Source organism: Lutjanus erythropterus, chromosome 6 (assembly GCF_056507025.1).
Source record: "Lutjanus erythropterus isolate fLutEry1 chromosome 6, fLutEry1.hap2, whole genome shotgun sequence".
In the NCBI taxonomy this organism is placed as follows: Eukaryota; Metazoa; Chordata; class Actinopteri; order Lutjaniformes; family Lutjanidae; genus Lutjanus; species Lutjanus erythropterus.
This window is the reverse complement of record NC_139322.1, coordinates 31,975,500-32,082,532: the sequence shown is the minus strand read 5'-3', so window position 1 is coordinate 32,082,532 and position 107,033 is coordinate 31,975,500. Positions and strand designations below refer to the sequence as shown.

At 39.2% G+C, this 107,033-nt stretch overlaps 4 protein-coding genes across 5 annotated transcripts; 2 read left to right on the top strand and 2 right to left on the bottom strand.

The window, feature by feature from the left end:
• Positions 1 to 22,117: 22,117 nt before the first annotated feature.
• Positions 22,118 to 36,292, top strand: ttll10 (tubulin tyrosine ligase-like family, member 10). Its single transcript, XM_084720053.1, is given in 13 exon segments — positions 22,118 to 22,718; positions 24,638 to 25,024; positions 25,278 to 25,434; positions 26,104 to 26,216; positions 26,423 to 26,540; positions 28,529 to 28,614; positions 30,353 to 30,536; positions 31,040 to 31,211; positions 32,429 to 32,569; positions 34,482 to 34,598; positions 34,693 to 34,786; positions 34,939 to 35,518; positions 35,520 to 36,292. Coding segments are annotated over 12 exon segments (2,166 nt in total). The 5' UTR covers positions 22,118 to 22,718; positions 24,638 to 24,654; the 3' UTR covers positions 35,554 to 36,292.
• An 83-nt stretch (positions 36,293 to 36,375) lies between these two features.
• Positions 36,376 to 52,657, top strand: LOC146325576 (putative pleckstrin homology domain-containing family N member 1). The gene is made up of 11 exons (XM_084721658.1): positions 36,376 to 37,478; positions 42,148 to 42,265; positions 43,413 to 43,559; positions 43,883 to 43,969; positions 45,354 to 45,441; positions 45,527 to 45,663; positions 45,755 to 45,901; positions 47,958 to 48,044; positions 48,335 to 48,410; positions 48,502 to 48,578; positions 50,652 to 52,657. Exons 1-11 carry the CDS (start codon positions 37,384 to 37,386, stop codon positions 50,781 to 50,783), a joined length of 1,191 nt encoding a protein of 396 aa, XP_084577784.1. The 5' UTR covers positions 36,376 to 37,383; the 3' UTR covers positions 50,784 to 52,657.
• A 933-nt stretch (positions 52,658 to 53,590) lies between these two features.
• Positions 53,591 to 79,457, bottom strand: arhgef19 (Rho guanine nucleotide exchange factor (GEF) 19). The gene is made up of 16 exons (XM_084721657.1): positions 78,972 to 79,457; positions 62,270 to 62,966; positions 60,686 to 61,168; positions 59,526 to 59,658; positions 59,355 to 59,440; positions 59,014 to 59,270; positions 58,769 to 58,929; positions 58,499 to 58,651; positions 58,037 to 58,166; positions 57,778 to 57,852; positions 57,586 to 57,675; positions 57,295 to 57,458; positions 55,631 to 55,789; positions 55,461 to 55,540; positions 55,274 to 55,378; positions 53,591 to 54,174 (listed from the first exon to the last, which is right to left on the bottom strand). The coding sequence occupies exons 2-16, from the start codon at positions 62,943 to 62,945 to the stop codon at positions 54,020 to 54,022; spliced, it is 2,907 nt and encodes a 968-aa protein (XP_084577783.1). The 5' UTR covers positions 62,946 to 62,966; positions 78,972 to 79,457; the 3' UTR covers positions 53,591 to 54,019.
• Positions 79,458 to 84,466: 5,009 nt separating this feature from the next.
• Positions 84,467 to 106,653, bottom strand: ano11 (anoctamin 11). 2 transcript variants are annotated; one of them, XM_084720051.1, is made up of 24 exons: positions 106,490 to 106,653; positions 106,192 to 106,348; positions 104,721 to 104,847; positions 104,431 to 104,618; positions 104,210 to 104,317; positions 102,259 to 102,395; positions 102,123 to 102,180; positions 101,927 to 102,037; positions 101,666 to 101,831; positions 100,567 to 100,657; positions 98,554 to 98,650; positions 98,293 to 98,436; positions 97,535 to 97,672; positions 96,507 to 96,605; positions 95,585 to 95,687; positions 93,150 to 93,261; positions 93,015 to 93,069; positions 92,793 to 92,890; positions 90,970 to 91,106; positions 90,635 to 90,840; positions 90,404 to 90,540; positions 90,053 to 90,143; positions 88,643 to 88,826; positions 84,467 to 85,231 (listed from the first exon to the last, which is right to left on the bottom strand). In XM_084720051.1, the coding sequence occupies exons 2-24, from the start codon at positions 106,321 to 106,323 to the stop codon at positions 85,200 to 85,202; spliced, it is 2,751 nt and encodes a 916-aa protein (XP_084576177.1). In that variant the 5' UTR covers positions 106,324 to 106,348; positions 106,490 to 106,653; the 3' UTR covers positions 84,467 to 85,199. The 2 variants fall into 2 exon arrangements, with proteins under 2 accessions (XP_084576177.1, XP_084576178.1); XM_084720052.1 differs by having other exon boundaries at positions 88,695 to 88,826.
• Positions 106,654 to 107,033: the final 380 nt, after the last annotated feature.

Genomic DNA, 107,033 nt, shown 5'->3' with positions numbered 1-107,033 from the left:
ATTATAAGAATTAAAGAGACAGTCAGAGTTGGAGTTTTGGAGGGAACAGCCTTAGAGATGTCTGTTTTCTCTCCATAACACCTCTCTGCTCCGTCATTTTAAGGAGTTGATTTTTTTTTTTTTCTTCATGTGCCTTGGAACAGCCCTCGTGTCAGCAGCTGGGAGTTTGAGCATGTGTATGCAAGCAGATGTATTTGCGTCCGTGTGTTTGTAGTCGGAGGCTGTTGGGTCAGTGCCTCTGATGGATGTCCTCACATCCTGCCTTGCGTGACCGGCCAGCCAGATAACCATCAGTACCCAAATAAGTTCAGGTCAGGCCCCTGCGCTTCACTCCAATCCTCATTTGGTATTCAAATGAAAAGCCCAGACAAAGCAAACCTTTCAGAGCAGAGCAATTCACTAACTGCTCCCTTTGAAGAGCACAAGCTTCACTCAGGGTTAAAAAGCTGACTGACAAAAAGAGCTAATAGGTTACATTTAATGCTTAAACACAGACTTTTGTCACAAGCAGCAGGTATCAGTCTGGTGGTCTGGTAAAGTGCTAATGACAGAAAACTGTGTTTACTACACTGTTAAAATTCATTATTTTAAGACTTTCTTTGCTTAATTTTTTAGTTTTGATTCAAACTCAATAATTTTGTTGCAATAATTAGATTTTATTCTCAGAACTTAAATATTTGAATTTTAAAAACAAAAAATTTATTAAAATATGGTTGAAAAAAAAATCATTAAAGGCATTTTTCTCTTAAAGAAAAAAAAGACACATAAACATAATCTCTTTGAAGACCCTGCCCTCTGCCTGTATTTTCTTGTTTTCTCATTATTTTGCTATGTTCTGGATATTTTGCTAACCCAAAACATTTATTTTATACTTTTTACTCTATGTTTATTTTAAAACTATTTGATATCCTGGGAATGAGACTCAACAGTCATCTATCTTTCTGGTGCATTTATTTATAGCTCAGACAAATCCCACGGACCTTTGTATGTTTCATATGTTATGTAATTCTACAAGAGCATATACAATATGTTGCTGAGGAAATAAAGCTTGGATTTAGAGGGGAAAACAAACTTGGTGTTGTTTGGTATAAGCAAAATGTTTCTGTTTTTTTATTACAACCAGTCGATCAGTTGATTGTTACTGTTACCAATGCTTGATCGTGGAAAATGCTAATCGAAACAAAAGATTATATGTCAGCAAAACTTTTTTCAGTTTTACTTCAAACCTTTTAAAAACCTTTAGTGAAGACAGCTGCATTGAAATTATGAATTTTCTCAGCTCAGTTAACTTTAAGTAGTATAATTGTTTTACAATAAGCATTTTGACTCTGAAGGCTTACATATAACTTAAAGGCAGAATCAGTAGAATTGAGCTGTTGGTAAACACACCAGAAAGATAAGTTATTGTTGAGTCTCATATCCAGGATGTTAAATACTATCATTTTGGGTTGATAAAGCATCCCGACCACAACACACACTTCTAGTGGGACATAAGTGATGATTGAAAGGGATACGTTTATATGAATCCATAGTGTTGATAGGAAAATGTTGCATATCAGGCCTTTAAAAATAGAAATAATGATTTTCTGATTGTCTTGGGCCATGATGCTGGAGTCTGGATAACCACACAGCCTGAATTAGCTCATTACACACAGTAGAGTTTGACCTGAGGCCTTACATAGACCCTTATTGTAATGACTATCTCTGAACTGACTGGTTAAACTGTTTGATTGGATGATAATGAGTGATTTTATTGCAGTTTGGGTCAGTATTTCACAGGCCACTGTTTGTTTTACAGCTTATGGCCTCAAACAATCGCCTTCTTCCATCTTCACCAGCGCAGTTCTTCAGCAAACCTGTGCCACGCCCCTGCTGAAACAGGATACGGCTCTGGCATTGTGCTCATTGTTGAGAGACTAATCCCGACAATTACACCTCGAGACCGAAAGTGGCTGCCTTACCCAGCATCCAGCCAAGCCCTCTGTCCAGGCTCTGGATTAGGCCCCTGTTTGCCCCTGGGGGCCAAGAGCCCCCTTGTCAAACTGCCCCCCCCCCCCCTCATCTTCCACTATACTCACACTGACCTCAAAGTGCTGGTGTGTCTTTCTCAAGTTTTACTCAGCTGCACTTTGTTCACCTGCCTCGCCGCTGTCGCTGTAACCCAGCCGGGTTATTGTTAGGACAAAAAAGGTGTGTGAACACAAAGAGAGGCATGAGAGCAAAGGGCAGGTATTTCAGGTTATGGCGGGCTTATACAGCACAGAAGTAGGGGAAGGTTTATGCAGGTGGTCATACCTCACAGATATGTGTTTTTGAATGCTTGTGTCGGCCTCATGATGAATTTTCCCTGCTCGGACAGGATGGCCGTGTTTGTCAGTTGAGGATGATGATGGTGGTTTAGCTGTTGTGTGTGTTGTAATAGGAACAGAGGAGGTTGTTCCCACAGAAGCCTGAGCTGACATCATAAAAAACACACAACAAGGTACCTGGGGGCTGATGGGTGGGTGGGTTGGAGGGGGGGAGGCAAAGGTGAGCAAACCGGTGAGGTGGGAGTCGGAGGGGTTAGAGGGGGGAGGTTTCGTCTGAACCACCATTGGCTGAAGACAGCGCGGGGGACACACCTGTGAGCGCCAGAGGCTAAGGAGATTGGCTGCGACCTGAAAATTACACCTGTGGGGGAATAGGGGAGGAGGGTGGGTCAGGCTACATGTAAACCAAGCCCTTTACAAATTCAGCCTCTGTCTTCTCGAGGAGCTTAACCGCCTAACACCGCTGACGAGAGCTCCTGGAAAAAAACAAGTTCTGCCCGGGCGGCAGGAAGAGAGCTGACGCGTTTCAAACTGGTTGGTTTTGTTCCGGGGGTTTGGCTCTTACGGCTGCATCTACCTGAAAGGGACGGCGTTTTTTTTTTTTTCTCTCTTCCTAACCGCCACTCCAGAGGTCGACTGTCCTTCAGCGGGAGCAGGAAAAGAGGAAGACTAGCCAACGGGGCGTCAAGAGCCCTCATACAATGATGCCTCTTGTCTTGGGTTTCTGGCTCGGCGACCACACCTGGGAAGAGACTGGGTAAATTCACAAACGTGATCCCTTCTTTGTCTTCATTCTCCATCTTTAAGACCTGAGCTGTCGTCATAACCTGTTGCTCAGCGACGGTAGAGTTAAAACTTTTAAGGACGTTTGTTCGTCGGCTAGGATCAGGAAATGTACGGCAAGCAAATTAGGTCATCGCACGAAGCCCTCCGCGATTGTGTGGTTGTATAGGAGGGTCTGGGTAGTTTCGATGGGAAGCGAAAATAACGTGTATCGAGTTCCAGCTCCTTTTAAGCAGAGAGAAAGAAGAGGAAACAATAGAAGCCAACGCTCATTCCTAAACTGGATAGACCAGTTGGGGCAGGTAAAGGCAAACTGCCAGACTTGTCAAAGGATATGAAGACGGAGGCTGACTCTTTCTTTTAGAGCGTTAAACAAGGAGACATCCACGGTATGAAACAGCTTTACAAACTAATAATATTCTTAATTATACCTTTATTAGTTTAATACTGTTAAACCATTAATTCTTGTGAGTTCAGAACTCATTTGACAACTTTTCTCTACAACCTGTTGAACTGTAAAGCCTTGGTTGTCTTTTAAGATATTCTCTTATCTCTTATTCACACGGTTAACCTTTTACTGCTTGTCTTTTTTGGCTTTTTGAGGTAGGGCTAATGTCTTGCATGCACTTTTGAAATGAAAAAAGGGGAAGTCTGTCATGAAGTGGATGTGTGTCGGACGTAAAATGTCTGCTCATCCGTCTCTCTTGCCTGCTGCAAGTTCGGACACACAGCAGGGTTGGACTTATCACAACAGAGAGCTTCCACAGGACAGACAGAGTACTTTATAAAGGTTTCCAGGCTGATTTTAGGATATTTTTAAGCAGATTAGGGAAGCTGCAGTCTGGCAAGGAGAAGTTAAAATGGAGGGAAAATGTCTACCGTACAGCGGCGACTGCAGAGCGAGGTGGAAGGTTGTGATTGGTGGAAAGAGCAACATTTGTTCATTTCTTTCATACACCTGAATAGCTGCGAGTCACATGAGGGCGAGTGTACGGCAACAGGGCGGGAAGTGCCGAGGAGGACTTCAACAGAAAGAAAGATTTAATGACTGGGAGGCAAAATGGTGGACTCATTTTATGTTGTTTGCTCGTGTTTGAGTCACAGGCGTGAAATGAAAGGACACTGTTGGTGTTATCATCTCACAGGGGTGAGAGGTTAAATTAAAGCTGCGATTTGATTCAGCTGATAGGGTGAATGACGCTGCATAATGAGCAAGGGCCATTTTAACTTCATGCTCTGCTAACATTTTAAGAATGTTGTTTAGCCTTTTCATTTAGAAACCATGGTGATTAAGTGATGGGATTCAAGATGAGGAAGAGGAATTTTCTTTTTCTTGGAATTAATCAACATTTAATCAACTTTAACAGACATAATCCAACATTTTGTGCCTCCAGGGAAATGACACCATGACTATAAAACCATACAAAGCAGTATGAATAATTTTATTTTTGTTTCTTATAGATTTTACTTTTTAAAAAGTTTTTGAATAGTCAGAACCTGAATGCAAAGGGAGCCTGCCAGTAAAGGGGAGGGGTGAATAGTTCACTTTAATTTAAGTATGGAAAAAGCATAAAGAAAAAAGGAAAATTCCAAACCCTTTTGATAATCAAATGTGGTGAATATTTTAGTCCTTCATTTGAAATATTCAAAACAGAAAGGCACTGAGCCAGGGGAGGAGCTAATAGATCTAAAATGACAAATGCAAAACTACTTCATCCTCTACATTTAGAGAGTAGCTGCAGCGACACGCGGATGATAAGAAGTCTTATGGCCTAAATATCATGCTCACCAGGCTGCTCCTCAGTAGTCTGAAGGCCCAATTAGGTGGCCCTGAGATAAGGTGCGGAGTTAAATAAGGTTTTGGGTTTCCCTGCCATTGTTTTCTCACAAAGACAGCAACTATTGATTAAGGGCCAGGCCAGTTTACCTATCGGGTTGTGTTGACTTCACGGTGGAGTCACATTCCAGCACAGAGGGCAGAGTTACCTGATCACGCCTCACTTCCAACAGGCAAAAAGCGTGGGCAGCCGTAAGCGGCAAAGACTCCCACTGCACATAGAGCAGCATGTGCAACAATGGGACACTTTCTGCGGTGTATTACCATAAGAGGACCAGAAGAGGAAGTATCTGGGACGAACTTTGTTGGACGTATGGCTTGGTTAGATATTTCGAAAGGTAACAGAAGACATGCTCTACTTTTCTCTGTTTTTTTTTTTCACAGCTTTATCTCTACCAGCTTGATTTTTCTGGGCTAATCTTTTTTCACTCTTTCTTTCTCTCTCTCCCGCTTTTCTTCCTCAGAGGGCCTGCAGCACTGGTTTATAATGCTGATGATTAACTAAATAAGAGTCTGGGAGAGCAGGTCTGCTTGGCTTTCTCATTTCATGGGGCCTGACTGACCGGGAGGAAGACGGAGCGTTCTCAGGCAGCGGGCTGGAAATTCAAGATCTTTTTTTTTTTTTTTCTCTCTCTCTCTCTTTCTTTTTCAGCCCCCCATCCACTCCCCTCCCTCCAAAACGTACTCACTTTACTTTGGTTTTGTTACATTCTTTCCTTGGGGTACCTTTCATGACGGTAAGGTTACAGGTGCATTCTCCATTTTCCTTCTCCACCTTCTTTCCCTGAACTTTTCCCTCCCTCAGACTCTCTTTTCTTTCTCTCTCCTTCTCCCTCCCCCTCTGTCTGTCTCACTTGTGCTCTACTTTTGCATTGCTTGCAGGATGACTAGAAACCTGTTCTTTCTTAAAGAACACAACATTGTCTCTTCTTTTTACTTGGATTCCTTTTCTAAGAGAAAATTTGTCACTTTGTTAAACACTTTAGTAAGAGACGGCTTAATGTAGGGGAACTCTCCTTTATTAACACTATCTAACAAAGTAATTGTATATTTAACATTTCACGCGGTGTACCTGTGAATGATCCACGTTATTCAGTAAACAAGGGCTGATTCAGTGACCTTCTGCATACACAGCGTCGGCTCAGGTCGGGCCAAGCAGCATTCCATCAGCCTTTCATCACTCAGCAAACACAAAGACAACGGACTGAGAGGTCCACCAATGGAAAACAGGAAAAAAAAATTGGCTTTTCCTTTCTTCCATTTCATAAAACATCTGTTGACTTGACAACGCTACTTGTTGCAACATTAAAAAGAATTACCTCGGGATATGATGTGAAACAGGAACCGCTCCCCTAGGTGGATGTGCTTTTGACGTTATTTTAAGTGGATGTACGTAACTTGCCGTGTTTGAAATTAATAACTGCCATGTCTTGTGTGGAAAAGCAGGCCTCTCAACCTCGCCGTGCCATAGATTTAGACTAGTCGGAACAGGTCTGGGCAATCATTAACAACTACTGTAGCCCAGTCTTCTGTGACAGCGAGTTTAAGCTGAAAACCCCAACCACAACAAGGGCTCAGCGATTATACTATGGAGTGGTAGTCTCCAAATATGGACTTCCCCACTTCTATTTACAAAGCTATTTTTGGGCGTAACATGGCTCAGTTTTACTCAAATTTTTTCCCACCATAAAACTACAAAACTTATTAATAACTAGAAAGAAAAAGCTGCATATTTTAGGTCAAACTTTGTGTCAAATACTCAGTTATTTTCATGCTTACATTGTAAAAATAGACATGAGTTGATGTAATTTTTATAGTGATTCAAAACTAATAAGATGAAGAAATTTGGCATTAATTCAGTTGCATTTCAGAAAACATGTTAAATAAGCTTAAGACATTAAGTTGAGCCAGTGACTCAACAATTTTTATTTCCTTTTACATTTTCTCAGTTTGAACATTAATTTACTCCTATTTACTAAATTTGAAGTGTAGTGGGGCAGGGACTGAATTTAAAACTAACCTTTTTTAACTCTCAAACAATGCATGCTAGGAAGTCTGCTAATATGCTGATGATGTTCAATGATCAATTTAACGAGTTGATCATCTCAAGTTTGAATAACTCATATTTATAAGTTCTATCTAGATTAAGTTGATGAGGAAAGATCAGTTGATTTCACTAAATTCCTGCATAACTTTTTACAGTGTACACACACATTTACTCTAATCATTTAAGGTTGAGTTCCCCGTACACAGGTATTTAAGGTGAGGTTTACTGTTCACACCCATATCTCCTTTACTAGCGTATCACTATCATTCATTCATTGACTTTTAATATCTGGCCCTGATATCACATTGTGTTCCACAATCAAAGATATTCCAACCTTTGTATTAGTGAGTGCTGTTGCAATGAGACTTTGCATATTTGGGTGACTGTCTCCATCTTACGAGGCAGCATTGGATATCATCACTTTCTCTAATACTGCCTGGTAATGATGATGATAGTCATCTGTGGACTGCAACCAGACAAACGGCTTTAGCAGCGTTAGCAGTAACGTGCTCCTGGATCGGCTCGCATACTTGAAGCAGCAACAGAAATGGCTCTCAGGATCCATCTTACCTGACAGTGCTGGATTGTACAACTGTTGTTCTAACACTGTCTGGTAACGATGTTTCCTGGGTGACTCTCTGGTCTCCGGTGTAACTGTGGGATAGTTTAAATCCAAAAAAATGTTAATGACTCCCTTAATGCTGTCATTATAGCAGGGTTGGCACTGTATTCTGTGGTAGTACAACTGGAAAAAATGTGTCTAATTTTTTACTCAGAAGTTTACACTTGCCTTTATAGATGCCCCAGGCTGCACGTCAATCAGTCAGAAATAAAAAGGAAGAGCAGCACAGGTGATGTACAGTGTTGACAGACAGGGCTTTAGTTTGTGTAAAAATACGTGAACATTTATGTCTGGGCCTTTTATTTTGAAGGATTCCTGTGGGGGGTGAGAAAGAGTAGATCTTTTACACTGTAATGGCCCTAAAGGTCAGCGTTTTTTACTCACTTTTTTTTTTTTTAGTTTTATGTCAACCCCACCCCACCCAGGTTAAAGAATAGCAGTCGGTTGATGGTTCCACCGGTCCTGCAGGGCCTCATTTCCTTGTTCCCTCCCCTGAACAGCGTTGGTCTTTGTGTTGTGTGGCAGTGATTGGTCCAACTAGCCTTACCTGCGTGGCACATCCTGAAACTGACACATGAGCTCACCAGAGAGTGCTTTACTGGTAAAAAACTGAGCTACAGACGCTCTGGCCTCCTCCCAACTTTCTAAGCTTTGAGCCACAAAATGACAATCAGACTTTACCTTGAGTAGACATAAAACTGAGTCTCTACAACAAAAAATTGCCTCTAAGGCTGGGTTGCACCAACAAGGATTCATTTTAAAACTTGATTAAATCATGGTTTAACTTTAAATTATGTTGCACCAAACTTTTAAACTAACTTATAATTAAGAAAGATCAAATTTAAAACTGTTTAGTTTACTCTAAACCAAGATTACATTTTATTCTTACACTGAAACTTTTAACTCCAATTTCAACTTTGATCCAGTATTAGTTTTGAAGTTACACTTAAGGAAGTTTAACTTTTAAAATGGCTGCTTTTTTGAGATGGACTGAGCAAAATAATCAAGTTCCTCAAAGAAAGTTAAGGGACAGACTTACCCAGTTGAATTTTATGATGCGTCTCTTCTTTATTTCACTCCAGTTGATCATAAACCAATTTCTCTGCTGAACCATCATGAGTGAGATAACTAGACTAAGTAACTTTTTAGCTAGCTAGCAAACAATGCAATGTTTTTTAAAAAAATATTTTAGCTAGTTAGCAAACAAAATTATGTTGTTTGTTTATAGTTTTTAGTTCTTTTACTTTTTTTTTTTTAACTTGCTAGCAAACAATGCAATGTTTTGTTAAGGAATACAGAGCAGCTGAAACTTAACTGTTTCCCTCCCTATTTTATACTAACTAGGTCCCTACAGCACTCAGTTTTTTTCTGAATTTTAATTTGTGTAAGCAAACATTTTCATATTTAACTTTCATTTACATCACTAAACTTTTACGTACCAAAATTAGATTAATTTTTAATTGTATAACAGAACTCTGCTTAATTCTGCTCAGTTTAAACCCAGTTCTGCTCTGACTAGAACTAGATTAAATCAGTCTTTCCTGCTGGAACCCTGTCTAAGTGTTTTAGATTTGTTAGAATGTAAAACACAGATTTCTGGAACTTCTGATTTAAATCTATGAAGATTCAATATGATTGAACTGAACACAGGAGATTTTTCATCAATGTCTGGGCTAAAATTTGAATTTAATGGGTAAAGCCTTCAAACAGATACGAGAAACAAAGGCAAATAATAGACATGGAGCAAGCAGAAAGCTAGTGTTTGTTTAAGGAGGGAGAATTACCCCGCAAATATTGAGCCGCGCCTTTATTTGCCCACCCAGCTCCATTATCCGAGCCACAAAATCATGAAATTGCTTTTTTTCCCTCCCTCCAGTTGTCCCTTTTCTTTGTGTTGGCGTCACATATCTGTGTATTAATGCAATAATGGAACAGAAATAGTTCACCAAGCTTACATTGCTTCTTTCTCTGGACTGTTTACTCATGGCTTTCTCTGCATGCTTGGCCCATTTAAATGTTCAAACGAATCAAAGTGCAGCGTACAGAATCTGTGCGACAAAAGAGGAACTGCTCGTTTTCAGCCTGTTTCTGCTCCACTGTTCTGTTCTCCTCCGGCTCTCTTCTTCCTCTTTGCACAGGTGAAAGCTCAGACGTCATCCTTCCAGCCTGTTGATAGGCGTCTTACCAGACATGGTTAGATGTAATTATTGGTGTCTAATACTGTCTGGTAATGCCGTCCATTAAATGGCATTACCTTCTGCTCTCTTACTTCCCCCTGTCTTGCTCTCGTGCATCTGACTGACACGCAGTGTATTGACAAAGGGCAGCCCAGGGAAGCACATCAACATATTTACAATAGTGGCAGATGGGGCTGAATGGTAATGACTATGGAACTATGATCCTCGCACTGGAAGATTGATTGATTTCTTGGCGTGTCTTCCACGTGACTTGAGTCAGAGTTTCTCTCTTTGAGCAGCAATCCAGGAGGAGACCAAACAATAGGGTTTCTGCACTGTAAATTTGTTTCTGGCAGGAATGTTAATGTGAATACCATGTTAAAAAAAAAAGTATTATAGAAAATTTGGTGACTTTCATCTGTTGAAAGATCTGCTTTCTTTCTCTTACCGCAATAGCCGAATTCCTTGTGGGGACTTGGCTTTTCTCCAGGTACAGTAGAACAATGCAGTTTTTGAGCCGTCATTATCTATGACACACTCTGTACATAATGTTAACTGTATTACTTGTGATACGATGTTATGTAAGGTACAAGAAAAGATTAAATAAAGTGGGATCAATTTTGACATGTCTCTCTTTGTTCATTTTCATCTTTCAAAACACATTTTAAGAGTCTTTTTTTTTTGAAGAATGATTTATTCTGCTCTCCTGTGCGCTGTGGCTCTTTGTAGCAGTTTCTCTGGTCATTGTGAACTCTTCCCTCAGCCAGACCGGAATGCCGAGCCCCAGTCAGGTGTGGATCAGGTTACCGCTGAACAGAGCTTCTTTTTAAATGCCTCAATTTACCCATGAGGTCCCCCCCATCAGCTAAGCCCTCATTGTGTCCCAGTGTATGGCAGCAAACAGTGGGCCGGCTTGATAAACTGAGAAGCACAAGGCGTGTTTTCACTGCCAGGTCCTGGGTGATTTACAGTATGCTGAAATCCATACACTCACTCTATATGGTCACCGGTTACATTTGCAGACTTTTTATTTAAACACTGTTCTTTCACTATCTCTGCCTCTCACAGCTGCACACAGAGAGCCAATAGCATGGTTATGGTGTTTAATTAGGCCTTTCAGCTCAGAGGTTCAGTGGACTGGTTAAATGCAGCTCTGATTTTATCAGTTGGAACACAATCACAAAAACCATTTAGCAGTTTAATGTAACAGGCCCCAGGCCTCATTGATCTATCATACTGGGGAGGCTCACATTCATTAAATAGAGACAGAGTTTATCAGATCCCAGAAATATCACATCCTTTACAGCAATGTCCCAGACATTTGTATTTTCTTGTGTGTTCTTTTTATTTTAAGGGAAATATGTTCAGAAAAATCAAATCCAGCAATCTGTTCTTTAGCTTAGCTATTAAGGTTAGCTTATTAGCACTGTTAGCCTGCTATCTGGCCATTCATCAATTAACAAAATGGGCAATATAAATGTTAAAACATATTAAAACTTGCATATTGTAAGCTATGTGGAGAAAAGTGGTGAAGAAGAGCTGAAAAAAGTCAAGTATCTTTGGTTAAATATCTTCACCTGTTTCCTCCTTCATTGTACACTTTGTTTAAAAATCATCACAAACCCTGTGATTCATGGGTAATTAAACATGGTTTCCTGTAACAGCTCACACAAATAAAAAACAGCCAATTTAATCATTAATCTCTGACCAGCATTCACAGTGGAGTCACATTTCACAGACTGTGATCAAAAGACACAAACGGGCTTCTAATTACTGTGAGAGACAATTCACAAAAACATCATTTCGCCAATCATCTGTGTGTAGGCCTCTATATTGTGCCTCCAGCTACGTTTGTAGTTTGTTTTTTGTGTTTCTCCACACATATACTGTATATTAGAATTATATTTTCCCACTATGACAGGTTAACATGGCTGCTGTGAGAAGGCCTCTTACTGTAATATGGATGCTGGCTCAGACATGCTTAGATAAAAGCAATTTGGACAACACATTGTTTTTTGGTCGTGTATAAGTTTACAGTTCAATATTTGCTCAGTGTCAGTGAAATATATGTGTTACTGGACCACAAACCACAGCTGGGCAGCCATCTTAAATATATGTAATATCACCATGTGGAAAATTCAGACTATAAGAATTTATTGGGGGAAAATGTTATGTAATATATTTCTGAATTGTAGGCCTTCATAAAATCTGTAATAAAAATGTATGTATGCATGTCAATGTTATAATAAATAAATATTATCAGGAAAATGTACTTAAAGTATCAAAAGTAAAAGTACTCAATGCAGAAAAAAACTCCCCTGTGATTGTACATAGTATATCTAATAATATACTAAAAATATACACTATTTTATAGTATTAGGTTGAGGTAAAGTTAATTTTTTTAATTTAAACTATTTTATATTGAGCTGCAAATAATTATCATGGATTCCTCTGCTTTAAATGTCTTGTTTTGTCCAACTTGCCCAGACCTCAACATTTAAGGCAAGGAAAAGCAGAAAATGGTCACAAATCAATTAACAGACTGATGGACTAATTGTTTTTATATATATATATATATATATATATATATATATATACATATATATATATAGTGAGTAGTTCTTGTTCTTCATATGTTTTGTGTCCCAAAATAATGGCGTATTTCTAAAGTAACTAGCAACTATAGCTGTCAAATAATTTCCAGCTCAATTGTAATTGAGTAAAAGTAGTAAAAGTATTAGGAAAAGGAACTATTCAAGTTGATTACAGATACTTTGTACTTAATTAGTAGTGTAATTAGTAGTAGTAGAGTAAATATCCTTCATTAAACAGCTTTTGTAAATGATCTTGTATACCCCCAAAAAAGTAATTGATCACCCCCCTGTGGGCCTCGGTTGATCCTCAGGTGATTGCTTACTTTGTGATGCACATGACTTCACATTTCAGACACTTAAGTTAAAACATATAGCAATAAAATTCAAAGTCACCACTTTTAAAACTGTACTGTACAGTAACAGGAGGTAACTGTAATGAGTTACTTACCCCGTGGTGACGTCACAGCACTGAATCACATTCCTGACTGGCAGAGAGCCTGTCGAGGATTCCTGCGCTGGTCTGTGCATGCTTGGTGCAGTCAGACCAGATTCCTGCACTGCTGCCGGTTGTGGATGAGGAGGCCACATTCAATTATCTGGGTTTGCCACCGGGCTGGAACAGGAGCACAACAGAGGCTAAACGGCTGTGACATACCTACGAGTGTGCTGACGTACAATAAAGGTGCGGAGCTGTCTCACACTCCTGCATGCAGGAAACTCCTTTAACAGTCAGTCACAGAGGAGTGGAACTGATTATAGGTTAGGACAGAAGCATTGCCAGATTTAGAGTTAGATTTTATTCATCCTTGTGGGAAAAAGACATTTATCCACTGCATTTTCTCCATCTTGACTATTCATGACCGGCCACAATTCTGAGGGCAATGCCTTGGTCAAGGGCAAAAGTAGGAGTATCTTCAAGCACCACTGCATTATATTTGTTGTATAATACTTACAGTACATGTTGTGCTTCCAGCACCTCAATCACACAGTTGTATGTGTTGCACATGAACAACAAACACAAGCGCTGCCAAAATGCTAAATCACTCTACTGCCTGGAGAAAGGTTTTAAAATAAAGCCTTGATGTCAATACACAGTACACATATTACTGTAGAACTCAATCTACAAATATTCAGTCCTGAAGAATAGAATCTATTAGCTATCATCAGATATATTCACACAGATTATTATTAAGATTGATGTTAATGAAGGCGTACTCTCAAATCTATACTCCACCCACATACTCCTAGAAAAAGTGGTTTGATTGTGTTATTATGTGAGTGGCATATTTCAATCAAAAATGTAAATTAATATAAATTAAGTAATAATAATACAATAATAGTATCATGCAGTCCATCAAGTCTTCCATGCAGAATCGTCTTTCTTATTAAATTCTATGATATCATTTATATGGTATGTTCAGCTCTATTCTGATATTTCTGACATGCATTAAATGCAGCATAATGGTAACAGTTATAATGACTCAGTCAAAATTGTGTTGCAACATAATCCCTCAGTTGTTGCCAGTTCAGTGTTTGAACTGAAGAATGAAACAAAAGCTGGCAGATAAAGAAAGTGACATGAGGTGAACTTATCACATCTCCATACATACCTGTGTGGAGATGGCAAACCAGTCTGTGGCAGATAAGCAAATTAGACAGGACAGTTTTTACGTTTTTACTCACCCAGAAGATGTCTGGTACTCCAGGTGTCAATCCGCCTGTGCTGCTAGACTTGACAGACCAGTGCGTCTCTTCCTCTTGTTTTTTCTATCCATGAGCAAAAAGAGTTTACCATTATTGCAGACATTATATCAAGGTTGAATTGAATGTTGCCAATACTATACCTACTTTCCAATTTTTTTTTGAAATATTTAGCACACATTGTAAATGATGTGTGAAAATATGACCACCCATGATGCGCTCTTATCAAAAGCTGCTCCATAAACACTGAAACTTAGTGTGTTTACCTGTTTGTCAAAAGTGAAAAACAAGGCTATTCCTGCCTTCGCATGGACTTTCGTGTGCAAGATATGATGGTGTTCAAGTGCCACCTAGGCTAACAACACTTTAGCAAGCTAGGGAGCGCAACAATTTAATTCAGAAGATGCAAAGGCAGTTAGGAATATCAACATTTTCCACAAACATATTATAAAATTCAGGAGAAAACTCTACAACTTAAATAACAATATATTAACCCTTCCACCCACCATAACGCTAAGCTTTCAGAAATTTTGCACATTTGCACTGCTAGCAAATGTGCAAAACCAACAACCATTTACATTTTCTCTTTTAGTAAGGTGAAAGAGGAAATTAGTGTTCACTTTAAACCCAATTTGGGTACAGGTGCAGAAAAAACTTACATTACGGTATAATTCAAACCAATTAAAATTCAGTCTGCTATCTAGCAACTGTTGCATCCACGGTAGCTTATTGTACCAACCATGACCACTGCAAACACTGCAGTAGCAAGCCGTATACGAACATAGCATAATAGTATCAAATAACTTTGCCCAGTATTTACCAGCTTGGTTGAAGAAAACACCCACACTCCCTCCATCAGACCAAAATCATAAAATAGATTTTCCGAGCTGAAGCCTCCTGCACTACCTATCAACAAGAAAAGCAAATGCAGCCGCGGTTAAAAGAGGAAAGTAATATTTTTGCCACCTGCAGACAATGACATTAACAGGTGAGTTTGTGAGTACATTATTTAGTAGCTCTATGACGTGTAGCATTTAGACAACATACTTTTTAATAGTAAGTGTCAGGCTAGATGCTAGCTCAGTCTCAGCAGCCTTAGCCAGCTCGTTGTATTTCCTCTGTGTCAGACTGTGACTTTTGTGTGGTTTAACTCTGGCAAAATGTCCTAAAAATATACATTTTTTCACTATCAACACAGCGTTTTTTGTTTTTTTTTTTGCTTTTTACTGTTGCTAACATTAGTTTGTTTAGTTGTAGCTAGTTAGCTAGCAAGGCTAACACATGGATGTTTGTTGTTTCAACTGACCTTTCCAAACCACAGACAGAAACATGACTGTTGGCTGTTGGTGAGTTTTATGTCAGATTTTCCACATGCACTCCTTCCAACAAAGAGACAGAATTTGGACTTAAATTCACCAAAATGACCTTGTAACACGTAGCTACTTAAGCTAATAGCTTCTTTACTTTAGCTTTAAGTGATAGCAATTGGATAAATGCAACTGGAAAACCACTTGATTAGACATGTTCCATTTAACGGAGGCCTGATTTTGACTAAAGCCTTGTGCCAGACTTCTGTGTTAGTTTTGTGTTTGTATTAGACAGAAAGACTGACAGGCTGAGACACTGAAGCTTAGCTAATGTACACAAACAAACCCAGGGACATCTGAGGCATTAGCATGCCTGCCAGTAAATTTCTAATATGCTCCTGATCTTATTTTGAACAGGTCTCGTTGCACAGTTCCTCATAACTGCTGGTAAATTTCCACAGTAGGAGAAAGGACTCACCTCATGTACTCAGGTATACTCAGAAACTAAAACACACAACTGTGGTGGAAGGTAACTGTACTCAAGTACTGTACTTAGGTACAATTTTAGGTACTTGTATTTTACTTGAGTGTTTTCACATTTTGTTACTTTCCACTTGTATTTCACTTCATTTCAGAGGAAAGTATTGTACTTTTTACCCCACTACATTTATTTGATAACTTTAGTTACTAGTTACTCTGCATATGAATATTGATAGCATAAAAGCTAATGAGCAAATTAATTATGATGTAATAGATTAAGATGAACCTTTACTGAAACTCATAAGCTTCTCAGCAGGATATATAAAGTACATAAAATTAGCTCCACATTTATCAGCTGCAACATTATATACATGATCACTCACTCTGTAAATATTATTTTTTTATTTACTAATGTCAAATTAAATTTGACAAATTACTACTCATGAAATATGTGTTCACAAAGCAATTCAAGGATTTGAAACTTTGTATATTTACATTAAAAGAACAACACAGCAGGTCACAAAATTAAAAATGAAGTAACTGAAAAGAGGGAGAGAAAGATCCTGTAATAATTCCCACCATCTGTGAACTGCACAAATGACAACAACTGGGGTATGCATTAATGCATCAGCAGCCTAATTATAATCTAATAATTTAATAAATATCTGTGGGTCCCAAAATTTTTCTGGCACGACCCCTTCAGAAACCGAATAAAGTTGAAGTCCCACCACCCCACAATTAGTATGAATCATTAACAATATCTGGGGAAGCAACTGATAAAAAAGGATTCAAAAGTTGAATTTTAGTTAAATAAAGATCATAATATTAGCATTAGTGAACTCTTATTTGTTTATTTCTCCTACATAAATCATATTAATTCAACTTTGTTTCACTTATTATTTCTCCCCTTGTCATCTGAGCCCTCTGTGCAGTGGCTCTGCGTCCCCCTAGGGGGACCCGCCCCTTAGTTTGGGAACCAGTGATATATATTATTATGAAATGGGCCACCACTGCCCATTACTGAGACCAAAATAGTCTGCTAGAGCACTGGCCCAGGACAGCTCCAGACTTGACTGATTTTTGTGACACTGGCCGGTGAAGAGGCCCCAGCATGTTTTGAATCAAGCACTTCCTGTTTAGCTGGCATATTTTAATTCTTTTCCTTTTTTAATTCTTAAACCTGGCGCAGTCTCTTCCTCCACCAGCTCTCCCCATTTCATGATAATCTGGCCAAAGTCTGTTATCGGTTACTCATTTCCCACTTCAAATAAAAGTAGTATTCCAGCTTTATTTATTCATAGCTCTAGAGGGTGTAACCAACAGACTGGATGGTGTTAATCCATCGGTACATATCACATCCAGAAAAGAAGCCATGCATCCTTCTCTGAACTTACACTGACCACAGAGGATCAGCCAGCTGGGATTGAGGCAGCTTTTTAATTTTTTTTTTACCACCCATCACTCTATGATAACAGTGTGAGATACCAAAGCTGCATGGTGTACATGAGTTTTTATTTAATCAGTGATGATTGAATCAGATTTGGCTGTCTATTTGTTCCCATATACAGTCAACCAACACTTTATTGAATTCACAGATGCTTGAACAGGTTTTGGTTGGACATTCACGTAATATTGCCAAGTTGAAGGTGCTCCCATAGCTCAGTTGGAAGAGCATTTGTCCCATGTACTGAGGCTGTTAGTCCTCTGCATCGGTCGCTGATTCGATCAGCCCGTCTGTAAGTGTTTTATCACATAAACCACACCCTTTCCTAATGTTAAGCAATTTTGTGATGACTAATTACTATACTGAGTTAAAACTGATCTTAAAATGTCACTGCCATAAACCAAATTCAAACTCTTACGAACACTAAGATTTGCTACATTTGTGTAGTTAATCAGCAAAAACGTATTTTTTACATATCTGGCCCAACTTCAACAGGGGATGTACATTTTCCTCTGTTAAAAAATCACTGCTGGTGAAATTCGATGTCTCCATCTTGCCCTTGTCACCAGTGGGAAAGAATATAGACCCTGGGAACAAAATGAAGCCCCCACTACAGCAGCCCCCTTTGCTTTACCGGTGTAATTCTGTAAGGAAATCATGAATAGTGGGCGAGAGAGGGACCCTATTGAGACAAGCCTTTCTTTACATCGTAACTTAACTCCATTCCTTCCACTATAACACCTTGACAAGGAGAATCCCTCCAAATAATGGGTTGTGGAGGGACACCATTGCTGCAGGCTGCATCCCTGTAATTGCTGAGCACTTCCTGGTGCAGGAGGCAGTTGGGATGACATGGGAATGGGCGAGTCTCCAAGACACACACGCTTTATGGTGTCACCGCCCCGAGACAGACAGGCACACACGAACACACACACACACACACACACGTTCTCATCTAATGATATATATATGCTTTACATGCTTATAATTGTCATATAAGTGAATATAAGTTTTGTTTCTCTGATAGAACACCATGTTTGTGAAAACTTTAAGACATTTTTCTCAGGACATGATGTAATGATGCAGTCTGTTTTATGTGTATGGTTTTTTAGTTGCCAAGGATGAACAATGAGAAGAGAACCACTTGCAGAACCTCAAACATGATTTACGTGAAGGAAAGCAAAGTTTAAGAAAGGTAAAAAGTGTCACACTTTAGCCTGCACTGTTCCATTGACAGATGGAGACCAAATCTAAACAGGAAAGTTATTAATTAACATTTTAATTATGAAATATGTTATACAAAAAAGGGAACAGACAGATAGACACACAAAATACACAACACGTATTCTCATATATAAACACACACTCACACACACACAGCCTCTTGGCAGATGGTGTACCATGAGGTCGACAGGGCTGTAAAACAAGCCTGTTCTCTTTGTCCACCTACGCAGCACTTTGCACAGTGTGTCTATCAGATGGCAGCTCTTTATCAAGGTGTGGCTGACACTGGCTCCACACAAAGCTCTGTTAAACAGGAATATAGCAGGCCTCTAATAACTGGGGTGCTGTGGCTGGACGCGCATCACTGCCAAGCAGATCTGTCTTATCGCTGCCAGTTTGCACTCAGACACCTAAATGGGACATTTACAGCCACGTGTGTGTGCAAATGACTGAACTGACAGGACTGTCGGGTGACTAGCTTCCTTCTTGAAAAATGAGTGAGGCGTGAAAAGTGTAACAACACATATTACAGGGTATGATGACACCTACAGTTTGTATTTCTTTTATATGAAACACAAAGTTTTTTGGGTTTGTTAAAGTACATATCACTCAGTCACATGGGCTCACAATCAGCTTCTGTATTGGACATATTTCAGTAACCTGACATCTTAGATATATTATTATTGTTGTTAATAATAATAATAATGATAATAATTATTATTATTATAATAATGATAATAATAATAATAATAATAATAACAATTTATTCTGCTCAGTCATGAAACTTGTTCAGCTGTCAGTCTCTTCTTGTACCTATAACACCCTGGATTTTTGGGCTCTGGGGCTTTATTACCTGTAGAAACTTCCTAATTTGCAGATCCTAGATAGGTTAGTTAGGTAAGGTTACCTGATTTTAGAAAAAAAAAAGCCATTTCAGATTAACAGTGTTGAAGTAAATACTGTTCCTATTGCATCTTTAAACCTTTCACAAATTTCCCCAAATGTAGGGTGACCATTTAGATGTCCTAACTTTCACTTGTCCACCTGGTGTTGTAGCTAACTTACTAAATAGCTAACCATAGCTGAGGGTGGTCTAAGCTAACAGAAGCTAATGGTAGTGTTAGTTAACAATAGCTAACTACAGAGTTCTCTAACAGTAATGTTTGATAAGTTGCTAGGGGTAGTTGTAGCTAACTTGTTAAATCTGTCTGAGAGTCTTTTAATTGTTTCTACACAGTGGATGCCGTATACGGTGGAGAGAAATTTCCCACAAAGAACGTTTTTGATGCATCTGTCTTTTTTTTTTTTTTTAAGATCTTTTTGGGGCTTTTTGTCTTTATTGTGATAGGACAGCTGAAGATATGACAGGAAAAGGGGTAGAGAGAGAGGGAATGACATGCAGCAAATGGGCCGCAGGCGGGAATCGAACCAGCAGCCGCTGCAGAGGACTAGGGGCGTCCACCTCATCTGTCTTAAAGTTAAGTGCCCATAATTGTTTTTCTTCATCTTTTGTGTGTTTCAGTGTATGTTCCAGTATGTTTCAATGATACAAAAAAATTTACAAAGTTGTTTAGGTCTGTAAGATGGGAAAAGTAGTATCAGTTGCTAGGTAACAGACATAAAAGTTGATAAGTGTTGTTGAAAGTATTGGGAAAAATTCTATTCCTATCTTAATTTAAGACTGTAATACAGTCCTACTCCTGTTTAGTGACTGACTTCAGTTCTTGTCTCTGACATAACAGAGTTTGACTAACCTGCTCTACATTTGTGCTAAATTCTCTGTACATTCTGCTGCTGTAGGTGTGAATACTTCAACTCCATTTGTGTTGGGTGTATGTGTCACACCTGCTTACCCTACTGTATGTGTAATTATATGGTTGCATGGACGCTGGGTCTAAGAGGCACCCACCCCTGTCAATTATCAGACTGTTGGGAGGAAGAGAGGAGATTATGCATAATTGCCAACTGGGGCTGTGCCTGGGTGTTTCCTCCTGAGTCAAATCACTGAGACAGAAATGTGATAAGTGGATTTGCCATGCGAGCAGACAAATGCTATGTTGCTCAACTGCTACTGGATTTAGCAGTAGACAAAATGATTAATGAAAATGGCTGCCATAAAAAAATCCAGTCCAGGAATCCAGCTGGTTGAGTTAATGTTGAAATGAACTGATGTTCACAGTCAAGTAAAATCTGGAGGCTTTAGGTTTGTCTTACAGCTCAAGTTATTTTGTATATCAACTTTTTGAGGGTGTAATTCATTTTTAATAATTATTTTATCTCCTGTTTCACTTCTCTCAAGGAATCTAAAACAGTCCCTGGGAAGATTTTTCACTTTTTTTTATGATACTGTGCCAAACATATGTGGGCTACAGAAACTCTGAGAGGCAAATGAGAAAAAATAACTCCCATGATTCATTTTCAAAATTGGATCTAAATGATTTTCTCAAGATTTTGTCAAGATAATCTTTCTGTGGTTGTGGTAATACTCATTTCAGCCACAAGAGGCTGAAGGGCACCACGGTCCCATGATCTATATAAGACAAAACACTGTTTTCTTCTTGCTGTGTTTTAATTTCTTCAAAAATTCACAGACTCTAAACACAAAGTAAATACATTGTATTTTAGCAAGTTATGTAACATTACTTTCATGCTTTTGTTCTGGTTGCCAATTTATGGCAGATTGAAATGAGGACAGTGGTGGCCAGAAGGTTAGAGGAGTGATCCTCAAGGTCTTTGGTCCAATTCCCCTGACCAGCAGGGCAAATTTGGATGGGGACAGTGAAAGTCAGTGCTTGCCCTTACCCCAGTGGAGCTTCTAGGTGTGAATGAGGGCATGCACAGCTTCACACCAGTTTTGTTTAGTCAGGTTGAACCGAGCCCTGGAGCTGCTCTCTGGTTTGCCTCCAAGGGGTGGTCTCCGACCGCTATCAAATGAATTTTGGAGCGCTTCATTTTTGGTGTGAACACTATTTGAACCAACTACAGAACAACATTGTATGTGTCATTTCATTGGTTAAAAAAAGCAATTCCTGTTTTGGTGACTGGTGAACTAGAAGCATGTTTGCTGCCAGCGAGGTAGATACTGGACCGTTTGTTGTCTTTTTTTTTTTTTTTTTTAAAGGTTATTTTTTTGGCATTTTTGCCTTTATTGACAGTGACAGCTGAAGGTATGACAGGAAAGGGGGGTGAAGAGACAGGGGATGACATGCAGCAAATGAGCCGCAGGCGGGATTCAAACCAGCGGCCGCTGCAGAGGACTAACAGCCTCAATACATGGTGCGTACGCCCTACCGACTGAGCTATAGGGGCGCCCCGTTTGTTGTCTTTTTACCCAGCAACTGCATGACCAATAATGGAACGGTATTTCCATGACATAACTTGTGTTCACAACCTCTGGGCGGTTTAAATTTTGCCTCTGTGAATGCAAACCAGACAGGTTGGAAAACTGAAACAATACATTATCATGTGAATGTGATCAGGACTTTCCTAAGAAAGAGAGAATTGCACTAAATGAAACTCCCCTGAATAACTTAGAAAAATGATCCTGGCAAAACCTTTTTCCCACCTGTTTTATAGATGGAAAAAAGTTCTTAAGTCATAAACACAGGAGAGAAAACAATTCAGATCAGAGTTAGAAAATGGATCACAAAATTGTTTTTCTCACTTGTCTCTCAGGGCATCTGTATGAAAGTCACTGAGCCTGTAAAATATTATTTTACCTTTTGTGTCAGGACATAATACCCTGGAAAACTGGCAAATCCATTTTGATTGACACTCTGCTCTTATGTTACCATAGGGTTCACACAACAGAGGCTTACAGGCAATTAATATTGAATGAGGCTAAACGTAGCGGTGGGGTGGGTGTGGGATACATAATCTTGAGTAGGTAGTTTGTCTTGAGCTGCTGTTGTCGTAAGATTCTATCTACAAGAGGCAACTGTTGCTAAGGGTCCCATTACCCAGGCAACCGGTGATTGTTTACGTTAGTCTAGAGGGTTTCCTTGCAGCATGACAACATATAGCTGAATTCATGTGATTTCACCTCTGTCGTGTCTGTCCCTCAGTTTGTGGGTGTGCTGTTTATCTGGCCCTGCAGTTGGACTACAAGGTTGAGCGCACATGGTAGAAGAAGAATAGGCTGAGTAGGTTTCCATGGTGTCTGGCTGTCCATGTGTGTGATGCTGGAATTGCAGGTAAAACTCTTTGTTTTTAAATGTAGCTACATAAGGTCATAGCTCAGCTCCTGTCTTCTCATACCAAACACCGCATTTATTTGGAGATGGCACATTTTCTTCACATCTTTTTGTGTTATACAGCCAGACTAAAAGTTTAAAGCAGCTAATATAGCAGGTGCTAGCAAACCCTGTTGGCTGAAATGTTCATTCAAGGAGCTATATGTAAGAACTGACCATTTGTTGAATTTGTACTAACTGGGGACAGCAGCTAGAAACAAGGAAATTCAAAGTCCCTCTCATAGTTGTTTCTTTCTTTCAACAAGCAGCTAACTTTGCAAACATATTAATACTTTGAATAATGTTATACAATAAGCTACCTTTATAAGCTATCGCTAAATAGCAAATGTTAGCATTAGCAGCTTACCGGTCTAGAGAAAATATTGTGAGTTTAGCACCAAAGTTCATCCCTTTACTTGGCAAGAGTTGTCTCCAGTGGTTAAAAGTAAGTGTAAACTTGTGTTTTATTCTTCCTATCGTTTCTTTCTTTGCTGCTGAGCATGGTTTCTTACCCTCGAGGCAGTGCTACTTCCCTTGTTGGACTGAGGACAAACTGGACACTATAGTGACTCACTATCACCTCTTGAGGTTCAAAGTGACAAGACAGTGACAGGACAGGCTGTGGCTAGCTGGTTAGCTTACTAGCTTCAGTAGCTATATCTGCAATACAATACATGGATGTCAAAACTTACATTCTGTTGGTAATTTTAGTCATTTTTTTTAATAACTAAAATTTAAATTTAAATTAAATTCTTCTTACATGTAGCTTCTTTAAACCAAACCAAAATATGTTATTTTTAGAAGAGAACCTGGTCTCATTCAGTCACAATGGGACCACGATTGTGCAAATTTCACAGCAATCTGCCTGTTAGATTGTGTGATTTTGACATTTCAATTTGATGGTGTTGCTCAAGGAAAGGAACCACCACTCTTTGAACTATAAAAACCAATTAGCAATGATGTGATGGTTAAGTGCAGAGTTTGAACTGGTGATGTATGGAAAAAAGGCTGATAGGTAGCCAAAATTGATTTAGGAATCATCCTCTAAATACCATGCACATCAATATCCCTGCAAATTTACACAGCAGTCTGGCCAGGAGTCAAGACATGTTTCCTGTGTGAACGATCTGACAGCTGGACTGATGGTGTGCTATACTGTCATTACAAGAGCAGAGATCATGTGTGACCAGCTGCTTTGAATATCTAATAATCAACAAGCCTAATGTTATACAGTCACGCTAGTAGCTCAGTGGTGCTTCGGGCTACAGTGAATACATACATTAGCGTGTTAACGTGTTCACAGTGACAATATTAACATGCTGATGTTGAGCAGGTGTATTTAGCATGTTAGCATGCTAGTATTTGATAAACACAAAGTATAGCTGAGGATGGTGGTAATGTCATAAGTTTTTCAGGTAGGCTATTGTTAAAAAACAACAGCAAAATATTGAAAAAAAATTGATGATTGATTGATGGTCTTAGTTGGAAAGGTAAAGAGGTTAGTAAAATAATTGCAGTTCAATGTGAAGGGGACATGAATTTCTGTACCAAAGCTTTTGAAATATTTTGTAAGAATTCACCTAGGTGAGAGATATTTAACTGGATAGGTGAAAATGGCACCAGAGGAAGGTCAGGAGATCACCAAAGGGATGCATCCTGCACAGACCTTGAATGTCTGTAAAAAAAAATGCATTATAACCTCTCTAATAGTTGTTGAGATATTTTGGTCTGAACAAAAGTGGTGGACCGACAGACCAACACACAGACATAGCTATCCCTAGTGAAAATCTCTTCTTTTCCTCTCATGCTTCACAAAAAGTCAAGTGTACTCTGATCCACAATAAAAAAAACATCTCATCTCTGATCCCGTCTGTCTGCAGGGTCCACCTGTCCTCCCATGTTGGAAACATTTCTAACCATCACATGTGATCTACAGCAGCAGCACGAGGTCATGTCATCTGACGGCTGGGTGGAGCCATGCAGTGAGGGCCGGGCAAAAGAGACCAAACTGGGGAAGCAACAAGAGGAAGAAGCAGTGAAGGAGGAAGCGGAGGTTCCCTGCGGGGAAAACCAGCCTGCAGGAAGCCTGAGGCAGGAGGAGGAGCCGGGAGGAGAACGGCCTTTGGCACCTGACCATAGTGGCATGCTGAAAGTGACATCAGCAGGTGGACTGGAGCAGGTCCAGAAGGAGGAGACGCAGACTCAGGGAAAGAGACAGAGGTTTTCCCACATGACTCTCAACCGCGAAAGCCAAGGTAGAGGGTCAGGTGTGTGGGTGTAATTTGTTGTTCTTTCCACATCATTTAACAACATACAATACAGCAAAAATCAATACTGTGAAACACAAAAGCTATTCCCAGTAAGAACCATTATTTTATTGTCTTTGAGGTTTGTCCCAGAGCTAATGTTTTAACTGGAAATCCATATAAATTCATTAACAATGTACATGCACAGAGATAATAGAGCTCATATGTTTGACTGTGCAGATGCATCATTTCTGTGTGTTTGTGTGTGTGAAAGTATCAGGTGCTCATCTGGTGGAGCGATACCTCTGGAGGTCCTTCCCCAGGGGCCTGTCCACCTGCGCCTACCCAGACAGGGACAGGGAACGGCAGACAGAAGAGCCCCGGGGACCTGGGCCTTTCTACTTCTTTGGAGGAACCAATGGGGCTGAAATGTAAGTAGAGAAATAAGAAATAAAGGCAATGAAGGGTACCAATAAGGTGCTGGATTTTAGGTCTTTTTAAGAAAATGTGACCGCATCTTAATTGATGCTGTCCACTTACAAAATAAAACACTTTGTTTTGTTTTCATGCTCTCAGAAAACATAATTCTCCTGCTATATATTTTTGTTTGAACCCTAGTTCTACATGTGACCCCTAACCTCTGCAGGGTTTCTGCACAGTGTTCTTGTAATAAAATCTAAAAAAAATAAAATAATAAAAGAATATAAACAAATTTATGCTCGCCCAAACATTTATACAATCATAGTTATCAGAAAAGTCTTTTTGTCTTTTCTGTCTAAGGAAGCCGTACCTTTATGGCTGTGTTCATGTTGTTGCTTCCATTGACACAGTGGATAAACATGGCTGCACAGATGCTGTGAATATTTAATAACATTTTTCAGCTTATTTTTGGTATCTTACACACACACACACACACACACACACACACACACACACACTAGATTGATATAAATTCTGGTTGGTGAAGGATAACAAATGGGAAGAGAAAGCAGAGTCGAATTAGTCGACTAGTCGAATAGTTAGAATTTGAAATTTCCTGCTTCTGAGTTGTATGATTAAAGCAGAAATGTGACTGATTTCCTGTGCGACTTTTCCTTTAGAGTGAGCACTTACTTTGAGAGCAGAGGATGGAAGAGGATTTACAACAAGAACAGAGCCGATTTCAGACTCAAGTGGTGTGGGACCAAATCATCAGCCAATAACTTCAGAGAAGGTTCAGTAATTATTATTTTATTCTTCATCATCAATTCCAAAGAAAATGAAAAAAAATGCACATCTGTATCTTAAAAATATAACTGATGTTTCATTTCCTTTTGCATTTCTGTTCTCATTTTGCTTTTGGTCGAAAATAGTTTTTTTTTTTTTTTTTGCCTTCCATTCATGGAAACTAAATTTAAAATCCTCATGTGTTTTTCGCAGGTGAACAACTGGTGTACCAGATTCCCAACAACCACCTCACCACTAAGATCGGCCTCCTCAGCAGCCTGCGGGAGTATGAGCGGGTCACCAGCAGAGTCAAACACGGTCGAGGACTGAGGTGAATTGGACAGCTGTATTCCTGCTGTCTTTGTCTGCTGTTCATTTCTTATCCAGACAGGTTGTGTGTGGATTAAACACATACAGATATAACAGCCGTTGCACAATTCATAGTTGTGTCACAAATCTCCTAGCAACCATCTGGTACCATCATGTAGGTTCAATAGAGGGCCGGCTCTGCAAATACTGATTGAAAGACGTATCAGCCTGTGATACTATTTAAAGAAAAAGGCCAAATTACATAATCAGAAATCAGGCCCCCATCTGAATCACATAAGCTCACTGCTAAACAATAAGTCTGTCAATTATATAAACTATTTCATCAATAGAAAATGAAAACGTTTTACAACCTGATTTTTTCAACTAACACATGAAATGAAAGTCTTAAATATCAAATGATTCCTTCTATAGAATAAGATGTTCAAAGTTCAGACTAACCATTTAACCATGCAGCATAGTCTAAAAGTAACCACCCATAAAAACCCAAAATACTGGCACAAAAATTTCAGTATATCTGAATTTTGACCTACATATGATTGCTTACAAATGAACCTGATGTTCCTTTGGTAATAAACATAAACAAAAGCTGAAAGTTAAATCAGATTGTAATATCCTTAATAATTAAGGATATGTGATACATGTAATAAACCATACTGGTAGTAGTAATGCCCATTCACAACAAATCCAACATACTATCAGGGACATGCCCAGAGATTTTAAGGAGCTTTTTCTGTAACCTGAAAAAGTAACCCTAACCCTAAATAATGCTACTGTGTCACATGATAGGGGGCACAGGGCAGAAACTCTAGGGTGCCCCGTCTCTGTGTCGTGCTGGGGCGTGTCTGTTTAAAAATAATAAAAGTTTGGATGATATGGTGATTTAATTTGGTCTAACCTTAGCAATAATGGGCTATGTGTATTTATGCAGCCACACCAGCAAAAATAAAACAATTATTATTGTTTTTTCCTTCAAAGGTGAAGTTAAACCAAAGAGGGCAACTTTAGCCTGGCCTTGTTTATGTCCTTGCATACTTCACGTCACAAAAATGAAATTTCAGTGATGTAAAACTTTCTTGTGTCAGTCAATCACATGAATCATCAGTCTTGACTGACACAACAAAGTACAAATGCATTAGCACTCAATGCTAACATAAGTGTTCAAACATTAAAAGCAAACATGATGTCATGTAATGGATTATCCAGAGGTGGCAAAAGTACACACAGTCTTAACTCAAGTAGAAGTGCAGATACTTGTGTAAAAAAATCAATTGATTCAATTCCTTTACTGAAGTGAAAGAAAAAAAAAGCCAGGCTCTGAAATGTACTCAAAGACATGTCACTGGCTGTTTCTATGAAATGCTAACTGAACATACATCTTTAACATCACTTTTGTCTAGTTACATCTGTCATGATGTGCACTGATAGATACATTAAGGAACTGTCTTTTCTATGTGTGATTTCCACATCCATTTAGGTTGAAATGGTGCTGATATTGAGAAGGCAGCATGCAATGATGCAAAATAAAAAAAATCAGTAATTAGCCTCAAATGTAGTACAACGAAAGTAGCAAGCCTGTTGTGAAAGTGTAAGGAGTAGAAACTATAGATATTTGTGTTAAAATGTAAAGAGTGACAGCAAAACATAAGGAAAATAAATACTCAAGTCAAGGACGGATGCACGAAAACTCTACTTAGTAGCAAAGTACAGTAGCAAAGTATTTGTAATTTGTGATTTCCCACTGCTGGGAAATACAGACTCAGTGACGTCCACATACAGTAGTTAAATACATTAAGAAGAATAGTGTCTGGTGCATGTACAACACTACAGCATGCTTTGAAAAGAGTTAAAGTTAAAAACAAACATGGTCCTTTAAGCACTTCATGAGTTTGTGGTTTAAACAAAAAGTGAAATTTTAATATATCAAAAATAATTTATAACCAGTTTATATTATTGATTTTATCTTCCACCTTGTTGTGTTTTTCTACACAGGAGGCTGAAAATGGAAGAGTTCATTCCCACTACTTTCCGCATGGATGTGAGGGAGGAGAGGGAGGCTTTCTTTACACAGCAGAACGGTAACACGCACTGGTCGTCTCACCTACATTAACCTCTCATACATTAGTATCCTGATGCAGCAACAGCACAACACTGGTTGAACTGGATCTGTGTTTGGTTAGTGGACTGCGGTTTAAAAAAACGATAAATCAAACTTGACCTGTCGTGCATCCAATAATGAAAGGAAACAGAATAGTTTGTGCTTGGCAGTGTTAAGACAACAGTTGCCGTGGTGATTGTTTAATCAAGAGGTTGAGGACGTTGGAAAATAATGCACTTCACCTCCCATAAGGCCCTGATAAAATCACCAAGGGAACATGCTGTTGCCATAGAGATGAGTCAGCAGAGGGCAGGGCTGAGGCACAAACACGAGGAGAGACGCTCGACAGGAGCTGCCGCAGCACTGAACAGGGCTGAATACAGTTAATATTAAATATGAAAAACATTTCTCCCTCATCTTTAATGACTGGAGATGAAACAATCCACTGGTTTCTGTATTGTTTGTAGTAATACAGACACACAGCGTTATGATAAATGGTGTACAGGTTATGACAAACATGGTTATCACTAAGTAAACAGCAGAGACACAGACAGCTGGTTTAGATCTCTGGGTGACGGATGAATCTGTGGAAAAGAAGATGAAAAATCTACAGAAAAGATCAGAACACTGTCATATGACAATTAAAAAAATCTGCTCTCCACATAGTAAACACTCACTATTACACTCTGAGTCGCACATTAAATTGAGATTTTGGGCCTCTATTACTCACTTTATTACATTATTATTGAGCATAAAAGACTTCATTAGCTACATTCTAGTGATTTTTTACGCACCGATTAGTGTCTTTTCTGCATTAATGCCTTTATGTATGTAAGAGAATACACAATTGTCCGGCATCGGGTGACGATTCAAAATATAATGGGACATCAAATATAATGAATATAAAAGCTCTCAAGCAAGCAGTTAGTCAGTAAGTCAAGTAAGTCTTTTGCTACGTTCATGTTTTTACTGGGGGAAACAAATGCATGTGTTCTTAATACTGAGGGGGACTTGTCCCTTCTGTCCCTCCCCAAACCTGCACCTATGATCATGGGGTTAATATTACTGATGTGTCAACATGTAAGGATCATTTTAATGTTTTAGCTGGTTGAGGTGGAGTTGATTTTAGTTAACTACTTTATATATTGTTAGGTGGTTTGACAACGCATCATATTATATAGGCTGATCATATGCTCTGAATGTTCATATTCAAAGTAAATACAGATATCGTGTAAATGGATTAAAAAGTATGTTTCTCAAAATGGAATATAAAGTAGTAGAAAATAGAAAAACTCAAGTAAAGTCCACGTTAAATATAACTGCACATAGGATTTGAGTCTACTACTGAATTAATGTTAATGCACATATCTAGCAAATAATTCCCTTGTGAAAATTTTGAGGACACAATTTATAGATTCAAACACTCAAAAAAAGTGTCAGAAAGCACATACAGTGTATTAAGGAGTAGATATAGATTGATTTCAGACAAAGAAAGTCTCATATGTAGAATGAAGAAGGTATTAAATCAGAAAATGTAGAACAGAAAGACAGACCTTAATCTATTTGTGGGACTAAACACAATTTAGAAACAACGCAGAACAGGACACAGCAGAAAAACATACAACAATATAGACCTGACAACTCTCATTCAACACACTTTTAAACAGTAGTAGTAGTATGTTCATATCATAAGTTTGTTGATTCACAAATATTGCCAGGTGTGAACAACAATGAGAGTCATATGTGGATCTGCAAACCTACGGGTCTGAACCAGGGAAGAGGAATCTTTCTGCTGAAGAGTCAGGAGGACGTAGCCGCCTTGAGACTGAAGCTGCACATGGAGGACAGACAGACCAGCAGGAAGACACACCGCTGCTGGCCTCAGGCTCACGTTGTCCAACAGTGGGTGAACATACATCACTATTTTTTTGTCTCCAAAAAGGAACATTTCATGAAAATAGCAAAATAACATATACGATAATAACATAATAAGTCTTTTTGGAGATGTTTTACAGACTGATAGACAGTCACTTAATCCCACAGCTGGTAGAAACATACAAAGCTGCAAAACTACAGTTATAAAGTTTTTACCTTAATGTAGAATAATAAAAGTAACATATGTGAGATAAGGCAGTAATAAGCTGCTATAAAAACAACATTGGCATATAAAAAGTCGGTAAACTCAAGCAAATGGCACTTTTTTGAACGGGTTTGACCATCTGAGATTACTCTCAAAAAGTCTGCGTATACAAAGGTTCACAGATGATTTAAAGCAGTTTTGTCTGAGCAACTGTCTGTCGTAATTGTCAACATCTTCTTCCTGACAAATTACAAATGACGCTCTATAGAAATGATGGTGTAGCTGTTTAAACTGACTTGAAGGCAAACTGACGTTTTGCCCTCAGTTACATCCAGAATCCACTGCTCCTGAAGGGGAAGAAGTTTGATGTTCGCTCGTACCTCCTGATCGCCTGCACTGCACCTTACATGGTCTTCTTTCGCCACGGATACGTGCGACTGACCTGTGACCTCTACGACCCCAGCTCCAACAACCTCTCTACCCACCTGACCAATCAGGTACAAGTTAATGCCACTCTACATATTCAGGGTTAACTGGCAGGTCAAAGTTTAATGGAAAGGTTCACAATTTTCAAACCAAAACTCCCACACAGGTTTTAGATGATCTGCGGCGATGTTAGACTGAGGCTCTACTTGGAAATCATGCAGTTATAGAAACATCTCCATGATACATGTTATGTAGATTAAGTGTTAAACAAGGTTTAATATGTAGCCTTGATTTCCTGTCACAATCACTCCATTGCCACATGCAGTAGCGCACTGGTTTTCAACCTGAGGGTCTTAATCCTCACCTGGGGTTGCCAAAGTTTCATTTGGGGTCACAAACAAGCCCTTCTTGATTTTAAGGGCTAAAAACAAAAATTGGGCTATAGGCTACAGTAGGCATGTATCTCAGCTCTTCATTCATCTCTGTGAAGAAAATTAAATCATATTACTATTTTAAAGTTTAGATTATTATTTGAATATATAAACTTAACACAGGCCACAGTGGAGACCTGAACACAAGATATATTCACAGAGCCTCATCCTGCATTAGAAAAATATGCAGTTAAACCAACCAAAGAAAGGTTCATAAGTTCATAAAAATATCAGCAAGACTTGTTTAATACTTATTTTCTGCAGTGATTGCATTTGGATTATCATTATTATTATTGTTATTATGATTGTTATTATGTGGGTTAATTGTACAGTATATCGGTTGTTCTATACTGTTATTGTTATGCATGCAATATAATATGGAATATCCATAAAATATGTAACTTAGTCAGTGGTCAACAGTTTACTCAATGATAGAAAAGGGGCCATTTAAAGAAAAAAGGTTGGGAAAAACTGCAGTAGAGAAGTGACAAACCACACTATGCCATGCAGTGTTGAATGTATGTTCTTTGTGTTACTGCCAGGCAAATATTCTGAACTTCTGTTGTTGTTTGTTAATAACAAGACCTAACTGCAACCACTGAGTACAATATTTCTGAGGGAGACATAAGAGTGCTGATGTTAGGTTCAGTGGCTGTTTAACCAGTTTGAGGCTTAATGTTAACCATTTAACTCCCATTTAGATCAAAAACGTTTGTGACAACACTGAAGGGATATTTGCATCCCACCCATCTTTACATTACCCCATTAGTACATTAGTTCCAGAGAGGCTGCACAGCTGTGGCACTGACTCTCTCTCTGCTTCATGTGTCTCTGGTCCCCCTGCTGTCCGTCTCCAGTACGTACAGAAGAAGAATCCTCTGTACAGCCAGCTGAAGGAGGACACTGTGTGGTCCATGGAGAGCTTCAACACCTACGTCAACGACAGGTTTCAGGTTGCCAAGGGTCTGCCCAGGGACTGGGTGCTGGGCACCTTTGCAGTAAGTGCTGCTGTGTGTTGTAGCACTCAGGGACCAATTAACCATTTTAATGATGGTTGTTGGTGCTCACAGCTAATTGAGATCATGGTTAGACTCAGATGATCTCACTCCTGTCTGAGATATATCTTGTTATTAGTGAAATGAAATATCATATGTGTGGTTTGCTGCTTGTTTTTATCCTCAGTGCCTTACAAAACAACATATAATAAATCAGCCTGTAACTAAGCTACTCTGTGGAAGCTGTGAGAAGCAAGTGAGAAAAAAAAAAATCTGGTGAACCATTTTCTAAGTCTGAACTGAACTGTTTTCTCTCCTGTGTTGGTGAAACAAAGGTTTTGCCAGAATTAGATAGCAAAGTTTCTTAAATTATTTTAATTATGTGAAATAGGTGGGAAAAATATTTTTTGAAAGGATCATTTTTCTAAGTGTTTTTTTTTTTTTTCATTTGTCAGAACAGATTAAAAAAGGTTTGGTTTTTGGTCAGGATAATTTTTCTAAATGTTTCATGTTGTAATACTCATTTTGGCCAGAAGAGGCTGAAGTGCACCACTGTGTGTGATTTTCTAGTCTGCATGCATATTTGATCTGAACATATTTAAATAGATTTTTTTATGCATCTAGTAACTACATCAGAAAAGGTTCTGAGTACTTCTGAGATGACAATTTGCTCTCAGAGATATTTTCTTTCTGGGCATTGTTAAATGAGAGGGCTTCCAGAACAAATCATGCAGAAATGGATAACTGTCTTTTTTTTCATGTCAAAGTCAATTTACTACACAGTCTGTTAGAACAGCTTAATAATGTCCGAGTAATTTTCTCAGACTTAGGAAAACATCGCTTGAGTATTTGGAGAGGACACATTTTCAACAGAAAACCTGCACTGTACACTGCTGTCAAGACACTATCAAAAACTGCATTATGGGAAGTGTAAGATTTACTTTGTTTGTGAAGCTTAAATCAGATTAGGTACTAAAAATCAAGACATCTGGGCCTCGACTGCATTTATTTTTTCCATCCTTTTTTTTTTATGTTTTTCCCAATTACCTCAACTTCATAGAAGTACAACACTACTAATGTACTGAAGTGTAATTACAGTTTATATCACTGCTCTAATGCTGCAAATTAAGTTGGTCTTGAAATAACTTCAAACTTACTTGTCTGTTTGTGTGTTAGCTGGTGAGATACTGCAGCTACTGAGATACAATAATAAGCTTTAAAACTAATCAGAACAGAATATAACTTTTTTTTTGGTTTTCTGGCCTAGAAGTTTGTCTCCCATCAGCCTTGTTTTCAGCAGCAGGAGACGGTTGTTTTCTATGTTTTCGATCAACCAATAGGTGAAAAGCTGACCATATGACACACTACTTCTTTAAGAATGAGCAGTGCAAATGGAAAATAAAGAATTAATAAATACACAAAATAAATCATCTAAACATGAATGCATTACAATAAACATGAATACATTACTAAATAAAATAGAAACCTAAATGGGAAAGTAAACAAACAGAGGCAAATCAAAACAGAAGTATCAATTTGTGTCACATTTTATAAATTAGTGAAAGCCTACCTCTATTTTAAATATTATTTTGATGTATTGAATTGCATATTTGTGTATTTTGGCAGTTTTTGTCCTTCATAATTTTCAGCTAAAATGGTTTGCTGTTGACCACCAATGATACCATTGTTCCAGGTCTGCTGGATGTGTAATTAGGCAGTTGTTTGCAAACAAATTTGCCATAAAAACTTAGTATGGTGATAATATCTCACTCTTGTACTCTAAGGCAGAGAAATAAATCACCTTTCTATCATGAAAAAGTCCAAACGTACATTCTCAAATATTGATTGTCACTCTGAAGCCTAATGAACGATGAATTGACTGACTGGTTGTTTTTTTTCCCTCTCTGTGTGTCAGAAACGCATGCAGCAGATCATGACCCAGTGTTTCTTAGCAGTCAAATCTAAGTTGGACTGTCGACTGGGCTTCTTCGACTTGATTGGCTGCGACTTCATGGTGGACGAGGACTTCAAGGTGGATAAGACATTGCAAAGTGGCGGTGGTGGTCAGCGTTCAATGTGTGGATTACAGCAATGTGAATGTTTTTGTCTTCATATGCTCCTGACAGGTGTGGCTGTTGGAGATGAACTGTAATCCAGCTCTGCATACAAACTGTGAAGTGCTGAAGAAGGTCATACCCAGCACTGTGGTGGAGACACTGGGTGAGCTCCCGGCATTATTATTTCAGTGTCTTTACAGTCATAGTTCCCTTTATTAGATATGATAATTTACTAATGTGTTTGCTCAGCAGGCTGATGTGTGATAACACCGAACATGTTTCTGTCTGCTGTCTCTGCTTCATGCTCTTCTCTAGATCTAACTCTGGAGATCTTCAACAAGTGTCGTCTGAGGCAGAGGATTCTTCCTTTGGTCAGTCAGAGGGATTTTGTGTTGCTGTACAGTGGAGTTTATCCTCCTGATTCAGCGCTGGCTTGCAGCAAGAGCAGCACGTGCTGGGATTTTAACCAGAAAAGCATGAAAAAGACCCAAAAGACTGAACCCAGAAGATGTAAGACAGGGATGGAGAGCAAAATTATACCCTCAGCATTGTCTGATCATTTTGTGAATGTCTCACCAAGTGGTGAAGTAGGCCACAGTCCCACCAACCCCACCATCGCCACGTCACGTCTCCTTCCAAACTTTCCACCAGTGCATACTGTCAGGAAGAAGAACCACAGGTCTTGGATCGAATTCAAGCTGAACCAGTGTATTTTGCATTATCGTATGAAGTCTCCAGACAACGTGCAGCGCTCTAGGACTCAGCAGAAGATGAGGATCATCATGTCGCTGTCACCTCCAGTGCTGAGTGAAGGGATTTTGCACACTGCGCCTCCACTTTGTGAGAGCGAACAAAGAGGAGAGGAACCTGTTGAAGAGGAGCTCAGAGAGGACACAGAGTTTATTTTATGAGACAAAAGAGGAACTGTGATGTATTATATGCAAACAGCTGGGATCTAGAGCTTTGTCTAAAAAAAGATCCACACCTTGGACATGTGGTGCTGTTTTAGTCACAGAGAGAGTTAAATATTTAACTATCCAGTGTCTAAGATTTATAGGGATTTATTGGTAGAATGTGGCAGAAATATTATATGATTTTAATAAATATGTTTACATGCATAATCACCTGAAAATCAGAATTGTATTTTAATTACTTTAGAATGAGATGTTTATATCTACAGAGGGTGCAGGTCCTCTTCCACAGATGCTGTCATGTTATAGCCCAGAATGGTCAAACCAAACACTGACTCTAGTTTCACAGCAGGTTCTCCTACACTGCAGTCTGTAGGACCTACACACTTGAAACGGTAGGGAGAAACAATGTGTTTGCGATCTGCAAACCACCACTAGATGCCACTAAATTCTGTACGCTGGTCCTTTAATGTGACACTAAAGAATTTTGTTATCACTTGAGTAAGCATCACTGGGTTCATTTTACTTCTAGTGGCGGACTCAGGCTGTCTGAGGGGCAAGAACGCAAAAAAATAAGCAAGGGCACCTGCGTGGGGACAGTTGTGACACATTTATGGTGAAAGAGTTCCAATTCTCAGTTCAGTTTGTAATGAAAACACACAGGAAACTATTTAACAGTTTTAAGGCATGTAGAGGCCAATTATTTTTCTAGCATGTAGGGTAGCCTATATAACACTGCATTGTGTTTTCTCCACTCAAAGGGCAGCCTAGAGGGCACTTTATCATATTTTATCTACCACAGGCGCATTTTGGCGTCATTTTCTTTCAAACATGTAAGCACCAGGGGAAATTGTCCCAGTCCACCATGTTTGTAAGGAATATGTTTTGCTATTACAATTGAAAAACTTTTTTTTTCCCCTGTAACGATAGATTAATTTACTGTAATCAAATCATAAATCAACAGCTGTTGCAAAATATCTCTATCAGTCATCTTACATTACTTCAGGGAAACATGAGAGCAGCTCCCGGCCTGTGGAGAGCCAGAAACACTTAGACATGATTGTGTACAAACCCTCCCACCATCTGACTGTAATTCTAACCAGGAAGATCAACACAGGGCTCCACTCTGCAGTTGTTGTGGCTTGTTGTTTTGACTGCAGCCCTTTACCTCTCCGTTTCCTAACTCATAATTATCTCACTTGCCCGTCCATATCCAGGCTGGGTGCGTGTAAACTCATTTTTCCCAACAAGGATGTTTGCTTCATCCACATGCTTCTCAACCAGGAGGCTCAGAGCATCAACATGAAGAGGTGTATAATCTGTAGGAGCTGCTTTTTTCTCGTCTTTTGAATGACAACAGAAGCAGTTTTTTTATTTGTCATGCTGCTGAGGCATCAGCAGGTTCCCAGTGTCAGTCAGTCAGAGGGTTAAAAAAAAAACAGAGTGAGGAAGCTGCTCAGTTCTCTGCAGACAGCCAACTGACAGGAAGGAAGGAGCAACTATACGCTGCTGCCACTTGACAAAACCTCGTCGTCACTTTTATCTTCAATTCCTCTTCAAACGCTTCAACACCTTTCGTTCTCTGGGTTCTATGGAAATTTACATGCTGGTAAAAAGGGGGAACTAGGGCTTAGCAGCAACCCCCTCCTCCCTCCAGCACACTATATCCTCTTTTGGACCCGACAAGCCCCCAGTTTTTTATGTTATCTCTTTGGTTTTAGTGTGCCGCACACACGCGCGCACGCACACACACACAAAGACACACACAGTGGGGATGATTGTCTGGGCAGATGGTGCTCAGTGTGTGGACTAGAAGCTGAGAGGGACAGACTCCTCATCCTCGTCCGTCATGGGATGCTGCAGTGTGACCCAGAGGCATACTGGGGTGGACGAGGTTGGCCCTGATGAGATCGAGCTGCTGGAACTCTCTGGAGACAATCTGGGGTAAGACATGAAACAAGTTCACAAGTTTAAAGCTAAGACCTGAAATAGAAATGATAGAAATGTCCCGGTGGGGAATTCACACAGTGATGACTGTACTTGGATCCTGGAACAAAGTATGACAAGAGTTAATAAGGGCTACAGGGATACCAGTGTTACCTCAGACTGTATGTGAATTTACTAACTTCTTTTGTGCTTATCTTCACACCTTTATAGAGAGAGTACTTGTTTGGTTTGTTTAAATGTGGTTCGTGTACGAACAAGTTCTACAGGAGGAAGCGGTGACATTCTGTGAAGTGAAAAGAGCACTTTTTTCAAACACTGTGGTTTTGTTTGGCATGTCATTGTCATATATCATGTTCTGGAGCTAAACATCTAAATCAAAAGAGGAGGCAGCCTCCTGTGTGACATTTTCAAGGCTGCTTTGTGTTTAATGATACTGAAAAAAATCATACCAGAATTAAGTAGAATCAACTGATCTTTTCTCATTAACTTAATGTAAATATACAAGTTTTATTCATACATGAATTCATACAAGAACTTCTAAACACGATTTCCTCCAATTTTAAGCCTTTTGACTTGAAGAGATGAGTTGAATGAATGTACTGTACAGAGTTCAGTTAACTAATAATAAATTAAGTTTCTAAAGAAACATGATCAGCATATTAGCAGACTTCCCAGCACACATTGTGTGAGTTAACACTGTCCTGAGACCTTTCTTTTTTATAATTTGAAGCAAACATATATGATGAAAACCTGCTGTGTATCAGGATTTTCAGACCACTTCAGAACTTATGAATATGAGTTGTTCTGACTTAAAATGTTTTCATTTGAAACAATGCACTTCTGTGAGTTCACTTAACTCATTAAAGGAGAAGTCTGTAATATATTTACTGTAATAAATCATAAAATGACCATGATACGTCGTTAGAGAATAAGGAAATACTCGTTTCTCTGACAACAGAGAGCCAGCACATGCTTTTTGAAATTCCTGGCCCGTAATTTGTGTTATTGCGCGCCCATTTTACATTACTTAGAGTTAAAATGAATGCAGAATGAGTTAGTGTCTGTTTATGAGGCGTAAGAAATCATTCATAAACTTTCAGAAGGAGTAGATGATTATGATGGTTGAATGCAGGCAGTAAAGCAGGAGGTCACTGAACTTCAACTCCTCCAGAGGGTCTATTTTCAGACATGTGTGGTTTAGTTTTCAGGACAATAGATTTAATTTTACACTGACAGAGAGATGACAGTTATGAACAGCTGATCAACCTACAGTATAGGACTCATCAATGTTTGTTATTGTCAGATTACAATGTTGTGCCCATTTTGCACTCCTGCAGCATTCTTGCAGCCTGCCTGAGCTTCCTCGAGTCTGAGGAGGAGGGGATGAGGGGAAACAACTCGCTTCAACAAAAGAAGGTATATTAAATAGGATTCCACCTATTTAATATACCGTCCTTTGACTAAACTCGCTATTTGAACTGCATTACTCATTTTTGAAAGTGCAGTTGTTACATTAGACTCCTTTAAGTTTCTAAAGATATTTGATCAACACATCAGCAGACTTCCCAGCATGCCCTGTTAAAACTCTCTCCAGACCCCTCTGTTTTGCAGTTTGAAGAAAACAGACATGATGGAAACTTGCTGTGTGTCTTAAGTACATGTCGAGATAAATAATGATTGTTTCTAATGATTAAGGTTAGTTAGTAGCCCCCATACACTTAGTTTATTCAACTTAATAGGTTATTGAACTCTAACATTTTCTCAAGTTCACTTAACTTGTTTAACATTTCAGAAACTCATAAGACAGCTTTGAACTAATGATTCAACCCATGTTCAGTTCTCTCTCATTTTCAAGGCAGTAAGGGAATTTACATTTTTATGTTGAACTCTTCCAGGATGTAGGTGTTTACTGTGACTAGCAGGATGTGCCTTTACACAGAAAACTTCCAGGTAGTGTAGTTGAAGTGAAGTTCAGTGATCAACCGTGATGAAAACACCTGCAGAACACCAGATCACATCTGTATGATTTCCAGCCATCAGCACCCAGCAGAACAACAAGGCAGGAGAACTAATTGGCTCCTATTTACTCAGCATGAACTTGGGAAGTTGGTGACGCTGCACTGATGTGATTAGCAGATTACTATAAGACAATGGCTGGAGCACAGAGGGGTTTAGGACAGAGTCAGGGCGGGACAAATCCCCGCTCATTCTGAAGCGGGGGGATTAGCAGAGGCTAATCACAACAGTCGCTACTACCAGTTCTTATGAGTGGCTGTTCGATAATTACTACTTATGGATGCAGGCCACTTATGTTTGACTGTTTTAAAGATGCACACTTGCATGTGGACACACACGCGATGCAGCAGATGTGTGTGGTATGTTCTGCTTGCTAATGCTCCGTCAGACACAGTGACACAAAATGGATGAAGAGGAAAGAAAATATACAGGAGCACAATGCAAATAGAGATTTAAAGTACCAGTAATGATGATGGTAATAATATTATCACCTGCCACATCACATTTTTTTCTCCATTCATATTTGGGAGGGTCGTCCTCAGAAAATTTTAATAATCATAAGAGGACCTTAAGTTACAAAGTGTTAAAAACTCCTGGTTTGAAGTATGATGCACTATTTACTAATGATCATAATGTGCTGATTTTGACTGTGTTGATATTAAAAAAAATGAATGCAATTCTAGGAAATGATGCAGTGTGTATGTTGATACATGTTCAAATTCAGAATGGGACTACTTGATTTAACTTTACAAAAAGAAAGAAAAATGTATTTCCACATATTTAATGCTTTTTGAATGTGTCTCACCACCACCGTCCACTCGTTTCAATGTTTATTTTGGAATTATTATTTTTTCTTTTTAAAGATCCCCTCTGACATGTATTAAGACAAATGGCAAATGAAAAGGCTTCAGGTTTCTACACCACATTTGTATAAGTGGCAAATTGGATCTGGATTGACTTCAAAATCATTGTGATATGAAAACATATATTTATGTTTATTTTATAGGGGGCAAGTATAGAGCAGAATTATAAATAATATTCAGAACTCAGCAAGAAAATACAAAACAGCACGAAATAACCACAATATTCAGTGACAGTTCACAACTACATGACTGGTACCTCTTTAGAAGATGTTTCAACATGAGTTTAAAATGGAAAAAAGGTATTGCCACATATTGACCTCGCAAACAGAGAGCGACATCTGTCCGAAGAAGGATTTACTAACAGTTCTCTACAAACACACCCAGAAACAACAAGAGGCTCCACCAACAGCCTGCTTATTTACATTATTTATGGATTGGCTTAATATTAGCAAATCTAATGAATTGATCAAAACACATATTGTTTTTTCAGAATATGGAAGTGATGGGAACTTATCAGCATCCCATTCAAAATTAAATGAAATGTAAGATTATACTTACAGGTTAAACATCTATCATCTGTTCAGAATTAGTTTGTGGTGCCAACTAATGTATGAAATTGGGACAGAGGTCATGTCTTTAATGGACAAAAGTTGCAAAATATGGAGGCAAAGGGTAAACAGGTGGGTCTGTCTCTGCTCTAATGTAATCTGATTATGTCTGGCTGCTGCTGGGCTGCAGGGGGGTCAAGACAACTCATTAACATAACATGATATACACATTTTATTCACACAAGTTATTTAAACTCAAAAAAATTAACACGAGTTCTTCTAACTTTGAATGTCCTGACTTAAAATAATGACTTTAATGAATAGATTGAGCAGAACTCAGTCAACTCATTAAATTAAGTTTCTAAAGAAACACTATCAGAATATTAACAGATTTCCCAGCATGCATTGTTTGAGAGTTAAAACTCTCTTGAGACACACCTTTATGTCTTTATCTGCAGAAGACATAAATGATGAAAACTTGCTGTGAGTCTCTAATAAGTTTTACATATTGTCCCTGTGCGAGTTGTGCAGCTGTAAGTTATTTGTGTGAAATGAAGAACTGACTCTTCAAACTGAGAAAATGTCAAAGGAAATCAAACGTGTTTGTGATGTTCATCAGTGTGACTGAAGAGTTGTTGGTTCAACTTAATATCTCAAGCTTGGTGAACATGTTTATTTGATAAGAAAAGTTTATTTATTTGAATCATTACAAAATTACCCCAAATTAAAAATGTTAGACAGTTGGGACACTTGCATTACAGTTTTTCCAGAAGACCAGAAGTATATATAAGCATATAGAAATGATATGGATAGAATAAATATAGTGAGTATGTACAAACATGTGAAACATATCTACATCATGCTACTATAGAGAACAATGTATAGAAAAACAGAAAATGAGAACAATAACAATAATAATGCAGTTGATGGGGGATAAGTGTGTTAGGATGTGTAAGAATATTATAAATAAGAGTGTAGACTGGCTGACAGGCACAGCGGAAATTAATAAATGCGTGAGTATTTCACCATTGAATTGTTATTGCATACAGTTGATTTATTGCACAGGTTACCGTATTGTTGATTTTATAAACAATATGAAACTGAACCAACACCCATACAACTATGAGGCCTCGGGGCTAACCACTGAGCCGCTGTGTCTCAACACTGACTGCTGCTACATGACAACCCTGTCTCATGAAGAGTGTGAACGTGTGTGTGTGTGTGTGTGTGTTCATTCAGGGTGTGGAGTCTGGGAGAGACCAAGCTTCAGCTGTCAGTGAGGACCAGCAGAGATGAGCTGCCACCACCACCTCCACCTCCACCGCGCCACCCTTCAGTACGGCATCTGGAACAAGAGGTCATTATATGTGTGTGACATGTGTTTGTCTGATGTGTGTGTGTGTTTGTATGTGATGTGTGTAGGGCGGTGACAAAACACAAGCAGCAACCTAATGTAGTGCAATTCTCACAGTGAGGAAACAGTGTGTGACTCACTTTGAGCGAACACTTCTAACACTTGTTAGTGCTCCAACAGATGGTGGTGTGAGATGCTTGTGGTGAGTGAGTTTCCACTCGGTGCTGTTATTTGTGTTGAGGCCAGACACGCTGTAAACACACTCTATGAATTTCCATGACAAAAGTGTGAGATTGTGCATTCCCTGTTTGGTATGATTCAAACTTTACAGGAAATTAAGGAGTGAGAAAACACTGTCTGCCACACAAACTGGAGTTTTTTTCCACTTGAAGAAGAAATAGTCTGGATATGAATATGGTTTTCAAAGTGGGGAAAACATATATTACATTAGTTATTACAATAATTATCAAAAGGAGATAACAAAAAATGGCCTAGATGTGTGTGATTTAGTTAAAGAGATAGTTCAGAGATACAGTATTGGGCAGTTTTGCTGTTTTTACTAAAGTCAGAAACTGATAAATATCTTTGGACAGATGTTTTTTTTATGTATTTGGTGAAGTCTGAAGTTATATATAACAGAAAACTGAGGTTATTAACTGTTCTCTGTGCTCAAATAGACATTCAAGGATTGAGTGAAGCTAAACAAGTGAATTATAGGGGATTTTTTTCCAAGATTTTTTTCAGACTTTGAAAAATCCCTGTGCTATTCCACAGGACAACACAACACAGTCCTCATGTGTTTGTTCTTAGAAGAACAGACATAGTTTCAATTTTAGATATAAAATTCCCCTGGATTGTGCAACATTTTGCTCAAACATCAATGACTACAGTCTTGCTGGAGGCCTCGAGAGAAATTTGCTGAGTTATTCATGACTCATCACTTTGTGAAACATGGTCACGTATAAATACGGATGGGGTGATGATATGAGAAGGCACACATGTAGAAAAAAACACATACTGAATACATACACCAACATACAAGGTTAAGTGCAACTTAGGGAAAGTGGCCAGCCACTTGAAAAGCTGCAGAATATTTAAATCTACAAGTGATTATCAGTAGATCTGGACTGATACAGTTTTGTGTCTGTAGGTGGTGCTGTGGGGCAGGAGCAGAGACGAGCTGCACCACAGGATTTACTCCCAGCAGCCAATCAGGGCCTGGGAGGGCCAACCTCCACACATGTATGGAGAGATCATCCACTCCTCCCTGGTGTCTCTCTACAACAGCTACACACAGGTAACATAACATGGCACCACACACACAAACACACACACAGGAGTCAGCTGGGAGTTAGTGAGGTGTGGCTCCATCGATGCTTCATCCTAAAGGGGATTACTCTGAGACTTACTGTACAAACTGCAGCTTTATTCCATACAGATTAATTAGAAGACAAATGTCTGTCTGGACAGCAATGTCTTTCGTTGAAAAATAGTAAAGCAAGTCTGTTTTATTGCCATAAACACAGAACTCACAGTTGATACAGCCTCCAGTCAAACTGTTTCAGATCTTTATGAATTCATTGCTTGTTTGGTGTTAATTATCTTAATCTGTCCACACAGGGAACCACTGAACACTTCCTGGTGTTGTTCTCTTTCCACCTGCTGATCCTCTCCCTGGACCATTCTCGACAAGACTTCATTTATGAGGTTTTCTTTGTGCATTTTACTTTACAATAGACTTGGCATCCATACTGATATGGAATAGGAGGGTTAACACAGGTGTTAATAGGTGGTGACGCTGATTGAGGTCCCGTTCTGTTTAGTGTTACAAAATCAAATTCAAGTTAAATACAGTTTTTTAATCTAACAGTAAAACCTAAGCTTCAACCACATATTAAAGCTGCATAATCAATATTTTTAGATTTACAACAGATCAAATGACTGTGTATAATTTGAAAGGTGTCACTGTGGTCATGAATCCACAGATAATTATCACTCAACTCTGCAGTTTCCCTCAGCTCTGAAGAGCTTCTTTAAGAGCTCTCATTGTTTTCATTTGCAGCAACAGACAACTTAATTAAGTTGGTGGATTTTTTTTCACAATATGTTCAAGTGCAGTATCCAAATTGCACAACCAGAATCAAATTGCAATTTTTTGAAAAAGGAAAAGTGTGTGAGAAAACAGCATTATACTGAAGTACTGTGGTGCTGCAGAGATCACCTGGCCTACAAACCTTGTTCTTCAGATGAGAGAAAACATGTTTGTTTGATACAGACCCCAACAACTGTCACTTCATCACAATTTTAATTTTTTTTTTCAGAAAAAATTAAAACGTAATCCAAAAATGATCATTCCCACCAATTGTATCACATATTGCAATCGCAATTCCAGTTAAAGTAATCGCAATATTATATTTTATACCATACTGTGCAGCCTTAATTTTTATTGTCTGTTTTAACAAAGCCAAAAAGAAATCTTATGTCACAGTATTATTTTTTATTAATAGCAATCTGTAACAAAAATATCTGCTTATTCTGCTATAAATTAACTATAACTATTAACTATAATTTCTCATTTTCTTTGGTGTTTTTGATATTGTCAAATGTCAAGTCTACATTGAATTTTTCAAAAAAAAAAAAAAAAACTTCAGTAAAGATACAACTGTCAGTATATAAATCCTGCCCAAAAATAAGTATTCCTGTGATTTAGTATTGTGCTTCCATCAAGTGACAAAAACAGGATGGTTAAATTATATTTAATTGATGTAGCACTTTCATTTAGATGCTCCCTGCCTGGCATATGCCCACACCTTTCAAAATCTGTATCTCATTTTGCAGTGCAGGCAACTTATGTCAGAGGCAGCAAAGGCTTCATAGACTGTTATGAATGATTATACCACCATCAAGCAGAAGTGATGACTTTAACAAGTCTAAGCAGTACGTGTAGGTTCAAGCGTTTAATGATGATGTTGATGTTGGTCTGTGTTGGTTTCGTTGGGGAATCCCTGCATAACAATAATCTCTTTTGAGGAAGCTGAAGTACACTGACCTGATTTTTTTTTCTGAAGCGTTGTCTTCTCTTACCTTGCAGGGCATCCTTCCACTCTCTGGACTTTCCTTGCAGACCGTCTCCCTGGACCCCGACGTGTCACATTCACCACACATGTTTGAGATCAGCAGTGAGTCAGTGGAAATTACCGAGTCCGGCTGAGACGTGGTAACACGGTGCAAAGCGTGACTGATGTTGTTCCTTCTTTCATCCAGGTCCAATGGTGGACTCTAAAGTGTTCATATGTTCCAGTGCTGCAGAGCGACAGAGATGGATGCAACACATAGAGGACAGGAGATACAAATCAATGGCACAACCCATGAGTCCCTCCCACTGCGCTCTCTCATATCTAGTAAAGCCTGAATAACTGCTGCACATCTGGCTACAACTACGTGAAAAATCAGTCTGATTTAGTTGTAATTAACAAATTGTTTCCTCCTCAGTTACCCTGTGATGAGCACTGGAAAAGAGAAGAGCTGAAGAAGTATTTACTACAGGCTCCCATATGGCAGTGGGAAGGGTCGCCCATACAGCACATGGGTCAGCCGGGGTGCATATCTATGGTCCATATCATCAACATGCAGAGACAGGTAATTAAAATACTCTCTCACACTGGATTAATCATCTACAAGTAGTCTGCACTATAGATTAAAATCAGTTCTTTAGTAGTTTGACATTTTTAATTTAAAACACGACAGTCTTTCTTAGTCAGGTCAAATTTTATATATATGGCCTCATATCACAAATCCCAATTTTTCTCAGGTGGCTTTAAAGTCTGTGCAGTGTGTGACACCCCTTGTCCTGTAGACCCTTGAAAGAGCAAATAAAAACAACTTCAAACAAATTTTCAACGGGGAAGAAAGCTGTGGTAGATCCACAGAAGAGGGATCCCCCTGCCAGGACGGACAGAAGTGTAATCGATGTGACATGTACAGAACGGAACTGCAAAATCACAAAAAATACAGTATTTGAAGACAGAGTTTGTAATACATAGACTTACAATATATAAGTGAAGAATGTGAGTCCAGGAAGATGTCAAAAAACAACCCAGGCGGTCAGCTAGAAGAACAGATATATTCTCATCATGATCACACAGTCTTGACATTAGAAACTTTGGTTTCCCGAAATCACAAATAAAATAATTGTGATCAAGAGAAAATATTTTTATGTTAAGTCCACAAAATAATTATTTGCTAAGACAGTATGGCAACTCATATATTAAGATCAAGCTTGTTTTCTTAAAATCACAAAATTAATTATCCATATGAGGTTTCTCCGTGTCACAGGGACAAAAAAATATTAACAAAGGAATCAGTAATTAGTGTGACTGTGAATGATGAATGTGAAACAACAATATTAATAGAAGAGATTGATACCACAACACTGCTGCTCTCCAGCTAAGACTAAAGCACAAATTAAATAATGTCAGAGTGAGAATTAAATGTGTCAGCATGGAAGGGAAGGAAAACCTCAGATATCTGTCAGGCTTCACAGAAAACAAAACAGAAGAGAGTTTGTTGTTTACTCTCGCCGTCTCTTGCTTCCCATATTTACCACAAGATACCAGATAAACCACTTACGAGAAAACTTCCTTTTATCAGAGAATCTGAAAATCACATTTCTCATGAGCCCAGTTCCCATCTGTTGCAAAGAGATTTTGTCTTAATAACTTTTTTCTGATGTGGACAAACACGGTGCATTGTTTGGACCAGTTTGCACGCTGTTTCTCTTTTGTGCCATAAAATGCTTTTAAGTGAGACTGGTCTCAGGTTAGATTTGACCTTCTGACACACAACGTGGCATGAACTGCAGAGGCTGATGTGGCTTTCAGGGATGCTGTCACTTATTTAACAGAAAGGATTTTTTAAAAGTATGTTAAAGGTACTACTTGAAGTAATTTACATGCATTAATCGCGCTCCATTGCTGATGTGTGAACAGATGGTCATTTAAAAAAATAAGATTTTTCCCAACTTTCTCAGCTCCTACTATGGACTGATTTTCATGTAAAGTACTCAGAACAGTCTTTCCAGAAGGATGTGACATTTATTTGGTTTTTGTTTGTTTGTTTGTTTGTAAAATATTGATATTGGACCTATATAGGATGCCTATGTTTCCTTGTCTCGATATAACTGATACTGCACAATGATATTAGTTTGCAGCACAGTGAACAAAGTGCGTGCATGGATGAAATATGTAACATTTTAAAACATTAAATCTCCAATTTAACAAAACTGTACTCAGCAGGTTTAGTGCTGATATCTGGAAACATGGTGATATCACAGTCTGATGAGGTGAGACACATGGACATTTAGACAATCAGACAGGTTGTAACCAAGCAGTTAACCAGATGATTAAATAACTTGAATATAACTCTGTGAAATAAATCTGTGAATAAGTCTATTGAATAAATTTGTATACAACCTGTAGGATTGTCTAACTTGTCCCTTTTTAGCCACATAAGCAAGTTGTAATAAACTGCAAGTGTCATTTAAAATGCATGTTGTTGCACATGTGAATCTGCTAAATCATAAGTGTCCATACAGTATAACAGGGAATATTATTTTGAGTGTCACAGTATCTTATCAGTGGTATGATCTGTCAGACAGCCAACGGTAACAGTGACACTGTCGTCTTTGTTCTTGCAGGGACTCCAAGAAAGACTGATGGTTCTGTTTCCACAAGACGTCCTGCTGCTGTCAGTGGACAACAAGCGTCTGAATATAGGATATGAGGTAGTGTAAAATGATTCTATGGGAAAAATCCATAATAATACCTCTTCAACCACTGTGGCACAACTACGTGTCCCGCTAATCTTTACACTGCGCTTGTTCTTCTGACACATGACATATAGCATGGGTGGAACATTTTGTAACTCACACCTGCTGCCTACAACATCACTCAATGCATTTCAGTCAGGAGCTAAAATGAGGTTCTTCTAGTACAATCATTGAATCCCTTTATGAAAGAGGAAAATTCCTGCCCACCTTACAGAATTTCTTTGTCTCCGTGTCATCTGTAACAGGGCAGGTTGCCCCGACACAGCATCAGAGCAGTGGAGAGGTCGGCTCTGCCTGGACGGCTGGAGTTTGAGCTGACAGGTACACTGCACAAACACTTTTTTTTTTTTTAGCTAAGTATGGCATTGGATTATAGTAAAACTAAGTTCAGTCATTTCATATGATGTTTCAGGTGACCTGATGGAGCCACTGCTGATCTCTTGTTCCTGTCAGGAGGATTATTGGAACTGGATCTTTCAATTACAGCAGGTTAGACTGTGAAGCTGTCTAACATCTTTACACGAAGATGGAATGGTTAAGAACAATTCATGGTGTAGAGCAGTGAACTAAAAGAGGCTAAAAAGCTAAGTGGTTCAAACAGGGCCTTTCTGTGTGGAGTGTGTATGTTCTCCCCATGCCTGCATGGGTTTCCTCCAGATGCTGTGGTCCCCTTCCACCATCAAAAACATGTATATTAGATCAGTACCCCTGGCCAAGGTGCCGGCTTAGAACTGGAGTTGGTCCCCCAGTGCTGCACATCAGCTGCCCACTGCTCCTCATACTAGGATGTGTTAAATGCAGAAAATGAATTTGACTGTATAATTGTACTCTGTATGATCACAATAAAGTTGGCCTTTACTAGTTAATTCACAGTGAGCCATAAAACCTACTTGAAGCTCAGCTTACAAATGTTAAAAATACTGTTAAAGGACCATACTAATGTTTTGCATGTTTCAGCTCAGTGGTTTGTACTATTTCGTTAGGTTCAATAAACCATCATGCTTTAGGTTAAAATAACTACTCCCTTAAGACAATTGACACTGAGTATCGGTCTTACATGGGAACTGATTTATACTATTTTTGTCGTCATTACTTTGAAATTTGTGCTGACTGTTACAAAAAGAACTGACAATTTGTGTCCATGTACACACATCTTAAAGCGATAGTTCACCCAAAAATGAACATTCACTCCAGATCTCCAGTTCACAGAACACTCCCAGAGTTTCAGCAGAAAACTGTGTTTTAAAATGTAAAAAAAAGAGCACAAAAAAACCTCACAAGAAGTAAATTGTGTCTTTTTGGGTGAACTTTTAATGTCACAGCTTATAGACACTTGGATTACACCCCAAGAGCAGTATGGAGACATTTTGTGAGTTTTTTTTGTGTTTTTTTACATTTTAAAACTGGTCACCATTCACTTCAATTGTACTGGAACTGGCTGCAACACTGTTTTCTGCTGAAGCTTCAGGAGTGTTTTGTGAACTGGAGATCTTCAGCAAACCTCACATCAGCACAGGGTTGAGTAGATATAGAGTGAAATTTCATTATCGCTTTAAGATTACATTTGGTGACATTACACAAACTGCTGTGATACTGAACTGTAAACACAGTACCACTGGTTTTAGGTCAAGGTTTGTGATTTTTGTGTCATCACAGGGTTAATTATCTTGCCTTTAACAGGAAAAAATAAAAGCTTTAAAGCGCATTGTTTAGGTTTTCTGGCCAACGACTAACTAATTGATTAAATCTAATCACTCTCATGAGTTTTGTTTCCAAACACAGCAGGCAGCCGTTTTCAGGAAATAAGTTCTAGAAACCTACTGTACATTATCGGCCCTGCACTCCACAGTGACGGACGAAATTAACAACTAGCTGAACATAGTGGAGCATGTAGCAGTTAAAGAATCAGATATTTCCTGTAGAAGTTGGTGAAAACCAAAAGAGCAGAGAGTTAAAGAAGAGTAGATACTGGACTAAATGCTGATGTTTCTCTGTATCAGGCAGGACGGGTCAATTAGCAACTGTTTACTTATAAGTGAAAATAAGCTAAGAGGTGATAGTATGCTGGTTTTTGTTTCTGCTGCCCTCAAATGGCCAAAAAACATAGGAGACGAAGAGAGAGACCCCCAGGCTAAAAACAATGTACCACTTGTTTTTCTCAGGCTTTACTTCATTTACTACATTCCATTGCTGCTGACCATTGTTTAACACATGCTGCAGAGTTTTACAGGTCTGCATGCAACTTTACTGTTTTAGTTTGGTATGAAAATCAACTTGCACAAACTTGTTTATGATCAAAAACACTTTCTTTTTTTTTTTTTGCCAATTTTGTTCTATGGTTACTGAATGGACAAATTATTATGGAATTTCCTGGGATTCTATAGCAATACAACATGTTATGATCATATAACTACTGTCATGGTTTTCATGATTCAGGAAAAAAATAATTTTGAAGTAATAAAGTTTGTGTTTGAGAGAAATATTAATGTGTGCCAAGATGGTGTCTGATATATTAAATGTGGAGCAACCTTGCATCAACAAGCTTTTCTGTTTGATCTGCAGCCAGACAGAAACAGCCACGTTACTGTGAGTCACACTGCACCTCCAATCATGCCAAAGCTGCAGAGGAGCAGGAAGGAGTCCCAGGAGCCGATGATAACAACTGACCAGCGTCACATCAACGGGCGCAGCTGACTCAACAGAGAAAGCTTGAGAAGTCACTGTAATTATAAATCTAAAATGACATGTAGATAGTTTGTACATATTACCTTTTATGTGTAATGGTGCCATGAAGAGGTTCTGAAGTGTTCTCACCCTGATTCTGGTACATTTGGGGGGTTTTTGTCACTCTGAGAGACTGAGACAACACGTGTAGTTCACTTTCATGTGGGGACAAACAGAAACAAGGTCACGACCCAGTTTGAATCCAGACCACAGCTGAAGACATGTTAGACGTAGACACTGTAGAGCTGCAAAGGTTACTGAAAGAAAACTGTACATATTTAGCTTTGATTTCTTTACCATAAAATATACCATGTTTGACACAATAAACTGTTTAAAAACTCCAAAGAGCCACTTATTCAACACAACATAAACTGGAAGTATCTGTATTTATTTCAATGGTTAAACATTTACAGTAGTGAGCACAGATCCAGTAAACATCCAGTGTATGACAATATTTGTATTTATTGTGGTATTAGAAATTAATCAGACTTTAAAGTTTATAGTTATGTATTAATATTTGTTGAATCTTTGTATAAATTACAGTCATAAAAGTTGCTGAACCATTTTCTATTCTTTATACATGAAGCCATCTACAGTAAAGTACATTTACATCACAATCTCCTTAGAGAACAACCAGCTAGAGGAGTATAAATACACATGCTGCAACAGCAACCACTTAAATTACAACTAACAACGCAGATATAGAAAAAAACAGGGATTATAAACATTTCATGTGCCACTGGAAGAGTTTACATTTGAATGTTGATTATAGTGGTTCATTAACAACAGGCCTCAGCTCAGTCACACTGTGCTTTTGGTCACATGGGGATTTTTACACACAATGAGGGGAACAGTGTGGATGATGTAGACCTAAATGTCATTCAGTGCTTAGTGTTTGACAGTGTTATTTGATCCTTTGTGATCAGAGTAAAACAACGACATCGAGCTTTGATTCAACTGGGGTTAGTCAAAGATTTAAAATGATTTAAACATATCAAGCTAATGTTGCACATTTACCACACAGATGGTCCATGTATATGTGTACCAAGGTCAGTTTGGCATGTCTCCTTTTCCCGTTCTTTTAAAAGACAAGGCCGTGTTATTTTATGTTTTTTTCAACAAATGCCATGAAAAGACAAAAACCAACAATGTCCAACTTACCAACCCTGTTTGTCCAAAGCCCAACTCGTTTATCAATTGGGTTTATTGAAATGTGAACATGCGAAATCTTGGATTCAGACCAGTTAATGGACCAGTCAGGAACCTTACCAAAGCTGTTGATCATGTTGTGGACTGGCGGGAGGGAGGTTGGTGGATTTGTTAGATAGCAATCAGATATAACAACATGTCATCAACATACAGACTTATTTTACGAACGTGTGTATTGGTCTTAATGCCTGAAATGCTGTCATTCTGTCTTATGGCTGAGACAAGTGTAAGCTGAATGATCTGGATATTTTCTAATCAGTATCAGTGTCTCTGGTTCTAGACAGGGCCTTTTGCCACTATAGTTTCTCATCCATGTCGAGAAGGTTAGGGTGATGTAAAGTGTTTGCAGTCTACAAGCTCACTGCTAGATGCCAATAAATCCTACACACTGGTCCTGTAACAGCCCATGCTATAATTTTAGCACTCCCTATGGGTTATGTATTAGAAACCACCCACAGCTGGCATATAATTCAGACTAATTGTGTTTTTTAGATCCTGATGAAGAGCTACTGTCGATCCACGTTGGTCTGCTTGAAGAATACCTTTATATTATTATTTCACCGGACCAAGTGCTTTGGCTTTTTCGATGGTTGTCTGCACAACTTAATAATAAGCAAGACTTCCTGGATTTTTTTTTTAAATAAATCTTATTAGTCACAAATATGTAATTTAATTGAAGTAAAAGAACTCCTAGCCATCATTACAGGCGTAAATAGTGCGTTTGTTGGGGATTATTTTCAACTGCGCATTAATACACATTTGAAACAGTGAGCTCTGCGACAGAAAAATAAGCTAAATTATATCAGGCTTTGGACACACAGACAAAACAGTTCCTTGTTGGTTTTGGTCTGTTCATAGGTATTATTGACTTAATAAAATTACAGAATATAGTCAGCCAAATCTTTGATGAGGGCACCAATAGAAAACAAATATTTGCAGTCTTGTAAAGAGGAGAGTTTGTCCTTCATTTATATAACAGTAGAATTGTGAAAATCATCTTTAAAAAAATAAAACCACCATTCTGCATTTGACTTGTCTGGCCAATCATCAGAGTTCAGGTGGTCCAAATCGTTACTATGATCTGTTTACAGGGAGGTTGTCCTGTTTAATACAGAGACAAGGACATTTCAACAATCCACGTCTTTTAACACATGGACAGAGACAAACCGTAGCACACTGATGGGTTGTAGTTTATCAGATACTGGATGGACTACAAGACAACAAACACATCAGGTTTTAACTTCCTCTCATAACTAGTGGATATTTTTCTTGAACATGTGGACAACACAGCAGAGCAACTTCTTATCTGCCTCATGAAATTAAAGCAGCACTCAGTCTAAACAAAGACAAAAGATAAAAGTCCTCTGATGTGTCATAATGCAGCTCAGCAGCAGGATTGCCTCCAGCCATTTTCTGATGTAGTGATATTGTATGAATGGATCATCCTGCAGCTCACAGAGCTCAGCTGACTGTATAAGACGGTGCAAAGAGGGATTCTGAACACATGACAGTAGAAAAATATAGTGACAGACTTTAGCCTGTTCCACTGTTGTCCTCTGACATAAATTTACCTTTGAATATGTTTACATTTGCCTTGTACATCACATTTACGGCAGAGATGCTTGAAAATGTTCTCAGACTTTACAATAATGATGAAATGCATTCACAGAAAGCATGAACAAAGTCAATTCTCCTACAAAGTTTAGAAACTTCACTGTGGCAAAATGTCCTAATGTGAACTTTTGACCTTTATTGCATAAAAGCCTTTTAAACTAAAAATGTAAAGGACCATTTAAAGCTTTGCACTCTCATAGCAAAACCGAACAAACAGCTAGCACACCATGGGAAAATGGTGATAAACAGTTTAGCATCCGTGCAAAGACCAGTCAAACACGTCGGCTTGTTTTAGCACCTGCATCCCACATTTAAAATTAAAACAATAATCCAGAAGCTTAAAAAAATAACCTCTGATGGACGACGAGTTGCAGTAAAAATGGTCAGTCTTCACCCTCCAGTTTCTGTGTGACACATTTGATGCGGATATTCTCTCTGAGGTTGCGGAGGCGCGCACTGCGACTTGTGATTTCCTCCACATAGGTTTTGGGGAACCAGCCCCGTTCCCCGTCAGACAGTCTGATGCCTTCCACCCAGCCTGGTGAAAGACAACAACCCTTAGACATCTAAGAAACCACTACATGTTCAAAGGCTAAAGGAGCAACATGCAAGATATGGCCACCTGTTCTCTAAATAAAACTGGACTAATCAGATGGCTGCCCATGGTAATTAAAAAAGAATCCAGATTTGCTTGAGGTTTCTACCTATTAAAGGGTTATTTTTCCTCTCCATTGCTGCCTTAGTGCTTGCTCTTCATGGGAACTATTGGTTCTCTGTAAATACTATTATAAAGAGTGCGACCTTGAGCTGCTGTATATGAAAAGTATTGCCAGAGTAACCACTCACTGCTGCTCATTATACTCTTTGCTGTAATTATCTTTAGCTGTATCTAGCCTACTAGCTGCCGTTGGTTGACTCGATTCTGTGTCTCGGAGCACTGGGAGAGTATTTTTAAACACTGCAGGCAATAGAACCAGGCTCAGCAGCCTTTCAGAGAACACGGCCCACCTTGACCACAGGGATACTGTACTGAGGTGGTTTATGGCGGATCCAACCAGGACTCTGACTTCGGACAAACCAAGATGTTCTTTGGTGATTTTTATTTCGTTTCTGTTGTTTTTTTTTTTTATGAAGAAGCTCCTCTTAGTTTGATAAACGAGTGAAATTCAGATGGTTTATTACAGACAAAAGGTGTAAGAATATTTATTTTCTCGACATTTTCGGAGTTTATTTTGTTTATTTATTAGACTAAAAAAGTTAGGAGAGCTTCTGAACATGTCAGATTCATCGGTCATATGTATCTCCCAGCTGAAACTACAGGTCGATTAGACTATTGCCTCTTGAGATACAAAGTGGTACTACTAGACGGGAGAGACAGGGACTAGCTGGTTAGCATGCTAACTTCTCTGCCACACAATCCATTGACATCTTTGACATAACGTCATAACTGTTACTGTTGACAATGTTGATGTTCATTTTATTCTGGACATATCTTACACATTGGACTTTCAAAGCTCAGACAGCCAGTGAGACACACAAACCAAACTTTTTATGGTCACAAGTTAAATTACTGTAGGAGCAAGTTGAAGTTGGTATGTAGTTTATTATATGAGAGATGACTTTATCCAGACTCTTACCATCACTTGTAATGGTCTTAGCATGAAGAATGTCGGCCTTCTCTAGCGTCAACTCATCGTGCTCCTGGGCCTGATAGCTTTTGATGCACTGCACCTGCGATATATCTGAGAAGAAAAGACATACAGATGAATGAGAAGATTAAAAGGTTTACGCTGATTCATGGTGCGGCTAAAGCTCTGTACTGACCAACGTTCTCGCTGGCTTGCTCGATGTCTTCACGTGGATCAGATGGAAACATCGCTGTGATCCATCTCTGCTTCCCACTCCTTGGTACACACAAAAAGGGCAGTTAGAGCATCATCTGCTAAAGCATCCATCTATTGTTGACACTGCACTGATAAAGCATTGTTACTCACTCAGTGTGTGATTTGAGCAGGATCTGGTGTTTGAGCTGCTGGCCTTCACACAACTGCAGGTGAAAGATGAAGCCTGTGATGCCCTGCAGCTTCTGACTGAGGTCCTTCACTTTCAGCTCTCCGATCTTGGCGTGTACAAACACCATGAACTTCCATGTACTGCAAAAGATGTCATTTAACGATCAAGATCACCAGCAGATAGTGCAAGACTAATTTATTTCACGTTAATAACCAGCTGGTGACTCTTTAAAGCCACTATGAGAAGTTTTTTATGTGGTTGTGGGATCATTCAAATTAGTCTCGGGATATGTATTTATTTTTGTAGAAAAATTCGATTATCCTGGTGAAACTGGGTACAGCAGTCCATGTGTTGTTTCCATGTCAGTGTCTCTAGATCAGATCTCAGTGGGCAGCAGATAAGACCTGTCCCTTCTGTAGATGTAAACGGCTCATTCTAAGGTATTGAAAACACAATGACTCTTATTTTCAGGTGATTATACACTAATGAAAACATACGTATGAATATTATATTCCATAAATCCCTGTAAATCTTACAGACTGGACCATTAAATCCCACACATTGTTGCTTTAAAGAATAGTTGCCATCTTCAGGGAACAGTTCAACATTTTGGGAAATATGCTTTCCCAAAATGCTAAACACAACACACTTGCTTAGTTGGAGTCTGTGCTAGTAGCCTGGCAGCCTTATAATACAACAACAAGACTCCAGACTCTACTTACTGTACATAGATATTTGCTGTTTCCCCTTTTCCAGTTTTTATGCTAAGCTAAGCAAACATCTCCTAACTTTAGCTTCATATTTTGCATACAGACATTAGCCTTATATTTAGGATACAGACAACAGAGCAAGCAGCACGGAGGTGCAGTAGTCCACACTGTTGCCCCACAGCAAGACAGTGACAGTGACAAGACAACATGCAAACATTGCATGTTCTCCCCGTGTCTGCGTGGTTTCTTTCCAGGTACTTCAGCTTCCTCACACGGTCAAAAGACATGCAGGTTAATCAGGCTAATTTGTGATTCTAAATCGCCCAGCCTCTTGCCCAGCTGGGACAGGCTCTAGCCTCCCTACGACGCTTCAAGGATAAGCGATTACGGATAAAGAATTACCAATAATGAAGACATTAGGACATTATCAATCTTCTCATCTAACTAAAGCATATTTCCCAAAATGACAGACAAAGAGATTTCTTCCTGATGTAAAAAAAAAAAAAAATCCTCATTCTGTGCAAAAACGCATTCTGACTTGCATCCAAAGCTAATATGAGGCTTCAGCAGTCTGTGTTAGCAAAATGAAGTGGGTATTTTCCAGAGTGCATTGTCTAGACGGTGTTTACTTGCTGTTGTGGTGAAAGGATACTGTGTCTCCTGGTTTCTCTATTTATACACCCAGACCCAGTATTTATTTACAAAAAATATTTTTTAAAAATCCACCTAAAATTCTGAAAGACCCTCTTTTTAGTGTCAGGTCCAAATTTAGTAAGGGTCCAGTATGGAGAGGAAGAAGGATTACAGTGACCCTTCACCCTTTAAATGTGCATATATGGCATATGAGCATAGTATTCAGATAGTACTGAAAAACCTCATCAGTCAGTGCAATATTTTAGCTCATGGCGTGTTTGTAATGAGTGCATATCACTCACTCCTTCCTCCTGGACAGCAGGAGACAGTCGTTGAACAGGTGGAGGTACACAGGCTTGGTGGGTAACTTTAGCTTCGATCCAGAAATGCTCATCATCTGAGTGTCCACCTCGAGGAGTTCACCATGTTTCACCAGCCAGCGGGACTGAGAGATCAGAGGAAAGATCTACACAGAAAGGAAACACGTTGTTGTATAAGAAACACTGTAGAAAATATTGATGAAGACATACAAATTAATACTGTATCAACAACTCCTAAAGAAAATATGAACAAGCCACAAAGACTTCAGTCACCTTTCCCTCAAAATGTATTTTCTTATTGAGGTGAATCAGCTCCTCCATCCTCTTCATGGACTGCACACTGGAGTTACATTCTTTGATGATCTAAGAAGACACATACCAACATGGTTATTACTGTTGTGCCTCACCAGTGATAATACTGCTACTCATCCAACTGGCTATTACTGCTGGGATGATAATCACCACCTTTTTTAGCTCATTGAAAGCTTTCGTGGCAGTGTCCTCATCTCGAGAGCCTGGAGTCGTCCTCTTTAAGATATTCTGAAAAGTAAAGACATTTTTGAAGACGTGCCAGAGAGTAAACAATACTCGTTATTCACTGCTGGGGGAAAAAACCTGCTGTGGCAAATTGCTCAGCCGGTCCAAATATTACCCCATTTACAGTTCAATGTAATTGGTTTTCAAGTGCGAACATGTATTCGGCAGTGAATGTTTAATTGTGTACCTCCACAAGCATTTTAAGCCGTGTGATCCTCTGAAACGGGAGGATTAGAAAAGAGGTCAGGGGAAGTCTTTGGCAGATGGGGTCCTCCTCCAAACGAGCCAAGATGCCGGGGAAACGAGGGTTCTCGTGCCTGAGAGGACAAGACGAGTGAATTTAGAGAAAGACTTTAATGACTTTCAGTGAACGCGGGTGTAAATTCCAGCACGCTTTTTACTCAGAGAAAAAAAATGTTCAGCTTTCTGTGGATGAACCATCTGCAAGTTAAGTCATGCAGGTGTAAAATAACACCTGAACACCCTTAGAGGAAATGATGGACATCCAGTGCGACATAATCGGACTTTATGCAATACAGCCATGACTGTGCACAGAGAGAGAGAGAGCACCTGCCTGCATACTGTACATGTACTTATATGTTCAGAGCTCAGGCAGATGATTTATTATACAGCAAAAGTCATTACTCACAGCAAACGCTGGTATGTCTGCTCCTGGTAAGCCTGGTTCGTTACATAAGGTAAATAAACCCTTCGCAGAGCAGGGCAATGATCCAGTACGATGTCACACACATCAAAACGCAGAATGTCTTCCTCCAGCCTGTGCTCCAGGTCCTGGAGAAACCTACGGTACAGGCAACCAGTGAGCAGAAAATACACCAAGAGAAGGAGACATCATTGATGTGATATTTAAACAAAGACTTGAGGGCAATAGAGGCAAATGAGCAGCATATTACTTCACCTCTCACTGACATCTTTGACTTCAGGCAGCTTCGAGAAGAGCCACTGCTTATCTTGAGCTCCAAGACACTCCGCAAGCTCCTGCGACAACATGAAGTGGTCCACCGCAATTGTCAAACTGCGGATATACGAGGCCTCAGACGTCACCAGCTCAAACTTTGCCTGAGTTGGGGAAGACGCAGTATGTCAGCCAGCCTTCTGTGAAGCAGAGAACAGCTGTGGCAAGAACTGTCACGTCTCACTCACCTCCTGTAGTTTTCTTTCCTCGTTGCTGAAGTTGTCGAGCTGGCCGCTGGTTCGAACGTCAGGGATGTCCTGCCACAGCGCAAAAGCAGAGCCTCGCGATGAGCGAAAGGAGCTGGATGGAGACAGATTGGAAGGAGACGGGGTCCCATCAGACCCCTCATCCCTGAGTCCTTCCTCCTCTGTGCCCGGCTCCTTCCCCTGCTGCCTCTGGATCTCTCTGTTGATGGCGACATCACTGTACTCCTGGTACAGAATCGCTGCAGGAAATATTGAAAGTGAAGGAGGATGTTAAAGGAAAATACAACCAAATATTATTTAAACAAGGAGATCAAGGAACTTACAGCTTGGTAAAAACCGTGATAAGCGATTTGAACTAGCAACAGTTGGAAGTGTGCCCAAGTCCTCCTCTATGGATTTCTTCCTCATTCTGTGAAGAAAATGTGAACTTGCGTCAATTTATGTCCTTCAATCTTTGCAGATTTTGTGTTAAAATATGATAAATCTGTATTTACCCGAGTTTTGTGCTCCACCGATGCAAAGGCATGCCATTGTCGCTGGGCGGCAGAGAAGGTGCTGGTCCTACAGGACTGTGGGGGGCGCTATCACTAGACCCTCCGGAGCTGCGGTGCTTGGAGTTGGACTTACCTGAAGGGGACAAAAAGCAGACAGTGCAGGTGTGACATGCAGAAAGAGACTTCATGTAAGATGTGGCTAACATTTTTTTGTATGCTTTCAGACATTTTAGCTTTTATTAGTTAGTACACAGATCAGGCATCAGGTCGCATTTTGCAGTAAGCAAGCATCCTTCTCTGGCTAGTCTGACCCACAATCTTCTGCATAGCAGATATACGTCACATCGACTGAGCCGCCGAGAGAACATGGACAGATAACACCTCACTGACAGATGACAGAAATTTTGCACTACAGACGCCAACGTTTATATTAGGAAGAGGGCAAAGGCTCAGTGTTATGGCTAAGTGGTATGACCCAATTGTAAGCATACTTCACACAACAGTATGTACTTTGTTGGGGCAACTGCAGTACATACCAAAAGTAAAAAGACTAAATATGTGATTTGGAACACAGGGCTGGGAACAATATTAATACATAGTCTGCTTTACTTTAGTGCTGAAGAAATTAGTCAATCGATTATTTGACCAACAGAAAATTGACCAACATTTTTCAAAATCATTAAAGTAGTTTGTCCAAAATCCCAAACATTTACTGGTTAAAAATGTGAGTATTTGTTGCTTTTCTCTATTTTCTATAATTGTAAACTAAATATGTTTGGGTTTTGAACTGCTGTCAAACAAAACAAGCAATTGCAAGACTCTGGAATTAGGGTGGGCATTTTTAACTCTACTTTCTGTCATTTTATGAGCATCTAATCTAATCTTTATTGTAAGAATTGAAACCATTGTCAACAGATTAATGAATTATGAACATAACTGATTGGATCCACTTGTTAGAAATGTTGACCTTTGCCCTCTGGAGTAGTTTTTTCTTTTAATTTGGTATCAGTCTGTATACTCATTTTGTCTTTGTGGTATCTCTCTTATTATGGTATGTGGTATTGTTTTGTAATGGACTTTTTACTGCTTTTCAATGTCTGTCGTTGGGTTTCTGGACTACCTTTCAATCAAATGTTAGGTTGGTTCTGTGGTCTACTCACTGTCGGGGTTGGGGCTGAGGCTGCTGGAGGTCTGTCTTTCCCGGGATGCTACCCGTGCAGACAGCGACTTCCCCAGCTTCAAGGTGAAGGAGTTCTTCCTTTGAGACAGCTGCAGTCTCGATATCAGCTCTGAAGCCGAGAACCGCCGCCGCTCTTGATCTCCTTGGCGGCTGCGTGGCAAAAAGCTCCCCCCTGTGGCACTTGAAGTCTCTACACTCCCGCCATCTTCCCCCAGCCCTGATACTGAGTCCTCTATTATCTGCAGTGGTTCTGCAGGGAGATTAAATATATCATCATGACTGAGGTTTGGGAGACCGTCTGAGGATGAAGGACTTGAAATGGCCTCCAGGGAAGATAATCCACTCAGGTCCTCCTCCAGGAAAGATGCAAAAGGGCCTGGGAAGATGTAGTCTGCATCCAGGATTGGGCTGCTGAGAGATTCATCACTCAGGCTCTCTGGGGAGTAAACCTGCATTTTTCGACCTGGAAACAAGAAAATAGAATATATTTAGATTTATTACATAAAAAAGGGGATAATTTGGATTATTTAAAGTGGGGTTTTATGAGGTACTTTTTCATAGTCAGTATATTACCTACAGTAGATGGCAGTCAGCATGCCCCATGTTTGCAAAAGCAGCAGGACTCCTGGTGTAAGAAGCTAAGCAATATACTGCTGTGGAAAGGGTCAGCAGCAAAATGTGTAAGTGTACACCATATTTAGAATATTTTCAAAGCTTTACCTTGCCTTAAGACAGCTTTTCCCAAGGAGAAACCATTGCTATAAAAGCCAAATATCACTCTCTCTTGCTCAACCAGACTCCACTGGCAAAATCAATAATTTTATCTTACAGAACACAGAAGTTGCTAGTTTACTGCTGCCTTGACCTGTTGGTTTATTTGTGTTATTGTGTGACTTCTGTGTTTTTTAAGGTTAGTTCAGATTCACAAACTAATTGAATGAGGCAGTGGTAGTTTTGTGATGCTGGACGATCTGAGATTTTGCTCCCTACTGATCGTCTGGGGATTTGTAAATGCAAAACATTGCTTGAATGGCAGCAAAAACAGCCCCTGACAAACATTACATTTTTACATTTATTCAACCAGACATGGCAATCTCTCCCCATTTTCCTCAGTGGTAGGCACATGACTTCTGCATGTCATCATCCCACTTTGAAGGGCTGCCCTAAAGACTTTGGATTGGTTATGCACTGCAGGTTTTTTTTTTTAACTCTCAAATAGTTTTCAAACAGTTTAGCAATGAAAGCTGGGAGACTGTCCAAAGCCTCTGTTGAGTGAAGTCTAGCAACTCTTGTGTTGCACGAGATAAAATTATAATTTCTGCAACAAGATTTGGCTCATATAGCAGCGATTTACAGTCAGAAAAGGCTGTCTGATGACAAGTTAAATCACCAAAAATATTTTAAATATAGTGGACACTTAAAATGATATAGATTTCTTTAGGTGGCTAAAATATGTACCTCATACAACCCCACTTCAAATATTCCAAACTATCCCTTTAAGAGTTTCTAAAATCTAATTTTACATGACAAAGCTCTGTCCATATTGATAAAGCTGCACACTCACGGATGGACTTCTCTTTCAGTGAACCCTGTGACGTCCTCCTCTGCGGCTGGCAGGAGTCTGGGCTCTGAAACCCAGGACCTTCAGGTGAGGATGGGGAGCAAGGTAACTGAGATTCCCAGGAGTCTCTGTTTGTATACAGCGAGGACAGAGGGAGCGACAGAGGGAGGCTAAGAGCTGCGTGGAGAGGACGACACACTGTCGTGACAGTACGAGGTTTTTCATTCTGCTCCTGCAAAGAAGTCCTGATACCATTATGGCATTCAAGCTCACCGTCACCCGCAGGTGCATGAGAGTTCAAATTTGTTTCATGCTCGTTGTCTGTCCTGTGGCAGCCGTTCTGCATGTCATTCAGTTCATTCAGTGTGTGTCTGAAACCGTTCAGGGTCAGGGAGTGTGCTGTGCATTGTGTGTCTGTTGGCCTTGGAGAACCAAGACCATTGAGTTTAGGAGTCACTGGTGGTTGTAGCTCAATAAAAGCCAATGTTTCCTGCTGGCATACAGCGATATGCTTGTGGTGGCACGGGTGGAGGAGAGGCCTGTCCTCCTGGGCCTCGCTCAGAGCCTGGGACTCTCCGGAGCCAGGGATCCACATGCTGGGACTGTCTCCTCGACAGCGAAAAGCGTGAAGGTGGGGTTGGAAATCAGGAAAAGGTGAGAATCCATACCCAGGGAGCATGGCTGAATGAACACATGGGAGCTGCAAAAAGAAGAGAGGGAAAAGAACGATTTAACTATGTTTCACTACAAAAACAGTATTTCTTTTGTAGTCTTATGTTAATTGCTTTATTAACTTTATGACTGCAGTACCTACCCACCCCCTAATAGGGTTACAACTATATAATAACTGTCTTTCACAGTATCATCATATATGGTATAACACAAATATTATTCCGTTACAATGACCCTCAAAGGACTAACAACAGCAGTTTTTGGTTGAACAAATGCTTAATTATAATTTCACAAAATATTATGTCCTGACAGACATGAAATTTGATATAAACTTGATTTTTTTTAAAAAAAATAACACTAATACAGTACAATTCATTACTGCAGAAGGACAAATGTCTACAGCATGATAATCATCAATTTACATACCGAGGTGTGAGCATAAACTGCTTCAACCATACCCCCTAATATCTGCAAATAATATGATTATATGATGTTTGCCCTTTTTACCTTCCACACACACAAGAAAACCTTTTACAAAAGACAAATAAATGTGCACAGTCCCTAATCAAACGCTGAAAAAGATTATAATTATTCCAGGCTTCACAGTGAAGCAGCTGTAGCAAAAATTGATCAAACCCAGGTAGGGATGTATTTAAGATCTGCTAACTTAAACCACCTGTGTAGCTGAGAAAAATGATCTCAAATTGACAATGCAACATTCATTTTGGACATGTATTTAAAATGAATCAAATAAACTTTTTTGACCCAACCAGAAAATCCATTAAACAGACAATAATCAAAATTGATGTATTGCAGGAAGTGTTAATTGTAATATCTTATATTAGGATGTAGATACAATTAACGCTTTGCAATATGATTATTTGCGAGTGATACGATATATGAAAATCATAAAAGATTACAATATAGTATTCTTCTCAGCTATGATCAGTTTTTTAAACTGTTCATGTGGACAAAATGAGTTTGGACAACTGTTTTGTGTGGATTTTTGCATGAATTTAAGAAGCAAACAGAGGAGCAAAGTGGAGAAAACTGGAACGCTTCTTAATAGAATACATTTGTTAGTCCACAAACTATTTATCCTGCAACTAAATATGGCTGACTGGACACAACTCACTGTTAGCAACTTGGCTTAGTGTCGCCAGAGGATTCCTCTGACTCGACCAAGGGTTACACTTTATATTCAGTTATAATGAACAGTAAGCAGTGCTGTGGAAGTTTTATAAACTATTCAAACACTGTGTGCATGTTCAGTAGATGGAGCTGGGAAAGAAATGACTTTTTAAAATGGCATCTGTGCAGTTTTGGGATTCATGCAGCCTCATTTAAAATGTTTGCCACACACACACACACACACACACACACACACACACACACACACACACACACACACTCAGCAGACACTCTAGGAATTAACATGATGGACCCTGAAACTACTGACACATGCAGGATGTTTCAAACTTAAAGTAACTCACAGACACACACTCGTACCTGCATGGATACACATGCACACACACACACTTAAGTCTGGTGTAGTGTGTCTCCTGAGCCGTGTCTTCCTGCTCTAATTAAAGACCTCTCCACACGCAGCATTCAGTCCCTGTACTTAACATCTCTAGACACACACACACACACACACACACACACACACACACACACACACACACACACACACACACACACACACACCAGCTCTAGACAGGATACCACAACAGACAGATGGACAGACAGCACATCCTCAGCACTCTCACCTTTCACCTTAGATCTATACTCATCTATCACTCTGATCATTCCTGTCAGCCCATGTTAGCTAGCAGGCACCTCTCCTGATTGAACATTTAAAGTGACTGTCTGTTTAGAGCCAGCAGCGGCTCATAAAGTCAAGACTCTCCTGACAGACTGTTAAAACACGCACTTGTGGAGCTCTGTCTCTCCTGAACCTGCTGCTTCCTGAACAGCTAATCCTCAACTTCTGACTTAAACACCAGGTAAAAGAAACTCTACAGATGCTAACGTATGACACACACGTATGCACAGAGGTATGCAGGGGTAAATCTGTATTATACTTTTTTATTTAGCCATACTTCTCTGCAGTTTCAGGCATAATCTATTTTATTCTCTTATAGTGACAGAGAAGTAAAAAGCAGCACCTCATAACCAAAGCAGTGAGCTATTCACTGTAGCATTTAGCATATCAACTAGCCTTGCTAGCGTGGCCTCAATAACTATTTTCAGAGCTGATTTACTGTGTCAATGTCAGTTGTTAACTGTACGTCTGTCTTTTTTCTATTTGTTCAAAAGGTGTGGACACAACACGCTGAAACACACAGAGACATACACTCACAAAGGTATGCAGTTATTTCACATTTAGCCATCACTCCACTATTTTAAAAGAAAAAGAATCTGATTAGTGACAAGACAAGTTGCTCTTCTGGACAGTTCTTAAGACTATAGTTATGGCTAAAGCTATAGATCTTTGCTCTTTAGAGTCATGTGTCTTCGTCCTGTGGCTTTACTGTGGCTTTTACCAAGCTGCCATAGAACTGTAAATGTTCACATTTGAGCATTTTAGACCCAGACCATGTTGTCTTAAGATGAAAATGGTTTTAATATTGTATTCTCATTGTCAACAGAATTGTACCTTGAAACTTGACAAATAAAAAATGAACATGTATTAATTTCTCTTTTTTTTCTGAGCTGTTGCCAAATTGGTCACACAACTTTTCTCTATGAGCAGCTTCCCCATTTTCTTTGTGTTGCATTGTGGGACAATAATATCCACACAGCCGCAGCCATTTTGGCATGAAATAGTAAACACAGGTGATACAATGATACTAATTAAGGTTCCTTTTCATTCGGGTCAAACAGAGCCAGGGTGCTGCTATTGTGCATGTTGTCTCACTGGCAAGGCTGCCATAATAAAGGTCTATTACATTTAAAAAAGACAGTGATTTTTGTCAGGACACTGTCAGGACACTTTTTAAGCACACTGCAGTTTGTCTTTTTTTTCTGCCTCAAAACAAATCAGAATTAGTGTACTGTACACGCTGTGTGCTTTGAGGCACAGAGAAGGTCACACTGTGTGAATGTTAACGGTTAACTTTTTTTTTTTATCTCTTTTATCTATTTGTTCACAACCACACACATATACACGCACCACAGCCTCTTCGCATATAGCAACGTAATAATGCATTTGTTATTTAGAGTTTAACTATCATACTGACACTAATTTTTGTATGAGATATGTGAATTATGCGTTTTATTACAAAGTAGTATCACATTCACACATCTGTAATTTAAATGAGCACAGGTGTCTCATAATGTCTCTTTAGAGGATAAAAGCATAAATTAGTGCTTTTCTTTAAAGTATAACTTTATTTATATGATGTTTGTTTGCCTGGAGAATCACAGACTGGAAATCATAGTTTACCGTCTCTTTTATTGAGCGCACATGTGCTGTATGCTGTGAATATGAGGCTGTTGAAAAGCCACACCTGTTCTTGAGGCAGCGGTAGGCAGCACAGTCAATCCTATCTCTCTTACACTCACACACACACACACACACACACACACACACACACACACAATCGGGTGCCTGCATGTATGCATGTCCACACACAAACACAAGAGCACACACAGTAGTGCAGGCACAAATGGTTACCTGTTCCCTGCTGCAGACAAAGGCAGCCTTTATCTGTGTGCCGGGGCCCGGCTGCCCTGAGCACAGGACACCTGAGAGGGTGTGGGAACTGCTTATACTGATCCACTCATATAGTGCAGCCACTGAGCCATATAAACACATCCAGACCACTGCTGCATAATGACACAAGCTTACTGGTGTCTGGATGTGATTACTGGCTGGTTACAGTGTAATCCTGCTATAGATGTACAGCATTAACTAAACTTTACATACCTCTATGTACTCTCTGTCATATACGATTAAATATGATTTACTTCCTCGTCTATATTATTGTCTAGAAAAACTATTTAAATTTCCACGATCATCTCATCTTTCATTGCCATCCTAATGAATGACTGCTCACATAATCCTCTGCCAACAGCCAGGTCGTCATAAATCAACATACTCTTGCAGAAAATTAGCTATCTGCTCATTTGATCAAGAAACCTCAAAGATCCTAAAAACTGACAATAAGCCTCACCACCACATTTATCAACACATAAAAGCATCCGATTACACGTCCTCACATTCCTCGCGCTGATACAATTATATCAGGCTATTAAAATTTCAATTCCAAAGACGTGTAATTTCCCTTGTCATAGTAGGCTGTTATTTGTGCCTGTTATGGACTTTGCTGCCAGTGTCTCCCCCTGTAATTTCACTAGGCTGCTCTAAGACGCCATGTCTGCGTACAGCCGTTAATGAATGACACTCTAGCATGCCTTTAATGCCAGCAGCCGTACGCGCAGCATTTTTAATTGTGATATTTCTCATCTCGAAGATCTCAAAATAATCCTTTAATGGGTTGTATCGCGTAAATATGAGCAGAAATCCACTGCTGATTCAGCTCCATGACGGAGCCAAACGTTGTGTAATCGCATCATTAAAGTTTGTTTGATGTTTGCCACGGGGGAGATAGGGGTGTTAAGACAAACAGATTCACTGTTGGAGCTGTTTGTGGTTCATAAAGGTGAAGATATATGTTTCTACACTGCAGGATAGAAAACAATAAATGATCATAACACAGTGTATCTGTGCTGGTTTATAAGAGTTGTTAAATAAATGACTCAACAAATTCTCAGCTGTCTGATGACACAGCCTGGATGAAGCATCTGCTCGGGTCAGACATCACCTCAAGTTAGTCAGACATCAACATATTATTCCATCAACATCAAGATGACATCGCAAGTTGGGGGCTATGATTGGCTTTTTGAATCTGATTTTTAAAAAATGGCAGCTGTTCTAGAAATCTCAGCTTTCACCTAAACTACAGAAAGAACCTCAAAATTCTGCTGATAGTTTATAAAACACTGATTACAATTAAAGCAAACTGTTCAGGTTGTGATCTTGTGGTTTTCTGAGGCCATTTCTTTTTTTTTTATTAGCAAAAGAATGTGAAGAAATAACAGTTTTGATGCAATAACAACACAACAATGGCTTATCACCACCAGCATCACCTACTCCCAGTAACACACCAGTATCAGAAAATGTCTCGGATTTTGCCTAAAATGTCGGTATCAGCAAATTTGAGTCTATGCATGAGCTGATACCACATCATTTCCCACATAACCCCGAAACTGGACCCTGCTACATCCCAGCAGCATCCCATACATTTTTATTTTCCCCCATGTCGTGGCGAAGTTGTGTTCCATGGTATTAATTCTCTGTGTATGTATTTTTTTTTCATGTTTCACAAAGAGTTTAACCTGAGCCAGGCCACACAACAATGACAGCAATTTATATCACACACACGGTAAGAAGTATTCAGCCGTATAACTGATGTTGGCTATTTAGCAATATATAATCATAACTAACTGTATAATTTCACTGACAGTGCTGTTGTTCCTTATGCTAGGGACACCCCAACTTTCTGGTGATATGCTGCCCACAGTTTGTTTCTAATTCCTACATACAAGTCAACAAATTATTATTGTCAACAAATTCCACAAAAAAGACTCAAATACTCATTTTATGTCATACACCATCCTGCTGCTGTAAAAACTCACCATAGGACCAAATGTGTATTAATAAACAGCTAAAAAATAGTCCCCCCAAAATACAATATTCACTCCTGTTGGAATAACATTTGCTAAAAACTACAGTGCTCAGCTGTTTAAGGAAATTCCTGAGACTTTATCAAAAATGAAGCTTTGTGACCCTTTTTAAAATATTGATGTTTTTAGTAGGATCCAGTGAGCTTTGGGCTCGGTGTAACAGACAGGGTGGTGAAGTAAGAAGAGATGGAGAGAGGTGGATATCAAAAATATAATATAAATCTCATGTTTAATCGTGCCAAACCATGAATAAGTGTATTCAACTGATTAAACGGAGCTGACTGGTGATGCTGTGACGTCTCCTCCCTCTAAACATCACAGATTGGAAGTAACTGTACCTGAACTGGGATTCAGACCTGCTACTTTTTGTTACTTTGGTCCTGAAGCTCTCTAGAACAAACTTCCTGAAGTTTGCTGATCCGAACACAGTGATTTTCTGTGGATGTTTTCCAGACTAAAACTAAGCTTGTGAGATTAAATCAAGCTTTGCTAGGAAAGAGACGCTGTTAAAAGTCACCTCCCATCCTCCTGTGTGATATGGAACAAATTAAAGCAGTTTGAGTTTCAAGACATTTCCAGCCCTCCTACATACTTATCAGCTGCTCAAAGATGGATGTTGCTTCAATTAGGCGAGCACTGATGAAACACATATCAGCTTTTAATTCTAAAAGGTCTACCAATGCAAATATTTTTCTAGCAGTCATGGTGATATACAGTACAAGTAATCAGGTTCCAGACTGAGGCAGTAAAAGTTTGCATACAAAATTAAGAATGTGGGGACAATACAGATGTTTTTGGCATTTTATAAGGTATGAAATTAATAAAATCTTGACCATTAACTTAGAAATTGATCCAAAATGTATATTACTTGGGATACAGTTACTGATAAATATAAAGAGAATCTTTATAAAATGCTAACACTTGAAAATGCATACTTCCCAATGTATTTTATTTAAGATGGGAGCAGTTTATGTACTATATTGCATTGGATGTTTCTACTACTCTTACAGAGGGTTTATGTAGTATGGAAATTTTGTTAAATTTGTCCTTCATTATGTAATGCAGTCTCTTTCTTGCATTGATATCCATGTCGTTGAGTTGAGGTTGTTTTGTTTTTTTCTTATTTTTTCTTGAGGGTTGTTGCCTCTGGTATTATTTTTGTGTTGTTTTGAAAATCAATAAACGTATCTATTTAAAAGTGTAGACAAGATCATTGCAGTTGAACAAGCTGATGATCAACAAGCTCTTGAATAAGTTTACTTTATTGATTGTTATGAAAGATAAGTAAAAGTTAAAGGTATCGTCTGCAACTTTTTCCTTAAAAAGAACAATGTACAGAGTCATAATAATTAATCAATCATCAATTATGACTTACTAGAAGCGTGTGGTGTCTGTATCTGCAGAGACCGTGCCCTCTGCCTGTATTTCCTTATTTTTTGTCATTATTTTGCTGTGGTCAGGAGGCTTCGCTAAAGAAAACAAACTTCACAGGACATTTTATTACATTCCTGGATGCTCGGAGCTTTGCTTTGTTGTTCCAGTACCATCTGGTCACAGATAAAGTATACAATACTTTGGGATCTTTTTAGCGTCACAGTGTTCAGTGTCATTTTATCTAACACCGATCAGACTTTGTGGAAACCGTCTGTCCCCTCCCCCACACACAGTTTCTCTCCGTGACCGTAGGTCCAGTGTGTTTGGTCAGACAGACTGGAGTGTCCTCACAGTGTGGTGTGACCAGCTCATGTGTGTGTGTGAGATCGCAGTTTAACTTGGTCACATCGGACCACTAATTGCCAAGCAGTAGACTAAAGAGCCTGGTACTGTCTGCCGAGACAAGACATGACATCATTCGGCGTCACTTCTGGGAAAATCAGCCTCCTGGGCGAAACCAGTATTGTATCATTTTCTATCAACGCTGGGATGAGAGTCTGTGAACCTGCCAACAACAAACAGCAACACTTTCTTTCAACTGTTAAACTGGAATTACAAAGTTTAAACTGAGGTGTCATACAGTGTGTGTCTTTTTTAAAAGTTATTCATCTTTGTACTACTTTTCAGCACAGACTTTATTAATCTAATCTTGTGTTTACTGAATGATGGAGCAGGGTGTGTAGTTATGGTGAGTTATTACAGGCTTCTGTGGAACTAACATGACTTTACCGCATCTTTCAAAGTGTTTGCAGGTTTGCCATCCATTACTTTAGAAAAAAAAATATGAAGTGTTGATACGAAAACATCTGAGGGCAACTGGGAACTTGTTGATAAAATTCAGACATTATGCAAAAAGTTGTTATGCTTGTTTGAAGTAGGCACGTTTTTGTCAATAAATGATATGGCTTTGAATTTATATCTTTCTGTTTCTCCACAGATTATTAGATGAGGTGTTGGATAATGATTACACTTTTTCCATACAAATTCTTGAAATGCATCTTTTGAAACTGAACCAATCCCTGTGAATTCTGCATGACCAATCGTTGCAACTTTTCCTCAAATGTGACCAATCATCATAAGAGGTTTTGCTTTTTTGCAGAATACCTTCTACATTTACACTTTACAAATAAATCAGACTGCACAATGAATTACAATATTATCGAAATCACAATATGGCCAAGTGCAGTATCCAAATCACAGAACCAGGACCAAATCACAATTTTTTGAAAAGGGAAAACTGCATGAGAAAACAGCATTATAATGAAGTAATGTAGTGCTGCAGCGAAGCCCTGGCCTAAAAGTCTTGTTCTCAAGGTGGAAGAAAACATTTTGTTTCGTACAGATCTCAACAAATGACACATCATCACAATTTTAATAGTTGTAATGATGTATAATGCAAAAATGATCATTCTCACTAATTGTATCATATATTGCAATTGCAATTTCAGTCAAAAAAGTTTTTTTGAAGAATTAAATAAATAAATAAAAGCATCAACTTTTTTGTCGCAATTTTCACTTTCATTTCATTGCAAAAATGCCTACAAACATTGCAACATCACAATTTTTTCAAAAAGTTGTTGTGAAATCAGGCATCTTCAGTTGCAACACTCCTCCCAAAAGCCTGTATCTGTTTTTTTATTTACTTTGTTGTTCCTACTTGCTTTTAGTAATGTAGTATGACTGCTATCTGTCAGAACGCAGCCTTACAGAAGGCTCAGAGAAATATAGATTTTTATTTTCTTAATTGTCCTATGAGAATGTTTACATTGTTCGTATGGACCTTGAAGAAATCAAATGGATTGATTGATTCAACCAAGCTGATTGTAATGCACGTAACTTAAATTCTTTTTTGCACAACATTTCATAGCTACACCTAACATACCTGGGTGGAAAGCCACACGGTATCTTCTTGGTATTTTAATGTGCTTCATCTAAATCTCTCAATCAAAACAAACGCCAGCGAGACTCAAATTCCAATCAGAGAAAGCAGACCAGATGTCAAGATGATGCACTAAGCTGCATGCTTGAATGGTGTGAGAATAGTTGAGTGAAGTAAGGTCAGGGAGTTTCTTGGTGTTCTTTCCTCTTCTAGCCTCCACCCACTGAGACAGGTGAGCACCCCAGAGGCTACAGAGGAGATGGATGGGGAGGGGTTACCCAAATGTTTACACATGGTGCGGGTCCTCCTAATCCTCCTCTACAGCCTGAGGCAACATACTCACAACCTTCTGAGACACTACGAAGATGCATACTGACAACCTGCTTTACCATCACACAAATGACACACACAAGACGCACCTGAATGTGTGTGTGTGCTTGGAGATGTGTCTTTGATTGAAAGTGACAAGACGTGGAGAGGCCTTCCCTGACCTTGTCTCACCCAGCGGGTTTCCCGCTAACAGACACGGACAAACAGTAATCTCTCATTTAAAGGGCTGAAAAAATGGCCACCATCTCACATGTAAACGCCAAGACTTTTGGACCTTTAACCTCCCCTTCCCCCCCGCTTCGCTCCACCACCATAACAACAGCAGACAGATAAGCTGGCACACAGGAGACACATAGAGCCAGGACGGCAAAGACACAAAGGAGCTATTGACGAACTTATGGAAATAACCTGGCCTAATTATGGTGCTTTGTCATAAGTCGGAAAAAATCTACCAAGTCGATGGAGGGCCAAGGATCCAACACGCAGTAAATCCAGAAAATCACATAATCAGTACCTTCTGAGAGAGGATGGTTATCTGTATGTGAGCGGAGACGCTAAGAAAAGGAATGCTGATTTAGGATGTTTTTGCAGGTAACATGATCATATAAAAAATTATATATTATATATATATATATATATAATATGGAATGAAGAATGAAAGTGATCAGTCATCATGTGCAGTAAAATGCCAAAAGCCACCATACAGTCTAAGGCTATCTTTATTATCTATTCATCTGGATTAAAAAATAGTTTTAGATGATTTCCATGATAAAATACCCATCACATTATCCCACACTCCAGGGTGACATCTTCAAGTTACCTCTTTTGTGAGACTAACAATCAGAAGAGATAATTTGGGCCAATTTTGCTCGATAAACACCTAAACGTTTTGAGAACAAGGCTCGAAATTTTAGGAATTGATTGATCATCCTTACAAGAATGGTATGTGTATCCAAAGTCTAATCGATCTGTCATAAAGCTGCAAAAACTATGAAAAACACATACACACTGTACTTTATTTTCAGTCTGCTGTTGTATATGCACCTGGAACATTAAATGTATATTACTCCACTGCTGAAAATAGATCTCAATAAAGTCCCTGTTTACTCTCTTTTAGTACTGGAGTACTGTTTGTTAAAAACTACAATGCCCACCTATTTTAGGGAATGAGTTGGTCTCTTAAAACTTTACTTTTTTCCTTTCTTTTTTTTTAAATTAATGTCATCAGTAGGCACTAATGGGTTTGAAGCTGAGGGCCAAAGTCATTGTAAGGAGGTAGGAAGGTATTGACAGATGGACTAATGCATCGTTGGATTTGGGCTTTTCATTGGTTACACTAAAAAAATATAAAATATCACCAGCCTTATCCTTTAATTGTTGAAGTCGTTTGTCAACCAAAAATGCCACGTTTTATCCTTTAATCCTTCTCAAAGTTGCTGGTGATGACTTTTCTGTTGAGCAACCAATCAAATCAGCACTACAAGCTTTGTAGTAACTGAGTTACATAAAAAAAAGGTGCGCTGTTTGCGTATCTGCTGTAGTTTCACTTCAGGGTGTTTTTTCTATTATGGCTTAAATTCAGTGAAAAGGAGGAGGAGGCTGCGTTCACTGTACTCAAACTGTCAATCAGAGCGTCTTTGATTCCAATCTGATCCTTTGCCACTGAGCTCTCAAGAGGCTGACCTACTTTACAACAAATTGCTGATGCATCTCTTGCATTCATCTGTTCACTTGCTCGCTTCATCTCTGTTTTTGAGCTGTCTGCTCCACTTTTCTCCCAGCTGAGCACCAGCAGTTTCTCCACCCCCCCCCACCTCTTGTTTTTATTATCTGGACAGGTATGGACAAGCCATCCACTGGGCTGCTTGTTGTTTTGAAACATGATCGGGTAAAAGTGGAACACACCTTTTAACGAGCTGACCATCCACAAACTGTTCCACTTTAGCCCCGAGCTAAAGCTATAAACTATTCAGAAACCACACTCTGAATACCAGCAGTGTCATCAGGATTAAAACGACGAAAAGAAAGTGAGCTAAACGCCCTTGAAAACACTAAAAAAAGAACACTGTAAAAATCATACAGGAATTAAGTGGAATCAACTAATCTTTTCTCTTAACATACATTTACACATTTTATTTATTAAGTTAATCAAATGTAAAATTTCTAGTATTTATTTTCAGAAGACTTCAGAAAAACATGAGTTCCTCTAACTTTAACTTTAAGTTAAACGAATGTACAGATTTCAATCAACTCATTAAATTACAGCTTCTAAAGAAACAGGATCAGCATATTATAAAGATCCCAGCATGCATAGTGACAGAAGTAAATGTACACGATGAGAACTTGTTGTGTGTCTCTAACACTTAAACACGTTGTTGTTTGCTCTCATAATAATGAAAATACTGTGGACCATGATGAAGGCTGGTATTGAATTCAGTCCTTACAATGAACATTGAATAAATTCACAGGGAGCAGTTTCAAATGTTGTTTTTGTGTCGATGTTGGGACAAAGTAACTCCGACAGGAGCAGCTGCAGTTGTAAGTTCTTTGTGTGAAATGAAAAAATGATTTTTCAAACTGAAAAAAAAGCAAAAGAAAATCAGATTTGTTTGAGAGAGTTGAGTTGCAGAGTTGTTGGTTCAACTTATCTTAAGTATAAAAACATGTTTTCTTAAATACAAGTGAATTAACATCAAGTTTATTTGACAAGAAAAGCTTTTTTGTTTGTTACCTCAACTTGTCTTTTCAAATTCAGTCAACTTAAAATTCTAAGGCAGCTTGAAAAACTAGCATTTTAAGTTAAAACTTAAGTTATAAATAGTTTCAAATCAGCCTTTTTTTTTTTGGTTTGCAGTGAAGACGTCCTGCTGTTGTGCTTGAGAGCACTTCAACACTTGAGCAACACCTGGTTTGTGTTTTTTCTCTAGAAGAGCAAAGAGGCACAAAAAAACGTCCTAGAGAAGAAGCAAAACTTCCTGAGCCTGAGAAGTATTATCTTGCACGAGTACAAATGTGAAACACACACTGCGTTGTATTGGCCAAGTCACAATGTGAAATAACCTGAGGGCTACAGTGCTAGACAGGTGTGCAGCAGCACAGCCGAAGCACTGCTCGGCACACACTGCCTCCAGGCTCGAGTTTTAACCTTCATGTACGGGCCAAATATTCTCTGACATGCAGATTAACTAAGAAATGACAGAGCCTGTGTGCACTGCTGCCTGGAAAGTGAATAGTTTGTGCTTCCAAGGAGATCTCCGGTTAGTCTTAGAAAAGCAGCTTTTCTACTTACAAGTCAAAGCCCTCACATTACTATATCATTATTATTAAGTGAATGCTTGGGTTTTTAACTCAGTAGGTGGTCTGTTTTATAGTCCAGGTTGGAAGACAAGTTCATGTCCAACTTCAGAGGCATCCCAGCCCGCAGATGAGACCCTCACACACACACCGAGACACTTTTCCACATTCTCTGGATGACTCTGCGAGCTCATTCCTCTGAAATTGACCACTAAACCGAGGCAGGAGACAAACAAAGAAACTGAACTATACACGTGCAGGAGCAAGGGCTGCTATTATGGGCTATTAAGGCTGCTGCTATTTAGGCCACTAGTCAAAAAGACTAGGAAAGTGACGGGGCCTCCTCAAAATGTCAGTGTTGCTGACATTTAAAGGGCAGGTTGCGTTCAGTCCTTGATTCCTAATGATTTTAGCCCACTTTTAAGAAGAAGGAGAACAGGTCAGTGCAAAACAGAGCGGAGAGACAGACACGCTCAGGTGAGCAGCTGAGTGAGCGCACGTGAATGTAAATAGCATAACGAGCCCAGGAAGCATTTGCATTAAAGCTCGAGTTGAGGGAGGTATGGGGAAGAAGGAGGGTGAGGTGTGGCATCCTGGATCGTTTCGCCACAGCACACACACACGCACACACACATACTCAGACAGCCACTGTCTGAGTGGCAGGTGATGGGGCAGGTGCTCTCCAGACATATGGGGGAGGGAGGAAGTGCGAAGAGGGAGGGTCCCTGTGCTGAGCTGAGTTATAAATCTGTGTGTGATATGAGCGGGCATGCAGAGGGAAATCACATTTACATCAATGTGCTTACAGGTTAGAGATTCAGTCTGAGATAAAAGAATTCAGTCATCCTAAATGTCCCTAAATGTCAATATGGTGTCTAAGATTCTAGAGTTGTAACTAATGATTATTTTCATTCTTGATTAATCTGTGATCCACTGACTAGTTGTTTGGTCCAAAAAATGTCAGAACAGCTACAACTAGTGATTATCTTCATTTTCGATTTATCGATCTTCTATTGATTAGTTGTTTGGTCCAAGAAAGTAAGAAAATGGTGAAAAATCACTGTGCTTAAAGCCCATGTAGGCATTCTCAAAGTCTTGTTTAGTCTAAAACCAAAGATATTCAGTTTACTGTCATAGAGGATTCAAGAAACCAGAAAATATTCACATTTAAGAAGCTGAAATCAGAGAATTTAGCTGTAAATGTACCAGAAAGATAGCGTCTAGAGTCCGATATAAATATATATATATATATATATATATATATATATATATATATATATATATATATACATACATATATACATATATATATATATATATATATATATATACATATATATATACATATATATATATATATATACATATATATATATATATATATATATATATATATATATATATATATATATATATATATATATATATATATATATATATACACCTATATATATATATATATATATATATATATATATATATATATATATATATATATATATATATATATATATATACACATATATATATATACATGTACAGTACAACTCTGATACTGATACAGGCCAATATAGCTGTGCTGGGCCAATGTCAGGCCTATAATATTGGCTGACCCATATATTGGTCTGGCTCTAGCTGAGTCTCACTCCCAGGTCGTCAAATACTGATGCTCTGGGAAGGTAAAGTATCTCCAACACAGCAAAATAATGAGAAAGAAAATACAGCCAGAGGGCAGGGTTTCTGCAGATACAGCCACCACCACACACTTCTGATGTGTTATAAGTGATGATTAAGAGGGATTATTTTTATATGAGTCTTAAGAAAAATTCTGCAAACTAGGCCTTTAAACAAAAACATATTGTTATCAGACAGCGGCCATCATACAGGGGATCTCCGGCCTGTAATAAAGTGCAGTAAAACAGTTCAAGGTCCTGATTTATGATTTGCACTGGTACACGTCTGCCCAGCGTGCAGGTGGTGCGTTCAAGTCAGACATACCGTAGTAAATCAGATAATCCAGAAAAACACCCACAGCTATCTATTTGTGCTCCAGCCAAAATATGTACCTCCAGACTATTCATACACGCAGACACACAGCAGCAGTCAACTCACATGACAGTACACTTAGTCATCAGGATGGCAGACAGAAAAGGCAGCCGTCACCTTGGCCCGTCCTCTTGCTGATGGAGTTTGGAAGATGTTTCTGCCCTGGACTGTGTTGTTTTACTGTGTTGTATATATGTATGTACTGATTGTCTGATTGGCTGTAGACCAGCGTATAAGCTTTTATGCTGTATACCTGAGTGTACGTATAATGACAATAAAGTTGAGCTGTTAGTTAAGTTGATTGTTGAGAAAAAAAAAAGTCTGGAAGGTGATATTCAGTTTCACATGTGGGTCAAAACAAGAAAAGGGAGCAGCTTCTTCAGGTTTTAAAAAATCATAACCTTGCATTGTTGACAGTGTAAACAACTCAGGGTGAAAGAAAACCCAAACCAGTGCTCTGCTTCTGGGAAACACACATATGTACATGAATGCATTAACCTATGCATTCACACATTCAAGAGCACACACACTCAGAGATCCAAGTCCTCAGCTCACACCCCAAGGCTCTTTCTTGGCCTGAAGCTACAGGCAGAGAAGCTGTTTGACTCTTATGCTAAAATGTCCCGTGAAAGGAGAGCAGAGTGCCAAGTTTCAGCCATGTACAGTTTTTAACAACCCCTCATCCAGCATACTCGAGACATGCACTTACCTGCCCCGCGCTGCAACAACTCATTGCTGCACTGTAACCATCACATTCAAGGCTCACCTCACTTCTGCACTGCCTAAGGAGCTGCTGGAAACATTATAGATGCAAGCAAGCAGCCACTGCTTCCAAGAGAATAATTGAATAGTGAAGCTGGCAGGATTTATTCATCTGCCTGAGCTGGATGTTTGGCTATCTGCACCTTTTTTTTATTGCAGAACAGTGAAAACAACAGTGAAACTGCCAATTTTCACATTTGATCCTGTATTCCTTTGCAGTGGTCATGCATATATTGAAAGAATTGGTTTGAACAGCTGGTTTTGTAGGTAGATGTAACAATGTCCAGGCTGTGTTTGCCACCTGATAATCCAACTCATAGCTGTTTCCTCAATCCCCACATGGAGACAATATCTAGCTTTGTTTTCACAGCATATATGCTGTCAGAGAAATGCAATGCACCTGACAAGCTGCACAGCACAAAGCAGAGCCTGCACAGCTCAACTTTCACTCCCCACAGCAAAAAGAACATGGATGTTTCTCTGCTTAGTTCATTTTAGTGTGAAAGAGTTGCTGTTGCTGTTTTTTCAGTACTCTACCTCATTGGTGTTAGCAGCCTAGTGTGTGTGCTGGATGGGGGCCAGCAGCAGTGTGTGAATCCAGGCCATCCCAGGGTCAGGCTGAGCCACTCTGCTATCCATTGCTGCCTTGTGTTCCTCCCGGCTTCTTTCCTCCCTCGGCTTCTTCTTGTTCTTTCTTTTTTTAAAAACGCAGCTCAGACTTTTCAGATCTGTGCTCTTCTGCCTGCTCCTTCTTCTTCTTCTTGTTCTCAGGCTCCTCGGGAAAACAAAAACAGGTTGAAAAACAGCCACCACTTGCTGCTCTCAGAGCTACTTACAATGCAGATCCCCTCTCTAAGCTCCTCTGCTCTCCCTTCCCTCTCGCTCCTTTCCCCTCCCTCTCTCTCTGCTACTGTTGGGGAAGAGCTCTCTCATTTTCTCTCTTTCTCCTCCCCCTCTCATGCCCTTCCTCTAACTCTAATAGTTATTTAGTGTCTCATTTCAGCACCTGCTTCGAGACGGAGAGGGAAGGGAGCAGCCAGACTTGGAGAGAAAAATGTTGCTCCTCAATGGGAGTGTGTACAAGTAAAAATGTGTGTGTGGGGTCTACTTTATCAGCAAAAGAAAACAGACTTGTGTGTGTTCATGTATTGTGTCACTTGAATGTGTGAGGTGTGTTTAGACATTCAAATTCAACACAAGCTCAAATCCTTGCATGCAAAAGTGCACATATGCATGCTGTTGCCTTTGCATATGTATGTATTTGCATCAGTGTGTGCGCAGATCAATAATTTGTGTGTGTGTGTGTGTGTGTGTGTGTGTGTGCCAGCATGCACCTTTCACTAAACATCAAACCGTGGAGCTGGTGACAGAGAGGAGCTGCTGCGGCATGCTTGAACTCTGTCATCTCTCTCAGTGCTCCCCGCTTGCTGCTGTATCAACTATGTTCACTAATCAAACATGAAAAGAATGGCGGTGGTGGCGGTGGTGGTGGTGTGGTAGGGGGCAGGTTACCTTGGGACACTAGTTTACTCAACAGTGGTCGACATCTAATTGTTTCCCTTTTAGTGAGGAGAAAACAGGTCGCTGAATGAGAGTTGTTTGTGGTTTTCCTTTAATATCACTATTCTAACTGAGAGAAAGCACATTTTAAAGTGGCACCACAGGGTAAAATCTGAGAATTGAAAAAATGTAGGGTGTACAATAAAAATATGATTTCAAATTAGTCAAGTGAATAACATGTGATACAGCCATTTTAACTCCTACCATTCAATTTTTCTTTTGTTGCCCCAGTAGCTTAAAAGATGCACAAATCAATATTTTATTACCTCTGCCATGGAGACTATGTTTTCAGTTTTTTTTTGTCTGTCAGCAGAATTACAGAAAACCTACTGGCCCAGTTTTCATGAAACCTGTAGCATGGGCCAAGGAAGAACCCATTAAATTTTGAAGTGGATCTGAATTATGGGAGGGATATATCATTTTTCAGTTTTGTTGACATTGCAGGACATGTCAGTTGCAAAATGAACTAAATTCATGATGCCTGAAACCATTAGACACAATTAAAGTGAATGGTGTGCTGCAACTAAGCATACAACAAAACATAACAGCCACCTCAAACATCACTGTAGAAACAAAAGCAGCAGGTATGGAAGGAATAAGCAATGTCTAAATTACCCTTGGTAATTTATTTTTTGCCATTAGCCTATTTAAATATATTGCACATGCAGATTTGCATATCACAGGAGAGTGGACTACTGACCTTGGTGGCGGTCTGCACTCTCTGAATGCCCTTGTAGTATTAAAATGGTTATAGAAAAAATAAAAGTAATCATCATCTGACTATACAGTGTCTCTCAGCTCTGTAAAACATTTTAGCCTCTTTTAGCTGTTTGTCTCTGCAAACGTATTCATTTCCAGTTGGAGCACTCAGCTGTTTGCAACAGAAAAAGCCTCTATTTACCAACACCTTTACCATCTTTATAAGGTGATATGTCAGTGCTGTATTTTAATTTTTAATTTTGTTTAACAAACAACAAAAAAAACGCAGGTATGAAACTTGAACTAACTAAACTAATTTAAACTGTAAGATTTGAGGCTGCACCATCAAATTGGAAATGTTCTCGATGCCTTTTGCAGCATTTACAAACATCATTTCTCCAAAATTTAACCAGACATATTTGGTCTCTTTACAAACTTTACAATCTCCGCTAGAATTTAAAATTTAGATCTGTGGGTTTGAACAATGTTTCGCTGCAAAATATGAGTTTCTCATGACCAAGATGGTGGGGTCAGTGAGGCTTTTATCATGAGTTACAGTATTATTATTGTTTGTTGCTAAAGGTCAAGATAAGCTTGCCAATAAGAGACTGGTGACAATAATTCAAAATGACTTATTATCAAAATTCTGTGGAACTACATCCTGATGAGAAGATTATATCTTGTTATGCAAGGTTTTCTGATTTATGTATAAGAATGCAACAATTCATTGCCTTGAACATCAGTGTGATTATTTTAAGTGATTTTGTATACATTCTACATACTGTGATGCACAGTTTATCAATATTACAACATATTCTTATTTGTATTATGATGCTGATTACAGACACACCTCCCAGCTCTACAGTGCATCTGCATCACACGAAACACCTCAGAAATACAAATAAATAATGCTTATTAAAAGTACACATGCTATGAGTGTTGTTCGTTGCATTGTCACCTTATGGATGATTTGAAGCTTTGTTTTGCAGCCGGTGCAGGCAAGTGTCTCCTTCCTCGCTCCAGCAGTCAGTGAATGAGCCAGCCGGTGTCCGCGGCGCATACCTGTGCTCGCTGACATGTACTAACTCACTCTTCCTGCAGGCCATGGCAGAGGAACGCACAGCAATCATAACAATCAGGAGATGAATGTGGCCAAGAGAGAGGAAAGGGAGGGAGAAAAGTGAGTGGATATAAAAACATAAGGATGACTAAAGTGAATTAAAGGACGCTGAGGGAGGAAAAAGCGCACAAAATGGTGAAGAAAGGGTGAGGAGGAAGAGGAGATAAAATAAAAGTCAGGAGCTGCCCAAGGCCACTGCCACTGGTGGAGTTTGTAAGGGGTGGAGGGAGAGGAAGAGAGAAATCATCAACGAACACCTGTCTGTTTCTGACTCCTAATAAATCAGCGTTCTCTGTCTGCAGGTCTCTGTTGTCTGGAGAAGGTTACATCCTCTGGGGGGGGGGGGGCGGGTGCCAGGGAGAGAAGAAGAAAGTGGAGAAGGTAGATGGAAAGCTGTGATAACATTAAAGTTCATCCCTACAGCGTAGGAGAGAACAGTATCTCCCAGCTGACACATCAGCATTTCAGAATCCCACTACTCTGAGGAAGCATTTGCATTCATCAAACTAGATTTATTTGGCTCTAAAAGGTCTTAAATGCAAAACAGCTCACACACAAAATATGTCCTATATCAAGGTACTATTTCCTGTTTACAGTTTCGTACAACTCTCAGAAATCCTCCTGAAACTCTGCAGAGCATTCAAGTAGAAAAGACGGACATGCTCAGTAAACATGTACAGTATATGTGTATTGACATATAAACTGCAGACAAGGGTAGAGATGTTTGCAGATATTCTTCATCATATTGAAGACAACAGACAGTCTATAATAACAATAACTCACAATCATAGCCTTTTAAAAATTAACAGGAAAAAAAAAGACCGTTGGTTCTTTGCCTTTTTACAGTATCAGCTAGTGGTAACAGGTAGGTGTACTTTGACCTCAAAGGGTCATCAGAAAGAAAACAACCACGATGTAAACTCAAATTGGAGAAGCACTCCACTGATTTTAAACAGAAAGATCTGTTTACTCATTATTGGGCGCACTACACAGCCTGTGCTGTTCACTGTCTTCTGTTGCACTGCAGGAACTCTGTCAAGTCTGAGAAAATAACCCCCATGATGTCAGTTTAGGTTTAAAGACCACAAATGTTTTATCCCTACTGTATATTCGGATTTAATTTCATTTAATAATATCCTCAACATAGAAAAACAAGTGTCTCCTGGATAATTGTAAGGATACTGTAGGTTTACATTATGGTCATCAATCTGAATAATTTCAACCAGGCAGGTGGCTCAAACATGGAGTTTTAGGGCCAGACATAAGCGAAGAAATAAGAGGAAGAAGACTGCTCTGATTTATTTTTCTTATGCCTGGCACTAATACTGATATAATTCAACTTTATTCTCAACATTTCAGCTTAAATCGCTACTTTTCAACTTTGTTCTGATTCATTTTGACTTTATTTTTGACATTTCATTGTTATTCTTAACATTTTAACTTTATTCTTGAAATGAAAAATTAAAAAATCTTCACCCTCTCCTTGTTTCCCTTATGCCTGGTACTGATACTCTTATGTAATTTAAATACAGGCCATAGTTGCCAAATTAATTGAAAAAAGCACACAGAGATAATTTCAAGGTCAGTAATTGGATGTTTCTTAAAATGCACCTTGGGAGTTGACCTCTTTACTTGTGGTTTCTATGCAGAAAATGGGACCAGACTTTTACTTCTGTAAAAATAACTCTTCCCAGTTCACAACTCTATGAAAAACATTGCAAAACATAAAGCTAAATCAATGCAGTGCTAAATTACTGAGGTTCCCCTTGAAAGAGAAACTTAATATCAGGCTGAACAGCAGTGATTCACTGCCCTCTCTTGTTGAAAGCATCTCTGACCACACCCAGCTTCATCGATGGGAGTGGTTGTGTGTGTTCAGAAGTGTGTTCTGTTGTACCTGCAGCCACACCCAACAGTGATGTCACAAGGCACTGGAGTACACCTTCACATCACTGCATCCAGGTGAGAACCTAAAGTGAAAACAGACAACTTTTTAACTCTCTAGTGTCAGTGATATAATTGTTTGTGCTGCTGTTGCAAAGACAACACCTTTACCCAACACCGGATCGCTTCCCGTGTCCTCAAAGCCTCGCTCTGTGGAGAAATGATCAACACCACTTTGGAAATAAGAGAGTAAAAGAAGCATGAAGAGGTAATCTGAAAGCTACTGTAATGATGTGCGTTGCATAATAATCACAAAGTCTGAGTAATGTTGGCATATAGTTCTGTACAAACAATTAATTACAGGAGAGCTCAGCATCTGCACCAGTTTGTTTAATAATCTGGTCTATAATATAATTTTCCTGAAAAATATGGTTCCTGGTGGCAGACGGATGAAAGCAAGGCTCATAGGGAACCAATTTAAAGGTGGATGGGATCATTATTTTATGGTCATTACACTGTGCAATTTACCTCACACTGATCACCTAAAGCAAAAGTGTTGTCTGTTTCCACTTTAAACCATTGGAGGACAGCAAAACCACATTTTCAGGGGCATTTAGTTACTCCTTAATGTCATTAAGACATATAACATCATATTAATAGTATTAGGTACAGAATCCACACTGACACAGGTATCAGGTCTGTGTGAAATTCTAAGCAGACCCAACAGAGCCTGAAGACAGTCCAACAGCATTAACAATCCATCCTTAACTTAGGCCATAGAAATCCAACTAATAACTGGTGTGATGTGCCTTCGTTATGGTAAATATTGTGCTTGTTACTTTGACAGTGTTGCATTTTGGCCAAGAGGCTAATGAGCTTTCCCCAAAATTAGCTGGTCCCAATACATTTCACTATTCATTTTTATTTTTATGTGCTACTTTTACATTTCTGGCAAGACAAAAAAATAAATGCACTTGCTCTAAAAGAGAAACATCAGACAGTAATAACCAGGCAAGGGAAGCCTGGATTTTGAAGTTGTTGTTTTTTCTGGTTTTAGAGCTTGGTTATGTAGCAGAGTCAAAAACTGTAAGCGGGCTTAAAGTAAATTGGGGGCAGCACATCATCGAATTATATTAATCACATTTTTTCAGGGCATTTTTTTGTTTCCCTAAGGTCCACTCAGGCTAGGCCCCAGTTACTGTAGGATCAGCACTTAGCATGGATAAGAAATTTGTGGATCAGGGACAGATTTTTGAACATCTAAATGAGTCGTTTTTATAGGTTTAGTATGAATATATGTGAGTTTTGGTTGAGTTTAGCCTCCATTACACACCTGCTCGTCTTAATGTCTGTGCAGCAGTATGCAAATGAAAAGAAAATCCCAGTGCAAAGATGGTATTCCACTCAGGGGAAAAGTTCACTGATGTTATGAAGGGGTGTCTTTTATTCCTCCAATGTTCCTCCTGTTCACCCCTCGCACCACTCGTTTTTCCACGCTAGTCTTAACTCATGTTTCCAAAGGACGCGTCGCTTGCTTCAGGGGAGGTGGTGGAGTTGGGTTTGGACATGGAAGGAATGGGGAAGAAGCAGAGAGACGGAGCAGAGAGTTAGTTCTGTCAGATTGAATACTCTGAGAAATATGGAGAGGGGAAAAAAGGCTGACACAGACAATCTTTGTTGCAACATGCTACTGAATTACAGCTGGGTGCTACAACATTATATTTCTGTGGTATAAACTGGGATGACACTGTCAATCAAACATGTTGTTCCAATTAGGCCACTATGAGTTTTAAAACATTCTGGGAAATCATTTGCTTTCTTTTTAAGAATGAGACTATAAGATTGATGCTGATCTCATGTCCATGTGTTATGTAATTGGAGCTGGAGTCTGGTTAGCCTAGCTTAAAGTAAAGTAGTAAAGCCTGGAAGTAGGGGAAAACAGCAGGCCTGACTCAGCCCAACATTAAAAAATACACCTGCAGAACCTCTAAGGCTTAGTAATTAACACGTGTATCTAAATGAAATAACTCCTTACATAAACTGAAATATATACAGTATAATAAATACATACATAATAAACAGAAGTTAAGTTAGCTTACAATGTCCTGACACCAACTCCAACTGTAGTTTGTGCCGTTTTTTACATGCATCTCTTATGTCTGCTTAAAGTTTGTCGGGCTTGTCTTGTATTGACTCAGTGGTATCACATTGTGATCAGATAATACTGTCTTATTATTTTACAAAATTTTGCTGTTAAAGATTTCCAAGCAAAGCTGTAACAACACACATTAGGAGAGCTGTGTGCAATGAAATACAGTGCAACACAGTACAATAAATGAAATCATTTTATGTGATTTTTCTTTATTGCACCATCTGAAAAATATTTCTATAATTATTGTGATACTTTTTTAAACCATTGACTGTATAAAGATGGAAAAAGCATCTTCCATTTCCTTCCGCTGTGCAATCTAGATGGAGTGGTTGCCGACCAGCCTTCCCTCTAATTTTTCCAAGTGGCCACTTGCAGTACTGCAGCAAAAAAATTTCCCTGCAGCCCAAAAAAACCCATTTCCCCCAAAAGCCACCATTATAAAAGAGACTCCTGTTAAACTGCTGACAGGACACGTCCAACTGCAAGGTCAATGTTAAGTCCATGGGCCAAGCAGGAACTCATGGCCAGGGCTGGCAAGAGAAATACTACTATGCATATTCACTGGGCTGCATACCGCAGAAGAAAATCCAGAAGCTAGAAAACTTTCACTGTATGTGACAGGCTGAATGGATGCCATCTTTGTGCTTGGTATCCAGGTCTAACTAGTATATCCATGAGAAATATCTGGGATACAGGCACCTCCATCTTGCGCTGATAACGTCATATGGACCCAGTCTGTGCAGCAGTGAGGCTGGAGTATCAAGGTATCAAGGTCCTGCCCATATACCCAGCTCACTCAATTGCTAGCAGGCCTTAGCTGTCAATAATGACATGAAACCCCCTTTTTATAGCATCAAATATGTAATTAAAACAACACTAAACAGGGGATTTAAGCTACAGTTCAGCCAGCCACCAGGCATTGAATGAGGTGTTTTGGTTTCACTTTGGAGGAGCTGTCATGTCGTCCATCTTTATGTACAGTCAATGGACTCTTCTAGCTGAGTAGCTAAAACATTCTCTCCTCAGCTTGGATCTTTGTAACGTACCGAACTGTATCCAACTCCTGGTACATGTCTTTTATTGACATTTTGTTGGCTTATTTACTTATTTATCACATATATCAATAGATCATATCTGGTGAGTTCATTTTAATTTGATCTGCTGATGTGGGGGTCTTTGATCTGCTATTACTGCCATAATGACATCCTTCTTGGGAATGTCTGTACTTACTTGCAGTGTAGTACTCACCTTCAGCAACATTCAGTACATGAGACACACGACAACAGCATGGGTCAGAGCACAGGGACACACACACACTCAGACGAGGATGAAAATACACTCTATGGGACTGTATTCTCCATGAGCACAAGGTGAATGTACAGGCTGTGAACCTGAGGTGCAGAATATGAACTTTGACACAGGTTGAACTCTTCCACATTTTATTGTTAACTTCCTGCTTGAGTGTAATGATTTTTTTCATTTTATTTCAGGGAAATCATTTCTGTCATACGTGTAAGTTACACATGAACATCAGTGTTGTTAGGAGATGACAAACTATGCCAGCAGACATCAGCCCACAAGGTCGGATGTAATCAAACTCATCTGACGCTGACATATTTGGCTCAGATCCCACACAGATTACTTTTAATGATCGTGTTGCGTGCAGTGTAGCGAGTTTATAACGGCTAGTCACGCCGCAGGTGCTTTGGAAATGCTCTTTGGAGGCGTGTGCATGGGTGGCTAAGCTTTTAAAATCTGGAATTTATTTATGAGAATCAACAGTCTGAATGACAGGTTTAACACTGTGTAACCTGTGAACTCTGCTGGTGTATGGTTTCAGTGATCACCTGAGAGGAACCACAGTGACGACAACATACTGCAGAAAGTCAGTTATTTATAATATGATATGACTATGAATGGAAACAGTACAATAGTCTGTTTCAGGTCTGTGAATTATCAAGCATAACAAGGACATTGTTTCTGGAAATATACACTTCTTCTGAGTTTTTAAATATAATTTTTCAGTGCTTTGAGCAGCAAAAAACAAAATTCTGTTCACCTCCCCTGTATTTTTTGTGGCAGCAAATATTTTACAGGCAGATATCAGCTTGTAAAATCTAAAAATTAGTGTGGCTAGATAGAAACAGGGCATAATGTATCTTAGTGTGATTTGGGTCAACTGACCCTTTGACTTCTATTGACATTATAAAAGTTAAAGTATAACTTTGGTATTTTTATCATAGATCATTTTTAACACTCTTATGAAATGAGTGGTCTTCTTGGAGTAATTCATATCAGTCAGGGTCTCTGTGAGCTTAACAGCCTCACATTTTCCCAGTCACTGAAGGGGCAGTTCACCCCAAAAACAAAAGTACACAATTTTCCTCTGGCCTGTAGTGCTATCTATCCAGCTAGACTGTTTTGGCGTGACTTACTGTGTTTTGGAAATATCAGCCATCGAGACGTCTGCCTTCTCTTGAATACAATGAAAGACGATGGTATTCTTGTGATGGTCAAAGCAAAAAATATTTGAAAAAACTGAAAAGCATGCAGAAAGAATGTTTCTTTCCAGAAATCATTACATGGCTGATCAAGATAATCCACAGACCTTGGTGTGAGCAGTTTCAGGTCGGAACTACTACTTCGATTTTTGGGGTGAACTATCACTTTAAAACATTTGAGGGCCCCTGACCTACAAACCCTGAGTTCTTTTCTATAATAACTGAGAATGAGGTTTGATGAATAAGTGTTTGTTGCACAACACTGTGTGTGTGTGTCCCATGTTCTACTGACCTGGGCTGGAAGTGCCTGGGGTGGCAGGGGCGGCCCCTCGGCCTCGACTCACCAGCAGAGCCTCCTGGTTTTCAGCCAGAGCCTGCTTGGCCAGGTAGCGCTCCCTCTTGATCTTGAGCTCCAGGGATTCGGGGACATCAGGTACGATCCAGTCGATGGCTCTCAGCACGAAGAACACCACATGCTGGAGGAGGGAGACATTTAAGAAAGGGAGTTTCAGAGTCTGACACTGTAGGCCTCCCTTTAAACCAAGCTTGGAAAAAGATGCTCCACCTTAGTTGACTTGCTTTGTTTTGCTTAATTTCTGGATGTCTATGGGATCATGATTATGTTATTTGATTCCTTAGACACTCAACAATTGAGCAAAGATAGGCTAATGTTGCTGTTTCACGTAACTTCAGACTATAATATCCTCTTAACACGACTCATATTTTCTTCCGTAGTGATGACTTTTTTCACCCAGTTGCTCAGCAATCACAGGAAAAGAGCACATATTTTTCTTACTGTTAACATAACCCATGAAAAGGCCAAAACCATAACTGAACTTCTCTTATTAACAGGTGTTGTCAGTGTAAAGTGATTTATCTTATTCCTCTGGATCATAGAACTCCACCAAAAACATGTCAGTGAGCCACATTGTGGCACTGGGTTTCTTTTCTCACTCTGAGCATCACCACTCTAGTTTATTTTCAGTCAATCCCCCATCCACCGTCCCGCTTTCATAAAGTGCAACACGTTAATCCACTGCTGAAAATAGTTCTTGAAAAATGTATTATTTCCTCCTTTTTGAGTACTGTTGCATAAAAATGCAGTTACTGAGCGTACTTAAAAAACAACTATATTTGTGATTTGTTTTCAAATCCTTATGTGTTTGGTAGTGGGGAATGGGCTCGCATGAGTAGAAGCATAATGTTTTTTCTAGTCTTTTTATGAAAATTGTTAACAGAAAGAAAAAATACAATATACACCCACCTTGTCTTTTGACTCTGGTTGTGTCAGACTTTTAGAGATTTATGAACTTGGGTTTACTCTACTGTTGCACTCTAAATACCAGAAATGTAAATGTAAACAAACACAGTGAGGTGATGTGCACAGCCATCCAGCGGTCTGAAACCATGGTAGATAAATGAAGGAAGGCAGGGATAAAAAGGACACAAGTGAATACAAATAAACTTTTACAGACAGGATCCCAGGTAGATGTTGAGGGAAGTAATGGGATGTGGGAAGTGATGATGGAAAAACTAAAAGATACTCTAAGAGAGGGCTAAATGAGCAGCAGTTAAATTGTGCACCTGGGAACAGAGGCACAGAGAGATGAGGGTGAAAGATAAAAATAAATAAAATGTCCACATTAAAATGACTGAAACAAGCAGAAGGAAACACAGAGGGACAAAGCAGCTTCCTTCATACCTCAAAAGCAATGATAAAACCAAGTCTGACGGCAAGAAGCTCCCAGTAGAATAGTGAGTAGTTTCCATCGTTGTCTCTGAACGCTTTATATCTACAAAATAAATAAAATACTAAGTTACTGTAGAACATACAGTTTATGGGTAGATGTACATTAATATGCAGCAGCAGCACATGACCAACAACTGAAGGGACTTTACATTAGTAATACTACCCTCTGTTGGGCAAGTGTGTGATCTGAAGACAAGATTAAAACTGAAACCTTGAAATTTCTAATCATTTTAAGGATTTTGACTAAAGACTGTTTCTCAGCTCTTAGATTACATGCATTCAGACGGTCAGCAGAGAGTGTACCTGCACATGGGGTACTCAGTGTAGTTCAGTGGGGCGTAAGCCAAGGTGAAGTTGACGTATCCGTTGAGATCATTATCAAACTTGTACTGGTAGAGCAGGCGAGGTAAAAAGTCAGATGTGAAGGCGATTAGGAAAGCCTGCAGATGGCAAAGAGAAGAACAACAAATGATAGTGTTGTAGATAAGAGATCAGTACCCTGTCTGGTGTGGGCATCGCATTAATTTGACGCACATTGGCGATGACAGACAGGTGTGACAGGGCTTCCAGTATGTTGAACCAGACTCCGATGTTTTGGGCGCGCTCAGCCACCGGCCGCCGGTACTCGCACACAAACTTGTGGGCGTCCAGACGGATTTCCACCCAGTTGTTGAGGAGGGCGAAGAGCGGAGCGAGGGGGAACGCTGCCACAAAGATCGTGATGAATCCAAACTGAAGCACTGCAGCACAATGAGTCAATTTCAATTTGTGCAATGAAACATGGTGGACAACTGAAACTTAATATATTGTATTAACTTATGTATCATATTTTATTATACTACATTATATTATATTATATCACTACTTGCCCATCTCCAGGTACTCTTCAAATAGACCTTCACATTCCACCAGCTTGTAGTCTTCCTCCCAGCGCCGTGGCTCATGGGTTCCTTTACCTCCCAGCACCTTGGCTAAGGTTCTCTTTTGGCGCCAGGCCTTCACTTTACTGTCAGTTCAGAGAAAGAGAGTACACTTATAAATATGAAATATGACAATGAAAACTACAAGTCATAAGAACAGTATTAAAATAGAACCTCCATCTACAAAACAGAAACTGGTAGAGATTCTGATGTTTTATGTAGCACAGTTTTTCATTTTTGTTTCCATAGCTTTCGTTATTTTTTGTCTCTACTGTTGTCATTTTGTACACCCTGAATACAAACTATAATTCATACATATTGTATTACATGGATAACATGGAGTTTAATTTTAGTGTTGATGATTTGCCATGGGCATGGGTTTTTCAATTTTTCAGAGCTGGATTTATTTGGAGCCGTTGTCAGAGTAACACGTCCCTGAGGTTCATTCTCACTCTGCTGTAGCACGTCTGCCTCAAAACACTCATGTAAAACAAATCACTACCTACCTACTTTCACCAACAACACACACACAGTCTTTGATTTATATATTGAGATAACAGCACAAGCTCCTCCCTCTGCCATCCCCAGGAGAGACGCAGATAGGTTTCTCAGATATGAACGCGAACAGGACATGTAAAGGAGGAGAACTGATCCAAAGAGGGGGATGCTGCCACTCAAAGGATGCCCTGCCACTGCCAGGGTTAGATTAAGGCCTTGCTTGTGGGTCATCAATAGGACAAACCTTGTGGGGTACGTCCTTCAAACTCTCCTCATCCTTCTTCCCCAATCCATAGTACACCATTAGATAAAATACTTTGGTTCACAGATTCCCACTCATTTTAGCATTTTATCTCAGAGACAGTGTTTGGAATAATTAACTGCCAGGTTCTGTGATCATATCTTTACCTTTCCTCCTCTATCTCCTTCACTCTTCCTCCTCTCCTTCCTCTACACTCTACCTGGTTTAAAAACTGGGACACAGCCACAGTATATGATGGGTATAGATAGATGGCTAACCATAACACTTTGCAAGTGGGTCAAGAAAAAACCTGAACTAATGAAATCAGTAAAGAAACAGTTCTTCCATGCGGTGTTGTGTTCCATTTCATTGGCAAGTGGTTTCACCACTGGCCCTCAGGACTGTTTCTGGAAGGTCCCCAACACAGAAATGAAGGGAACGCTGCATTACAGTACCACTGGTGGTCAAAATCTCCCAAGTTCTCTGCAACACTGATTCTGCACTGTTGTCTGGTCTGCTCAAGTATGTGTCTGGAGACACAAAAACACACACATTCTGTGCCAGTGCTGCAGAGATACAGCAATGAGCTTTACTGCACCAAACAAACGGAGCTGCAATCAGAATGCAGCAGTCTGATGCAACACTTGAAGAAACAACGACAATGTCCTGCAGGTGGAAAAAAGTAATTGTGGATTTTATGAAATCTTGTTAGTCACAAGTATCACGTGCTGGTATTATGCTAATTCTTATTTATTCTGTTCTACTTAATGGTACTTATTTTGGATTTTGCAGGCAGTTTATGTAATCAAACAAATGCTAGCCTCATTATCTTAACAATTTAATTTCAATTCACCTAACTGTACTCCTCCTGGTTGATAAGTGGCTCATAAGCTCCATAAGGGAAAGTGAGGCAGGTTTGAAAAAAAATCTGATATCCCTGAAGCTGTTAAGTAAAAGCAGGAAAACTTAATATTGGAGAGAGATAACATAATACTTTCAGTAACATAATACATCTCTGAAAAGGGGAACATACGGGATAATGAACTCCTGAATGTTGTTGATGATTTGTTTTCCCACCATGATGATGAAGAGTTGTTCAGCTAGTTCAATGAGGCAGCCCCCGGGACCACACTGAAACAGAGTGTGAAGACACACACAAACACTGACACACTGGAGCTGATCTGGATAAAAATACAACAGCAGGACTCTAAAATATTTTCTCCCTTTGACATTTATTGGTAAATTATAGACTCACATCTTCATTTCTCATCCCAAACAAGGTCCCATAGTTGGTGGGGTAACCCACAAACCTACACACAGAAATGTAAGAAACTGTTTAAATGTATCTGGCACAAAATGTTCATTTCTCAATGATTTTTGTGTGTCTCACCTTCCTTTAAAGAAAGCCACATAAAAGGGAGACGAGTAGAAGTTGACAAACTGGAAGATGAAAACCTTGAAGATGAAGGCATTGTCATACTGCGTCTGTGTTCTGTGCATCTCTGCAACAGACGAAACATGGACACACGGTGTTTAAGACATTAATTCTACTGTTGGACTTTTCTCTTGCAGATGTTTGGATAACACACATTTTGTTTAAGATGTCTGATCATCTCACTGTGAAATTTAATCAATCTACCATAAAATAATGTTCTAAAATACATGTAATCTGTAAACGTGTAATCCAGTATTCAAGTATATCTGTCAATATGTAGACTATTCACGTCTGTAGATGTTTCAAAGGCTGTGTAATACTGCCTTAGAATAAGCAATATGTTGCTGTGGATATAAAGATCTGATTGAGGAGGATAAAAATACATTTGGTATTGTTTTGTTTTACTTTAATAAAGATTAACCAATTAATTGATCTTTAATGTTAGCAATGATTGATTAGAGAAAGTACTTAAAATCTCCAGCCCAACTGCACGTTATCATGTTCACAGATGTGAGATAACTGATAGAAACAGTAACCAAAACTATGTAAAAAGGATCCAAGAAGTAAAAAATAATTATCTTCTAAAGCTGAAATGGAGTAAAACGGGCAATGAACAACTCTGAACAGTGTAAATTCACTTGAGCTGAACTTTTTCGCTTTACCTAAAAATGAGTTTTATTCACTCTGTCTCATCAAGGGAGATGTCAACCAATCCAGTCATCATTTGAACTGAGAAAGTGATATATTACAACCTTTTAGTGGCCAGAATAAAGATCTTCAAGTTTTGGGGAACAAGACCTGTGAAATGTGTTTGTAGCACTGAATCGCCTAAATCCAGAGATGTTTCTCTATTAACTAGTTCTTATTATTATATCATTATTTGTGCATCTATTGTCTAGCGGACCACCATCATGCTGTCAGATGTTGTAGCTACTGTAAGAGACCTTTTTCACAGCAGATATGAAATAGCTGATATGAAATAGTAGTGTAAACACAGGTGTTGCCAATGTTGCTAATTAAAAATCAATTACATTCAGGTCAAACAGAGTCAGTGCGCTGCTATTGTGCGTTTTGGCTCACTTCGTATCATTAGTAACACCTGTGGTACTACGGATTTATTAAACACAGGACACTGGATGCAAAAATGGCGCCTCTTCGGTTGAAAGAGAAGCTAGCCTGATACATACATCAGACTGGCACATACAGGCACTTTGCCAAAATGTCAGGCCGCACGCCCTTTTGGGGTATAGAAAACCGAGGATCCCATAGACAACAATTCAACGTGTTTTTGAATAACATTTTTACAAGTGTGAATGCATGCTGAGTTAAACAAACCTTTGTTTTATAGACATATCTAAGAATTATTCTGTGACCTTGCCTAAACCTGAGCCATTATGCTCCTTCAATCTTCTGCCTTCTACAGGGATCAGTGAGCCAACAGTGACCATACACAGCTAATATTGAATTAACAGGTATCATTAGGCCTAATGTTGTCTGTAAATAACAAAACCTCTCAACAGACAACTGTCAGTCTAAGCTAGATGGAGATTTAGTCTGAGACAACAGTCTGACGCTGCTGTGCTGTAACATTATGACCAAACTCCGGAAGCCTCCTCCTCAAATTAACATTAGCTCTCCATCAGTAGAGACAATTATTGTTCTCTGGCTGCTCAGACACTCTTACTCCTCTCCCTTTCTTTTCCAGGAGGTTTTTGGAAGCAGAGGACATGATGGATTTGTAGGTTTATTTGCTTTAAAACCTGCTACACAGCAGCTTTTTGGCATTTTCCCATCTATCCCATTATATAAAACCTCGGGTTTCAGAAGGCGTGACCTTGCCGACTTGGCCGAGATGACATATTGCCAGTCTGATGTATATGCAATAAAGTTTCTATTTTCCAAATTTTCTTCCAAGAAAAGCGGCCCACTGTATATGTGCAGTAGTGTTTCTCCAACTGGCCCTACCAGTGAGTTCCAGCTTTGCCTGAAGACTTAACACTGTGACGACATCATCAATTCAAAATATAAAGAGACATAACTAACCTTGTGTGCAATTCACAGCAGTTTTAGAGACATCTCTTTTTTAGTTAACACATCCCTGGTGTTAACTATTTTCTATCAATATGGCTGCTGTGAAAGAAGTCTACACACTCACTGAAATATGTCAAAAACAAAATAAAAGTGTGTGTGTTGTAGAGATGCATGCACTCTCCTATGTTTTTGTTGCCCTCACTGAGAGACTATTTTTACCCAAGACTCTGAGATCAAATTCAAGGCATCATCTTCTCTTTGAGGACTCTCAGCTTTTAGTTAGTGGAGATCCAGTGAGAGGCTGATATCAATATACAGTATTGAGGTTTGACGTGTTAGAGAGCAGTATTGATTCTTACCCCATTTAGTGAGTTGCTCAGCTAATGCAGTGTAGACCCGACCCATCAGCAGGATAAGGCCCAGATTCACAATGCAGCTGGAGATGTTGGCTATGGTCCCTGCCTGAGGACAAGATCACACACATGCATGAATGTAATAGGGCTGTATCGAATCATCCAAAGCTTCATTCATAACATTTACATTTGAGTTACTTTTTGCCAGCATGTCTATTCATTCTATTTAGACTGTTTAGGCTACACTAATATAATTTCCATTAGACTATTTTTTCGTTATGTTCCAGTGGTGGCTGCACAGGATTGTTTCTGACTTGTGTGATCCAAGCATTTCCAATAACTCCAGAGCATTGTGAATTCCATAAGTCAAAATTTATTGAAAAATATAGATGGAAAATTGCCAAAATTCACAGCATGTTTTTATCCAACAAAATATTCTGCTTCAGGCCATATTTGCTGGCATTTAGCCTTTTAAAAACAACACACACACAAAGGGAGGCACATATCTGCCTATCAACAAAGTGATCTAGCAGCAAACTAACAGCACCATAAATAACATTTATAACCACACTTACAAAAAAATATTTTTTGGCTCTAAGTAAAAAGACTAACTTATTTAATCTGACTGATCACTTTACTCAAATTGATTAATTTTGCTCAAGGACTTCATGACATGACAAAATATCATGACAGACATTCAAAGATTCACTTGAAAACATCAATAGATGCTTCAAATGTAAAAATAGAAAGACACTCATTCCATCCCTGTAATGTTAAGCATGCACACACACATACACACACTCAGAGGGCATGGAGCTGTTAAAGGTGCTGATAGACACCCGTAGTGTAGTGCATGCAGTAGTCCTTACAAAACAAAATATTTAAAATAGAAGAAATAAAATCCATGTCCTGTGCAGCTCTGATGTACCTCTGTGCGCAGGATGGGGCTCCCGGTGTGGAACATCATTACACTGATGATACCGCGGCACATGACCACTGTCACCAGGAAGATCATCACCACACACAGCTGAAAGAGCAGACACAGGGATATTGGGTCATATGTGTAGGAAACAACATCCAAGCGAAATAGTTTTCCATTAGATTTAGGAGGTGCACTCCATTTATTCAGGTTTCCCAATCCTCTTGGCAACATATAATGTACCAGACAAGCACAGCCAAATGGAGGGCAGCCATCTTCATCTACACCACCCCCATGGTTGGCTGATTCTTTCTCAACAGTAAAAAACAGAGAGCTACCTAACTGGGTAGGCCTCAAGCTTAGTCACTCTTCTTGGTTTGTTTTTCATATTTTGGTAAGTGATCATAAAATCTATTCTATCCTCTTTGCCTTAAAAGAACAAGCATGTGGGTTCCATGGTAGCAATTCTGATTGTCCACCTCCATGTGCATTGTCAGGAGAAGGGTGGGGGAAAGCTGATCCTCAGATCCCTGTCCAAGAACAAGTTAATCCTGAGACTGAGCCTACAGTGTACGGCTGAGATTATAAGATCATATCAAGCCCTGTGGGTGAATGACCTGGATTCATTTTAAAAAGAGGATTCAGTTACCACTGCAGGAATGGGTGGAATATCACACAGGTGTAAACTCCACCTCCCTTTCTCCTCAGGATCACTAAAGTACAATCTCAAAAGACACTGAAACTCTTCACTGAAACCAAGTATGATGAGAATGAGTGTAAGAATAAGAGAAGGAGAAATATGTTTGTAAGTACTTGTATGGAATCTGATTAGGATGTTGCATCAGAATCAAATCATGATATGTGAATATTTTCATAGAAAACATTTGGACTAATTAGTCCCAATAATAATAAAGCACCCTGTATTCATCAGATTAGAAACTGGTGACATCAACTGGTCGATGTCAGACTACTTCATTTACACTTGTCCTAAACTTACACACCTGAAATTCTAAATTCTTTAAAAGACGGCGTCTCACCATCATGATGATGACCATGGAGCCAGTGAACATGCGTGACAATCTGGTCTTCTCAGGAAAGTAGGGCTCTTTGACCCCAGTCACTGGGTTTTGCTCCATTGTCGGGGCCATGGCCGCAAACTCTGGCCGAGGGCGCTCCTGTGGGGAGCACATTAACGACATCACTGGACAAATAGTGACAAGGTTTTAAAAGTTTTACTGTATTGTATACTCCTGTTACCTGTTCAGGAGGAGAAGGTAATGTAATTTAGGTATAAAGTAGTAAAAGGGAAATAAACACTTATCTAGGCCCCAACTTGCTGCTTAAGTTAAACATTGGTGGTGGCGCCTGTGTTAACAATTCTCCTACTTTGTCCAATGGCATCAACCACTTTATCCTTTGTGTTTATTTAGTTAATTTAGTATGTTTTTAATGCAACACACTGGAGAAAACAATATTTAGCTGGTTGGCAAAATTGGCCTTTGGCTGTTAAACAACACTGTGTTGATACTATAAAAAGTCCTGTGTGGAATTACTATGAATGTTGTTAAATCTTGTTCAATAAAGTTCTTATGAAATAAAAAAGATTGCTTCAGGAAGAGATAAAGTATGTCTTGCTGAGAACATGCTGAAAAGGGAGCTTGCTCAATGCACGTTTGCCCCTGCATATTGCTATGTTCCTTGCTATGTTCCTATGTTTTCAAGTGCTTTACATTGTTCACATTGTGAAACTGTTGCACTTTTGTTCCAGAATGTGTTTTTAATTTAATTGTGAAACCTCTTCTTCATGGAAGTCCATGCAGTCCCAGTGATGGGCCAGGGTGGCCATCTTTCGCTTCCAGTACTCCAAGAAGGTAACGGCCCAGAAGGACATGAAGACACTGAACAGGACCGTACCTGGGTGGTCAAATAAGTAGCCCATCTGCAATGCAGAAAGGTACAGTACATTCATTTTGAGACAGATATCAACTTTAAGTCTATTTGTGTCATGATTATAAACTAGATTGTTCATCAGTGAAATAATTTGATAGTTTATTACCTTGGCCATGGTGCAAATATCAGACATGTTCCAGGCCTTGCATGTGTTACAGAGAGGACACATAAGATAACTTGATCCACTGTTACAGATTTCCTTGCTGTTGACAGACACATAAACACAGATTAGTAACTAAGACATGTTTTAAAGCTTTCAAACCAGGACTGCTTTTTCGATGTTGATGTAGTTGGTGGACAACCAGATCTGACAGAGAAAAATCTCTACGTGGGAAAAGTGAGAGCAAAAAAGATTGGGTGAATTAACTGGAATGGATTTTCGCATGCACACAAACCCAGGGTATATTGATTGAGCTGGAAAATAGAACAGATGAAAGGTGTTGAAATCAGTCTCCTTTACTTATTAGAATTATTTAATCAGTTACTAAAATGATGACTACACAGGGGATCTGCTACACAAATGAAGTCTGGACTCACTGAGAGACTTCCATCTTCCTTATGTATATAATGAGCAGATTATTCTGCACTAATTGTCCATTATCACATGAGACGGCTGCAGTTTATTGCTGTTATAGACTGCTCTCCATCCGTTCTCCACTAATCAATGGCTTTAATCTACAGCGTGAACTAATGAACCTCATGAATCTGAGACGTTTGGTTGTTTCCTTTCTTGAGATATTGACTCGTCTTACACTCTCTCTCTAACCTTGTTACTTTATTGTGAACTGAATTTTCTGTCACTGAAACAAACAGGATGAAACAGCATGTAGAAACAGACTGTCAAACAAAATGATTGGTACGACTATATTAGGGTACAAACATTTGAGGTAGAACTGGTCTGGAAGAGACATTATTCTATCTGTGTAGGTAGAGATGAGCCCACTGTAGAGATAAATAAAGTAGAATAAATTGGGCACAGACATCCCCATGTGGATTGCATAATTATGGGGTTTGTTTTTATGAACAGAACAGACTGCGCTTTGATGCTGTGGAATATTTGTATCTCAAACTGTGCTTGCTTAACATAATCTGGAAGGATATGCTTGAGTAGAGTTTTAATTTCTGGGCAATTCTGGTCATTCATTTAAAGGAACAGTACAGCATGTTGAGAATATGCTTACTTGGTTTCTTTCTAAGAGTAAGATGAGTAGATCAATACTAATTTCATGTTTGAGCACTGAGTGTGGTGCTAGACTGCAGGACTAGCGTGGTGTGATGGTATCAAACCTGGAAACCTCACTGTGTTGACAGGACTACAGGAAGTCACTGCGTCCAGTTGTTGTTTTCACATCCCACAAGTAACAATTAAAGGATGACACATTAATGGCACGCTGAATTTCCCAAGGTTCTCTTGGGTCACTTGCTTTAAAGACACTGTCAATAGCCATCTGACTGAGAGTGAGTGGAATGAGACCACAAACAAACACCCGGTGAGATATGATGTGTTTACTTAGCCCTTCTGCGACATGATTAGGCCTGGGCGTTAAGACAATAGTTATATATTATTTACATTTTATATATTACATTAGCCACCTTAAGTTACCGCTCATACCCGACCAGTTAGGGGTTCAGCAGCAAAATCTGGGATATGTTTTATTGCTTTTAAATTAATATTTTATCATTATGTTATTTCTTTTTTGAAAATTTACACAATCTTACTTATTATCTTACTGGTTATTCTATTGCATTAGAACGCTCAGTCAATTCAGCAGAACAATCAGTATGTATATGATAGCATATAAATCATCACATATTGACTGTAAAACTGGTGGAGTTCCCCTTTGATTGGACCTATATAGCTTGATATATTATCTAAATAGTGCAGTCACATAACCAACATTTGAAATATATGTTGATTTTCACTGGCTTGTACACATTTTTAATAATATGCTTCACATAGCTCCTTCTCATTTATTTTATGTTATGCAACACATGAGACAGAACCTCACAGTTACTACAAAGACAACACTGGTCGTGCGTGGGTGGTATGTATGCTGCTTGACTTGTAATTTTTCAGTTTAATTTCAATTCTTATTTTCTGTGCAGTGTGTGTACTCACGCTGGTGTGTTGGTACCCATGGACATGACTCCGGAAACAAAGACCAGAGTTCCAACCACTGCCGCCGGCAGCAGCCAGGTTGTGTAGAAACCTGCAGAGACAAAAGGCTCCATTAGGCTGCAGATCTCAGCTGATATAAGGAGGATGTGCAATTACTGTTCTGCACTGCTGTTAAATTCTGGAATGCCCTTGATGAAGAGGTCAGCTTGGCATCGCAGATGCATGTCTCATGCTGAGGATGACTGTTTTATTGTTTCGAGGTTTTTCCTCACATTTTCTGTTGACAGAGTTTGATGTTGTGTATGCTACACTCTTCTCTTTATTCAGACATAATGGATTTTACTTCTCATGCCAAATATGCACTTCTGCTGAAATGTAAAACGTACAACTCTGTGTACACCAGGTGGATTTTTCCCAGATAATCTACCAGGCAGTTTAAAACAGTAAAAGCTTCCCGGATGACTGTGTTATACAGTATGTTACATGGATTCAAATGTTTAGGATTAGTACTTTATTACATATTCACATGGATGAATGACTCTAAGTGAGTCAAGCTTTGTTAAAATACACAAGATGAATACAGAAATATTTATAATGATATTTAAAGCCAGTTTTCTACTGTATGGTACATCTTGGCTTTTCTCTGCTCACTCTCTTTTGCTTTTTCATTGTGGATAGTAGTATCCACAATACTTTTGTACTGTACTTTATTATAGGTACTTTTTTGTTCCAAGTGTTTTGTTCCAAGACTCTTGTTCCAAGAGTCGATACTGAAAGCTGACATGAAAACACTGCAGACCACTGATTAGTCAGGAGTACAGACATATCATCCCTCTGAGTTGAGTAGCTCCTTTTTATGTGCGTAGAGAGTGTGTGTTTGAGTAAGAGGAAGCGGACAGCAGAGAGTGACGGTGAATCTCATGAGGTTCATATGTGACTACCTGTTATTATGTGACCTGAACCACCTCCGTGAAAAGTGAAAAAAGTCCATCTGCAGATGACGACCATGAGATGCAGGTGAAAAAGAGAAAGTAGAGGTGGGTTGAATATGTTTAACAGGCACAGATCCTAATATGTCTGAATAAGAATTTATATTTACCCAACCACGCAAAGTAGAATGCAATCTTCTCTCCAAAGTACTCCCTGATGTGGTCCAAAGGTTGGTACTTGTACCATTTCCACCAGCGGGCCCAGTAGTGGTAAAGAACTTGCCTCTGGTTCAGCTCGTCAGGACGAATCTCATACTTTGGAAGGTGAAAGGTGCCCTGTGAAGAAAAAACAAAACAAAATGTGTTGGTTAAAGAGGGAAGGCAGCACACATTTGGCTTCAGATTAAAAGAGCAGGTAAATAATGTCTGACCTCATGCAGAGGGAAAGCTGCTGAGTACACCCCTTCATTCACCAGTCTGTCCACACCAACCTCTGCCCTCTTCCTTTTGCCATACACCGTCCTTGCAAGAATCTCATACACCTGAAACAATGCACAAAGTCTTATTGCATGAGAGAATCAGTTCACTGAGTACACAATGTACTGTAGAGGATCTCCTGTTACTCACAATACGATGTCTCTGTGTATTAGTGAAGTAGTTTTCATGATCATCACAGCCAAGGAACCTCCAGAAGAAAAACATTCATTCAGCCAAATACAAATAAATACAATGTTAGCTTAACTTACTGTTAATCAGAACTCACCTGTTCATTTTTGACTTGCGAAAGGCACATGTGTAATAGTCCAGTGGTCTGTTGGGCACTGACTCCATCATCGCATTAGGTATGCATAGTCTACTCAGTACTCGGGCAGATGTGTTTAAGTCCAGATTTGGCTGTGCCTGGAGGACAAACACATTCATTCAGTATGAAGAACATTTCATCATCACATTGCATAGTAGTGTGTCCCATGTCATACATACAGTAATGCCTTGCAGCTTGCTCTGGCCCACTCTCTCTCACACAGTGGTAAACGTCATGCTGTTTTCAGACAACAGTTAAAAATGTCATTTGTTATGAGACTCAACTCAGTGGCTTCTATTCTCCACGTCATCACAAGCACATGCATGACTTTTTCCTCTGTGTCCCTCATGTGTGGGTACACTTCTGAATCCCACTCAGTAAAGGCACACTGCCAGTCACAATAACAATTGGGCTTTGATGTGATACCAAGACTAAGGGCCCTATCTTACACTGATCTTAAGCAGTTCAGTTGAAAGTGTGAGGCACAATGGATTTAATTTACTCAAGATTAATAAAGTGAGGAGATAGAGCTCCTGGTTCAAGATAGCAGGACATCTTTAAAGCAGGCTTCATGTGTATTTTACATTAATGCCTGCAAAAAGTAATACAGATATGTAAACTGGTTATGTTTTACACTGAAACACCTTGAAATTATGTTGTATTTTATAATTCATCATCAGCATCATTATAATGCTGCTCCGTTAGCTGAAACTCCTGAAGAAGGAACCAGGAGCATGGTGGAGGAATGAGAAGTAGGGGAGAGAGATGGTGTGAGCCGCTGCTATCTTGTGCAGACAGGCCAGATGTGCAACAGACTTTGTGCTTTGTTCAGGTTTTAGCAGGTGTAAGGTGCAAGTGGTTTTAACTCCAATGCACCGAGCACAAAATAGCAAATGCGCCTGGCTATGTCTTCATTTTTAGAACTCCCACCTATGACCACAGAGACCAGGCGCGACTTATATTTGCTATCTTGCAGACATGGCAAAATGGCAACTGTGTCTGTGTAAGATATAAAAACCACCTGCACCACTGTTGTATCTGCTTTGCGACAGCTGTAAAACAGGACCCCAAGTGTTTACAGCCATGTTAGCAGCTCTGTGAGGTTGTAATTTGGCCCAGCAGTGCTTTCAGCTACATGCTAACATCAGCATGCTGACATGCACACAATGAAAATGCTACCATGCTGGTGTTTAGCAGGTATAATGTGTATCATGTACCATGAACCATAGATAATGTTTCTTATTTTAGCATATTAGCATGCTAATGCAACACCAGTTAGCACTAAATACAAAGTACAGCTGAGTCTGATGGGAATGTGATTAACTTTGCAGATATGGTCATAAACCAAAGTAGTGGATAAACTGAACGTTTGACTTGATAATGATGTTGGATGAAAAGTTAATTGATCAATTTGATCTCACAGACTCTCAAGAGTTGAGTCAAGATACTCTTACATTACTGTTTGGTATAACTTCTGACTACACCAATTACATAAAAAAATGGACTGGCATTTATTAGTTCCTGCCTCTGGGGAAGTAGGGAAACAGTAGAATTCCCCTGAACTCTTTTTAACCGAACCACACACATTTAGTGTATTCTATCTGATCTCCTTTTAATAGATGATGTAATAAATAATACATATATTTTTTTCACTTCCATTCACTGGGCCTCCCTTGAAAGGTTCCCAGGAAGGGAGACCCACCTCCCACTTAGAAAACCTCTGCACTAGATGAAAAATTAGAGGATCACCTAAATTCATTATAATAGCCCAGAAGGGCATCTTCAATGTCCATACCAATTCCATAGTTTGTAATGTCCAACTGACCAATAGACAGACAGACACTGCCATCCATAAAAATCCTGGCTTATAACATTAAATTAGACATATTTAATTATAAATAGCTGCACAAACCTGCAACGGAGCTCTTACACAGAGTTCCTCAGCGTAGTACACCAATACATCCCAGGGAGCGCTGAGTTTGAGAAAATGGATTGTTTTCTTTTCATTTGCTGTTTCCTCCTAAAGGGAAAGAGGCAGCATGGATAAGATATTAATTAAGGTGTCAACAAGAATAATGAGTAGATTTAGAGCTCATTAATAAGATGAATAGTCTCGTCTCTGATCTACAATACCTTCTCCATGAGCAATCCAACACTCTCCAGATTCTGAACGAACTTCTCCCTCCACTGTGCCAGCTGTGCCTTCCTTCGTTCAGATCTGCTGTTTTCCTCAGTGGGCACGGCTTCCCCCTCCTCACCGCTCACCTTCCCCTTCCCTCGCCGTTTCCTCCGCGAGCGAATTTCCCACACCAGCACAAAGTCTAAACCCAGATCAAACATAAAGGTTCAAAGGTTAAACGACTCGGTCATCCATCAGTGAGCTCCTGACATCTAATAAAAAGCGGGCTGCTGATGCTGCCTACCAATTTTGGTTCTTCCATCTCTGAAGTAATTCCCCAGCTGTGGAAGTGGCTGATTACTTGTTGTATTACAGTGAATATGGAGGGGATCATCACCATCCATATCTTCATCAGCAGCTGCGGCTGAAAGCTAAAACCATCAAATTTATCTATTATTACAATCTGTAAGTTAAATTCAAACGAGTGAGCAGACAAAAACAAACTAGTTTTTACTCACTTTCCTCCATTAAACCTTTTGTTCTGTACATGGACAGATAATTTCCCGTAACACTTTCTCTGACATTGATGTTTATAATGCATTATAAACATACTTGTAATGCATTATACTTTTAATTATAGTTACGAACACTCAGAAATAATTATAATTCTTTATAACAATAATCATAACACATTATACAGCCTTTTATAACGACTTATATGGTCATGTATCTTCACTGGTGACTCACTGACACTTTTTGGCAAGGATCATAGTGCGATATAATTGTCATAGTACATTATAACCCTTTTAAAATATAAGTAATACAGTATAATCACTGTTATAATGTATTACAACTATGTTTTTTGGGTAAACATTACATAAGTGAAGTTGTTTATCATCAAAACGTGTCAAATTACTGCAGTCAATTTCTGCTATGACTGGTTCAACAAATACTGAACACCAGCTTGTAATGCATTATAAACTCCTAAAGCTCATGAATTTCATGACTTTACTCAAAGCACACAATGGCTTCGCAGAGTTTATACTATATACTTACATACTTTAACTCACATTATAATGCATTATAAAACTGTTATAATGTATAACAACTATAAGAATGATAATACACTATGATCCTTGCCAAAACAATGTCAGTGAATCCCAGAAATTATGAAGGATTGTGATACTTGGCCATGTAATTTATTATAAAAGGTGTTATAATGTGTTATGATTACAACTATGAGTCTGATGATACATTATAAATTGCTTAAAATGTGTTATAATAATTGTGTTTATGTAAGTGTTTATAACTATAATTATACATTGTTTTAAGCACAGTATAAGTAATCATAAGTATTTTTTTTTTTTTAAATCATTACAGTGCATTACAGCCATCATAGAAAGTGTTACCTAATGTCCTTTTGATGAGGATGAAACATTAAATCTTGTCCCATTACACAGCATCATAAAAGCCTCCACTTTGCAATAATGAGTCCAGAAAGATGAGACGGAGCTTTTTACAGTATGATGGAGAAGAATCTCTCAGTGCGGTAAAGTCACATTTCACCACAAGATATTTTCGACTTTCCCTGTGATACACAGTACCTCATCCATCAGATCCACTGCAACATCTCAGGGAAGTCAGTGAGGTGTGAAAGGATGAGCACAGCAGCAGGGTTACGGCTGCTGAGTGATTGTGCAGTTATTTTCCATTATCTGTGTGAGTGGGAAAACATACTGCAGCATTATGGGGAAAAAAAGTAAAACAGTGCTCACATATCTTGGCGGGATGAAGCTCCCGTTGTGCAGACTCCCGTAGCTGTCTGTGGTTTGTACTTCACATCCATAGTCCAGATCCAGGAGGACCTCTCTGTCGCCCTTCAGCTGCTCTGAGCCCTTCCTCAACATGATGATGAGGAGGATGACTAAAGGTCTAGACAGAGATACTGAGCATTCATTAAAATAGTATTGCAGAAGAAATCTGCGCTCCTTACTAAAGTAATTCACAGATGACAACTAGAGGCATGTTTGAAAGAAAGAGACTGAGAAGAGAAAACAGTCTTTGATACCGTACCTCTGCTGAAGTGAAAACTAGGTTGCTGCTTCAGTCTGGGTTTGCAGAAATCTGTGCTCCTGTCGTCCTCTCCTCCCTCCTCTCTATCTCTGCATCCGTCAAGCTCCTCTGCTCCACCACTAGATAGCTGAAGAATACCGTAATGGACCTAACATGCAGGCAGTAGCTGGTGCTTTGCTGCATTTCAGCAGAGGGACTGCACATCAAGACATACAGTACATCCCCACTTCATAAATAATGTAATAGTCAGTCAGGGGCAGAGGATAGGGGAACAAAGTCAGAGCTCTACCCCTAACATGCTCATTATGTCGAATATGACACGTGCGGGGGAAATCTCCTCTTTCATGTTAATGGGTCTTCCCTCATCTAAATGAGCTGAACTGCACATTTAATTTAATTGGCTTTGAAATGTACACAGAATTAACATGAATTATTAACAGCAGTAGAAGAGAAGCTCCACCCATCTAAGATTTATTTCCTGAGGTACATCATCACAGGCACAAGCCTGATGTAAGATGCAGAATACCTCTTTTTTTATGTTTAA

Excerpts from the sequence above, each read along its gene's own strand:
- LOC146325576 (XM_084721658.1), top strand. The coding sequence starts at position 37,384 with ATGGGATGCTGCAGTGTGACCCAGAGGCATACTGGGGTGGACGAGGTT. Across the intron at positions 43,560-43,882 it reads TCTACAACAGCTACACACAG|GGAACCACTGAACACTTCCT; the intron begins GTAACATAACAT and ends CTGTCCACACAG. Across the intron at positions 48,045-48,334 it reads GTCTGAATATAGGATATGAG|GGCAGGTTGCCCCGACACAG; the intron begins GTAGTGTAAAAT and ends CATCTGTAACAG.
- arhgef19 (XM_084721657.1), bottom strand. The coding sequence starts at position 62,945 with ATGCTCCCTGGGTATGGATTCTCACCTTTTCCTGATTTCCAACCCCAC. Across the intron at positions 55,541-55,630 it reads CTGCTCAAATCACACACTGA|GAGTGGGAAGCAGAGATGGA; the intron begins GTGAGTAACAAT and ends GTGTGTACCAAG. Across the intron at positions 55,379-55,460 it reads GCAAGCCAGCGAGAACGTTG|ATATATCGCAGGTGCAGTGC; the intron begins GTCAGTACAGAG and ends TTTTCTTCTCAG.
- ano11 (XM_084720051.1), bottom strand. The coding sequence starts at position 106,323 with ATGTTGAGGAAGGGCTCAGAGCAGCTGAAGGGCGACAGAGAGGTCCTC. Across the intron at positions 102,038-102,122 it reads ATACACAGAGACATCGTATT|GTGTATGAGATTCTTGCAAG; the intron begins GTGAGTAACAGG and ends GCATTGTTTCAG. Across the intron at positions 98,437-98,553 it reads ATATTTGCACCATGGCCAAG|ATGGGCTACTTATTTGACCA; the intron begins GTAATAAACTAT and ends TCTGCATTGCAG.